Source organism: Solanum lycopersicum, chromosome 9 (genome assembly GCF_036512215.1).
Source record: "Solanum lycopersicum chromosome 9, SLM_r2.1".
Classification (NCBI taxonomy): Eukaryota; Viridiplantae; Streptophyta; class Magnoliopsida; order Solanales; family Solanaceae; genus Solanum; species Solanum lycopersicum.
In genome coordinates, this window is record NC_090808.1 from 65,792,780 (window position 1) to 65,935,022 (window position 142,243).

General features: G+C 31.7%; 14 protein-coding genes, 2 long non-coding RNA genes, 1 other non-coding gene and 1 pseudogene across 20 annotated transcripts; 10 read left to right on the forward strand and 8 right to left on the reverse strand.

Annotated features, from left to right (window-relative positions):
• Positions 1 to 7,148: 7,148 nt before the first annotated feature.
• On the forward strand, positions 7,149 to 9,437 carry LOC101254337 (acireductone dioxygenase 2-like; annotated as a pseudogene).
• A 2,410-nt stretch (positions 9,438 to 11,847) lies between these two features.
• ARD (acireductone dioxygenase) lies at positions 11,848 to 16,517 on the forward strand. The gene is given in 7 exon segments (NM_001331163.1): positions 11,848 to 11,898; positions 14,775 to 14,886; positions 15,359 to 15,453; positions 15,563 to 15,677; positions 15,756 to 15,880; positions 16,024 to 16,094; positions 16,198 to 16,517. Coding segments are annotated over 7 exon segments (603 nt in total). The 5' UTR covers positions 11,848 to 11,880; the 3' UTR covers positions 16,265 to 16,517.
• A 1,550-nt stretch (positions 16,518 to 18,067) lies between these two features.
• Positions 18,068 to 21,593, forward strand: AnthOMT (flavonoid 3',5'-methyltransferase). The gene is given in 6 exon segments (NM_001302899.3): positions 18,068 to 18,092; positions 18,315 to 18,395; positions 19,112 to 19,197; positions 19,683 to 19,827; positions 20,338 to 20,466; positions 21,092 to 21,593. Coding segments are annotated over 5 exon segments (708 nt in total). The 5' UTR covers positions 18,068 to 18,092; positions 18,315 to 18,341; the 3' UTR covers positions 21,386 to 21,593.
• Positions 21,594 to 28,991: 7,398 nt separating this feature from the next.
• Positions 28,992 to 31,550, forward strand: LOC101254638 (heat stress transcription factor A-6b). Its single transcript, XM_004247628.5, has 2 exons — positions 28,992 to 29,659; positions 30,465 to 31,550. Exons 1-2 carry the CDS (start codon positions 29,372 to 29,374, stop codon positions 31,245 to 31,247), a joined length of 1,071 nt encoding a protein of 356 aa, XP_004247676.1. The 5' UTR covers positions 28,992 to 29,371; the 3' UTR covers positions 31,248 to 31,550.
• Positions 31,551 to 55,009: 23,459 nt separating this feature from the next.
• LOC101256218 (uncharacterized) lies at positions 55,010 to 65,065 on the forward strand. The gene is made up of 18 exons (XM_004247553.5): positions 55,010 to 55,447; positions 58,024 to 58,263; positions 59,010 to 59,073; positions 59,155 to 59,284; positions 59,411 to 59,555; positions 59,892 to 60,131; positions 60,225 to 60,309; positions 61,144 to 61,246; positions 61,709 to 61,834; positions 61,905 to 62,018; positions 62,466 to 62,584; positions 62,675 to 62,762; positions 62,870 to 62,962; positions 63,053 to 63,142; positions 63,281 to 63,400; positions 63,482 to 63,573; positions 63,796 to 63,853; positions 64,533 to 65,065. Exons 1-18 carry the CDS (start codon positions 55,255 to 55,257, stop codon positions 64,611 to 64,613), a joined length of 2,181 nt encoding a protein of 726 aa, XP_004247601.2. The 5' UTR covers positions 55,010 to 55,254; the 3' UTR covers positions 64,614 to 65,065.
• On the reverse strand, positions 64,968 to 66,195 carry ELIP (early light inducible protein). The gene is given in 3 exon segments (NM_001320256.1): positions 64,968 to 65,549; positions 65,752 to 65,823; positions 65,940 to 66,195. Coding segments are annotated over 3 exon segments (576 nt in total). The 5' UTR covers positions 66,087 to 66,195; the 3' UTR covers positions 64,968 to 65,192.
• A 663-nt stretch (positions 66,196 to 66,858) lies between these two features.
• Positions 66,859 to 66,929, reverse strand: TRNAG-CCC (transfer RNA glycine (anticodon CCC)). Its single transcript has one exon. It is a non-coding gene; the product is annotated as a tRNA-Gly (tRNA).
• A 1,149-nt stretch (positions 66,930 to 68,078) lies between these two features.
• Positions 68,079 to 69,536, reverse strand: LOC138337022 (early light-induced protein, chloroplastic-like). The gene is made up of 2 exons (XM_026032693.2): positions 69,312 to 69,536; positions 68,079 to 68,593 (listed from the first exon to the last, which is right to left on the reverse strand). The coding sequence occupies exons 1-2, from the start codon at positions 69,459 to 69,461 to the stop codon at positions 68,228 to 68,230; spliced, it is 516 nt and encodes a 171-aa protein (XP_025888478.2). The 5' UTR covers positions 69,462 to 69,536; the 3' UTR covers positions 68,079 to 68,227.
• Positions 69,537 to 72,113: 2,577 nt separating this feature from the next.
• Positions 72,114 to 73,017, reverse strand: LOC101256806 (probable histone H2AXb). The gene is made up of 2 exons (XM_004247555.4): positions 72,716 to 73,017; positions 72,114 to 72,486 (listed from the first exon to the last, which is right to left on the reverse strand). Exons 1-2 carry the CDS (start codon positions 72,920 to 72,922, stop codon positions 72,265 to 72,267), a joined length of 429 nt encoding a protein of 142 aa, XP_004247603.1. The 5' UTR covers positions 72,923 to 73,017; the 3' UTR covers positions 72,114 to 72,264.
• A 939-nt stretch (positions 73,018 to 73,956) lies between these two features.
• Positions 73,957 to 77,365, reverse strand: LOC101256520 (perakine reductase). The gene is made up of 7 exons (XM_004247554.4): positions 77,150 to 77,365; positions 75,909 to 76,079; positions 75,553 to 75,756; positions 75,288 to 75,460; positions 75,112 to 75,208; positions 74,504 to 74,657; positions 73,957 to 74,320 (listed from the first exon to the last, which is right to left on the reverse strand). The coding sequence occupies exons 1-7, from the start codon at positions 77,207 to 77,209 to the stop codon at positions 74,142 to 74,144; spliced, it is 1,038 nt and encodes a 345-aa protein (XP_004247602.1). The 5' UTR covers positions 77,210 to 77,365; the 3' UTR covers positions 73,957 to 74,141.
• A 1,102-nt stretch (positions 77,366 to 78,467) lies between these two features.
• Positions 78,468 to 82,182, reverse strand: AKR1 (aldo-keto reductase 1). The gene is given in 7 exon segments (NM_001328687.1): positions 78,468 to 78,886; positions 79,105 to 79,258; positions 79,753 to 79,849; positions 79,988 to 80,160; positions 80,254 to 80,466; positions 80,627 to 80,797; positions 82,091 to 82,182. Coding segments are annotated over 7 exon segments (1,041 nt in total). The 5' UTR covers positions 82,151 to 82,182; the 3' UTR covers positions 78,468 to 78,713.
• Positions 82,183 to 89,347: 7,165 nt separating this feature from the next.
• LOC138338168 (uncharacterized) lies at positions 89,348 to 91,117 on the reverse strand. Its single transcript, XR_011211540.1, has 2 exons — positions 90,881 to 91,117; positions 89,348 to 89,830 (listed from the first exon to the last, which is right to left on the reverse strand). It is a non-coding gene; the product is annotated as an uncharacterized lncRNA (long non-coding RNA).
• A 4,309-nt stretch (positions 91,118 to 95,426) lies between these two features.
• LOC101258304 (cyprosin) lies at positions 95,427 to 99,879 on the forward strand. Of its 3 annotated transcripts, none has more exons than XM_069288684.1 (14): positions 95,427 to 95,473; positions 96,027 to 96,382; positions 96,462 to 96,522; positions 96,628 to 96,722; positions 96,799 to 96,911; positions 96,993 to 97,161; positions 97,272 to 97,311; positions 97,386 to 97,450; positions 97,536 to 97,649; positions 97,727 to 97,785; positions 97,861 to 98,011; positions 98,108 to 98,224; positions 99,190 to 99,275; positions 99,465 to 99,879. In XM_069288684.1, exons 2-14 carry the CDS (start codon positions 96,047 to 96,049, stop codon positions 99,547 to 99,549), a joined length of 1,491 nt encoding a protein of 496 aa, XP_069144785.1. In that variant the 5' UTR covers positions 95,427 to 95,473; positions 96,027 to 96,046; the 3' UTR covers positions 99,550 to 99,879. The 3 variants fall into 3 exon arrangements, with proteins under 3 accessions (XP_069144785.1, XP_004247609.2, XP_069144784.1); XM_004247561.4 differs by having other exon boundaries at positions 95,431 to 95,549; XM_069288683.1 differs by lacking the exon at positions 95,427 to 95,473 and adding an exon at positions 95,524 to 95,761.
• A 1,997-nt stretch (positions 99,880 to 101,876) lies between these two features.
• LOC101258596 (transmembrane emp24 domain-containing protein p24beta3) lies at positions 101,877 to 106,625 on the forward strand. Of its 2 annotated transcripts, none has more exons than XM_004247562.4 (4): positions 101,877 to 102,337; positions 105,316 to 105,502; positions 105,817 to 105,924; positions 106,352 to 106,625. In XM_004247562.4, the coding sequence occupies exons 1-4, from the start codon at positions 102,110 to 102,112 to the stop codon at positions 106,483 to 106,485; spliced, it is 657 nt and encodes a 218-aa protein (XP_004247610.1). In that variant the 5' UTR covers positions 101,877 to 102,109; the 3' UTR covers positions 106,486 to 106,625. The 2 variants fall into 2 exon arrangements, 1 of the variants encoding a protein (XP_004247610.1); XR_011211451.1 differs by having other exon boundaries at positions 101,998 to 102,337; positions 105,817 to 106,272.
• Positions 106,626 to 109,836: 3,211 nt separating this feature from the next.
• On the forward strand, positions 109,837 to 113,793 carry LOC101258898 (stem-specific protein TSJT1). The gene is made up of 4 exons (XM_004247563.5): positions 109,837 to 110,374; positions 112,384 to 112,624; positions 112,713 to 112,833; positions 113,331 to 113,793. Exons 1-4 carry the CDS (start codon positions 110,172 to 110,174, stop codon positions 113,519 to 113,521), a joined length of 756 nt encoding a protein of 251 aa, XP_004247611.2. The 5' UTR covers positions 109,837 to 110,171; the 3' UTR covers positions 113,522 to 113,793.
• Positions 113,794 to 114,087: 294 nt separating this feature from the next.
• On the reverse strand, positions 114,088 to 118,259 carry LOC101259196 (meiotic recombination protein DMC1 homolog). The gene is made up of 15 exons (XM_004247564.5): positions 118,146 to 118,259; positions 117,973 to 118,049; positions 116,801 to 116,892; positions 116,626 to 116,697; positions 116,496 to 116,534; positions 116,178 to 116,235; positions 116,024 to 116,069; positions 115,889 to 115,934; positions 115,686 to 115,747; positions 115,477 to 115,543; positions 115,292 to 115,384; positions 115,141 to 115,209; positions 114,927 to 115,005; positions 114,501 to 114,667; positions 114,088 to 114,317 (listed from the first exon to the last, which is right to left on the reverse strand). The coding sequence occupies exons 1-15, from the start codon at positions 118,157 to 118,159 to the stop codon at positions 114,273 to 114,275; spliced, it is 1,026 nt and encodes a 341-aa protein (XP_004247612.2). The 5' UTR covers positions 118,160 to 118,259; the 3' UTR covers positions 114,088 to 114,272.
• A 3,369-nt stretch (positions 118,260 to 121,628) lies between these two features.
• LOC101254942 (uncharacterized) lies at positions 121,629 to 130,234 on the forward strand. Its single transcript, XM_004247629.5, has 11 exons — positions 121,629 to 122,350; positions 124,368 to 124,632; positions 124,878 to 125,037; positions 125,186 to 125,885; positions 126,000 to 126,429; positions 126,523 to 126,704; positions 126,946 to 127,105; positions 127,640 to 127,867; positions 128,009 to 128,359; positions 129,311 to 129,412; positions 129,641 to 130,234. Exons 1-11 carry the CDS (start codon positions 121,836 to 121,838, stop codon positions 129,902 to 129,904), a joined length of 3,357 nt encoding a protein of 1,118 aa, XP_004247677.2. The 5' UTR covers positions 121,629 to 121,835; the 3' UTR covers positions 129,905 to 130,234.
• An 8,776-nt stretch (positions 130,235 to 139,010) lies between these two features.
• Positions 139,011 to 140,131, forward strand: LOC101259485 (uncharacterized). Its single transcript, XR_183138.5, has 2 exons — positions 139,011 to 139,299; positions 139,862 to 140,131. It is a non-coding gene; the product is annotated as an uncharacterized lncRNA (long non-coding RNA).
• Positions 140,132 to 142,243: the final 2,112 nt, after the last annotated feature.

A 142,243-nucleotide genomic window follows, 5' to 3' on the forward strand; every position in this document is an offset into this window, starting at 1 on the left:
TTCCAATACCATTCTCAAATGCTCCTCATGTTCCTCCTTACTTTTAGAGTATATCAGTATGTCATCAATAAATACGATCACAAAGAGATCCAAATATGGCTTAAAAATCCCGTTCATCAAACTCATGAACGCAGCAGGGGCATTCGTAAAACCAAAAGACATCACTACAAATTCGTAATGCCCATACCTGGTTCTAAAAACGGTCTTTGGCACATCCGTTGCCCGTATTTTCAATTGATGATAGCCGGATCTCAAGTCAATCTTAGAGAAGACACAAGCACCTTGTAACTGATCGAACAAGTCATCAATGCAAGGAAGAGGATACTTGTTCTTTATGGTTACCTTGTTCAACTGCCAGTAGTCTATGCACATCCGAAAACTCCCATCCTTCTTCTTCACAAACAAAACCGGAGCATCTCAAGGAGATGCACTTGGTCTAATGAAGCCTTTGCTCAACAACTCTTGAAGTTGTGCTTTTAACTCTCTTAACTCCGCGGGAGCCATTCTATAAGGGGGTATAGAAATGGGGCGAGTACCCGGTTCAAGATCAATACAGAAGTCAATATCCCTATCTGGTGGCATACCAGGAAGATCTGCAGGGAACACATCCAGGAACTCACGGACTATCGAGACCGACTCAATCGAGGGTACTTGAATAGTATCATCCCGGAGGTGTGCCAAGAGAGCTAAACAACCCTTACTAACCATTCTCTTAGCACGAAGAAAGGAGACGATACAGACCGGATTGGAAGTGTAGTCACCCTCCCACACTAACGGATCTGTCCCAGGCTTGGCTAACGTCACCGTTTTAGCATTACAATCCAAGATCGCAAATTGCGGAAAAAGCCAAGTCATACCCAGAATTACATCAAAATCATCCATTTCTAAGATAACCAAATCTACATAAGTGTTGCTCCCCACAAAGTTCACCAAACAAGACCTATATACCTTTTCAACTACCACAGACTCACCCATCGGAGTAGAAATACGAATAGGCATATCAAGTAATTCACAATGTAAATTTAGACCACTAGCAAATGAGGAAGATACATAAGAAAATGTGGATCCAGGATCAAACAATACAGAAGCCATGCAATCACAAACCAGAAGATTACCTGTGATGACAGCATCAGATGCCTCCGCTTCAGACCGCCCAGGGAAAGCGTAACAATGGGCCCTATCGTTTGTCTGTCCATTTCCCCTACCATGTTGTGATGTAGTGGCTCCAGTTTGCCCATCACCTCGACCGTTTTGGTGACCACCACGTCCTCCAGAATAACGGCCTCTACCATGACCACCTCTACCTCTAGCCATTGGGGGTCTATAACTCTGTTTTGGACAATTCCTCCTAATATGTCCAGTCTCCCCACATCCATAACACTCTCTGGAGTCAAGCATAGGTCTCTCAGAGAAGTGTTGACTGGTCTGAGGTGGACCCCCAACTACAGTCTGTAGTGAAGACTGAATGGGTCGAACTGAGTAACCTCCGGAACCCTGTCCTCTAGAGTAAGAACCATTAAACTCACCTCCCTTTCGAAACCTCTTTGATGTCGATGCCATGGTGAATTCATCTGGCTTCACTCCTTCACCTCTACCACGAAATCTACCACTTCCTGGAAGGATTTTGCCGTAGCCGCTACCTGTAAGGCTGAAATCCGCAACTCTGACCTCAACCCCTTCACAAAACGACGAATCCGCTCTTGTGGACTGAAACAAAGTTGGGTGGCATATCTGGATAGTGCATGAAACTTAGCCTCATATGCATTGACCGACATCCTACCTTGCTCTAGGCTCAAGAACTCATCCCTTTTCCTATCCCTCAAAGTCCGGGGGATATACTTCTCCATAAACAAGCTAGAGAATGACGCCCAAGTCATAGGTGGTGCCTCTGTTGGTTGACACTCAACATATGACCGCCACCACATTTTGGCGTTCCCTTGAAACTGATAACTCACGAACTCAACACCAAACCGTTCTACAATACCCATCTTGTGTAGTAGCTCATGACAGTCAACCAGAAAATCGTAAGCATCCTCAGATTCAGCACCCTTGAAGACTGGAGGTTTCAATTTCAAGAACTTACTGAAAAGTTCATGCTGATCATTTGTCATTATAGGCCCAGTAGTCAGACGTGGAAACGTGCCTATATCTAATGAGGCATCCATACGAGGAGCCATAGTGGCTGCATGTTGTACCTCTGAAACCGGAGGTGTTGGTGCAGAAAACACTGGAGGTGCCTGACCTTGATCATACAACCTAATGAGATAGGCGAGAACCTGATTGATCATCTCTGGGGTAGGTTGGGGTGGCAATCCCTCATTCTGCACTTGTTCATTTTCCCCATCCTCCCCTTCTCTTATTACTTCCTCAGTCGGTGGAGGAGTCACTGCCCTAGTATCAGATGGAATAGGTGCTCGTCCTCTTCCCCTAGAGGACGTCCTCCCACGACCTCTACCACGGCCTCTTGCCGCTGCTCTTCCTCGAGCTACAGCCCCAGTGGCTGGCTCAGACGCACCCTGTCCCGCCGGTGCTGGTGTTGGTGCTGGCGTAGTCGTTGCTCTAGTTCTAACCATTTGCGAAATAGAGTGAAGATGGTCAGATACCAATTTGTATCATCTAGATACCAATTGGACCTAAGTAATAGCACGAAAGAAAGAAAGAAAGAATGGAATTTTCCTAAAGTCTTATAGCCTCTTAAAGAAAAGTAAATGTGTCCCCCTACCATTCCTTAAGACTCTACTAGACTCGTTCTTGTGTGATGAGACCAACGAACCTAATGCTCTGATACCAAGTTTGTCACGACCCAAATCGGGCCGCGACTGGCACCCACACTCACCCTTCTATGTGAGCGAACCAACCAATCTAAGCCTTAACATTTCAATATAATATCAACAGAAAGTAATGCGGAAGACTTAAACTCATTAATAAAATCAATAACTATTATTATCCCCAAAATCTGGAAGTCATCACCACAAGAACATCTATGATCAAAGTACTAAACTAAGAGTATTCTAAAAAGCTAAAACAAATAAAAGCTAGTCCATGCCGGAAGTTCAAGGCATCAAGACATGAAGGAGAAGATCCAGTCCAAGCTAGAAGCGTTAGCTCACCCTAAAGATCCGGTGTGACGAAGACTGGCTAGAATTACTGTTGAGTTGAAGACGACAGCACGTTTGCTGCACTCCACAAATAACAAGAAGAAAAACATAAAAGTAGGGGTCAGTACAAAACACGGGTACTGAGTAGATATCATCGGCCAACTCAAAATAGAAAACAATATATATCAAGTAATATCATAAAATCAACTATGATACTCAACATGTAGCAACAGCAAGTACTATATCATTAACAATTACCGTCAAGTTCACACATGAGGACTCAAGCCTCAATACCATACTCATTTGGGAATTATGTACATTAGATTGAGTATATTAACATCTTTCAAGATTCATTCTCTTTATTTCTCTTGTGTCGGTACGTGACACTCCGCTCCCTCATATTCATTAATCCTCTTGTGTCGGTACGTGACACTCCGATCCCCTAAATCTACGTGTTGGTTCGTGACACCCGATCCTCTAAATCTACGTGTCGGTTCGTGACACCCGATTCCCTAAATCTACGTGTCAGTTTGTGACACCCGATCCCCTAATTCTACGTGTCGGTTCGTGACACCCGATCCCCTAAATCTACGTGTCGGTTTGTGACAGCCGATCCCCTAATTCTACGTGTCGGTTCGTGACACCCGATCTCCTAATCTCATTCTATCAACTCATCAAGCCTTCTCCCTTACCAAGGCATCATCAATATCATTACTTTAGTTCATCAAGCCTTCTCCCTTACCAAGGCATCATCATTAAAAAGAGATTAGGTTTTTATCAAGATTTGGGATTCAATAACTTCATCATGCTTAATATAATCACAATTATATAATCACGTTCATGCATGCATACAATTAAGCACATAGCAGGGTTTACAATACTATCAATACATATCATTCTCTATTAAGAGTTTACTATGAAAGCATGAAAACCATAACCTACCTCCATCGAAGATTCGTGATCAAGCAAGCAATTTCCCAAGCTTTGTGTTTTTCCTCTCGTTCGATCCTCTCTCTCGTTCAACTTTCTCTCTCTTTCTCTTGTTCTTTCTATTTTCTTTATTCAAACCCTCTTTCTTTTACCCTAATTAGTATATAATTAAGAATAAAAGGTGGCAATAATGACCCACTAATTAACTTAAGGTTACCTCTTTTAACCCCCAAGTAATTAGACTTATTAACATTAACCCTCTAACTTTATAATTAAAGTAGGAATAGTCCAAAACGTCCCTTAAAACGTGTAAAGAAATCCGACCCAGATTGGGATTTCGCAGTCTGTGACGGCCCGTCGCGCCTGCGACGGTCCGTCCTGCTGCCCGTCACAGAGTTCAGAGACTCAATTTCTCTGAAGAGTCTGTGACGGTCCATCACACCTGTGACGGTCCGTCCTGCCATTCCGTCACGAAGTTCAGAGAGTCGATTTTCAGTACCCATTTTCAGATTTTCTAAGTGTTTTGAAACGAGACCCTGCGACGGTCCGTCGTGCCCATGACGGTCCGTCGTGGGGTCCGTCGCTTCTGCCAGTTTTTCCAGAATTGAAGTCTGCTGCTCAAAACGACTAAACAGGTCGTTACATAATAAATTTTAAAGTGAAAAAATAATCTCTAATTATGCTTAATTTTTTTTCCTTGTACCATCTTCCTTTGCAAAGAGATCCGTCATCATGTTTTGATCCATATGTAGAACTCTTCATATATGCAACCAACTGAATAAAAAAAACATATACGAATTAAAAATAATTATGTCAAAAAAAAAGAACGAAATATAAACCATATTTAATATATTTATATATTATCTTTTCAATAGTAATAACAATACTAAATAATAATTATTTCTTGAAATCTAACAAATATTATAATCAAACTATATTATATATGGAAAACTAACTATTAAAAAAAGTAATTGCATACGGACAAAACATTGTTAAGAATTAAAGAGATTTTTTAAATCATAATTACTTGATAAATTATAATACAAACATAAAAATATATATTAAGAAAGCATGTCTAAGTCCATAAAAATAAAAGAAAGACTTAAGAATGAAATATATCTTACCTTCATATACTTTTTTTTGTTACATGTTAGCTAATTCACAAACAAGTATTATGGAGAAGAGAAATTATAACTTTGTATGTGAATCTTCATGAAAATAAATATGAATCTATGTAGACAAAATAAAGGGAATGAAAAAAATAAGGACCTGAGAATGATATATTGATTAACTTCATGTACTTTTTTTTTGGTTACATGTTAGTTTCCTTCACAAATCAAATACGAATTTATAGACAAAAATAGAGGAAATAAAAAATAAAAAGTTCAATGAAATATTTCTTACCTTCATGTACTTTTTTTTTGTTATAGATCAAACGTATATGATGAAAAAAGAAAGAATAATTGTGAAAGTGAATCTTCATTAAACTAATATAAATTTATAGGCAAAATAAAGAAATTTCATAAGACACATAAACTTATAAATTTAAATTGGAGGTTATGAATATAAAAATTATGAGAACCATGAATATTATTAAAAGTAAAAATTAAAGAAGGGCAAGTCATGGGTAGTAACTCTTAGTGAATAAATTCAAAAATAAAAATAAAAATACTTAAAATGTAAAAAAATAATACTATAATTTCATGATTAGAAGTGAGATAAACAAATAGAAAAAAAAATATAGAACTTTTTTATTATTATAAATGTTCATACATTAATAAAGTATTTATTTGTATATTTGTATAAATGAAGTAATATATTTTTACAATAAAATAATTAATTTAAATTAAAAAAAGTCAAAAATAAATAAATTATGTTTCTCTTTTAATTATAAGTGAGATAAATAAATAAAAAATATGAAGAGTTTTTGTTATAAATGACCCACTATTAATAATAAATTTAAGTAATTTTTTATGATATATAATAATTAAATTTAAAAAAAAAAGATGAAAAAAACTAAATGCAAATGGAGGCCATATAGAGGTGCCACATCACCTCCTCTATGGTCCTCATTTATATATATATATTGATTTCCCACCTCCACTTAAATAGTGTTTAAATACTTAATACAAATATTAAAAGTTTCCAATGGGCTATGATAACCCGGTTAGCAGTTTTTGTCGATCGATTCTTCATAGAATTCGGTCGAAAAAATAAAAATAGTGAAAAATTATGTGACGTGATAAATATTTAGAGCGTACTTATGATATATAGCTATAGTTTTAGAAGACTAGAAACGTAGTTATATTTTGAGTTTTATAGCAAATATGCACACTTGCAATTATACAATATCTTCATACATTTTCAACTTATACTATATGTGTTGATTCTCATTTCTATGTCTGAATACAATTCGTTCATTAACACATGTAATGTATCTCTCATACAACAATATGCAAACTATAGTTGTGTTTCATAATTATACTTTAAATCATAGCCATTTATAAACTTGTATATGTGTATGTATATTATACCTAATACTGAAACTAATATACCTTTTTTTATATATATAAAAAAAAAAGACACTGGTTATAATAAAAAACTAAATTTCACACCCAACTAACCTCGTAAAATGGAAAAGTCTCTTGACTTAGACGAATAGTGACACAAATTTTTGTTATTTTTTAATAATTATGTGACCGGCCTTTGGAATTTAAAGAAGTACACCATGGACATTCCACTTGTGGAAAAAAAAAGACCATGGACATTGACTTAAAAATGGTTTTACTATATATATTCTTATAGTACCATCCATTATTATCAGATTTGAACAAATAAGGAATGGTTTCAATTGAAAAGGTATGTAAGTGACATATATTTTTTTGAAAATAATCGTTTTTTATATTTATAATAATATTATATTTGTTGTTCTAGGTAGGGATATACAAATTTTCTAGAATTATTATTATGGGAGTTGTATAGTTTGTTGATGCTTGTTATAATGTTTATTATGTAATCTTATTTCTCAATAATTTCTATTGTAAACTATACTAGTCTGTAGATAAATAAAGTCAACATCGAATCTTTTTTCATGCAATTGAATTTTAATAAGATGGGATATATAATCATTTTAGTCACAAAATATAGTAAAAAAGGGCAACATCAAAAATGAGAATTTTGATGTGGAACTTCTTTACATTCCTCTCACGTTTAGGATGTGAGTAATTTTAATATGAAAGCGTAACATTAAAGATGTGAGTCTTCTTTGCACGTTTAAGGTTTAACATCTGGAGCATGAACAATTTAATATGAAGGTTCAACATTCAAAACGAGAATTGAGAAGATTCTTACTTTGATACCATATAATGGATACTGAATCTAACTCAGTTATTTAGGATGTTTAAAGAAACATTCATCTCTATCGTTTGTTACACTTCTTTCACATTTTTATATTTATAGTGGCCTTCTTTTTCGGAATGGGTGTAATTGGTCATGTTTATGAAGAAGAAGAATATCATACTAAGGATCCTAGAGATGAAGTCATAGAAGCATGGTACATGGATGATAGTGATGACAATCAAAGGCTTCCTCATCATTGCGAACCCAAGAACTTTGAGTCTCTTGACAAGCTCACTGGTAAATATACATTATTTTCTCTGTTTCAATTGATATGATAATAAGTTTTTTTAGCTTATTATCAGAGGCGGACCCACATGGTGTCCGCCGGGTGCTCGAGCATCCATTGACTTTGTTACGGAATATATATATCTATGTAGAAATTGATAGATATTTGTATAAAATTGACATAAAGCACCCAATGAATAAATGATTCAGTTGGCCCAATGGCTCCTGGATGGGTATTTAAGAGTGTTATTGTACCAAGGTTCAAATCTCACTGTAAACACATATTTTTAATATTTTCACTTTAGAGCATCCACAACCTTAAATTCCTATATCCGCCACTACTTTTCATTATACTAAAAAAGAATGATGACATTTTGAAATTTATTACGTACGTGATATTTTCAAAGCTTGGAGTGCTTAGCTGGAGACTTGATGCTGATAAATATGAGAATCATGAAGAATTGAATAAAATTCGAGAAACACGTGGTTATCTTTACATGGTATATTGATTTTTTACATATAATATATATGGATTAAAGTTTAAAATTTGTCTATTTTTAAATTAGTTCTCTTTTTTTTTTTTCAATCAACTCGAACATTGTTGATTTATGAAAAAAATAATTTTTTTTTTCAGAGTTGAACTTTGAGAAAATTATTATCTTTTTTAAAAAAATCATAATAAACTATGATAAAAAACTCACATATATTTATTTTTTCAGGATAGTATTGAAGTTTTCCCGAAAAATTATGGAATTATATATGAGGATATGATTAAAAAATTCTTTGAAGGACATTTGCACATTGACGAGGAAGTTCGTTACTGTCTTGAAGGAAGTGGTACTGTTAGATTTCATTGAATATTGGACATTATTTGCAAAATTAATTAATGTGCCATATGTAATATATATATATATATATTACGAATTTATACTATTAGATAGAGTATTTAAGGCCTTTTTAAATTAAAATATGTACTCTTTTGTTTTAGGTTATTTTGATGTTTGAGATTATAATGATGTTTGGATTCGTATTTGGGTGAAGAAAGGTGGATTGATTGTTGTGCCTTCTGGAATTTATCATTGCTTTACACTAGATACAAGCAATTACATTAAGGTGGGTTAAAAAAAAATTGGTTATATTTTCAACAGAGAAGGGTTTAAAATATTCTTCAAGTATTTGAATTGGTACAAAATAATCATTCATACACTTTTCGCACTTAAAATATCCTGACATCCATCTTTTAACTTAAAAATACCCTTAAATTTTGATGTTAATCCTTTCGCTCATATCTGCGCTTATTGTCCATCTAAAAATTCTAGTATGAAAGAATAGTTATATATGGGTTTGAGGGATGGACCACGAGGGTTACTTATTGTACTCTAGTTTTACAATTATAATTTTTTTTAATAATTTTATATAAATTTCTAATTTTGCTACTGATTAATTTTCGTCGACCATAGGCCCGTTTGCTGCTGACCCTATTTGGACTGCGTACTATCGTCCAGATGCAGATAATCTCCCTGCAAGATTTTTAATACACACACCTTTTATTTTTTATTTTTCCAATAATTGAAAATGGTTTTGTGCATTAATTAACACTAAGAATTAATTTTTATTTGCAGGAAACAATATGTTGAAATTTTTGGATTAAGGGAAAACACTGCTCATCATGTAATTAATGATAATATTATTGACAGAGTTGACGAATTTTAAATATGCCTAGGCCGTATTTAATTTACCTCATTTTTTTTCTGAATAATTCTAACATATGAATAATTGCTCAAAATTTTTGAGTAATGGTAAATTACTAAATTTGTTTACCTGTTGAGTGAAATATTCATTGATATTTGCAATCATAGTGTGATCTATGAGTATAGGATTTCTTTTTCCTATTTTTCTATTTGAATTTGATTGATCGAATTAAATATATATACTTCACTATTTTTTGTCACAAGTATATATTTTATGTATACCATGCATAGATATATAAAAAATATATTTTTTGATTATTATTTTAATGATCAATTATTTGTTTCCTTTTTTAGAAAAAGGTACTAGAAAGAATACATCCACTTGATTAGTTCTCTTTATTTTTTTCTCATTTAGTGATACTGTGATACTCTAATTTATGAAGGGAAAATTGTATAAAATAGTAAACTAATAACCTAAATTAAATAGAATAGCTAGGGTTTGGTTTAATTGTGCTCCATAGTAAACATTATCTAAAATTTGCCAGCGTCTCTCTCCCAGGAATCTCGCTCGCCACTCTCCATTCTCGCTCGCCTCTCTCGCTTTATACACAAAAGTGTATAATTCTGTTTCTGTTTTGTATAAAGCGAGAGAAAATTGTATATACACATGCAAAAATGTATATCTTCGTGTTATACACTTAATTATACAATTTACAAACATTTTACTTCAAAAATTGCAAAGAAAAAGGCCAACGAATTATACAATTGCAGTGAAATACAATTTTCTCTAACTTTATACAACAGAAGTGTATATATTGTGTTTCTGTTTTTGTATAAAGCGAGAAAAACATATATCTTTTTGCTATAAACTTATAATTATGCAATATACATACATTTTAATTCGATTCAACTATATGCAAAGCAAATTATACAATTGTAGCGAAATAGGCCAGCGAATTATACAATGTAGGCCAGCGAATTATACACTAGTATATGTATAGTGAATTATACAGTTTTTATGTTTGCTATGGAGCGCAATTATGCAAAGTTTTCTATATTATACAAATATGAATTTTTTGTTTGCTATATGTGAAAGTTGTCCATTTATGAATGGGCGATATAATATGATGAGTAAAAAATGTAATGGGCCAATGTTAGCTAGTTCTTGAGCTTATGGCCTCTAAAAATGTGTTTTGAACAAATTTTTATGGCTTGTTAAACGAAATTTATTTAAAAATTGCATATGGTATTTGATTGATTGATATGTTTTTGATTGTTATCGTATGTATCGTAATGAATGAGGTTATCATTTTGAAGATTTGAAATCAAAAGCCGAATTAATTAAGTTTCAAGCATGAAGAATAACAACTCATTTTGTTTTAATAAATATTACTAGTACAAAAACATACTCTCATGTGTGATAAAAGTGGTAATGACATTGTCAACTACTTTAGGTCAATGTAAATTTTGATAGATTGCAAAGAGAAACATTCAGTTGAAATATGATTATACAATTGCAATTCCATTTTTCAAAATCAATAAAATTTTATGGAACTTGGACCAAAAAGGAAAAAACTAATTGAACTTGGACCAAAAAGGAAAAAACTAATTGAATATGAAAGATGTTTCAAACTTAAATTAGTCAAGATCTTGAATACATTTCATTAGTTGTTAATAACATAATAATACATCAACAACCCTAAAACCTTTACACATTTGAATTACGGCTTATTTCAATTGAGCATATGAGCGCATATTCCTATCAGATACTATCAATTCAAATTTTAATTTATGTTCATAAATTTTCATCACTATATATAGAAGTGAATCACTTAAAAATATTAGCCTAAGCATTTTCTTTTTTATCATTTTTTATTTATAAAAATATTCAATGAAGATCTTAGTACTAATAATATAAAAAATAGGAGTATTTGGCATTAAACATGTATGGTGTTAAAAAATACTCCCTCCTCGATCCCTATTTACTTGTCCATATTTCCTCTTTTAGATGTCCTTATTTACTTGTCTATTTTGACAAATCAAAAAAAGACAAAACAAAAATTCTATTACATTCTAACTTAAACTTCTTGAAAAATTTTAACTTTTAATTCATCCTTTTTGAAACCATATTTAATAAATTGTAACTTACTATGTTAATTATTATTATCTTAATATATTTATCTTTTCTAAAGTGAACAACTAAATATAGAAAAATGGAGTAATAAAAATAAATAAAAAACATGTATGGTGTTGTCATTGGGATAAAATACCTATGAGATTTCCAGTATTCCCTTCCTACCTACCATTGCACACACCAAATGACGAAAACACCCTCAAATTCATCTACCCTCAAATTCGTAAATTCATTTAACCTGGACACATCACATATTTTAGATATATAAACAAAAAGGTTAATTTAGTCTTTTCACAAGTTATACGCAAGAAAAACGTGAGACCCAGATTTAAGGAGGGTTCTATTATTTTCTCTGTCTTATTTATGACATTTTTGTAGCTCTCTGAAATTGAGAAAAAAAAAAATGGGTTCCATTGCAAAGGTATGTAAATTTACTTTGATTTTCAATTTTTATATTCTGAATTTTCGTTAAGTTTTTCTTTGTGGGTATTGATTTTTCTTGTATTTGTTTTTTCCTGGGAAGTAATTTGATCTGCTTTTGAATTGAATTTTCGTTTTCTGTGATAGTTTTAAGTTTTTGGGTGTTGTGTAATTTTTTATGATGTATATTGAAGTTCCGATCTTTACTGGTAAATTAGATTTGTTATAGAAGTATAAGATTGATTGGTAGTTTGATTTTTGGATTGTGTAAAGGGTTTGATTGTGTACTGTTTGAATTTTGTGCTTATTTGTTACGCATAAATAAATATATTCGTTTTTTTGTTTGTTTATACCCATAATAAAGGTAGGATTTTGCAAGTTGGGTTGTATTTTCTTTGCTTAATTTTGATTTTTTTGGATTCTGTAAAGGGTTTGATCAGTTTTGTTTTCTATTTGGATTTTGTATCATGTTTGATATACCCAACTTAGCCTTAGTTAATGATTTTTTAAGTTCCCTTTTTCTATTTTACGATAACATACCTAGTTTAGTCTTACAAAGTGAGTGGTAGGGAGGATTAGAAGTAGAGAGGTTGGTTCTAATAGACCCTTGGCTCAAGGAAAACGTCTTGTTTTTACATTTTATGAAATATTTTATGGTATTCAAGTTGTCTGACTTGCAATTGTTTATTCTGTGGATAAAAAGGTTATAGTTTGCTAGGTATATATTGTGCTTATGGATAGACATAGACGATGTTGCTATTGGGGTAGGAGGTGTTTTCAACGGAGCAAATCTGGAGTTGACGCGACTCAAGGGGTTTAGTTTTTTTGTAATAGATGTGAAATAACCATAAATAAATCAATTGATTACACCTAAAAAAACGCCTGAAAACTACACCTACTTTCTAGGAAGAGTGATATGATTAAGTAATTACACAAACGTTGAATCAAAAATCCAAACTAATTGCACAAACTTTGAATCAAAAACCGACGTGTAACAGCTTTCCTCAACCTCTGTACTCAAGGAGTTTTGTTTAATTGCTAAAAATAAACAGTGTGACTATAGGAAATTTGAGAACTACTCTTATTATATATTTTATTGTAAAGATAAACAATGTTGACTACTGGAAAGTTGAAAGCTATTCTATTATCTATTTTATTGTAAAAATAAACAATCTTGACTATAGGAAAGTTGATAAGTATTCTATTTTCTATTTTATTGTCCTGATGGAAGTCATTATGGATCAATAAAGGAGTTCTGGTTTTAGGAGATGATAAACAAAGCAAAATTAGGTGTACTTCCATGAAGAAGTTAATGGAAGTGGATCAATTTATGAACGAGATGGATCTTGTAATAAGATGCGCGTAATTAGAAAATTAATCCAAAAGAATTTGTTATTTTTCAAAATATAGTGGTTTTTAGCAATGTCTGTAATGTCCATGAAATCACTTCAGTGCATCATGGGGACATTGACTATATAATTTTAAAATATTATCTATTTTTGGATCGACTTCTATTGTGTTTGTTGCAAACCCCTTTACAGAATATAGACAACTTTTGCAGTGAAAACTGAAAACTGTCCTGCTTAAAGCTGAGCGATCCAAGTAAAATGTCGCAACAGACACTAATAAAATGATACAAGTTCTGGACAAAAGGGGGTTTGTAAATTTATGGTTATAGGAGGGTTGGTAGAACAAAATTGGCTTGTCGTGGTCTATTGATACTTGTATTGTCCTATTACTTGATCATTTGGTTGTTGCCTTGGGTGAAGCTATGGTTTCTTAAAATGATGATCTTCCCTGTCCATACAAGAGAGTGGAATGTGAATTTATTCAACTCAAACCGGGGAGAAAGTGCTAAATAAGCCCCCCAGCAGGGCTTAGTTCATGAGGCAAAGGTTGATGAGGGATTTGTGGCTTATGTCACAAGTTCGAGCCTTAAGCCATGCGAATTAAGCTTGGTATTTAAATGGATCAGGTACAGGGACAGGTCCATTATCCCCGAGTTTTCAAGGGCTGCGGTTGGTCGTAAGTATTGGCCCCAGAACACCACTACCTTCCCTCTCTTTGAGGCATTAATATGAGGTCTCATACCACTAGAGACACTACGATGAAGTGGCCTTGCAGAGTACAAACCCTGGAAACATTATGATGATTGATTACTTCAAATGAACTTTGTGATAGTTAATTTTACTTCGGCTTTTGTTTGATGCTATTTTTTCTCCGCTAGATGTTTTGGATTTTTCAGAATAAGCATTCAAGAAGCATAACCTTGAAGAACCTGAAAGCCTATCTCATATGAAACTGTCTGAACTTGCATAGAGCATTGACGCCCAATCTGAAGGACATGATAAATTTTTTGCTCAGTTGAAGTAACTGGTTGTGGTTTTGCATTTATTCTAATAGAGTTAGCTCCTCTCGAGTTTCCTCAGTGAAGAACTTTTAATACTTTTTTAGAGTGGACACCAAAAACGAAAAACAAAATGCATCAAAACATTCTTAGGCAATCTTATTTAAATGGAGAACAAAGACTAGTTGGGTTTACGCTTGCCAAATTTTTCCTTGCCAAATTTTTCTGGTTCAGGGTTAGGGTCGGGAAGCTTAACTGTATACTTTTACTTTCACGATGTTACTATCAATACATGTGGTTATACCTTTTGGGCTTTTAGTTTGACATGTTAATCATATATGATTTGTTACTTTGTTGGAGTTACTTGCCCCCCTACATTTGCTAAGAAAGAATGATTATAATGCTGTTTTTGAATGAATCCTTACACATAAAAACAAAGTGTAGAAATTTAGATTACCATAAAATTGGTTAGTTGGAGAAGGAAATGGAGAATCATTCACATGTTGTTTTTGTTTTGTCAATTCCTGCAGGATCCAAGAGAGGATGTCATACAGGCATGGTACATGGATGACAACGATGAGGACCAGAGGCTTCCTCATCACCGTGAGCCAAAGGAATTTGTGTCTCTTGACAAGCTGGCTGGTAACGATCAGGCTAAACATTATACATATAAAAATTATCTATGCGGAATAGAAAATCCCCTTTCACCTCCCACACAAAAAGAAATCGCTAGTTTCTGGCAGTTTGTCTTCCCTTTAAACTTCCTGATAAATTTTGGGATTCTGTGAATAAGGATCTCCTCATTTGTAAATTCTGGTTAAGTAGGTAAATTACTTTTCAATTGATACTGATAATCTAATTTGTTGTTAACTCTCTTGGTATTTTGGTGTTAGAAATTGAATAGGTGAAGATCTTTTGAATGTAGCCATTGGTGGATGAGAATCCCACATTGATAATTTTATCATTTCTCCAAATTCTAATGTTGTCACTTGTCCTAATCATATGATGAACAAGGAATAAAGTAATGAACCAAGTGCTTTTACAACTTATAAGTTGATTGCTGGATGTGTCCTGCCTCTGTATTCCCTTCTTAATTACTTTGTCAAAATTTCAGAACTTGGAGTGCTCAGCTGGAGACTTGATGCTGACAATTATGAGACTGATGAGGAGTTGAAGAAAATTCGGGAAGATCGTGGATATTCATACATTGTATGTTAAAGTTACAAATTGAGACCTTTCATCAGTAATATAGATACAACTTGGTCCCTTTTTTATTATTTATGAGTACTGAAGTTTTATGGGTTCATATTTACTTCAGGATTTCTGTGAGGTTTGCCCTGAGAAACTACCGAATTACGAGGAGAAAATCAAGAACTTTTTTGAAGAACACCTGCACACCGACGAGGAGATCCGTTACGCTGTTGCAGGAAGTGGTAAGATTGCAGTTTATGATTGGATTTTTCTATTCCACCTTCCTACTACTGTTGCTAAATAAATACTTCTGGGTGTAGGTTACTTTGATGTCCGCGATGTGAATGAGAGCTGGATTCGCGTCTGGGTAAAGAAAGGTGGAATGATTGTTCTTCCTGCTGGAATCTATCACCGCTTCACGCTTGATTCAAGCAACTACATTAAGGTACTTCCTAAAAGCATACATGAAAATATGTAGTTAATGCTGTAATATTTTCATCGTTGCCTCCTTTGGAGACACAGTTTTGGCACTTGTGCTCGATTGCACTTCTTGCACAGTATATTTGATTAGAGTAATGGTTTTTGTAGGCAATGCGTCTCTTTGTTGGTGACCCAATTTGGACTCCATACAATCGTCCACATGATCATCTCCCCGCAAGGTTTATCTCTAGACCCTCGCTATACTATCTAGTCATTTGTTTTAGTTGGATAACCAGATACAATCTTTGAACGTGGAAGCTTATGAACGTCTTTTACATGCAGGCAAGAATATGTTGAGACGTTTGTCAACGCAGATGGCGCTGGTCGTGCTGTTAATGCTGCTGCTTAAATCAACTATAGGAGAGGAATTTGAAATCGTACTAGATTGTAATAAATATTACCATATGGTGGCTTTGCTGTTCTTGATGTGTGCCTTACTAAGCATGTTTAATGTTGTATTGTGGCACTAAATAAATCACCCCCTATGGGAGATTGATTGTTTATATGCAAGTGGAATTTGTTATGTGATTTTAGGTGCTTTGTTCTTGTCAAGTAATCCAATATTTCCTATTTCTGCTTGTAATTTAGTTGCAATTTCTTTTTTTTGTTGGTTGTATGTGTTTGTTATGGAGGAAAATAATTTTTCCCTGGTAAATTTTTTTGATTTTTTTTTGTTGAGGAAACTTAATGTCGTAGGAAAAATAAGTTTCACAATGACATTTGTTCGTTCCTTATTATTTCTGCCCTAACAATCCTCTAAATCGGTAAATTGAAAAAGAACAACCCACGTTCCGACATTAAACAAGATTTCATTCCTTAAAATCTTCTCATTTTGTTATTTATCTTCCACAAATCTTTAAAGAATTAATTTATACTCATCTCTCGTAACCTTAAAACTAGTATTGTAACCAAAGTAACACCTTAAAATTCTTAAGAGATGAAATCTCAAATAACGTGAATGAACACACTTGTGAAAATATTATTCGTGAACTTAAGGTCATGCTTAAGGATCTAGGTTACCACAGTGATGAAAAATGATAAATGTTTAGAGGTCCGGAGTTTAGAAGAAATTGTGGATATCATTGAAAAAGATAATATTAAATATAATACAATATCTTTGGAGCTAGTTAAAGTTAAGGAAACATTTAACGCATCTACAACTCTTCACAATTTTATGGTGCAGTTCAAAAAAAAACATTGGAACTTTTGGATGCAATAAAAAAAAGTTAAAGATAAGCTTCAACTAGATTTAACATTTTAACAAAAAATAGAACACAATAGAATCATATCTCACCTGTTTAGGTATATTTATACTTTTAAAAGATTATTATTATATCATACATTTAGATAGAGATCTTTTGAAATTATATTATCTTATTATTTTATCGAAATGAATGATTTTTTCCGTTAACCTAAGTTGGGACCGGAGAAATATTATCTTAATTAACAAGGTACTAATTTAATGAGATTTTCAATATATATAGGGGAATAAGAAAGAGAAAGACTTGATGTTACTCATATATATATATATATATATATATATACACATGCGAAGATTTGAAAATTTCGAGCGTACTAATACATTATCTTTGTTGATATATATACCACACATATCTAATGTCTGACACATTACATGTGTTGATACAAGACAAGATAAATGTTTGATATCTCAACACATTATATATGCTGATACAAGAAACACATGTCACAATATATTACATCCCGATACATCAAATAGGGACTCATTCAGACTAACATTTTTTTATACCTCTCCTTTTATTGTTTCGGCATGGTAAGTAAACCTACCAATAAGGTGGTCACCAAAAAAACTAGTCAGTTTTTTATATTTACATTAAAATTAATTAATCTCGATTCACATCGAATAGATTTATTTAAGATAATATTCTTTAGTAATGATTTTTTTCATATTCAAAACTCAATTAAAATATTTAATTAAGAAAATAATAATTTAACTAACTAATAGTGAATAAACTAGATAAGTTAGGTTGTTGACCGGTAAGTACGAAAGACTGCGTGCTTAGCAACTACCACTCACTTCCCCACTCTTTTTCTTATAATTTTTTTTTAAAAAAAAAATTCTCTCTGCCATATTTTTTTTCTATAAGAAGTATCTTTTTTTTTTCTTTTAGATAAGCTCATTTTGTACTCCACTTTTGGTAAGATTTTTCTCTTATAAAATTTTTAAAATAAAAATCACACCATTGTTCACATTACTTATTATTATCATATAACTTTATTTTATTTAAGATTATAAAATATCACTTTTTCATGAGGATAATTGTAGATATCTTTTAAATAATTTTAGTGATGTATAATATATAAAAAGGAATTAAAATATATATGTAAATCGACACTGATGACCTTTTTTTTCTTCTTAGAATTTGTGAGGACTTTATATTAAATCAATGGCAGAGAAAAGTGGACATGGCTCTATTCTGCGAAGTGAAGCCCTCAAGAAGGTCAGTTTCAATTTTCTCGGAATCTCGCTCGCCTTTCTCTATATTTTATATGATACTGCAAAACATAGACATTATTCTTTCGATAGTATCAATTGTGCACAGCCAAAAAAAAAGCGGAAAATACTCGTATCAAATGTAACTCTTTATTTATATATCGCCAATGAAAATAAATACAAAATGATACAAATTGTATCCGATTATATTCGTTAATATAATTTGTATTTATCGAATACAATTTATATTTATATAATCTCTTCTCTCTCATCCACTCCAGCTCTCGCGGTGCTCTGTCTCAATAATCCTGTTCGCCTCTCTCCTCTATATAGATTTCTAATTGGTTTGCTCTAAACATTAGTCATTTTTTTTTTAAAATTTTCCCTTATTTACTTAAAAAAATCATTTTGACCCGATACATATTGATCCAAACAAACTTTGAGCAGATTAGATTTTTAGCCCATTAATTAACTCAGCCCGTTGGACCTTCTAGATTTGACTCATTATATTTGCTTATCACCTCTATAAATATAGCTATAATATAACTAAATTTCGAGAAAATGAGATCTCTTAACTATTTAGACAAAAAATAATCTTTTCTAATCTCTTTATGTGTAAAAATAAAGATATCTCGTAAACAAACACAAAAATAATATAAAAAGCCTACAAAACCAATGTTATCCTGATTTTCTAACATGTTATTTTTTTACATTTGACTGTAGTATATTTTGGAAACCAGTGTGTATCCAAGAGAGCATGAGCTACTAAAAGAACTCACACAAGTCTCATTCGATAAGTATAAAATAGTGTAAGTCCTAATTTTTGGATCTTATTAAATCCATGGAATGTTTGCATTATGAATTTAATTTTTTGTGCATTAACAGGGTATAAAAATAATTTATAAGAATAAACTTATAAAGTAATTATATGTAATTTTCAGGACAAATGATAAGTAATAATTTAAAGAAGTCTCACATCGATGGAGAAGGGAATAAGTGGTTTAATTTCTTCATATGGCTCGAGTAATTCTAATCTGTTGAATTAACTTTTAGGTTGAATTAGATCGATGATACATTTCTTAATTAACGCTTGTAGGCTATAGATAACTTTGATGACTAGTGTAAAAAGAATTCATTGATAAATATGTATATAAGTTTTAACAGCTTTTAACACTGATTAGAGGTTTAGTTTAGTGATTAAGACTGAAAATTCCTAAGTATATACCCTGAATATGTATATTCATTCTTAATATACAACATATATACATTTGTCAACTATTATTTTTACATACAGGAGCTTGATGGGTGTGCCTCGAGATGAAGGCCAATTTCTTTCGATGCTTCTAAAGATCATGAATGCCAAGAAGACAATGGAGATTGGAGTTTTCACCGGCTACTCTCTTCTAACTACAGCTCTTGCTTTGCCTGAAGATGGGAAAGTGAGTATCATAATCACATCATCTGAGTTAATCGTCAAAAACACATTTGAGAATATCATTCTTTTCGCGAATTTCATACTCCAATTATCGTCAGTTGTTCCCTTTTTTCATCTCAACGAGCATCATCTAGGTATTAAAACACATATCAGCTATCAGTTGTTCCTTATTTTCAGGGATGGAGCCAGAAATTTCATAAAGGGTATTCACAAATAGCAGTTTGTTATGTTAAGGATATTCAAAATATGTTATTTTAATTATTATGTGTATCATTTTACTTGTATACATGCTATTTTTTCCGATATAAAGTGTCTAATTGAACACCCTTATCACTATGTGGCTACGCCACTGCCTATTTCATAAACTATTAGTATCCTTAACGTACTACAAGAGAATAACTGATAGCTGAAATGTGTTTAAATATACAAATGGTGATGGATCACAAAAAAATGGTAATTCAGATATGTTTTCACAAGTATATCACAAATTATTAAAACTTTTTTTGATACACAGGTAATAGCAATTGATCCAGATAAAGATGCATATGAAGTTGGATTGCCATTTATTAAGAAGGCTGGTGTGGAGCATAAGATTCAATTCATTCAATCACAGGCCCTGCCTGTTCTTGAAAAACTCCTCAACGTATGGATTCATACCTTTTTTCGAAATATTTTTTTTTTATGTAGTTTCTAAATATGTATATTGTTTAAGGCCTAAAGTTGGTTCGTGAGGGATGATGTATAATCTATTAATTAGATTTCTTCCTATTAGCCTTTTTAATGAAAATATTAGAAATAGCAAACATAATAGACATAATAAGACTCTATGACTATAGTTTTGGTGATTGGGCTTCATAGCTATAGTTCCGATCGCTATGGAGACTGCGGTTTGTCAGTTTGTATATTTCGCTTGCGAATATACAAATAGGACAAGTACATACATATTCTATATCTATACATTTAGAAATTTTTCAGAACTCCTTTTGTATATTTCATTTATCAATTTATAAATAGGGTAATTTATTATGAATTTCTCATAAATCGCATACAAATAGCTAGGGTGAGCATATACAAAATTCTAGATTTATACAAATCAGACGAATCACAAAACTTGAGGAAACGATAAGCGTGAATTACAATTTTCTTTAACTATAGCTATGATACCTAATAGCTAATATACGCTAAATTTTTGCTATTCCGCGTAATTTTCCCATTTTTTGTTATGTGTGCTAGTTAATCAATGTTGAATGTCTTTACATCAAAAACAGGAAAAAGAAGAAGGGACATTTGATTTCATATTCATTGATGCTGATAAAGAGAACTATTTGAAATACCATGAGATTGTACTAAAATTGGTGAAAGTTGGAGGAGTAGTTGGCTATGATAACACTTTATGGTTTGGGACAGTTGCACTTTCAGAGGATGATCCTATGCCACCAGGATTAAAGGCATTGAGAGGAGTTGTTAGGGAGATCAACACTTTTTTAGCTAATGATCCTAGAATTGAAATGTCTCAACTTTCAATTGGTGATGGACTTACCCTTTGTCGCCGTCTCTACTAGTTTGAAACTGAGGCGTAATTGATTTTATTGTTATTTAGTGTATCAACTAAAAATGGGGCATGGTTTTGTTTAGTAGAAGAGACTTTTTTGTTGTTGTTGTTGTTGTTCGTTCATCAGTCAAAAAGGGAGGCAGGAACGATATTATTATGCGTTTGTATTTCGACTTTTCTTATAATGTCTTGAAATGTTAAAAATTATCTTGATTGAATAAAAATAACTCGATTTTCACTTGCAAATTCTAATTCTTTTTAAAAAGTGAAATTTAATTAGTTCCAAGGTAACTCAATTTATTAACTTCCAACTGCAATTTTAATTAAGAAAAAATAATACTACTTCCTTTCTTCTAGATTAACTAATCAGCTTACTAAATTAAGATATTATTAATTAATTTTTTTTATTTATAATTTTTTAAATATTTTATAAATAAAAAATGATCAACTAATACTGAATATATAATAGAATGTCTCTTAATTGGCTTTTGTTATAACCTTGATGGGGAGGTGGGCCTTGGGATCTGTCCTATTTCTATATTCATCTCAAACCTAAAAAAAAAGTAAAAATTTAAGAAATCTCATAGTGTAATTCAATAATTACATTCTGTCCCGATAAATTTAGTATTTACAAAAAATTCCTTAAATTTGTTGTTCTGTGATACTTTAGACTCTACTGATACATGGTAAATGATACATGTTAAGTTTAAACTGTTGAGAAAAAAATGGGGAAAAAATGATACAATTAATGTTGTTACTAAAACAGCTTAATTTAAGGTAACAGATCATTAATCACCATAAAATCAGCACGTAATTGGATATTAATTTCAAATTTTGAAAATCAAAGATTATATCATCTATTTTGAAGTCTATTTATCTTTTCAATCTGGCTTCTTTAAATAATTGTTGATCATTTCTAAGAATCCTTTGAAATCCTTAAAGTACACTACGGTCAATTTGACAATAAGAATATATAATGTTTCTCTTTAGTTATAATTGAATATTGGGGTTTCTCGCTTTTATTTTATGTATGTTATGCTTGGTTGAATATCTGTCTTTTTTTTGTGAACGATGCACTCTATTCATCCAATAGTGTTCAATACAAAACAAATAGATGATAACTATCTACACTCCTATCAATTACAAAAAGTCTATACATGCTACAGCTACAAAACACGAGAAACAATCTTACATAGTGAATAAAAAAGACAATGCAACAACTTCTCTAATTACAAGACCTAAGGGTATGAATTTGAAGCAAGTAAAGGTCTTTGGAAGCTAGAGATGCTTCTGCCTCTGGTATTTATATGCAGTACAGTTTCCTTGCATAATCAGTCTGCTGAATACTCCTCCCCCTGGAATCTGATCACATTCTTGTCCTTTAGGAAATTGTTGTTAAAATTGACAGCAAACCTTATGGGATGTGTTGGTATCTTTTTAATCTTGTACTTCATTGGCTGCAATTTGAAAATAAAACAACAAATTATAACGATATTGAAATATAAATACTAAATAAAACAACTAATAACTTACTGATACATGGTTTCAGTTTTCAGAAATTCATACTACATGAAAAACATGTGATACATGTCTACTACATGTATCATTGAATTAACTAAAACATTATAACATGTGATACATATCTAATACATGTATCAGAAACATCTACTAAACAATATACACACTGATTCTCTATGTATCATCAAGTATAGTTGATGACGCATTTATTAAATTTAGTGAATGATACATTATAACAATTTTCAAAACATGTATCAGTACATCAACTAAACAACTAATACCTTATTGATACATGATATTAGTTTTCAGGAATTCATACTATATGCAAAACATGTGATACATATCTACTACATGTATCAATGCATTGACTAAACACTGTACACACTGATTCTATATGTATCATCAAGCACAGTTGATGACACATTTACTAAACTTATTGAATGATACATTATAACAATTTCCAAAACTTCATGATACATATAAAATATTATGATACACAACAAATTCATGTATCAATTCACCATCTAAAATATTATGATACACAACAAATTCATGTATCTGTGATATTGTTAAATCCCAGATTTAACTCTTTCAAACTGCTGAGTGCTGCAGATATAAAACGGTTGGCTAACAATGTGGAATGGTTTTGCTTTAGTCAGTTCTTTTTGGCAGATAACAAATGTCTTCCACTTATCCAAAAACTTCTCACATCCATCATCTAAAAGGTGAGATCTATTGACATTTAGCGACTTCAACGAAGTGAGAGCTATATTATGATAAACGGACTATCAGAAACTTCAACAACGTGGAATCCCAGAATAGAGAAGTAATTCCCCAAAAAATTCTCTTTTACTTCATAAAGTTTGTCCCGCAAACTAGGCCTAGTAAGTTAACATGGAAATTAAAACAGTAAAAGCAGACCTGTGAGGTAATCCAAACATGACGCAGTAACAACAGACCCTTCCAAGTTTAGCACGACTAGTTTGTACAGATCTGTAAAAGAATGAAATATTATCAAATCCAGATTACATCTTAACGTAGAACAAAAAGAAAATGTTAACTTTACGAAAAGCAGCCGAAGAGACTATTAATTGAGCTTCTTACAGCCAGAGTCTTTGTTTGAATCCACCTTAACATTCATAGGATCATGCAAAAAGAACTGAAACTTGATGGAGAACAAAACGGTAGAAGTTAAGAGAAGTTGTCCTGCTTCCTGAAATTTTTACTTTTTTAAATTTCAAATTTTTTGAATTTTGAAATTCAAAATTTCAAAATTTGGTCTTTTATTTAAAATTGATTAAATTTAATAATTCAAAATCAAAAAGCTGATTTAAAAGGTTGAGTGTTTAAATGGATAAAATTCAAAATTCAAAAACTGATTTAAGAGGTTGAGTGTTTTAATGGAGAAAAAATAGGCATTAAAATGGGTAAATGTGTATTATAGGAGAGAGAATGTAATGTATCTAAAACTTACACTAAAATTAAAAAAAAAAAGGAATTATGTAATATTTAAAAAAAAGTAGGGAAAATTAGAGAATATAAAAATTATAGTTGTGTATTTAAGTTATTTTTCTAAAAAAAATATTACGTAATTATGTAAATTTTGCTATAATATGCATATATGAAAATCTTAAATAAAATATTATAAAGCGCAATTATGCAAACTTTGTTATAATAATTTTTTATTTGCTATATGTGAAAGTTACCTAATTTGATATTAATTTATTTTTTTTCAGTCAATTAGGTTTGTCACTTCCCATCAAATCTTTGGATTAGTGGATATATGTTATAAATAATAATGTTGTAATACCTGTCAAGGTTTTTTTGGCTTAGATAATTATCAGGGGAAAATATATAAAATTATTGTAGATTGTATATTGATTGAAGAGTTAAATTAGGTAGTTTCAACCATTTAAAGTTCTTTAACATTGAAATTTCTAACTTATCATATAAAATTTGTCATAAGTTTTAGGATTTTCGAATGCATATTCATTTTTGGGTTAGATAACTATTTGTTCATTGGTTGTTACACTTTTCTTTTTATTAAATCTAATTAATTTAGATATGCATCTAACAAATATTTATAATACTTTTTGTTAAAAAAATATATATTGTATTTTCAATTTCATGATATAAATTTGATACTTTTGATTCAAGAATAGAATAATTTAACGGATGGAGGACCTGTCATCTTTTCATATTAATAAATTTTGAAGATGAGAAAATACATATTTTTAGGTGAATTTCAAATTAAAAAAGAGAAAAGAAATAAGTGAATAATGATAAATTTTTATAAATTTATTAAATAATGTATATTATGGACCTAAGACCAATTATGGGCTTTGGGCCGTGCCCATAACAACTAGCAGTACTAGCACTTTCTACATCAATTTGACTAATGATTATTATTACACTTTTGATCATCTTTTGTTCTTTCTGGATTGTAAGTAGACATATTTATTTTATTTTATTTTTACTTTTGTTACTTAACATAATGTTTAGGTTCATAATTGTTGCTATTAATATTCGTGTTGCGTCACCCCTTAGATTTTCCTCTTTTTGGAGTGCCTTTTTTATATTGAATTATCATTATTTACGTACTAAAATATATTTAGTTGAATAGATGGTGTGATAATTTATGTGAAAAAGAGATTCATTGATTGCTACTTAGGTAAATAGATTCAAGATAGTTTTTAATAAATGGATAGTGATAGGTCACTTGGAAGAAGAAAAACAATTGACATGTGAAATATGAAACTCCGAAAATAAAAAATTAAGTACGTATTTGATTATTATCTCAATGATTTAATGAATTATTACCCCTAGATACTTTCATTATCGAAATTGATTGATGATTTTTATGAGTTATTGGCAATGAGTAATAACAGTTGATTGTAAATCGTGATTAGTAACAGTGACAATAGATTGTATTGATTAAAAATGATGATGATTGTAAATGAGAATAACAATTGTGAGTGATGCATGGTGAATAAGATAATAATTAATAATAATGACGGGACAATGATAATAGTTCTCCGATAATCTTTAATAAACGCTCTAAATAAATATCTTAATTATATCAAATTTTTGTTAAAGATCATAAGCATTTAGATCTATTAAAAACATCAAGTGGTTGTAACATGAAAAAAATACACTTTATAGCACTTAGAAACTAAATATTTAATATACAAATCTTTAAACGAACTTAAAAACTGAAATTTAAATAATTAAAGTTTATATCTTCACTTGATTAACAAATGAGACCAACTAAGATTCAAATTATAGACCAAACAATATTATCTAAACCCTTCTTTAAATTAGTTGCCACGATATTAACTAGTAATCTCAATTGTTTTAAGAATTATTAATTTTTAATGGGAAGAAAAGAACCACGTCAATTAAAATAAAACGAAAATTTTGAGTAAATCTTTTTCTTCCAACAGATAAAATATTATATTTTATGTTATTGTATTATACTATATTTTATATTATTATAAAGTAGGCAAAAATAATCATTTGCTAAATGCAAGTTCTAGATGTTTATTACAATCAAGATAGTGGACCCTTTAATAATATAAAATAACGTAAAGTAGCACCTGTCACTTCAAACTTTATTTTGATTTAACACATATATATTATAGTAATGTACAGTGGCCAAGATATTTCCCTTACTTTTGGGACATATCCAAGATATTTCCAACCAACATTTTACTTGCAATATATTTTCATAAAATATAATATTAATTTAAAGAGATAATTGTTAAAAACACATCTAAATTATATTGTGTTGTTGAGTTTTCTATTTCAATTATTGAAAGTTTGAATTTCATAATTAAACTATCACTTTTTTAGTTTGAGAAACATAACTCTCTCTTTTATATCATTCTCATCGTGATATGTGTAATACACTTTCTTTTTTACTTTAAAGAATTTCCGTATCACACTCTACATAGATAAAATATTCAACTTTGACAAAAAATAAATAAATTATTAATATTAGTTAAAATTAAAAATTAAAAAACTATTATAAAAAAATAATATTTTCTCTATGAAATAAAATCTAAAATATTTTTTCTACCCTAGGGGTGTGTTTCTCAAACTAAAAAGTGATAGTTTATATATGAAACTCACAATTTCAACAGTTTAGGTATGAAACTCAAAAAAAGTGAATATTTAGGTGTGTTTTTGACATTTATCTCTAATTTAAATCTGTCAAAAACAACAAAAGCTTCATCTGTTTTCGTCCCTAATTTCCATAGATTCTCGATTTTGAGCAGGTAACTCGTTAATGGCAGAGTCAGGAATTTCACAAAAGTTATTTTTAAAAAAATAAGATTTAAACATGTGGGCACCTTAGGAACATATTTTTTCAAGACATCTAAAATCAGAGATTACAATATTTTATTCTATTAAAAATATTTATAATATGTTATTTAATCACTTTATATATTGTAATTTAATTATATGAGATATTATTTTCTAACGGTAATATAGCTATGTCGTAGTACTCATAATTTTATTAATCGATAATATCATACGCTTTAACTTTCGATAATAATAAATATTTATACAATGTTACTGCGTCTGAAATTTTTATTTCCAAGGCCAAATTGCCCATATCCACTACCTTAAAATCTGCAAGTGGTCCATTTTGTGAAAAAAAAAAACTAAGGAAAAAGATATATGTAATAATATCATAAGAGAACAAAATTTCCAGTTAAATGTTTTTTTTTTCTGGGGTCCAGATGAATAACTAGCTCCAGAAATCTCTGGAATTTTATACACTGTTTGGCTGAAAAAGAATTAAAAAATAGTGATAAAGTAATAAAGAAATATTTTAATTGGTTGTATTTATAAAGGTTACATTAATGAATTTATATTATTATGTCTTCAAATATTGCCTTCTTATTTATTGAAAATATATATGTCAGAGTTTTTCCGATTAATTTATTTTGGATTAAAATGAAGTAAGTTACCTAAACTCAAAAACACGCTTGAATGCCAATAAATATTACACCTCAATTTAAATAAGTTTGACGTTTTTTTATTTCTGTTTGACTGCTCGAAATATTTATTTTTTAAATAATATCGTTAATTAAAAATTAGAAAAATAATATTTCAAGTAAAATTATATCGAGTTTTATAAATAACATTTTAATTTCACATCGTCTCTTCTCGATCACTCCCCCTTCCTCTCTCTGGACCACCCCTTGATAAAGGCGGATTCATGTATATGTCACCTTTTAATTTTGAAAAAAATTATGTATATATATGTATATATATATATATATATCTGATTGAAAAACTTGCATAAACTAAATATAATTAATAGTTATAACGGTGTACTTTGGATCGTAGGTACATGTTAAGACATCCATCCACGCGACCAGGGTTCAGTCCTAGCTAGAACCTCTTTTTTTAGCTTAACATTGGTGCACGATTCACTTCTGTGTTGACCACCTCATGCCACCTCACGCTATATTTATGATATTTTCGAGATTATAATATAGATATTCATGAGACAAAAATATTTTATTTATTTATTAAATATCGTAAATAAAATTTAAAAATTATTATATTATTTTAAAGAAAAATTTTTCCTACGTATCAAACACATAGTAATCATATAATCTACACTTTAGCTTCTAACTTGTTTAGCTTATTGCTTGTAAGACTTTCGATAGCTGGCTCGGTCGAAAGAAATCACTTATCTATATAGTGTAATGGTTAATTTTGTAAATAGTCAATTTTGTAAAGAAGCAAGGTTGATTTGGAAAAGTAATTTTATATGCAAATTGCTTCACAAAGAAGAAATCATAATACGTTTCAATTTCCTCCTGTCAAGAATTATTTTATAGTTTAAGACTATGAAGAAATTTTTGGATGTTAGTGAGTATAATACAGTACTACTTTTGACCAGAAATAGAAAGATGCAAACTAATTATAAAGAAATTTAGATTAGTACAAATTTTTATCTACCATTTTAGGTTCAATGAAACAAATAAAACTCTCCTCCTACCAAGACCTTCCCAAAAGGGTTACTCCATATTAAAATTAAAAAAAAAAAAGCTAAAAGGGACTAAAAATATCTAAGGACCATACCATAAACTATTATTATTATTTTCAAAACCTATATTCATCAAACTATGACCTAACATCTCTCTCTTCTCTCTCACTCTTGACCTCCACTAATACAACATATTAATATTCCATCTCCTTCTCATCCAAATCTAAATCCAAATCTAATTTTACAAACTCTTTTTACCTCTCCTATATCCTCCATTTTCTTGGAAAATTATTTCTTTTTCTCATTTTCATCTAAATCTTGATTCTCCTCACTCCCAAACCCTAAAAATCCCAAAGATGTTGTAACTAGCTAGCAACACCCTCTTTGAACTTCAAAACATATTAATTAAACATATTTTCCTTTATTCAAGATTTAACTTTCTAGTACACCCCTTGTTAGATCAAGATTTATATGGATCCTAATTTTGGTGTCCCAATAAAAGAAGAGTTCCCTAGATCTAATGAACCTACTATGTGGATTCCTCAACCAATGGAGGGGCTTCATGAGAATGGACCTCCACCATTTCTAACAAAGACTTATGAATTTGTGGATGATCAAAACACCAATAATGTTGTTTCTTGGAGTATAGGTAATAATAGTTTCATTGTTTGGGATCCTCAAACTTTTGCCATGAATCTACTTCCAAGGTACTTCAAGCATAGCAATTTCTCAAGCTTTGTCAGACAGCTCAATACTTATGTAAGCATTATTTTATCTTCTTATTATAACCAACTCAAAAATAGTATATATGAGCTAGCACACAAAATACGTATATATATAGAGAGAGAGGGAACAAGAAAGAGAAAGGCTTGATGTGTTCTACATAATGATATATACTATATAATTGTTGATATTTATAGTGCTCTAGAATTTTCTCATGTTTGTGAAGCTTCTAGTGAATATTTTGAATTTTGAAATTGCAACTTGCACTAGATTCATTTTTTCCTTTATTGGCAAGTTGCACTAGATTTGTTTCTTTTGTTTAAAGTATACATTGTGGAGAAATAATAAATTAAATTTGACTTTAAAATGGAAAAACATAGAAGTTTAGAGAACTCTTATACACATGTATCTACAACTCCATCACTAATCAAGGAAGTGAAATCTTCACTTGTAAAACAAAAAAAAGATGTACATTCTCTTATGTATAGTATTCATTACCAAACTCATGAGCCAATTCCAATTACCTTATGTCCAGTAACAACATTTCATTAGTGTATGTAGTTTCTCCTAGCTAACAATATTTCTTGTAGAATGTACAAAGACAATTTTATTATGAGTACAATTATTATATATACCACGACAATTTATGTAAAAGACATTTTATACCATCATGTCAACTAAAAGATAACGATTGTAACAAGTCAATTAATATAAAATTACCTCAACTATGATCAGTATATATAAGTTAAATCCTATTATGATTGCTTTTTATGATCCTTTTTTTTTTTTTGCTTTTTCTTCCAATAGATAAATATTACTAGCAATGTGAATTATCATGTAGGGATTTAGGAAGGTTAATCCAGACCATTGGGAGTTTGCTCATGAAGGTTTCTTGAGAGGGCAAAGGCATCTCTTGAAAACAATTAGGAGGAGAAAAACAAGTAATTTCCATCCTGGACAAGGTTCAAATCAAGGTATAGACTCTTATATTGAATTGGGAAAGCTTGAGATAGATGGAGAGATTGATCGATTAAGGCGCGAGAAGAAAGATTTGATGATGGAATTGGTGGAGCTTAAACAACATCAACAGACTACAAAATCACACATCAAATCAATGGAAGAAAAGCTTAAGAGGACAGAAGCAAAGCAACAACAAATGATGAATTTCTTGGCTAAAGCAATGCAGAATCCAAGGTTTTTGGAGCAAATGATGCAACAAAAGGAAAGAAGGAAGGAACTTGAAGAAGAGATTAGGAATAAGAGAAGGAGACAAATTGATCATCATCAAGGTCCTAGTAATATTGTTGGAGAATTAGACCATAGTTTTAATAATAGTGATGGAAATTTTAATATAAAGATGGAACCTCATGAATATTATTATGGTGAAATGAATGGATTTGATAATCTTGAATTGGAGACATCACTTGGTATGAGCATGCAAGGAGGACCAAGTGAGAACACAATCAATTTTGAAGATAAATCTATTGATCATGAAGGATTTTGGGAGGGTTTGTTGAATGAAAGTATTGAAGATGAGATCAATTTACTAGAAGGAGAAAATGAGGAAGATCATGTGGATGTTTTGGCTCATCAGCTTGGATTTTTGGGTTCTACACCAAACTAAAAAAGATCACTTTACTATTAGTTTTCCATTCTTTTCCTTTGTATGATTTGGATTTTAGTTCTACTGCGAGGAAAAAGTCTAGTGTGCAAAGTATCTTGCGTTCAACGATCTACCTAATATGGAAAGACAAGTTATTAGATGCTAATTACTTGGGAGGATGGCAATTCTTTTGCAAAAGAAAGTAACATACTCCACAAGTTAATTTAGTTTTGATTTTATGATTCTCAAGTGTTTTATGTTCCTTTAAACTCTTGGAAGGTCAACTTCCTTTCTTCATTATTGAATGTACTTTGTCCATTGTTATTTTGCTCCCTTATTTTTCTATTTAAACACTTATATATATATAAATATATATATCGGTGGAAAGTAACAAATATTCCATGAAATTAATTGAGATGGTAAGCTAGCTAGTTTAAACATCACAATTAAAAAGAAAGGGACTAATTTGATAGCTCATGTCATGCATGGTGGTCAAGCCTAAATCGATTTTTTTTTCTATTCAAAGCGGAAAGTCCTAAAGGCGACTTTATACTTAAATAGACTCAAACACAAGACCTCATATTAAAGACGATGAAATACTTACTTTTCCACTACAATTTCTGAGTTACACGATATATTAATTTCTAATAAATTGAGTTCATCAAAGAAATTGAGAGATATTTATCAATGAAAAGGTAGAAAGGGGAGATTTTGTTTGTACCTAATGAAGCTCAAAAATTAATCTTTGATTCTTTTGAATAATAATAATTGAGGGATTATAAAATTAGAGTAAAAGCATAGATTTTGTTTGATTGTTGGCAAGCATGTCTCAATTTTCATTGACAGATACCATATTTTAACTAATTTATTTTTGGTGTGTCCACAGAGGCGGACCGACCTTTCTTATTTCTTTTTCACACGACACATCAATAAAAATAACCTAATTCCTAACTCTTAAACCTTTTTTATGCACAAAATATATTTTTTTCTATTTTAAAATAAGTGTTTTTTAAATTATTTTCTTAATTTTGTTTAAAAGAAAAGTGATATTTCATAGTATAATCAAGAAGATATTAATAATATTGTTCCAATTTTTACATAACTATTAAAGGATTACATTTTTGTAAAGATATTTATTGAAGTGAAAAGAGTATTTTTGTCACATATTAGTTGTGTTATGCACCATTCAATCGTTATGGAAATTAACAATATATAGTCATTGCCTCGAGATTTAGAATTGCTTAAGTAGAAAAACAAAATATCATATGGAAGAAGATAAATCGTGTAAATAGGTCTAGATCGAGTTGGTAGCAAACCTAAACTATTACAATTAAAATAAAAAGTGATAATATAGTTACCCTAAGTACACACAGTTTTTCTTTTATTCAAATTGAAATACTATAAAAAGGAAAATCAAATCGTTATCAATTTTTACTATCGAATATTTGTATATGCTTCTTCAAATTAGTGTTTGAACTACAAATGCAAGAGATAATTTAATCAACTTAGGTTAAATAAATATTGAAATATCAAAAACATATTTAAATTATTTGTAATTTTAAAAAATGTTGGATGGAACATAATATAATTGGGCGCATACATATGATTTTAATTGATCGAATATTAGGTACAGCTATAGTATAGTCTGTACAAATTGAAGGCCGAAATGCGCTTCTGCGCCGACCTACCATATATATGTAAGTCTTAAAGAATGTGCCTTACGTTCGCTATATTTTTGGAAAAATAAAAAAATATCTCGGTTTTAAGTTTTTTTATTATCATTATCATTTTTAATTCAAAATTTCTTGTTTTTGTGTATTAGAATAATGTATCAGCACATCAAATTAATATATTTTTGTATATTAAATTCATGTATCTCGTGCATCGTGTTGGTGTATCATATATAAAATGTATATCAAATTAATGTATCAATGCTTATATTGTTATATCAGTTTGAGGAATTTCTGTAATTATAAATTTATAAGGAATAAATGATAATTTTATCTTAAAAATATGTGATTTTTATCGTTTTATCCTCAATTTTACACTTTGCTACTTTCCTTTCAGGAATTACTAAATCTAAATGCTTTAAAATAGTAAAAAAAATCGTAAGTTGAACATTCATCTATGAATGTAACAATGATATATTTTTATTCATAATAATAAAAAGTTAAATTAAAATATGGACAAGGGCCTAAAATATCCTTAAAGTATTGAAAATGGTAAAAGATTATCATTCATCCACCTATTGGCTTCAAAATGCCCTTTTCATCCACCTATTTGCTCCAAAATATCCTTGTCATCCACCTTTGAATTCAAAATTGACCATTTTTTAATTGTTTTAAAATTAAACTCTTTAAAAAAAATTTAAATACTAGGCGTTCAATTATTAATTGTAATTTTAATTTATTAATATAATTTATAAACCAATCTACTACTCACTCATTACTAACTAAACCTCACTCAATTAACAATTCAATTATAATATCAAAATCGTCATAAACACTACTAAAACAAGATGAAATTATAGATTACTGAAAATGACATTCAAAATTATTCAAGTCCGAATCGAAGCCTCAATTAAATTTAGGTTGAGCCGCTTATTTAGGAGGACACTTTCTTTCAAAATTTGATTAGAAATTTATGATTAAAGATAAAGAAATAATACATCCCGAATTAATTCATGTACTTTTTTAAATATAATTTTATAAATATTTATGATTTATTTTAAAACCTTTAATATATTATTTTGAAAAAAAGTTACGTATGAAGTAACATCACACAATTAAGACGTAAAAGTAATTAAGATGAACATAGTCAGACTTTTAAGTTTATCGGTGATTTTTATGTAGCCACTTGAATGTATGATAATTTACTTCTATATTTTTTAAAAAACACTCAATTGGTAGTAGCTTGCATTAATAATGTGGGTTTCATTAATTTAGAGGGATTTAATTAGTAATGGGTGGGTAGTGGATTGATTTATAAATTACACTAATAAGTTAAATTATAACAAATAGTTGAGCGCCACGTATTTTAAAAAATATTTAAATAGTTTTAATATAAAGCTGTTATATAAGTGGTCAATTTTGAACCAAAAGTTGGAAGATAAGGGTATTTTGGACCCAATAGGTGGATGAGAAGGGCATTTTGGAACCAATAGATGGATGAAGGGTAATTTTGTACCATTTTCAATACTTTGAGGGTATTTTAGACCCTTTTCCGATTTAAATATTACAAGATTTGAATACGCGATTATTAGTTTAAAAATTCAAATACTCTATCAACTATACGATGCAATAGTATGTAAGTTTGAATAAATGAAAAAAAATAAGATGTATTGAATGATTTTAGAAAAGAATTACGTGTTTACATAGACACAAAAGGTCCTTGTTTTTTGCTTTCTCGGCTTGTAAATATTACTTCCTCCGATATAATTTATATGAATTAATTTAACTCGATATATATATAAGAATTAAAGATATATTTTCAAAACTTGTGATTTAGAATAAGTTATGCGTATTTATATGGTTAGAAACTCATTTTATTAAGACTAAAATAAGTATTTTTAAATTGGATAAGAGCCTAAGATATCATTTAAATATTGAAAATGATACAAAACTATCCTCCATCCACTTATTGGCTCCAAAATGTCTTTCTCATCCACCTTTAGATTCAAAATTGACCACTTATTTAATGATTTTAAATTTAAATTATTTAGATTTTCTTTTTAAAATACGAGGTGTTCAACTATTGATTATAATTTAGTTTTTGTAACGACCTGTTTAGTCGTTTTGAGCAGCAGATTTTTATTTCTGGAAAAACAGGCTGAGACGACGGAACCCACGACGAACCGTCATGGGCACGACGGACCGTCGAGGGTGTCTCGTTCCAAAACACTTAGAAATTCTGAAATTTGGGTGCTGAAATCGACTCTCTGAACTCTGTGACGGACCTGCAGGACGGACCGTCACAGGCACGACGAACTGTCGTGATCCACCGTTTCAAAACACTTCAACTCTTGAGAATTTGGTACAGGGAACGATTCTCTGAACGTCGTGACGGAAGTGCAGGACGGACCGTCGTAGGTACGACGGGCCGTCACAGACTCCTTAAGAAAATCGAGTCTCTGATGAACCTGCATGACGGACCGTCGCAGGCGCGATGGGCCGTCACAGGTTGCGTAATCCCAGTCAGAGTCGGATTTCTGGTTAAGTTTTAAAGGGGCGTTTTGGACTATTCCTGCTATAATTATATATTTCGTGGATTTATATTAATAACTCAATTTCTTGGGGGATAAAAGAGGTAACCTTGAGTTAAATTGTGGGTTATTATTGTCATCTTTTACATTTAATTACATTTTAATTAGGGTAAAAGAAAGAGAGTTTGAATAAGAAAAAGAAAAGAACAGAAAGAGAGAGAAGGAGAATCGATAGAGAGAGACGAACGAAGAGGAAAAACACAAGGCTTTGGGAAATTCTTGCTTGATCACTAGTCTTCGGTGGAGGTAGGTTATGGTTTCTCTTACGATATTCGTAATAAACTCTTAATAGCGAATGATATGTATTGATAATATTGTAAACCCTGCTATGTGCTTAATTGTATGCTTGCATGAACGTAATTATATAATTGTGATTATATAAGCATGATGAAGTTATTGAATCCCAAATCTTGCAAAATCCTAATCTCTTTGTTAATAATGAGGCCTTGGTATAAAAGAAGGCGTGATGAACTAAAATAATGGGATTGATGCTGCCTTGGTAAGAAAGAAGGAGTGATGAATTGATAGAAGGAGATTAGGGGATCGGGTGTCACGAACCGACACGTAGAATTAGTGGATCGGGTGTCACGAACCGACACATAGAATTAGTGGATCGGGTGTCACGAACCGACACGTAGAATTAGGGGATCGGGTGTCACGAACCGACACGTAGAATTAGGGGATCGGGTGTTACGAACCGACACGTAGTATTAGGGGATCGGATATCACGAACCAACACGTAGAATTAGGGGATCGGGTGTCATGAACCGACACGTAGAATTAGGGGATCGGGTGTCACGAACCGACACGTAGAATTAGGGAATCGGGTGTCACAAGCCGACACGTAGTATTAGGGGATCGGGTGTCACGAACCGACACGTAGATTTAGGGGATCGGAGTGTCACGTACCGACACAAGAGGATTAATGAATATGAGGGAGCGGAGTGTCACGTACCGACACAAGAGAAATAAATATAATGAATCTTGAAAGATGTTAATATACTCAATCTAATGAACATAATTCCCAAATGAGTATGGCATTGAGGCTTCAGTCCTCATGTGTGAACTTGACGGTAATTGTTAATAATATAGTACTTGTTGTTGCTACATGTTAAGTATCATAGTTTATTTATGATATTACTTGATATATATTGATTTCTATTTTGAGTTGGCCGATGATATCTACTCAGTACCCGTGTTTTGTACTGACCCCTACTTTTATGTTTTCTTCTTGTTTAATTGTGGAGTGCAGCAAACGTGCCGTCATCTTCGACTCAACAGTAACTCTAGCCAGTCTTCATTATTCCGGATATCAGGGTGAGCTAATGCTTCTAGCTTGGACTGGATCTTCCTCTTCATGTCTTGATGCCTTGAAGTTCCGGCATGGACTAGCTTTCATGTATTTTTAGCTTTTTAGAATACTCTTAGTTTAGTACTTTGATCATAGATGTTCTTGTGGTGATGACTTCCAGATTTTGGGGATAATAATAGTTATTGATTTTATTAATGAGTTTAAGTCTTCCGCATTACTTTTGTTGATATTATATTGAAATGTTAAGGTTTAGATTGGTTGGTTCGCTCACATAGGAGGGTAAGTGTGGGTGCCAGTCGCGGCCCGAATTTGGGTCATGACAAACTTGGTATCAGAGCATTAGGTTCGTTGGTCTCATCATACAAGAACGAGTCTAGTAGAGTCTTAAGGAACGGTAGGGGGACGCCTTTACTTTTCTTTGAGAGACTATAAGACTTTAGGAAAATTCCATTCTTTCTTCTTTCTTTCGTGCTATTACTTGGGTCCAATTGGTATCTAGGTGATACAAATTGGTATCTGACCATCTTCACTCTATTTCGCAGATGGTTAGAACTAGAGCAACAACCGCGCCAACATCAACATCGGCAGGACAAGAAGCGTCTGAGCCAGCCACTGGGGCTGTAGCTCGAGGAAGAGTAGCGGCAAGAGGCCGTGGTAGAGGTCGTGGGAGGACGTCCTCTAGAGGAAGAGGACAAGCACCTAGCCCATCTGATGCTAGGGCGGTGACTCCTCCATCGACTGAGGAAGTAGTAAGAGAGGGTGAGGAAGGGGAGAATGAACAAGTGCAAAATGAGGAATTGCCACCCCAACCTACCCCAGAGATGATCAATCAGGTTCTCGCTTATCTTAGTGGGTTATCTGATCAAGGTCAAACACCTCCAGTGTTTTCTGCACCAGCACCTCAGGGTCCGGAGGTACAACATGCGGCTACTGCGGCTCCCCGCATGGATGTTCCATTGGAAATAGGCACATTTCCTCGTCTAACTACAGGGCCTATAATGACAAATGATCAACATGAACTTTTCAGTAAGTTCTTGAAATTGAAACCTCCAGTCTTCAAGGGTGCTGAATCTGAGGATGCTTACGATTTTCTGGTTGACTGTCATGAGCTACTACACAAGATGGGTATCGTAGAACGGTTTGGTGTTGAGTTCGTGAGTTATCAGTTTCAAGGGAACGCCAAAATGTGGTGGCGGTCACATGTTGAGTGTCAACCAACCGAGGCACCACCTATGACTTGGGCCTCATTCTCTAGCTTGTTTATGGAGAAGTATATCTCTCGGACTTTGAGGGATAGGAAAAGGGATGAGTTCTTGAGCCTAGAGCAAGGTAGGATGTCGGTCAATGCATATGAGGCTAAGTTTCGTGCACTATCCAGATATGCCACCCAACTTTGTTTCAGTCCACAAGAGCGGATTCCCCGTTTTGTGAAGGGGTTGAGGTCAGAGTTGCAGATTTCAGCCTTACAGGTAGCGGCTACGGCAAAATCCTTCCAAGAAGTGGTAGATTTTGTGGTAGAGGTGGAAGAAGTGAAGCCAGATGAATTCACCATGGCATCGACATCAAAGAGGTTTAGAAAGGGAGGTGAGTTTAATGGTTCTTACTCTAGAGGACAGGGTTCCGGAGGTTACTCAGTTTGACCCATTCAGTCTTCACTACAGACTGTAGTTGGGGGTCCACCTCAGACCGGTCAACACTTCTCGGAGAGACCTATGCTTGACTCTAGAGAGTGTTATGGATGTGGGGAGACTGGACATATTAGGAGGAATTGTCCCAAACAGAGTTATAGACCCCCAATAGCTAGAGGTAGAGGTGGTCATGGTAGAGGCCGTTATTCTGGAGGACGTGGCTGTCGAGGTAATGGTGGTCACCAAAACAGTTGGGGTGATGGGCAAACTGGAGCCACTACATCACAACATGGTAGGGGCAACGGACAAACAAACGAAAGGGCCCATTGTTATGCTTTCCCTGGGAGATCGGAGGCGGAGACATCTGATGCTGTCATCACAGGTAATCTTCTGGTTTGTGATTGCATGGCTTCTGTATTGTTTGATCCTGGATCCATATTTTCTTATGTATCTTCCTCATTTGCTAATGGTCTAAATTTACATTGTGAATTACTTGATATGCCTATTCGTGTTTCTACTCCGGTGGGTGATTCTGTGGTAGTTGAGAAGGTATATAGGTCTTGTTTGGTGAACTTTGTGGGGATCAACACTTATGTATATTTGGTTATCTTAGAAATGGTTGATTTTGATGTAATTCTGGGTATGACTTGGCTTTCTCCGAATTTTGCGATCTTGGATTGTAATGCTAAAACAGTGACGTTAGCCAAGCCTGGGACAGATCCGTTAGTGTGGGAGGGTGACTACACTTCCAACCCGGTGCGTATCATCTCTTTTCTTCGTGCTAAGAAAATGGTTAATAAAGGGTGTTTAGCTTTCTTGGCACATCTCAAGGATGACACTACCTAAGTACCCTCGATTGAGTCGGTTTCGGTGGTTCGTGAGTTTCTGGATGTATTCCCTGCAGATCTTCCTAGCATGCCACCAGATAGGGATATTGACTTCTGTATTGATCTTGAACCGGGTACTCGCCCCATTTCTATACCCCCTTATAGAATGGCTCCCGCGGATTTAACAGAGTTAAAAGCCCAACTTCAAGAGTTGTTGAACAAAGGCTTCATTAGACCAAGTGCATCTCCTTGGGGTGCTCCGGTTTTGTTTGTGAAGAACAAAGATGGGAGTTTTCGAATGTGCATAGACTACAGACAACTAAATAAGGTAACGGTTAAGAACAAGTATCCTCTTCCTCGCATTGATGATTTGTTCGATCAGTTACAAGGTGCTTGTGTCTTCTCTAAGATTGACTTGAGATCCGGTTATCATCAATTGAAAATACGAGAAACGGATATGCCAAAGACTGCTTTTAGAACCAGGTATGGCCATTACGAATTTGTAGTGATGTTGTAGTGATGTCTTTTGGTCTTACGAATGCCCCTGTTGCGTTCATGAGTTTGATGAATGGGATTTTTAAGCTATATTTGGATCTCTTTGTGATTATATTTATTGATGATATACTGATATACTCTAAAAGTAAGGAGGAACATGAGGAGCATTTGAGAATGGTATTGGAAATGTTAAGGGAGAAAAAGTTTTATGCCAAGTTCTCTAAGTGTGAGTTTTGGCTAGATGCAGTGTCCTTCTTGGGGCACGTGGTTTCTAAGGATGGAGTGATGGTGGATCCTTCTAAGATTGAGACAGTGAAGAATTGGGTAAGACCTACTAATGTGTCAGAAATAAGGAGTTTTGTTGGGTTAGCTAGCTATTACCGCCGATTTGTCAAGGGATTCTCTTCTATTGCTTCTCAACTGACGAACTTGACTAAGCAAAATGTCCCATTTGTATGGTCGGATGAGTGTGAGGAAAGCTTTCAGAAGCTCAAGACTCTGTTGACTACTGCACCAATTCTCACCTTGCCAGTGGAAGGTAAGAATTTCATTGTCTATTGTGATGCATCCTATTCGGGTTTGGTTGCAGTGCTAATGCAAGAGAAGAATGTGATTGTTTATGCTTCAAGACAATTAAAGGTGCATGAACGTAACTATCCAACTCATGATTTGGAATTGGCAGCGGTAGTGTTTGCGTTAAAGCAATGGAGACACTATTTATATGGGGTTAAGTGTGAGGTCTATACGGATCATCGTAGCCTACATTATGTCTTTACTCAGAAATATTTGAACTTGAGACAGAGGAGATGGATGGAACTACTGAAGGACTATGACATCACCATTTTGTATCATCCGGGGAAGGCGAATGTTGTAGCGGATGCTTTAAGTAGAAATGCGGGAAGCATTGGAAGTCTAGCTCACTTACAAGCTTCTAGGCGTCCATTGGCTAGAGAGGTTCAGACTCTAGCTAACGACCTTATAAGATTAGAAGTAAATGAGAAGGGAGGATTGTTAGCTTGTGTGGAGGCAAGATCTTCCTTGCTTGGCAAGATTAAGGGAAGACAGTTTGATGATGAGAAACTGCGCAGAATCCAAGATAAGGTATTGCGAAGAGAGGCTAAGGAAGCACAAATCGATGAGGAAGGTGTTTTGAGGATTAAGGGAAGGGTATGTGTACCCCGCGTCGATGATTTGATCAACACTATTCTGACAGAGGCTCATAGTTCAAGGTATTCTATACATCCTGGTGCAACCAAGATGTATCGTGACCTAAAGCAACACTTTTGGTGGAGTAAAATGAAGCGTGATATTGTGGATTTTATTGCCAAATGTCCAAATTGTCAACAAGTAAAGTATGAACACCAAAGGCTCGGAGGAACACTTCAGAGAATGCCCATTCCGGAATAGAAATGGGAGAGAATCGCAATGGATTTCGTGGTTGGTCTTCCAAAGACAATGGGTAAGTATGGCTCTATTTGGGTGATTGTTGATAGGTTAACTAAGTCTGCTCATTTCATTCCGGTCAAGGTGACTTACAATGCAGAGAAGTTAGCCAAAATCTATATCTCAGAAATTGTTCACTCTCCATCATATCAGATAGAGGTACGCAATTTACTTCTAAGTTTTGGAAAACATTGCATGCGGAATTGGGTACTAGGTTGGACCTTAGTACTGCGTTCCATCCTCAGACCGATGGTCAGTCTGAGCGAACAATTCAAGTGTTGGAGGATATGTTTCGTGCATGTGTAATAGAATTTGGTGGCCATTGGGATAACTTCTTACCCTTAGCGGAGTTTTCATACAATAATAGCTATCACTCAAGCATTGATATGGCTCCATTTGAAGCATTGTATGGTAGGAGATGTAGGTCCCCCATTGGTTGGTTTGATGCGCTCGAGGTTAGGCCTTGGGGTACTGATCTTTTGAGGGATTCGATGGAGAAAGTGAAATCTATTCAAGAAAAGCTTCTAGCGGCGCAAAGTAGGCAAAAAGAATATGCAGATCGGAAGGTTAAAGACTTAGAGTTCATGGAGGGTGAACAAGTCTTGTTGAAAGTTTCGCCAATGAAAGGGGTGATGCGGTTTGGTAAGAGAGGCAAGCTAAGCCCAAGGTACATTGGTCTCTTTGAAGTACTTAAGCGAGTAGGGGAGGTGGCTTATGAGTTAGCCTTGCCTCCAGGGCTGTCCGGAGTACATACGGTATTCCATGTGTCGATGTTGAAAAGATACCACGGGGATGGAAACTACATCATCCGTTGGGATTCCGTTTTGCTTGATGAGAATTTGTCTTATGAAGAGGAACCTGTTGCCATTCTAGATAGAGAAATTCGCAAGTTGAGATCAAGGGAGATTGCATCCATCAAAGTTCAATGGAAGAATCGACCCGTTGAAGAAGCCACTTGGGAGAAGGAGGTTGATATGCGAGAAAGATATCCACACCTGTTCACAGATTCACGTACTCCTTTTCGCCCTTATTTTCCTTCTTGTGATCGTTCGGGGACGAACGATGGGTAAATTGGTATCTAATGTAACGACCTGTTTAGTCGTTTTGAGCAGCAGATTTTTATTTCTGGAAAAACAGGCTGAGACGACGGAACCCACGACGGACCGTCGAGGGTGTCTCGTTCCAAAACACTTAGAAATTCTGAAATTTGGGTGCTGAAATCGACTCTCTGAACTCTGTGACGGACCTGCAGGACGGACCGTCACAGGCACGACGAACCATCGTGATCCACCGTTTCAAAACACTTCAACTCTTGAGAATTTGGTACAGGGAACGATTCTCTGAACGTCGTGATGGAAGTGCAGGACGGACCGTCGTAGGTACGACAGGCCGTCACAGACTCCTTAAGGAAATCGAGTCTCTGATGAACCTGCATGACGGACCGTCGTAGGTACGACAGGCCGTCACAGACTCCTTAAGGAAATTGAGTCTCTGATGAACCTGCATGACGGACCGTCGCAGGCGCGACGGGCCGTCACAGGTTGCATAATCCCAGTCGGAGTTGGATTTCTGGTTAAGTTTTAAAGGAGCGTTTTGGACTATTCCTGCTATAATTATATATTTCGTGGGTTTATATTAATAACTCAATTTCTTGGGGGATAAAATAGGTAACCTTGAGTTAAATTGTGGGTTATTATTGTCATCTTTTACATTTAATTACATGTCAATTAGGGTAAAAGAAAGAGGGTTTGAATAAGAAAAAGAAAAGAACAGAAAGAGAGAGAAGGAGAATCGATAGAGAGAGACGAACGAAGAGGAAAAACACAAGGCTTTGGGAAATTCTTGCTTGATCACTAGTCTTCGGTGGAGGTAGGTTATGGTTTCTCTTACGATATTCGTAGTAAACTCTTAATAGCGAATGATATGTATTGATAATATTGTAAACCCTGCTATGTGCTTAATTGTATGCTTGCATGAACGTAATTATATAATTGTGATTATATAAGCATGATGAAGTTATTGAATCTCAAATCTTGCAAAATCCTAATATCTTTGTTAATAATGAGGCCTTGGTATAAAAGAAGGTGTGATGAACTAAAATAATGGGATTGATGCTGCCTTGGTAAGAAAGAAGGCGTGATGAATTGATAGAAGGAGATTAGGGGATCGGGTGTCACGAACCGATACGTAGAATTAGTGGATCGGGTGTCACGAACCGACACATAGAATTAGTGGATCGGGTGTCACGAACCGACAGGTAGAATTAGGGGATCAGGTGTCAGGAACCGACACGTAGAATTAGGGGATCAGGTGTCACGAACCGACACGTAGTATTAGGGGATCGGATGTCACGAACCGACACGTAGAATTAGGGGATCGGGTTTCATGAACCAACACGTAGAATTAGGGGATCGGGTGTCACGAACCGACACGTAAAATTAGGGAATCGGGTGTCACGAACCGATACGTAGTATTAGGGGATCGGGTGTCACGAACCGACACGTAGATTTAGGGGATCGGAGTGTCATGTACCGACACAAGAGGATTAATGAATACGAGGGAGCGGAGTGTCACGTACCGACACAAGAGAAATAAAGATAATGAATCTTGAAAGATGTTAATATACTCTATCTAATGAACATAATTCCCAAATGAGTATGGCATTGAGGCTTCAGTCCTCATGTGTGAACTTGACGGTAATTGTTAATAATATAGTACTTGCTGTTGCTACATGTGTAAGTATCATAGTTTATTTATGATATTACTTGATATATATTGATTTCTATTTTGAGTTGGCCGATGATATCTACTCAGTACCCGTGTTTTGTACTGACCCCTACTTTTATGTTTTCTTCTTGTTTAATTGTGGAGTGCAGCAAACGTGCCGTCATCTTCGACTCAACAGTAACTCTAGCCAGTCTTCATTATTCCGGATATCAGGGTGAGCTAATGCTTCTAGCTTGGACTGGATCTTCCTCTTCATTTCTTGATGCCTTGAAGTTCCGGCATGGACTAGCTTTCATGTACTTTTAGCTTTTTAGAATACTCTTAGTTTAGTACTTTGATCATAGATGTTCTTGTGGTGATGACTTCCAGATTTTGGGGATAATAATAGTTATTGATTTTATTAATGAGTTTAAGTCTTCCGCATTACTTTTGTTGATATTATATTGAAATGTTAAGGTTTAGATTGGTTGGTTCGCTCACAAGGAGGGTAAGTGTGGGTGCCAGTCGCGGCCCGGATTTGTGTCGTGACAGTTTTTTAATATCATTCATTAACCAATTAACTACCCACGCATTGCTTATTAAATCCGTCCAATTAATAAACCAATTTTAGTATCAAAATTATCCTAAACACTACTAAGACATGGCGAAATCACAGATCTTGAAAATAATGTCCAAGTTTATTTGAATCCGGATTGAAGCCCCAGTGAGATTTAGGTTTAGCCTCTAGTAACCCCAAATTAATTCGTGCACTTTTTTAAATATAATTTTATAAATATATATGATTTATTTTAAATATTAAAATTATAATATATTATTTTTTTAAAAGTTATCTATTATGTAACATTACATAATGGAGATGAAGGAATAATTAAGATGAACGTAGTTAGATTTTTAAGTTTATCGATAATTATTATTTGTACACTTGAATTATAATACGTTTTGATTGACAGTTTACAAATATATGATAATGTACTTGTATAGTCATTTTCGCCTCAAAATTTTATGAACAATCATTGGCAGTAAATTACTATTGTTGTATTAGTAAAGGGGCGGATTTATTAATTGGGCCGGTTTAATTTGTAATGAGTGGATAATAGATTGATTTATAAATTATAGGGAAAATTGTATAAAATAGCAAACTAATAACCTAAATTAAATAGAATAGCTAGGGTTTGATTTAATTGTGCTCCATAGCAAACATTATCTAAAATTTGTCAGCTTCTCTCTCCTAGGAATCTCGCTCGCCACTCTCCATTCTCGCTCGCCTCTCTCACTTTATACACAGAAGTGTATAATTCTGTTTCTGTTTTGTATAAAGCGAGAGAAAATTGTATATACACATGCAAAAATGTATATCTTCGTGTTATACACTTAATTATACAATTTACAAACATTTTACTTCAAAAATTGCAGAGAAAAAGGCCAACGAATTATACAATTGCGAATTATACAATTGCAGTGAAATACAATTTTCTCTAGCTTTATACAACAGAAGTGTATATATTGTGTTTCTGTTTTTGTATAAAGCGAGAAAAACATATATCTTTTTGCTATAAACTTATAATTATGCAATATACATACATTTTAATTCGATTCAACTATATGCAAAGCAAATTATACAATTGCAGCGAAATAGGCCAGCGAATTATACACTTGTATATGTATAGCGAATTATACAGTTTTTATGTTTGCTATGGAGCGTCATTATGCAAAGTTTGCTATATTATACAAATATGAATTTTTTGTTTGCTATATGTGAAAGTTGCCCTAAATTATACTAATAAGTTAAGTTATAAAAGATAGTTGAGAGCTACGTATTTAAAAAAATATTTAAATTATTTAAACTTAAAACCGTTAAATAAGTGGTCATTTTTTAACACAAAGGTGGATGACAAGGATATTTTGGAATCAATAGGTTAATGCGAGGGCATTTTAAAGGCAATATGTGAATGGAGGATGATTTTGTACTATTTCTAATACTTCAAAGGTATTTTAGACCTTTTTCTATTTTTAAATTTATTATTTAACGTAAAAGTATATTATTTTTTAAACCGATTAGGAAAAAAGCATAGGAGTACTATAATTAATTAATGCAATTGAAAATAATATGTGAAATGCCGATTGACGTTAGTTGGTTATGACCTATAATCGAGTAAAAACTGACAGGTTAAATTCATTATATAAATAGCAACTTTTATGTGTTTTTATTTATATTTTTCAACGCCAACGTATGCTTTAAAACTGATTGACGGTGTAGATCTTCAAAAAAGTAAATTTAAAAGTACAAATATAATTAGAATTTTTTTAAAAAATATAATGGTGCAAAATTAACCAAAAGATATTCATCGATTTTCTATTTCTAAATAATAATTATTTCTATAGTTTCAACGTATTCTGTACGAATAATAGGTTATATAATTTCTTCAATTATTTCAAATAAATAAATAGTTCTTCAATTATTTTTTAAGAAAAAAAAATTTACAAGCTGACGAAATCCCTTAATTTTATCCGTCAATTTAGTTCCTCAGTTTTTGCAGTTGATTTTTCTGTGATTTTAAGTAGTGTGAGCTGTCAAGATTACATACCTTCTCTGCGCACTTCTATTTATTTTGTGTATTTCTCGAAAGTTAATTTAAGGGCAACTTTCACATATATCAAACAAAAAATTCATATTTGTATGCTATAACAAACTTTGCATAATTGCGCTTCATAGCAAACATAAAAACTGTATAATTCGCTATGCATATACAAGTGTATAATTCGCAGGCCTAAATTGTATAATTCGCTGGCCTATTTTGCTGCAATCGTATAATTAGCTTTGCATACAGTTGAATCGAATTAAAATGTATGTATATTGCATAATTATAAGTGTATAGCAAGAAGATATATGTTTTTCTCGCTTTATACAAAAACAGAAACACAATATATATACTTCTATTGTATAAAGCTAGAAAAAATTGTATTTCACTGCAATTGTATAATTCACAATTGTATAATTCTTTGGCCTTTATCTCTGCAATATTTGAAGTAAAATGTTTGTAAATTATATAATTAAGTGTATAACACGAAGATATACATTTTTGCATGTGTATATACAATTTTCTCTCGCTTTATACAAAACAGAAACAGAAATTATACACTTCTGTGTATAAAGCGAGAGAGGCGAGAATGGGAGAGTGGCGAGCGAGACTTCTACGAGAGACGCCTGGCAAATTTTTGCCAACGTTTGCTATGGAGCACAATTAAATCAAACCCTAGCTATTCTATTTAATTTAGGTTGTTAGTTTGCTATTATATACGATTTTCCCTTAATTTAATCAATTTTTGAAATTAAATTAATTTATTAATTTGACTCTAAACGAAAAGTTTAGATATTCAATATTTAATACGAAAAACACTAGTGCCCCGACTTGTGCATTTTAAAGAATTAAAAAAAATACGAAAAGTATTATAAATTACAATTTTTTTGTATATTAATATAGTAAAAAATGTTTAATAAAAAATTAGTTAAAGTTCTTATGTAGTTTGATTCTAAAAAAATAAAATCATAATAATTTAAAGTGAACGAACGTAGTATTATTGTTCAATTACCTTTCTTCATTTGGAAGTAGTTTATCCTTGCTAGTTTTGTAACTCATGACAAGTGAGACTTATGGGCTTTCATTAATAAGATCGATAGATGCATTTCTAAGGAAAAAAATGCATTCGATCCAATTTTAATATTTCACAATTGATAGCATCATAGTACAATATTTTTACATATACAATGGCTACTATAACTTTAAACGGTTCTTTCGGAATGAATATGTCAATTTATTTACTTATCAACATAGAAAATGAGTACTTGATTATTTAAGATAAACTATCATAAATAAGTTATACGTCTAGATCATTATTATCATTAGTAGCTATAGTTTATCTGATTATAATTCACCACAACAGTTCGAGAGAGGAGATAAGCAAGTGAGAGTTTGGAGAAGGGAGAGAGGAGAAATGCGATACATGATATATTCGTCAGATACAACTTTTATCAACGAATACAATTTGATATATATGTTGAATTTGATACATAAAGGTTATAATGGAAAGGAAAGAGGCGAACAAAATTAGGAAAGGGAGAAGAAAAAGGTGGACGTGATTTGGTATAGAGAGAGGAGAAATACTACATATAAGTTGTCTTTGAAAAATATAGGTTGTATCAATATGTATCACTATGGAGGTCATATCTCAGATATGTATCAGTATAGGTTGTATCAACACATACGAAGGTTGTATATCATATATGTATCAATACAAGTTATATTAATATGAAAACCGTATTAAATGAAGTCATAAATAAAAAATTTCATTATCTAAGCCATGATCCACCAAAATGCAAAGTCTTATACCATGAAGGTTTCACAAGTTAAAGTCCATTCGAAATATAACAACCCAAGCCTACGTCAATAACTAATGGCTAACCGTCAAAGTTTAGCCATTAAAAAACTTCGTTCACTTATATTGTTTGTGACTTGTTTCTAAAAATAAATTTTTATTTTTATTTTGACGTATTTATATATAAAAAAATATTTACTACCGAGTAAATTTTATGTATAGCAAATATAACATTCTTAATTTTATAATGTAGCAAACTTTTTAAAGTTGCATTCTGTAGCAAATTTTAGTTTGACACGGATGTGTTTTTCTGTATATTCGCTGAATGACCATTATACATTTTAATCGTTTAAAAGAAGGGGGTAATTTCGATTAAATAAATAAGGAGAAAAATTTCAAAAGTTACGCTTACTCGGTTTCAGTAGAATTTTGTTCCTTCTTCGTCTCCTTCAATCGAAAGAACTCCATTATAGTCATTTAAAAAAATTGATCAAGCTATTGAAGTCATTAAATAACAAGCGAGATAAATTTGATTTTACCGATAGCAACAGGAGGTAATTTCATGACGAAAATATACTCTTATTTTTATTTTTATTTTTGTCAAAAATGGTGTTCAAAATCAAATTTTCTTTTTAACTTTCATCAGTTTCATTGGAATGTATATTGAGATGTGTATATTTTGTTCCTAATAGATTTGGATAGTTAATTTGAAATCTAGAAAAAATTGTGATAAATTTGTTGATAATTTTGAACTTGTGATCTGAAATTCGTTGATTTCACAGTAATTTTTGTGTTTGGAATTATGTATATAATCTGAGATTCTCTGATTTCATATATGAAACTATTATGTTTTCATTTTATACCGTAACTCTTCATCCTGTTTTTGGATATTCATAACGTGTATAAGTATATGAAACTGTTGACTATTTATACGAATTTGTAAGTTACATACATATACCTATTTAGTGTTTTTGGTGAATTGTATAAGTATATGAGCTGTTGAATGCTTATTGAAATTTGTAAGTTACATTCATATACTTATCTAGTCTATTTGGTGAATTGTACAAGTATATGAAACCGTTGAATGTTTATAGGAATGTGTAAGTTATATACATATACCGATTAAGCGTTTGAGTGAATTGTATAAGTATATGAAATTGTTGAGTGTTTATATGAATTTGTATATTTATACAGTGCAGATTATCCTGTGTATTTATTTTAATTTGAAAATGATGAGAACGTGTTAGAAAAGTTTGAAATTTGAAATTGAATTTGAGAAAAATATTAGGGAGAAATTGAGTTTTTGCTTATTAAAAAAATAACAGAAAGGAAAGTTACTGCATTTAATTAGATCTATTTCCCTTTATTTTTTCATGTTTTACCTCTAGCATTAAATATTCCTATCAATTTTGAAGACTCAGTGTGACAAGATACAAATATTAAAATTATTTTTTATTGAGGTATCAAATTAAATAATGACAAATAAAAATAAATGAAGGATATACAAATTAAAAATAGCTATTACCTAATATTTCATGATAAAATCAAGTTTGGATAAACTATTTTTACTTAAAACACCGAAAAATTCCAAACAGATGATGTTGAAATTTGAAGTTGCAAAACTTTAAAATTCTATTAATGCAAACTCCAAAAATGATTTAATTTTTTCACAATTTAAATAAAGAATTTGTCAAAAGTTTCAAACATTATAAACGAATATTCATAAAGTTCAAACACAACAACAGTATTGATAATGCTCAAACTAAAAAAAAAAGGGTTTTCTAAAGTTTTTTTTTCCATATTTTAACTAGGATATTTTTATTTTATATTTTTACACGTAGATTAAGAAATGATAAATAAATAATTTTATGAATTCACTTTTTAAATTATTTTAAAATTATACAAATAAATATGAATATTTTTTTAAAAAATTAATTAAAAATAATATACGAAAAAATTAATTTATGTTATTTTTAATTTAATAAAATATATAATATATTAAGATAATTATTTTTAGTACGATGATCAACAAATATTAGACGATGAAACTAAAAACATCATATAAATGGATAACTACAGAGTAATTTGCCTTTGGAGTTTGGGTATCGTTTTCTCACCGACAACGCTCTCTTTTTCAATTGGATGCTAAGGAAATAATAAAGAAAAATTATTCATTTCACTACACTAGTCTCATTTGAATTGACTAATAATTACATTAGTTGTATTTTAATATAATTAACTCTTTTTTTAATTATTAACTTAACAATATTATATGAAACAATTACATTTTCTTTCCCTTCCATAAGGATTTTTAAATTACATGGTGGTCCATTCTGATGGAGACTTGTTCAATAGATGGTTTCAATATTTCAAAAAATGTCATTATTCACTTGTGTTAATTTGATGTCAAATGATTAACTTTATTGGTAGCAAAGAACAAGTGCATTACGATTAATTGATACTTGTTTTTATAATGTTAGCTTTCGGAAAACTTAATTAGGATGACAAGTTAATCTTTAGAGAGAAATAAAATATCTTATACGAATCATAAATATTTTAAGATTTAGTATGAAAAATGAATACTATGAAAATCTGCAATTTTTATTCTTTGGATGCACATTAAATAATTTATTCTTGTGCAATAGCTCGTGAACCATATAAGATATTTAAATTATACTCCCTCTGCCCTATTTAGTTGTCCACTTTAGAAAAAGCACACAAAGATAGCAATAATTAATACAGTGAAATTACAATTTTACCCTTATTAAATATTGTTTCAAAAAGGATGAATTAAAACTTATAAATTTTTCTAAAAATTTAAATGAGAATATAATAAAAAAAAATTGTTCTTTCTTAATTTATCAAAATGGAGAAATAAATAGGAACATTTAAAATAGAAAATATGGACAAAGGAAGTACTAGATAGGTTTGGTATGACAAGTTTGATTAGAGGAGAGCTTAGTCGTTAGTTGTTATGATACCTTTTGAATATTGCGCTTTTAATCTTAAGATTGTAACTTTAAATTATCATAAAAGCAAAAAAGTGATGAATGTGGATTTTTTACCTCAATCAGTATAACAAAAATGATCATTAATGGTATTTAATTTTTAATTGTCGCTAAAATACATATTTAGCGGCAATTGTTACTCTTTGTATATGTCCCTAAAATCTTTAGCAACATTAATTTCAATGAAACTTAACTAATATCGATAAAGACTCTAACACTCTTTATTAGTGTCAATATTTAATATCATTAAAAATTATTTTTATTATAGTGAATCCAGCTATTCTTGTACCTTATTGATCTATACTATATTAATGTAAAAAATTAGAAATGAAATCAACTTTATAAAATAAAAAGTTTTATCCTTTTCTGCTGGTTTAGAAATCCATAGAAACTAATTCAATTTGGCCCATGGTTGAAAAGATAAAGCTCGAGTATCATTTAAGGGTGTGTTTGGTAGGAGTAAAAATGTCTTTTTTCCCTATAAAATATCTTAGTTTATAAGTTACTTTTATTTGGTAAATAAGCAAAATATTTATATATCATTTGGCAAAATATTACGGAGGTGAGAAGTGGATTCGAGGGTGTGTCTATAATTTCATAAGAATAAGCATAATATTACAAAAAATGATATCCAAAAAGAAAATTTAATTAATTTAAAGTTTAAACTCTTATAAGCGAAAAATATAATTTATTTGAACTTATTAATAAAAAAAACATAATTTGTGTATTCTATATATTTTTTAAAGACATATTTAATTATAATTAATTGATTAATGAAATATATGCACTTACACATTTCAAAGGTCAATGAATTATAATATACTTTTTAAATGATTTTATTAATTTTATAATCACCAATTGATCTCATCAAAAGTCTTTGTATGAATATGATGAATCAGCTTACATTTTGCCACGTGGATTCATGTGCCGACGAAATTCAAAACCAGCTACAAATCCTCAATATAATTAAGAACTCATAGTGAAACTCCACCAATTTAAGTGTATTGACTGATCTATCCTTTCTTTTTTCTTTAAATAAAGATTTATTGAATTGTCAAAAACCATCAAAATCAATCCCATTTCATAGAACCACATCAAACGTATTAGTGGTTTAAAACATAAATTAAACAAGGCTTTAAATTTGAATTGTTTATAATTTTTATATAATTGATTTTTTTTTAATTTTCAAATGATAATATATATTTTTAAATTATTTTTCATGAGATATAATAATCCAAATATGTTAAATTTATTCTAATATTTTTTCCATGAAAAGTTGACTTTTTATACAAGTAATATTCAATATTTGTTAAGAAATAATAACTTATAGCCTATTTTTATTAAAAATGAGGACTTATAAATTTAAAGGCCTAAGGCACATGTCTTTTTTTAACGCTATCGAATCACCCCTGAACCATATATAAGCGAAGAAAATATTGTATTGTATTATAGTACTATTTCTTCTGACCTAGTGCTGAAATTAAAACAACATTATTAGGTTATGGAAATGTACTTTCATCTATTGACTTTAAATTGAAGATAAGTCTTGATATGAAAGTCATTAGTCAAGTTAATTAAGTATTAAATTACTTAGCATATTTTATTTGAAAATGATATAAAAAGTATGTTTACTATTGATTCAAGCAATAAATATTGATGAATTCAAGAAAATACGAAAAATATAAGATCGATTAGATGAGAAATAAAAATAAATTAAAAGATTTATCTTTGAATTAGAATGTTTGAAGAGGATAATTCATTAGAAATGATGGATACCAATTTTTTTAAAATTAACATAATAAATAACTATGTTCAAGTGAAACATTCTAAAAATATGCATGTTTTAAAACTAAGAAGAACATATAATGTTTTTGTGTTGGTAGGTTAGATTTAGTTTAGATTAATTGTTAAACACTAAAAATTATTTGAATCTTCAATAAACACATTGCGATACTTGACAATTCGTTGGACACATGAGGATTGCTAGAAAGAATTGTATTGCAAAGAACTTTGATTGATCTTTTTGCTGATGGTTTTAACAAATAAATGTCCCTATTTATACTATTTACTTAGGCCTATTGAAAATTTTTTCACGTAAATTCATGAAATTCTAAGGTCTTTAATGACATTTTTTATATATCTGCAGATATTTCACGAAGAATTATTCTTTTTTTAATATAAACTTTTCATATAAATAATTTTACGTTACGTGATAACTATCATAGTGTCACGTAGATTGAAAAGGGATAGCAAATTATTAATAAAATAAGTTCAAAGTATTATAGAACCTTAGTTTAGTATAAGGGTGTCTCTGAGATTTCACACGGGTTAAGCAGGTACTTGTGCATTATTCCTAAATTTTAACTTGATGGCATGGGTTAGAGTTATAAATAATTTTTAAATTTTATCTTGAACTAGGCATGAAATGATGTTGAGAGGGAATTTGTATAGAATAATTCAATTTGAGTTTGAAATTAAGGTGTAGTAATAATTCAAATGGTGTATCTTAAACACTAAAATTAATTTTTTTCATTAATTAATGATAATTAATAAATGAAAGTTGGCTAAAACCTAGATGAGAATTTATGTAGTCAATATGATTAAATTTATTTATATCAATATTAAAACTTATAATCTCATGCTAAATGACTTATTGCAAGTATTTGCAATCAGATATTTAATGTCAATTATTTATTTTTTATCTTAGAATTTCGTATAAGAATCACTAAATTTCATATAATTTCAAAAATGTACCTTAACTCAGACCAAAAAATAAATTATTACATTTTAAAAATAGAAAATTTACAACTTATTTATAAGGGCAACTTTCTCATATAGCAAACAAAAAATTCATATTTGTATGCTATAACAAACTTTGCATAATTGCGCTTCATAGCAAACATAAAACTGTATAATTTGCTATACATATATAATTGTATAATTCGTTGGCCAAAATTGTATAATTTGCTGGCCTAAATTGTATAATTCGCTGGCCTATTTCGCTGCAATTGTATAATTTGTTTTTGCATACAGTTGAATTGAAGTATGTATATTACATAGTTATAAGTGTATAGCAAGAAGATATATGTTTTTCTCGCTTTATACAAAAACAGAAACACAATATATACACTTCTGTTGTATAAAACTAGAGAAAATCGTATTTCACTGCAATTGTATAATTCGTTGGCCTTTTTCTCTGCAATATTTGAAGTAAAATGTTTGTAAATTGTATAATTAAGTGTATAACACGAATATATACATTTTTGCATGTGTATATACAATTTTCTCTCGCTTTATACAAAACAGAAACAGAATTATACACTTCTGTGTATAAAGCGAGAGAGGCGAGCGAGAATGGAGAGTGGCGAGCGAGATTTTTGGGAGAGAGACGCTGGCAAATTTTAGCTAATGTTTGTTATGGAGCACAATTAAATCAAACCCTAGCTATTTCATTTAATTTAGGTTATTAATTTGCTATTATATACAATTTTTCCTTTTTATAATCCATCATGAAAATAATTTAAAATTCGTGATATAAAGATTTATAGACTTTTCACACGAATCATTTTATTATTTAACTAGTTCAATTAATACAGACAAAAAATATTTTCAATTCATTAAATTAAAAAACATCCAAATTAAATAAACTCCAAGGGGTAATTTTGTAAATCACTTAAAATTTCCAAGTTTTTTCTTTATCTCATTTACGATTCCTAAACGAGAAGAGATTGCTATGAAAAGTCCTCTGTTTCTCTCTCTTCGTTCATAAGCCACTCTCCTTTCTCTCAGATCCACAGCTCCAACAATTTTTTCATCGCAAAATGCCAGTGAAACCTCTCTACGATCTCGTGAATTCGCACTTCTGAAGGTACTACAACATTCCAGAAGAGTCGGTATACATATATTTGCACCGTTTAGTTTTCTGTGTCGGCCGGACGGACGGAGTAGTGTGAATGGGGGGAGTACCGTCAACGCCGAGGTTTAACGGTGGTTCGAGGCCTCATGAAACGGCGGAGTATCTAATTGGAGCATTTATTGGCGAGAAATCGTTTCCTCTTGCTTCTGATTACTGGCAGAAGCTTCTAGAGCTTCCTCTAAATCTTCATTGGTCTTCGGATCGTGTTCAGCAAGCTTGCCTACACTTTGGTACCTAACTATCTGTAATTTTTTAAGTTGTTTATTTCCTTGATTATTTATTATTGAGCTTTGTTGGTGAATAGAAAAGAAAAAGTTTAGTAGTTTAATTGTGAAGTTAGCTCGCATATTTTAGGTTCTGTTAGTTGGCGGCAACGAGTATCTGTAATGTCGTGTAGAAACTTCTATTGATGAATGGAGGTTGCTAGAACATTCACTTGTTAGGTTTAGTTACTGTGCAGCTTTCCGTGGTAGTCTGATAGTTAAATAATAAGCATTTTATGTAAATTGGTGAAATTGAGTGAGTGAATTTTGACCGTCACTGTTCTGAGGTAATTTATCAGGTGTTGGATGCTCCAAACGTAGCGCATTGTTAGATAATCTGACATGGGTGAGGCAACATTTTTGGAGAGTCCGATCAGCATAGGTTGGAAGTGCCTAAACCAATAGAAATGGAAAAGGAAGAAAAAATCATAATGTGCATGTGATTCTTACCACTGTTTTTTGAATTCGCCGAACTCTATAGTTGGCTCTTTTTGAGGATTTATCAAATGCTTAGTGTCTATACTAGTTGTTAGGCAGTTAGGGCTGAAGCAGCCATCAAATATGCCACTTGTGGAGCTCTACTCGGAGTATTTTTGTGCTCCTGCATACTCTATTTAATGTGGTAAGTAGCCTAGTTGACTCCCAAATCCTAAAACTGGAGCTGGTCACAACTTCATATGTCAACATAAAAATGCTCTATACCATTGATCCCCTCAGATGATGTTTTAGAACTTTTTAAATGCAATGGTCTTTTGATTCTGAAAATTTGGTGCATTTGCGCTTCCCAAGAGCCGGAGAAAGAAAACTCTGATGAAGATCTCTAAATGGATTATGCGTCGGTTTGAAATGGAAGAAATTGAATAGTAATTTCCATGTCTAATTTTTTTTTTGACAACGAATGTCTAAATTTCCTTCAAAAAGGGGATCATAATCTCCAATTAAAGAGCAAAATCTTCCAATCTACCTTTGTAAAATTTAAACAAACTGAAAGTTTAGGAGAGAGAGAATAATTTTAAGGTTGGTTTATAATTGTTCGAGTTTGGAGGAACACTGTGCCGTATAATTTGAATTTTGAGTATAATATGGCTTCTTACATATCCATCTACATATACTGTTAAATCTTGAAATGATAAAGGTTTTCCATAAGCTACTAGTTGATCAACATAAAATTTTGAAGGGGACAACTATTTTATTGGATGAACCTGATGTTCTTTTGATGTTTACTCTGAACTATTTTCGAAGTAACAAAGATGACCGAAGAAAGTGTTTACTCTCTGGTGACAGACAAACTTTAGTGTGTGTTATGGATCTGTTTGGAATACAATGACTACTAGTACGGAGTAAATAGGAGAAGATTTGGGAAGTAGCATCCCTAGGTTGGGTGCTTTTTGTAGAGAACCATATCTTTTTGAAAGGTTCTCTATTTAGTCTGCATCTTGTTGTGGAGTTTCCCCCGTGTTCTTAGTTATATATTTTAGATTACCCATTTTAAAATAAAATTTCACCTTTTTTAGGAAAATAAAGCAAAAAAAGGTCTTGCATCAAGCTTGTGTGGTGCCTCAAATGAGCTAGAGCACGGAATACCTGGAAATACATTTGATTTCTGTTGCATTGAATGTGATAGTATATCTGGATCTCTATTTGAAAAACCATATCTGGAATTTTTGTGTAATAGTATAGAACAAGGGAGGTAAAAAAATGAGAATTGTTATTGGATAGGAGTACAAAGTGGGAGAAGTTCTCCCATAGAGAGTAGAAATAAAATTGAAGATCAGTTATCCTAGGTGAAGTTACCCTGGAGCACATAAATTTTTTCCCTGAAGTTATTAATTGAAACAAGAAGAACTTTTAACTCCGGAAATTTTGAACAGATTCATGCAAATTGCTTAATTATTTAAGTTGATAAATCTATTTCTTATTGAAGACTAGTGCAAAAATTAGGTAATTCGACTTGGACCTCATGTTATGGAGAGTGTTAACTTCCTTCCAATGTTGTGCAAGTAAAAATTGTACTCTCTTCTCTGCATTCATGTGCTCCCTTAACATGCGGACGACTACTTTCAGGAATAATGAACTTAGTAGTTGGTATTAATTCCCATATTGCATTATTTAAAGATTAGAATTTTATTTATTTTTGATAAAATGATGTAAGCATGAAAGAATTGGGTAAAGCATACTGTGAAACATGGTACTCATTCTACTTTTCATGTTTTACGTCTCATGCTACGCATATTGGGTTGTAGGTATTTTCTTGCTTATATATAGTTATAAGTTGTAAGATGTCGCTCTTTCATCTTTTATGACTTATCAGCAGGCTATTGGCACTAACCATATAAATTCTTTATCTGATCCTCTTGTTGTGTATTTTCTTTCTATAACTTCCCTGTTTAATATTTCCACAGCCGATTCTTGCTCATGAGTGGCAACAAATTATTTCGATGTTTATTCCACCTTTTTTTTTCTTTTGTTGTGGGGATGGGTGGGGAGTGGGGCATGATGAGCTCATGCTATGATCTTCTAATGCCATCTGCTGTTTCTTGCAGCTCAGAACAATTGCTACACAAGGCATCTTGCCAAAATTTTAATTCACCTATCTTGGTGCTTGGAAGAGTGTGTTTCTACAGCCGATGCTTCTTCATCAGCTTATGTGAAAGCTCTCAATGCAGTCTACGTCTCATCTGTTTTTCTGAAGCACCTCATTGAGAATGCTAAAACTGACAACTTCGAAGATCTATACATGTCCCTGAATGAAAGTGAGGAAATTCCAAGTGATGTCCCTAAAGGTAATGCATTCACAACATGATTCATTCATTTTTGGTTAGTGGGACTTTTCTGATGTTCTTATTTATATTCCTCTTTCCGTGTTCTCTCTCGGAATATATCTTCTTTTTTCTTTTGTGCGTGGGAGGGCAATGGGAGTATGTAGCAACTTAAGTGATCACTACAGTATTTCAACCTCTATGACTTAAACAAAGTGAATGTGTGTGCTAATTGTTCTAAGATTAAATATCGTGGATTCCTTTTTTATTTTATAAGGTATATATATAATAGAGTCTCTTCTAAACATCATATTCACTGTTCAAAACAGTGTTACTATGTAGTCTAATTTATGAAAAACTCGAATGATTGTCTCCAATTGTAGTGCAATTTTTTGGACTCATATTAGGGTAAATTAAGAAATTTTGTGTTGCTTCATTATGGATGAAATTGAGCAATACCTTTGTGATGACCAAATGATTATTTAAGGTTCTAACTCATATCTCTTGTAGCGCTGATTTCAGTAGTTGAAGTTGAGCCATACCTTAGTAGTGACCGGTAAATTCTTCCAGGTTCCAACTTGTGTCTCTTATATAGCTTATTTCAGCGGGGGTAGCTTTCATAAACTGTTCTTTGCTGATTTTGATCTGGTTGAGTCTCCTACGTTTGGGAATCACTTAATTTTTTAATCTTTATGCTCAGAGCTGTCCAGGAATCCATGTCCTTTACTTCCTTACTCTTACCACCATTCCTCTTTCATTTTCTTTTACAGAACAGAGTATTGAGCATCTTGTTGTGAATAGTGTGCTTAATTTTCTTGGCAGGGTAGATGTAAGGTATGTTGAGCTTTGTGCAACTAATATCTTCTCTGATAGCTTGCGAGTTGTTTCCCTAATATTGTGTGGTTCTTGTGACAGCTCTGATACATATCTTCTACATTACGAGTTGCTTAATTTCATGCTTGTTGCGTTATCAACTCAGCTTCTTTCTGGGCCGTCACTTGGAGCAGATGATATTCATCCTTTCTTTGATGCAGCAATGTCTCAGGTCATCATTAGTTTCTCTCAGTAGATATCTCTAAAAATATTGAAATCTTATCTATTTGCTCTGGTATTTGCTGCAAATTCCTTGGCAAGCATGAGCCACTTCTGAATGTAATTTTTTTTTCTTCAGCCAACTTCTTTGGTCAATCTGGCTATACGTAAGCTGCTTGTTAACTACATCACGCGGCCGCGTTTCCCTCTGAAGGCTTCATCATACTATATATTTTCTGAAGGATATCGTCCTGGAGTTTTACAGAGAGTTGGCTCTGTTGCAGGTAGGATCAATTGATTAATCCCCCCCCCCCCCCCCCCTCCTCCAGTGTGTAGCTCATCTCCTTTCTCCCTTTTAACCACATCCATTCATATCTGCATTCTGTATGATCTTTATGTTTATTTTAGCACAAGTTTGGTTCCTATTTGGCTATTTATAGCCACATTCCCAAAATACCCATTCTATAAAATTATTCTTGTTCTTTTATTCATGTATGCAGCATTACGCAGTCATTGTTGAATCCTTCCATCCCCAATTCACTCAGTTATTAAGCCTTTTGTTTAGTCACTGTGCTGTCCTATCACTCTCATTGAAGCTTGCCTTTTCCATTGAATTGCAGCAAATCTCGTGCTGCTGCCGTTGAATTTCTTTGCAAGTTCAAGCAATGAAGCTTCCAGAAGCCCATTGGCAGACAACAGTCTTAATATTTTACTCATCCTTGTTCATTACCGCAAGAGTCTTGGCATCGATCATTTCAAAGATAAAATTGACTACAGCAGTACAGATTCACTACCAAAGGAAGAATCCTTCTTTGAGAATCCTTACTGCAAGGCCCTTGAGAATGCTCGGGATATTGAATGTTAGAACGATTCTTTTTCCGTTCTGGTTTCCCTTTTGCTACTTCATGAATTTTATTCCTGATTCTAAGCTTTTTTTATGTTCTCTCAAGCAGTTGATCGTGTCGATGTTGAGGGGAATGCACCTGGTGGTCCGGTTGTGAGATTACCCTTTGCTTCTCTTTTTGATAGCCTTGGCATGTAAGTGTTAATCTATCTCACTTGTTGATCTAAGGTGACAGCTAAAAGTTGCTTACACTGTAGGATTGTAGCTCCTATTTCAATATGAAAATTGGCTATGCACAAGGAGTTTATTTGTGACCTTCTATATCCCCGTGGCAGAGAAGATGTTCTATTATTATAATACTACTTCATATTATAATCTTCTTTTTTCCTGATAAGTAAGGTGAAATTTTATAGACTTATCAGCATAAATAGTATGCTGGTATGAAAAATTGTGTAGCATAAAAATAGTTCTCACAGATCATGTAGAGAACTAATCAGTTGATCATGACTCTACATTGTGACACATCTTATAAATCTGCCATGCTGGTCCAAAAGTTAAAATTAAGAAATACAATTGAACATAAGAATACATTGTCCTCTGTCTTAAAAAATTTGTGAAAAAATTGCTCAATTCTTATATGATTCACCAAATCTTTGCTGGTATTGCATTCTAAACTCTTGAATGTGTGCCCTTCAGACTCTTCTTTGCCAGCCTTTTAGAAGCTCCAATGTGGCTCTTGGCGTAGTCTTCTTTAAACCCAAAATGTCAAAAAACTGTGTCCCAAAGCTGTGCGTAATCTTGCAATGCAAAAAGAAGATTTCTGTCTTCTGGATTCTCTTCACAGAAAGTAGGATCTACTAAAATGATCAGCTTCGTTGCAAATTTGTGTGTGCTAAACATGCATTGCCTACTTCTATGTTATGATCTGAGGGCATAAAATATGTTTATTTGTATATTTGATGATATAATTGTTCACATACATCATTTGGCTGTGGTTTGAGTGAGTGGGCTTGCAACTATGTTTTCAGGTGCTTGGCTGATGAGACTTCTGGACTTCTGCTTTATTCACTCGTTCATGGGAATTCAGATTTTCTTGAGTATGTGTTGGTGCGGACTGATCTGGATACACTGGTAAAATATGATGGCTTATGTTATATTTTTATTTCTTACTGATTAATGACAGTTGCTTGTGGATATCACTCCCACCAATCACTTTGTAAGGAAATCAAGATTTTAGAGTGTACATGATGGATAAGGAGAGTATCAACAATAAAAGTGTAGCTAGGTGTAGTTTGATCTCTTTCAACTGCTTGCGAAGCGAGTTGTTGTATTTATGGAATTGAGGTCTTGATAATAATGTGGACTGTGATCCTTGTTTATCTATTAACAGATAGTTTTTTGTGTTTTGATGAAGAGCAGATACATGGTTATCCATTAGCAGATACTGAATTTTTTCCACATATTTTTCTTATCCAGTTTCCAACTTCCTTTTTGAGAACCTCACTTTCCAACTGTTCTCGCGTTGCTAAATATAATTTTCTGCCCCTATAGTTAGAATTTAGAATCTTACTGTCTGTTTGAATATATCAACAGTTGATGCCTTTGCTCGAAACACTGTATAATGCACCTAGGAGGACATCCAATCAGATATATATGGTGCTGATTATCCTTCTTATACTTAGCCAAGATTCCTCATTCAATGCCAGCATTCATAAACTGGTAAATAAAGAATCTCTCCACCTTTTTTACATGTAAGCCTGGACTATCTTGATTCTACATCTTTCTGCAGGTGCTGCCCAGTGTTCCATGGTACCAAGAGCGTGTTCTTCATCAGACCTCTCTTGGTTCTCTTATGGTCATAGTTTTGACGAGGACAGTGAAATACAACCTATCTAAGTTGCGGGTATGATATGAATCGTCTGTTGGTTTATTATTTGCACTTCCTTTATTTCATATTCTATCTCTCTACTATTTGTTATCTCTTTTATCTCTTCTTGGGTGGGAAGATAAATTGTTTCTTGATATTTCTGGCAGTTCTACCAAACATTTATTTTACACTCTTTAACTGTTACACCTATCCTCATCATGATGTACTGTCATGAGGCAGTATTTTTAGTCATCTACTGAAACATCTACTTGAATTGCTGTAATGAGCAATTTGGGTAGAGCAATACAACTTCATGGACTTGGATTCTTGACTTCTTTTTGAGCACGGGGTGCATAATTAAAGTCCATCCTCTTTACCAATTTTGTGTCTCTTTTACTGGTAATTTGTTGGTGTGTTTCATGATGAAGTTGATCAAACCATGAAAGCCGATTTCAAGCATGTGTGTTCTGATGCATTTAACAGGATGTTTACCTTCATACAAATTGCCTTGCAACTTTAGCTAATATGGCACCTCATGTACATCGCCTAAGTGGTTATGCATCACAACGTTTAGTGAGCCTATTTGACATGCTTGCACGCAAGTAAGTTTCTTGTTCCTTGTGTTTACTAGTGAATTTAAAAAAAAAAATTTGGTTGATTGATTGTTATTATGATCTTGTTCTATAATGTAGGTACAACAAATTGGCAGAGATGAAAAATGATAAGATGCATGTGCTCAATGGTGAATCAAAGGAAGAAAATAGTCTCCAAGAAGATACGGTGCTTCACACTTGGCCTTTAGCATCATTTATACTTTCTTTATTAATTGCTATCATCTAGCATAATTGGTACTTGATGGCATTAAAGTTCTTCAAATATTTTTGCAGGCAGCTGAGCTGCATATTTATACCGACTTCTTAAGAATTGTTCTTGAGATATTAAATGCTATTCTGACCTATTCCTTGCCGCGGAATCCTGAGGTATCAGTACTTTTGATCGTCAATAGTTGTTTGTTCATGAGGATAAGTTGCTTGTTGCAGCTTTTATTAATTGCATTCCCAAACTGGCAGGTTGTTTATGCAATAATGCACAGGCAGGAAGTTTTTCAGCCATTCAGAAGCCATCCACGGTTCAATGAACTGCTTGACAACATATTTATGGTATGCTTATTCTTTTGTGTTTGCAGTTCCTATATTTTTGAAAAGGGGTTCCTTGAAAGTGGGACTTACTTTCTACTAACTGAAAATAGTTCAGTAGTGTAGTGTGGAAGGCATATGATTTTGTGATGTTATTTCAAGGTTTTGGACTTCTTCAACAGTCGCATGGATGCCCAAAAGATGGATGGGGAATGGTCTGTAGAGAAAGTACTGCAAGTGATTATTGTTAATTGCCGATCTTGGAGGGTTGACGGACTAAAGGTAGAATGCTAATTCATTTAATAGTTATGCCAACTTATGATTACTTGATTGTATCTGATTATCATATTTGTTGGACACCAGATGTTTACCCAATTGCGTTTCACATATGAACAAGAGAGTCGTCCTGAGGAGTTCTTCATTCCATATGTGTGGCAGCTGGTGTTGTCTCGGAGGTTGGTTTTCATAGTAAACACATTTTTTTTGTTATAGTATCCTTTAATTCCATGTGCTTTTCCAAGTTTTATATCTTCGTTTTTCTCATTTGTTTTGAAACATGTTATTGATTGAATCATATACAGCACAAGTGGATTTATCCTCTTATGCCTATTTCATTTATGGTTGCGGATGTAGATTTTCCCAATTTGTAACTCATTTGTTTTTTTTCTTTTCTGCAGTGGTCTCAACTTTTCTCCTAGCAGGATACATCTTTTCCCGGCTGACCTTCCTCTCCAAGTAAGTATGCTTGCTTATGTACTTGATTCGACCCATCTTATGTATGGTCTATGGTTGTGCTGGGGGATTTTGATGGATGCCAGGATATTTTCTTGACCATGTTAGATGGTTTTCCTTAGTACGGTTTACTTTTTTGACTGAATTAATATGGTTTGTTGAGCCTGGATTTATGTACACTGGGTTTCTCTGTTTATCGCCTTCTCTTTTTTATTTACAAAGTGTGCGTCTCTCTCTGTCTCTGTCTCTCTGTTTGTGTTTGTTTTTATTATTTAGATGTCCAAAGCCATCTTTTATATGCTTTCCTGCTCTTAAAAAATGTCACTTATAATCCTGTCCACAAAAGATGACACAAGCTCGTCTTTGTGGAATATTACATATATGGCCCCCCTTAAAATTAAAATTGTATGTTCATTTACTTCTTCAAAAAAATAAAATTGAAATTTTATGTTTCTTCGGGATCCTTCTATGTCATCTTGGGAGTTTGTTCGGCATTGCATTTCAAAATAATTTGTTTCGTCCCCTCTTCTGTTTCATTTTAAATTTACTTGACACTAATGTCGAGCATGATGTGCGTTTTGGAAGGGTAGAAGTGTTTTAAATGTTTTTACTGGTATGTAGTTATCTGATTATCATGGTTTTTGAGTATATCATTCACTGAATCGTTCCGTGTTTGAAACAGGATAGTATTGGCAAGGAGGTTGAAAATCCTCAGAAAGGTGACATGAAAGGAAATGAGTTAAAGATAGAAGTACCAGTTTGACGGGTTGTCGTCTCAGAAGGCTAAGCTGTGTATATACATACATGTATCTATAGATATGTATTCTTGTCATTCTTTTCTGTTCATAACTTAAAGAGTAGAAGATTTCTCTTACAGCTGAGTGAATTGAAATACCAACAGTAAAATAAATATGAAGTACTGGTCAAGGATAGGCTTATAATATAGTTCTACAAGGTAAAATAATTCCCATTAGATAAATTTTGAAGAAGAAACTATGCTATCTGATTACCATTTTGTACTAAGTGTTCAACATGAAGCGACTGTTGAAGTGAATACATCCTCCAGACTATATAAGTTGGTGGTTGTCAATAGTACAGTGCAAGACAAAAATTTTTACCTTTTACATTTGTCGAACATTTTGTATGATAAGATACACGGTGGTACAAAGATTATTACATCAGCTTGAAATTGTTATTGATATTTAGTGAACAGTATATATTTGTATCTGTGTTAATTAGGTAACAACGAGATGTGGTATAGTTACTAAACTCAAATAACAGACCAACAAATAAGTACTTAAAAGTCAAAATGAAAAACTTTATATACTCATTATATATTTACTTAGACTTGGAAAAGCCCAGCTCCCTTAACATATTCAGTAAAAGCTAAAGCAACTAATCCCAACATAGCAAATCTTCCATTCCAGATCTCAGCATCAGCAGTCATAATCCCATCAGATTTAGACTCGACAGTAACTCCTTGGAACAATGGGATTAGTGAAGCCAAAGTCAGCAATGCACTTGACCCCAAGAACCATAACAATCCACCATTTGATAACTGTGCAGATAAATCTGCACCATTAGCTAGCTCCATACCAATGGCTGCTACAAATCCAATCATGGCTAGCCTACCGTTAATCCTTTCAGGTGCCGGACCACTGAATGAGAATATATCGATGAAATTGGTGCTTGGTTTTGGCTGTTACACAAGAACACGTGTAAAAAAATTTAATAAAATGTCTTGGATAAATGCACTTGCCATCAATGTTATGGTTGAAAAATGCCTCTATAGACTGAGGCTTTTGAATTCAGTTTCACCTATAGACTTAAATCATATAAATTAATTTGTCAAAAATGAATTCAAAAGCTATGTGAACCTTTTAAGAATTAAAGATACCAACCTTAGCAGGTGTTGGCTTGGGAACTGTAGCAGAGTAATCAGTTGAAGGGGTCGATGACTCTTTCTCACCCTCCTGCAATTTTTCAAATTTACATAGTTTGAATCTCGATAAATGAAAAATATATCGTAATCTGAAAGTACTGTTTCATTTTATAAAAAAAAAAAAGAGTTTAAGATCTATGCACCGACCTCAGCCATACACTTAACACTAACACGAGAAGTCCTATGAAGGCGTGGCAAGTAACAGCTAGGAACAAAGTGATTCAACCCATTTTTATTTTGTGACAACTTAAGTGGACTACCCAAAATTATAGATTGCATGGCAAAGGAAGTCATTATTTTTCTTCTACTTGAGAGATAATGCTTTACTTTTTAAGGGTTGAAAAAAGGTGAAGAAGTACTAGTATTGTATAGTAAGCGAACCTATTAATTTACTTTGATTCACTATTTCTGCCAAAGTTGGTGCGGATTTATAGTGTGCTAAGAGAGGGAGAAGACAAAATGGGTGGATATTTTAGGAGCCACGTAATTCAATTTTGGGCCTTTAAAGATACATAAGTCACGTGGACTCATTGAGCTTTTACTAAAAAGTAACAAGGTGATGTGGCTTGCTAATTCACCCCATATATGTCAAGAACCTCCTAGAAGTTACTAGGACTTATTTATTGCATGATTGGAGTAAATTTAATGAAGGGATAACTTTGTAGAATTTTTTTATTTTTTTTACGTTGGAGCTCCGGTTAAATTCGCATCGCGTTTTATAGGGCCCATTTGAAGGGCGATACTCCTAATAAAATTTTCTTTATATGCAGAATTCCAACCTGAAACTTCTGATTAAGAATAAACACTCTAATCAGTGTATCATAACCCATAATGATATTTCATAGAAGTGAATTACTACATGTGTTTTGCAATGATTTGGACTATTATAAATGAAGGGGGTAGGCTAATTTTATCACAATACTTATATTAATTGATTATTTATAATCTAAGATTATTATAAAATAATTGAGAATGAAAATATAAAAAAATTATTTTTAAAATAATGAACGAGCAAAAGTGCAAGTAAATAAGCTAACCGGAAAACAAAACATGATAATAGTGTAAATGCGCATCCGGGGAATCGAACCCCGGTCAGTACCGTGGGAGGGTACTATGATACCACTACACCAGATGCGCTTCGTGTTTTGAAGTGCCATATTGACTCATCATATTTCATCCTTTGAATTGTATGCAATTAAAGTTGATCCAGGCACAGTGTTAGAGAAACAAAAGGAGAAAACACAATATAAGAATATTTGTTCGCATTTTTATTTTATTCGAGACTCTTTAACTCCGTACTCTTTCATAACCCACGTATCTGCGTAACTCATCGCCACATAGTCATGGTTACAAAACATAGACAGATCAATGGCTTAGAAGACTACTAATTTGTGGAAGCCACAAAAGTTCGATTTGAATTAAAGGTTATCAACTTTTGTGATTAAGAGCATGATACACATTTTGTTCGATGATAAGATACACGATGGGGCAACGATCACTTGGTTTAGTATTCAATTAAAACTGTTATTGATACTTTTGTTATTTGTAGTTTTGATGATTTGACAAACTTAGGGACCTCATAAAGGTACCGGGTTTTCTACTTGAGTATTGCAGGTGTATTGTTCGAAGTATTGCAGATGAAACAAAACTCAGGGACCTAGTAGAGGTACCAGGCTCTCATGATGACGAGCCAGTCAACTGCCAGCTGGAGATGGTGCAGAAAGTAGGTGCACACTTCCCGATGGCGTCAGAAAGTGTGACCCTTCCAGCCAATGGCAAAGAAGTTTTGGAAAGTGACTTGCCCATATAAAAGGCACTTTCCTAAACACTTTTCTCTAGTTTTTGCAACTTGATAAAAAATTTTCAAGAACTCTTGCAAAGGCTACACAAAGCAAAGGCAGAATCATTCATAGGACAACAGCAACATCTGGAACTTTTCGTCTAGTTGTTTAGGAATTTATTCTCTTGTTCTTAAATTGTAAACCACTCCTAAATCTATAAAGAAATTGGTGTGTTGTGTTAAAAGTCTAGGTTGTCCAGGTGGGATAGTTTAGTGGGTAGATTGTTTTTCTACTTTGGCTTGTTGAGCAATAGAGGTCTATTGCTTAACGGTAAGATTGATAACTCTTTCTTACGTTTGGTGTAATCGTGTTTCGCTTTTGCTTTTGAAGATTAGTGAAAACGATTGAAAATCCTGTGAGACAGGTCGTGGTTTTACTCCCTTAAGCAAGGAGGTTTCCACGTAAAATCATTGTGTTGATTTTACTGCATTTAACTTTCTGGTAATTTTCTGAAGTAAAGTAAGAGACTTGGTCCATTACTCGTTAAGTGAAGGCATACATTCTATCAACTTTGTTAACAAAGAGATGTAGTATATTTATTAAACTCAAATATAAGTACTTAAAAGTAACAATATAAACTACTATAGATTCATTTTATATACTTAAGACTTGGAAAAGCCCAGCTCCTTTAACATATTCAGTTAAAGCTAAAGCAACTAATCCCAACATAGCAAATCTTCCATTCCAAATCTCAGCATCAGCAGTCATAATCCCATCAGATTTAGACTCAACAGTAACTCCTTGGAACAATGGGATTAGTGAAGCCAAAGTTAGCAATGCACTTGACCCCAAGAACCATAACAATCCACCGTTTGATAACTGTGCAGATAAATCTGCACCGTTAGCTAACTCCATACCAATGGCTGCTACAAATCCAATCATGGCTAGCCTACCGTTGATCCTCTCAGGTGCCGGACCACTGAATGAGAATATATCGATGAAATTGGTGCTTGGTTTTGGCTGTTACAGTTTTAAAAAAAAATTAATAAAATGTCTTGAATAAAATGCACTTGCTATCAATGTTATGGTTGAAAATATTGAGTTTTATTTGCCCTGATTTCTTATCATAAATAGATTTTTCTTTTAAGAAAAGGTTTTGCACTGACTAATCTTTTTTCTCGTAGGAAAAGGTTTAGGACTCTATAAATAGAGAAATGTTCCTTCTAATTTGATCAGCATTCACAATGTAATCTTAAAGGTTTTGAGAGTTTTGGTTAGGGGGAGAATTTATGGGTCACAAGTTTGATACGTTATCACTTGTGTGAACCTCCCATGTATTCCGAGTGAATTGATTGAGGTTGTTTCTCTCTGTATTTTGTACTCTCATATTTATAGTCGAATGCTCATCTCCTTTGTGAAACCACGTTAAATCTTTGTATTTTTTGGTATATTTCTCGTTGTGTTCTTACTCATGATCTTTCGAGGTTTGCTTTGTTAGTTTCCGCATTTACACCTACTTATTTCAGATCCTAAGAAAAATGCCTCCGTTGACTGAGGCGTTTGTATTTGATTTCACATATAGCCTAAATGATATTATTTAATAAGTCATAAATGAAAAATATGCTTAATGTTAACTTTTCAAAAAAAAAAAAAAATACCAACCTTAGCAGGTGTTGGTTCGATAAATGAGAAATATCACGTAAATTAAAAATGGAGTTTATAAGATCTATGCACGAACCTCAGCCATACACTTAACACGAACGCGCGAAGTCCTACGAAGGCGTGGCAAGTAACAGCTAGGAACAAACTGATTCAACCCATTTTTACTTTGTGACAACTTAACTGGACTTCCCAAAATTATGGATTGCATGGCAAATGAAGTTGTCATATTTTTTCTTTTACTTTTCAAAGGTTGAAGAGAGTATTACTAGTGTACGAACTTGTTACAATTCACTTTGATTATATGTTAGTGCAAAAGTTGGTGGCATTTATAGTGTGCTAAAGAAAGGGAGAAGACAAATGGGGTGGATATTTTAGGAGCCACGTAATTCAATTTTGGGCTTCTAATGGATACATAAGTCACGTGGACTCATTGAACTTTTAGGGTCCATTTGGTCATGAGATACGATATCAAGATATAAAATTGAAGTTTTGAATATGTGATATGAAATTTTTGTGTTGTATATTTTTTCATTAACATAAAAATTTCATAAGTTCTAAAATTATTAAAATAGTCTCAATTGTTTATTCAATATTATCAAATAAACGAAAAAAATTATAAAATTGTATAATAAATTATTGCAAAGTTATTTATTTTCCATTTAAGTAATTGTTTCATCAATATATTTGAATAAAAAATGAAACACCCCTCACGAGCTCGTCAATATTTTATTACTCAACAATCGTGAAGTGTGATTGAAAGTGGCTATATGTTGGTGAGAATAATAAAATTTAAAAAGTAATGATATGATTATAAATTTTATTTACATGTAAAATAAATGATTAATAGATAAGTGTGAAATCATAAGATGAAATAAATTTTTGGAGAATATGATATAACATATCATGATACAAAATCATAAAAAAGAATTAACATAAAATTATATGTTCAAACACTGATTCCATCTCGTGATACCATATCAACCACGTGACCAAAAGCCTACTTAACAACAAGTGGCTTGCCAGTTTACCCCATATATGTCAAGAACCTCCTAGAAGTTACATCATGTGTTTTGCATGCTTTGGGTAATTAAATGAAGGGGGTAGACTAATTTTATCATGGTACTTCTATATTAATTGATTATTTATAATTTCAGATTATTATAAAATAATTGAGTAAAAAAATAATTATATTTTCTTGACATATCAAGAAGAAATAAAAATTAATTTTTGAAATGCAAAAATGCAAATCGCACAACAAGCATAATAGTTGAACGCGCATCCGAGGCCCCGGTCAGGACCGTGGTAGTATGATAACACTGTACCGGATGCGCCTAACCGATAACAAAAAGTAATGAAAATAGTCATTAATTTAATGGAATTATTAGCTTCGTTCTCGATCTATAAATAATATTAAAATCACTCTCTAATTAAGTGAATTTAAAAAACTCTTAATCTTGACACATGAGTGAAATACACCTTTAAATTTTCATCAACTTTAGTACTGTTTTCAATATTTTTTTTTTAGCTTTTAATAAAGAGTCTCGCTCTTCAATAGTTAATTATATCATATGGCAGATTGAGACTGTATTTAAGTTCAGATAGCCAAACAGAAAAATATTATAAAAACCACTAATAATTTAGAAACGAAATCAGTAATTCACATCAAGTTGACAGTGTTCTCAATATATCTATCTAAGCCGATTGATATATTGGACAAAAATATATACCATCAAGTATCCTGATAATGTGTGTGCTCCTTTTATTTCTCAAACACTTCACATGTACAACAAAGATGAAATGTTGCTTGTTTCTGGATCGACTTTAATGGCACAAAACACAGAGGATGAACCTATCAAATATCCAAATGTTACCCCATGTGGTCACTGTGTTGGGATAACTTCTACATTGAAACCTAGTTTGTCCTCCTTTACTGAATGAACAAAGCACAGAACAAAAATGAAGGCTGCAACAACTCAAATGAATAACTATATATATACAATTCACCTTTCTCCCACTCTCTTCCCTCTCTTGCTCGCCTCTCTCCTCCCTCTTCCAATCTCGCTCGACTCTCTCATCCCTATCTTATTTTTGCTTACATATGTATCGCTTGCCTCTCTCCTCCCGATAACATGTAGCTACGAATTGTATTATCAAACTATAGCTATGTAAATTTAGACTATTTTTGAGGGACTATATGTAAAATTTCCTTAAAAAAACAACAACAAAAAGAATAGAGTAAACAAGAGCCTAAAGAAATACACGAGTAGAAGGATTCTTGTTGAGACTTTCACAAATTAGTAGTCTCTTCTCTTTTGTGAAACTCCCAAAGTTTTGTTTCCCTTCAGCTTCAACTCACAAAACAGAGTAAATTCCACAACTTATTTTGCTAAATTTTTTCATCAAATTCAATTCTTACAATGTCTACATTGCCAACAGACCTCATGTTTGATATCCCCTCAAGACTTTCTGTTAAAACCCTTCTGAAATTCAAGTGTGCTTTGAAATCATGGTGTAGTTTAATCAATTTGTCAAAATCCATCTTAGTGTATCTGCTAAAAACAAAGATTACACACATCATAGGCTAATATGGACAGAGACTATGAATTTGTTCACTTGTAGTGATATCAAACAAGACCTTCTTAAGGAATGTTCGTTTAGCAAATTATATGATGATTCTGTTTTAGAGTCATTAGACTTGAATTATCCCTTGAAACACCAATAAGATCGATCTTTTAGGAGGTGAAAGCTGATGTTAAGAACAACTAATTCCACAGATTGAAATGATACAGAGGCATAGAAAAAGCTCAATTAATCAAAATTAGAAAAGTCGGTATCGATAAAGAAACGCATAAAATTGCGATGAGCAAAGAGTAAGACGTCTATAACCAAAACTGCAGGTGGCTATTGCCCTTTTTTCTTCATTTCATACCATTAAATAACAGAATAACAAAAGGGTATTTTTTTTATATTACATAACAGTTCTACTCCTTTCTCCTAATACTTCCCAAAACATAACACCCCATTTACATCTAAAACTCCTGAGATGCAGAGCCAATATCACCTTTCCCAGAGCCAGCCTTCTTAGGCAACAAATTCTGGTGAATGTTGGGCAAAACACCTCCATTAGCAATGGTAACTTGACCCAAAAGCTTGCTCAACTCCTCATCATTCCTCACAGCCAATTGAATGTGCCTAGGCACAATTCGATTCTTCTTGTTGTCTCTAGCAGCATTTCCAGCCAACTCCAACACCTATATCAACACAGACTTAGAATTTCATCTACGATTCACAACAATCTATACAAAAATTCAAAAAACGTGTAGTTATATTTCAGCTCTTTTAGGAGAAATTGAACAGTTCAATTAAGAAATCTATCAATCAATAGTTGAAATCTCGCTAATAAACTAAAATAAACACGATTGATCTAACATGCAGAAAGCTTTGAGCATAAACAAAACAAAAAATAGCAAAATAAATTACCTCAGCAGCGAGATACTCAAGGACGGCGGAGAGATACACAGGAGCACCAGCACCGACACGTTCAGCGTACTTTCCTGCCTTAAGGAAACGAGCGATCCTACCGACGGGAAACTGAAGACCAGCTTTTGAAGATCGGGAAACCGATTTCGATGCTTTCGGCTTGCCTCTTCCGGCGCCGCCTTTACCTGCTCCAGCACCTGAAGACATTTTTTTTCTCTGACCAAAAAAACCCTAACCCAAACCCTAGATTCGGAGTTGCAGAGACAGAGAGAAGGAAGAAGGTGAAATGTGATACGGAGAATTAGGGGAAGTAGAGTTATGTATATATAGTAATGTATGGTGTGTTCTGATTGGTTGAAAAAAAGGCACCAGGATTGCCAGCGTGGAAATGGCGGTACTTTTTAATTTTTGGAATACCCTCTAATATTTCCCTCCGTCTTTTATTATAAAAATATTCACAAAACTTCAAATGAAGTACTTCCTTTTAAATTTTTTTTTTATAGTCATGAATAATTATATGAAAAGTGAATTACAAAAACTGTCAAAAACTGGAATAGATACTAAGCGAAACAAAAAAATTATTTTCTCCTCTATTTTTCATGAATTTTTTACTAATTAAACCTCACTACAGTGATAGTGTTTATCCGAAAGTTTCATGACCTTCTTTATAAATGAGATGTTATCATATATGTATATATAATTGTTATAAATAAAAATATGTAGAATTAGAGAGTATATGAGTATAAATGAAGCAAATATTAATTGTCTTTTCTGGTGAAGTAATGATCATAAGTGAATACAATTTTCTTTTTTCTTTTAAATATTTTACTTAAAATTTACTATGTACATGATTTTAATGATAGTTATTAAAAATATTTAATCTTTTTAATTTATACATAACATATGAAATATTATTACCTGATATTTGAGTATAACTATTTTAGAAGGGTAATTTTACAGAATATACTGCTATTATAATGTCATTATTGTTATGATTAAAATATTATCTAGAAAAGTAAGTATAAAAAATCGATTCTAAAGTATTCGTGAGAGTGGATGCTCTATATTTACCTTTCTTTTTGTTTCCGTTTTAAATCGGTACCACAATGGTTTCTCTCTTTGAGAAATTGTTTCTAATAAATCCTCTTCTGAATAAAAAAAAGGTTTTACAAAAATGGTTTGAAGAAAGACAAAAGAGAGTTAAAGAAGCATATATGAAAATATCAAAGAAAAGAAAGATATTTAACCACAAAATAGTAAAATTACCCAATGTAAGAATAAGAAATAAAGTAACTGTAAAATAATAATAGTACTCCATATCCTGGCAATTAAATTGACAAGGGTTACACAATCAAAGGATGAGTTCACTTATTGAAACACATAATGGTGATTTAGTTCATTTACACTAGTAATCACGGACGCGATTTTACTGCTTTAATGGTGTATTAGCAAACCGATAATCGTACTTTGAGATCACTGCATCATCTCTTTCTCCGCACACTTCACTAATAGGAATTGAGTCAGTAATTTCCTTCAAATCGTCCGGTGTAAGTTTCACTCCTAGAGATTGGACATTGTCATTGAGGTTCTTGATCTTTGTTGTCCCTGCAATACAGCAGCAGCGTATTTCAACTCATATAAAAGGTTAAACAAGACACCACTAAATTATTTCGCCACATGGTGGATGGAAGGGGAGGACAACTAGTCTTGAATACGCGTACATTTAGACACATGAAAGTATTGCAGTAGAAAATGTAATTTGATGTGTATAAACATTTGGTATCGTACCAGGTATTGGAACCACATCGTCTCCCTGATGCATAAGCCACGCTAAAGCTAGTTGAGGTGGTCTGCAACCATGCTTTGCTGCTAAGTTAGCGAATTGTGAGTATAGAACTTTGTTCTTCGCTAAATTCTGTTCATTAAACCTTGGGTGTGAGCCCTGAAGTAAAAAAAGACTCAAATAAGAAACCTAACTCCACACCTATGCATTCATCTTTATCGAACTCCCTAGCATGTAATCAATTGTTTCTAGAACCATGTATCCCTATTTTACACTATGTTGCTATATTACAAAAGCGACATAAAAGTGGCTGGCTGTACCATTCCCTCTGTCAGTTCCCTCTATTAATATGGTTGTACCAAACAATAAAAGGTGAATGATGAACACTTTATAACTAGATGATAGTATCCATGATATATGACATGCAATAACTACCTCACTGATACACTATGTTGGTCGGACTCTTCAAAAATGTCACTTGGATGCATGTCCAAGAGTAGTGCATCTTTAGAGGATCCGACATGGCTGCAGCTGCATTTTTGGAGAGTCCGAACAACATAGCTGATACCAGTATTGACCATGATCTTCATAAGCTTTTCAAGCATTTACTTACCATTATACTTCCCGTAGGCAAGCTTTCTGTGACTGCCTTTCCCGCAAAGAAACCGTGGCCGAGAGGGCTATAGGCAACAATCCCAATGCCTAGTTCCCTGTGTAAAGGAGGCAAGGAAAATATTAAGGATATGCTTAATTTTTGAGAGGAAGGAAAGTTATTAATTTCGAACATACCTACAAAGAGGAATTACATCCTCTTCTATATCACGGGTCCAAAGAGAATACTCCAGTTGAACAGCAGTAATGGGATGAACAGCATGTGCCCTCTTAATTGTGTCCACACTGGCTTCCGATAAGCCAATGTACCTAATCTTTCCCTCCTCGACTAATTTCTTGAGTTCCCCCATCTTCAATCATTAAGTTGGTTCAAGTAAATCAAGTTCCCCTTGTACTACATACATCACAATAGGTAAGAACAGTGGATAAAGATCGAACTTACAGTTTCCTCTATTGGCACAGTTCTGTCTATTCTGTGAGGATAATATAGATCAATGTAGTCTACATCAAGCCGCTTCAGACTTTCTTCGCAGCATTTCCGTACATATTCCGGAGTGCCTTTGACATGAAACTGGAAGCCCTCAGAAACTAACAACCCAAATTTGGTTGCCAGTTGGACTTGCTCACGAGGAAGTTGCTTTAGTGCCTGGTTATCGCAAAATGACAATTAACAAAAAGAAAATGTGATAGTGTAAAGAAAGAAAAACATGTCTCAGAAATTCTAGAGTGATTTTTATTGGTCAAAAATCTTCAAACAGAACATTTTATCCATTCTTTCCATCATCAAACTGAACATACCTTTCCAATCATTATTTCGTTGTCGCCTTCATGCCCATATAAATCGGATGTGTCAAAGAAGGTGATGCCTTTATTGAATGTTTCCTTTAAGATTGAGCATCCAGCTTCATGTGACAGAGGAGTATTTAATACTCCAGAAAGTCCTAAACAACCAAAGCCTAGTTTCGAGACCTAGCAAAAATAAAAGATTGATCTAATTGTTTAAATTTCTGTTATACATCATAGAAGCTAAGTACTCTGTTGGCTTTCTTTTAGCAAGAATTTTATCGTCACTCACAAAAATTTCATAATTTCTAGATTGAACAACCTTTTTCTTCCAATAGACAAAACTGCATTAATCTCTCAGTTCAGTGAATGGCTCGAATAACTATAAGATACTCAAGGAGAATGAAAAGAGGGATTAACTATAAGGTTTTTGACTCATTTTGTTTAAGGCAAAAAGCTAAAAAGAAAAAGAAATATCAAGTTTCGGGATAGGTATAAACACAAGCAACAACAACAACAACATACTATAACATCGTGATTAGATCCGCATATGTTTAGTAAAGAGAATAATCTTTATCCTTTGAGAATAATAAAGAACGAACAGTGTTCAATTGGAACATCCAGTATAGTTCCACAAGTGAGGTTACGAGTGAGTATGGTTACGTAGACCATACCCTACCTTTGTGGGGCACAGATACACAAAAGTAAAGATAAATTCATATGGATGTCCCCTGGGTATAGGGGAAGGGGATTTATAAGTTGGAGAATCGAATCCTCACCAATTAAGTTAAAGTTCAGATAACCAATCAACTAAGCAACAAAGATTTCTACTTTCATTCATACTGATGCTCATTTGAAGTTTAGCTACAACCTTGGTAATCATAATCTTCTTCTCTTACTTTTTTCAAATTAAAATAGTTAAACTCTTAAACCATCAAAAGTTTCTCTAACTTTTTCTTTAAAAAATGGCTAATACAAAATTTCAAGAATATAACTTTAACTTGGGAAAAAGGTGGGAAAAGATAATATGTTTACAGTGAAGCTGTTTACATGGTAACCCAGAAAGCTAAAATGGACTCTTAACACAGCTTCAACTTCCAAAAATCACAATTTCAAGTTTCAATCAAAATCTATGCTCAAATGGGGGCTAATTGATTGTCACAATTTTTTCTACAGTTCCAGCTCCAGTTACAAGAATGCAAAACTTTAAAAAAAAAAAAACAGAAATTGAAATCATAGCTGAAAAATTGTATTACCTCAAGCCCTTGTGTGCCCAATTTTACTTTAGGAATTTGGATTTGGGAGTTGTGCTCCATTTTCAAACACCAAATGCTTGATTAGCTGCTGTAGCAGTGGCCAAATTAAAGGGAAAAAAATGAGCTCAAAAGATCTTATAAGTCTTCAATTAAATAAAAGCTACAAATTAGGATTCTTTTGAATATTCTATAGCACTCTCTATTTTTGTTTTACCTGTTGTTTTTATAATTAACTTTTTCTTAAATAATTTTTTCAACTATCTCTAATTTTAATTTCTTATTTTATTTTAAAATACATGAAAATTTTAATTTGGCCACATTTTTAAAGAAACCGACCTTTCTTAAAAAATGAAGTGTTTTTTTTTCAATTAACTTACTAGGTAAAAAACATCATAAATTTTATTTAAAGAATGATTCTATTTTTTTTTTAGTCTATTTTAAAAAGAATGATCCTTTTTTCTGTAACACTTTAACTTTTAACTTTTCACGTGACATGTTTAAGACCACATGATTAAAAAATATTTTAGTATATTTGATAGAACTTTAATTTAGAACAACAAGATTAAAAAGTCTTTTTTTTTAAAATTACATTTCAAGTCAAATTAGACTATTCTTTTTGAAACGGAGAAAATATAATCTATGTAGAATAAATGGAGGGAGTAAAGGAGTTTGGGAAAAAAAGCAAAACAATAATATTGCAAACTATATTTTATTCTATAATAAATGTCATTTACTGACCTTCGTAAGGGAAAACTAATTTAAACCATTGAAAATCGCTTAAAAACTAAATGATAATAAAAAATAAACTATGCACATTAATTGACATATTGTATTTTATTCAAAGTTAACACTGACACATAGTAGAACAATTTATAATTTGAAACCATCAGATATGAAAGTATTAATTGACATATTGTATTTTATTCAATATTAACACTGACACATAGTAGAACAATTTATAATTTGAAACCATCAAATATGAAAGTATTAATTGACATATTGTATTTTATTCAAAGTTAACACTGACACATAGTAGAACAAATTATAATTTGAAACCATCAGATATGAAAGTATTTAACTAGACCTTAGCTTTATATACGAATGATATAAATATAATTTATTAATTCACATTTGGAATATAAGGTAACCCATTAACAAAAAAATCTCAAATCATTAAGAAACGATAGCCTGAAATTAAAAAAAAAAAATTATTATCGAAACCGCTAAGCCAATAACACATCATCAATAACATAATAACTTTATTCGATTCGAATTGTTGATTTCGGTTTGATTTTGAATTCGAACATGCACCAATTGATTCTATAAACTAAGGCAGCTACTTCTGCCCAGTTACTAGTACCAGTCCAAGAGTTATTACATAAACAAGCACTAGTTTTCCTTCATGCAACATAGTCACAGATTCACCTCCTCAGGTTCCTTATTTACAAGTTCTATATAGATTTACTTTAAGGAATTTATTTTCCGGTTTTTCAAATTATTTTGACCGAACCAAACATGAGAAAAAACATAAATCCTCCATATCAAACACAGCCCATACGATTTCTCACCAACGTGTATCAGCTAACCGATACTCATACTTAGACATCACTCCAGACTCTCTTGCTCCACAGACTTCACTAACGGGGATGGCATCCGTGATTTCCTTCACGTCTTCTGGTGTAAGCTTCACTGCTACAGATTGAATATTGGCATTTAGGTTCTTAATCTTTGTTGTTCCTACAACACATTGGAAGTATGATCAGAAATGCCTCGACTTTTTTAAAACAGGTACAAGGTTAAATGATATATTGCAGTTAACAAACGAACACCACCATGATCAAGAATTTAACAAGTTGTATCACAACAACATCTCGAAGAGGGGAATTCAATTAACTAATAGAAATAGTAATTTGATTTGCATAAATGTATGTGAATGGAGAAGGCATATTACATACCAGGTATCGGAACCACGTCATCTCCCTGATGTAGAAGCCAAGCTAAAGCTAGTTGAGGAGGTGTACAACCATGCTTTTCTGCTAAGTTTGCAAATCTTGTGAAAAGAGCTTTGTTCTTCTCCAAGTTCTCTCCGGAAAATCTTGGATGAGAACCCTAACAAAACAGAGAGATTGAGATACCTAGACGTAATTTTCCCAAAGAATGACATGATAGACGAATATTTACACACACAACTATGATAGATGGTAGAACGAAGAAGTTCTAGGGAAGTACTATGCAGTAGAAAAGATGCATAATAGAGGAAAACAAGTTACATAAAAACGTTATGAGACCAATAATGTTATGTAAGCGTCAATGCTAAGTGTTAAGTTGGCAACATGTGTCGTTCAAATGTAGGTGTTAAGATAGATGTGGAAGAAAGTAAACATGTTTGACTATGTTAGCTAGGACGAAGAAGGTGTGACATAAGAGTAGTAAGCTTGCACTCTCTTTCCGTCAACTCTTCAAACTCTTGTGGATTTATTACACACTACTTTAGTTATACCAAACAATGAAAAGAGAATGACGATTACTTCATTCATACGAAATAAATCTGAGAGGACCGGTCTGATACCTGACATATACTAGGAACTACTGCAATTACTTACCATCATACTTCCCTCAGGCAAGCTTTCTGTGATTGCCTTCCCACCAAAGAACCCGTGGCCAAGGGGGCTGTATGCAACAATCCCGATGCCTAATTCTCTGTATTAAGGAGGCAGAAAAATCTATTACACAATTCTTGAAGTTCTTTCTGATATCTACAGATAGCTTAATGAGTAACCAGTCATTAAAGTTATCTTAATCTTTGAGTGACAACATTCATCAGATACGAGCATATACCTACAAAGCGGAATAACATCCTCTTCTATCTCACGAGTCCAAAGAGAATACTCCATTTGTACACAAGTGATGGGATGAACAGCATGTGCCCTCTTAATTGTGTCAACGCTGGCTTCAGATAAGCCAATGTACCTAATTTTTCCCTCATCCACAAGCTTCTTCAGTTCTCCCATCTTTTGTATCGTGAAATTGATTCAAGAAAATCAAATTTCTGTACAACATATTTATCACCATAGGCAAGAACATGGATAAATTTAGATACTTACAGTTTCCTCTATAGGCACAGATGTGTCTGTCCGGTGCTGATAATATAAATCAATGTAGTCCACGTCTAGACGCTTGAGACTTTCTTCACAGCATTGCCTTACATATTGTGGAGTGCCTTTGACTTGACATTGGAGACCATCTAAGTCCTCGGAAAATGTACACCCAAATTTGGTTGCCAGTTGGACTTGCTCACGAGGAATCTGCTTCAATACCTGGTTATCTCAAAATGACAATTTAGAAACAAAAACATTACTTACATGATAGTTTTAAAAAAGGAACAGGTCTCAACAACATCGAGTGATTATATGACTCTAAATCTTCAAACACGTAACACAAAAAATTGAACAGTATACCGATCAATTAAGCATATACCTTTCCCACCATTATCTCATTGTGACCGTCATGCCCGTATACGTTAGCAGTGTCAAAGAAGGTGATGCCTTTGCTGAATGCTTCCTTTAAGATTGCACACCCAGCTTCATGTGACAGAGGATCATTTAAAAAGCCAGAAAGTCCTCCACAACCAAAGCCGAGTTTCGAGACCTGGAAAGACGATTAACAAATGATTTAAAAGTTTCTAGCATAGAAGTAAAACTTTGCCTTTTCTTTTAGCATAAATGTTTTTCAGATGTCCCATATCTCGGAACCATCGCGAACCTAAAGCCCTTCTCTTCAAGATCAGAACTAAGGGTGTCAAAAAGGTTGGAGTCTCTCAATTAAGTGAAATTTTGGAGGTTGATAACGAATAAATAACGAAAATGTTAGTGAGATAAATGGACATACACAACATAACTATAATCATAGGTGAAAAGGCGGAGCCACATGCAAAGAAGGGATGCAATTTATCAGAAAGTTATACAGCATAAATAGGCTAAAAATAAATCTTTTTGAGCATATACATAAAATTTTGAATCCCTTAACATAAGAGAAATACATGTTCAAATCCCAGGTAAGTCATTTTCGATTTTTTAATCTCTTTCACAGAAATCCTGGTTCCGCTACTACATAGGCGGTATAGTACTCAAGGGACTAATCATTATTACAGAAATCAAATGAAGAAGGACAATAAACACTGCCTCAGTAAAAACATCAAATCTTAATATGTGAAGGATAAACCTCAGAATTTGACAATATAATCAATTTTAGCAAAAATATTTGTAATATAATCTTTTCGTCCTCATAAGGGAACCTTGAGCCCATGACGGACCAGAATTTTGACTAAGGGGTCTCAAAATATAAAGAAATAAAATCGCATCGAAGCTTGAAAGTGTCTGTGTAACATATATATATACATACAAAAAATATTGTTATCTACAGTATAATTTTCTGAAGAAGGGGTGTATGTGGCTCCACCATTGCCTTGAGCAACGGTCGAGTTGTCTCTACGTGATCTATAGATCACGGGTTCAAGTCATAGAAGCAATCAAATTAAAATAGATTGTCTACATCACAGTGCAACCTTTCCCTAGACCACACTAACTCGGGATGCTTTGTGCATATTTAAAACTTTTTCCTCTTCTAAAACAATAGTCCTAAACATCTATTGCTATTACGCAAAGATTATGCTAAGATTTCAAGATTCCAATTTTAAATTCAAAAATAGGTAGAATGAAAAAAAATATATCTACAATTAAATTGATTGAGCTTTTAAGTTGTATCCAGCAAACCTAAAACTGATACTGCTGCAAACAAATTTAACACAAATCAATTGACTGTCACAAAGTACTACTAATACTTTTTCTCTTTTCCATAAATTACCAAAATACAAGTTAAAAAATAAAATAAACCAAAACCTAAATGAAAATTGAAATCAAGGTTAAAATAATTGTAAGTTACCTCAAGACCCTGGCTACCCAATTTGACACTTGGAATTTGAATTTGTGTGTTGTGCTCCATTTTTTTTTTTGTGCAGACTGCTAAATTACAGTACCAACTGCTTAAAAAAAAGAAGGGAAAAAGAAGTTGAAAAAGCTACTAATTTGTCAATATTTGGACATGAATATATGCTTTATTAGTAAGAGATAAAAGTGGGGACAAAAATTCCATTTAGAGTTTAGTCATTTTGTTACTAGTGAAGTGGTGATAGATTCTATTTGACTATTCCTCTTACCATTCACACTTGGTTAGAAAGTGAATGATTAATTTATTATATTAAAATTAGCAAAATTAATATTTCTTCATTGCATGGATCATTTTATTTTGGATTATTTAGGTAGTTAGATTTTGAAATTTTATGTAACATAGCTACTATTTTTCTAAATGTTTCAAATTTTAATATATAATATTATATATTTGGTATATAATAATATATACTAAATTATAAGAAATGTTTATACACCATATATAATACTAGGGGATATTATATACTATTATACAAAAAAATGAATTCTTCTACTTGTTTGAATCCAAGGGGCAAATCCATCCAAGACATGAAAATTATGTGTCGCCAATTCATGTTCTTTTAGTAGCATACCTAGCTAACAATTACCATATGCATCATCTTTAAAGAGAAATGAGCTTCATATATATATATATATATATATATATATAATATATATATATATAAAAGAAGAGACTAGTTTTACACATAAATCGTGTTATGCCTAACATAGTGATGAAATAAACTTGTAAAGATATGACACTAGGTCTCAATCCCAAAAGTTAGCTCAAGATTATCCAAGTCCATGTAAGGAGATCATCAGTCCATTCTCCACCAATGTGGGATTTTTATCCGCTCTAACAAAACTGATACAAGAAATTACCTGCAAACAGTGAATTCATCACTTTACATAAGGATAAAACAACAACAATAACATAACAGTTTTATCTCAACGATAAGATGTACGCCGATCTTATTCATATATTTGACTTTTGTGTAGAAAAACTGTTTCCAATAGACCCTTGAATCTCAGTAGCATAATTTCTTTCCTCTTCTTAAACAACTGTTCTTGACTCGTAAACATGAAAGATCACAATAATTTGAGGATTTCAGTTTTAACCTTAATAAAATGATTTATAATCACACAAATATTTAAATTATGGTATATCTCAAGTTTCAATTTTTTTAAAAAAATATCATATCAAATTAAATATTATTGGAGGTCCTATTTAAAGACATTGAAAATTATGCTTTTTGAATTGAACAAACTCTATTCGTTAAATTTGTAAGGATTTTATCTAAAGACATACTGAAAATCATATTTTTCGAATCGAACTTATTCCATTCAGAGTTGAGGAGTCGTTTTCTTGCTAGTAAAGTGGTGATTGATTCCATTTAGATCATATTTGGTAGTAATATTATTGCTAGGCATAAAATTCAACATATCGTGATTTTCTTATCGATTTTAATCCATAAATTTTATATATGTATAAATAATTAATATAATTAATTATCTTATATAAAATATAAGAATGAATAACTAAATCCGCACAATTAAATTTTATATAATTATACTAAAAATTCCTGCATAACCTTATTAATCTAACAAGTAGAGATGAGTTTTGTTTGTGCTATTCATTTGTCTGTATTTATACATGGAAAATAATTTCTTGAGATATTGGCATTTCTTTTCCAATAAGTTTTTACAATTGATTTTAAAACTAAGGGGTTTTAGCATTTCTTGCAACAAAAAAAAATGAAAAATGATCTGTTTCTACAAATTATAAACGTTCACAATCTTTCAAAAGAGCCAAAAATAAAAAAAAATTGCAACCACTTTTTTGTATTAAAAAAATTTCAAAAACAAAATTTGGAGATATATCATTCCTATTGGTTGGAAGTGGAATCTTATGTCAATTAGATCATTGATTTTTTGAAATGATTGAATCAAATTCTTTTTCTCCGTTTTAACTTAGAATTCCAAAAAAATTGATCTATTCAATCAAAAAAGTAATTGAGCTTTTGAAATAATTGAATCGATTCTAACTAGTTAGAATTAAGGCGGGTTAGTTGTTGTAGTAATAATATTACTTGGGTAAAATCTATTCACACCGGATGTTTACATCAAATCAATACATGCATGTCATGTGTTGTTGAAACTTATTATTCATTTAACTTCATTAAATCATATATTAATAAAAATCATATTGATTTAGTATAAATATTAAGTGCAAATAAGCTTTTTCATATTAATTTAAGTCTCCAAACGTGAAAAAGTTACCACTAATCCTATTTGGCAACAATAGCAACGGACCATAACTATATCATTTCTTCATTTTTTTTAGAAGTTGAAATCTCTTCAATAAGTTACGATTAAAAAGATAAACTTTAAGATATTTCTACCATTTGATTAAAAAAGAAGATTGCATTATGTTAGTAAACAAATGTTGTTAAAATAAAACAATAGTTAATAAACTATATTTAATCAAATATTCAAAAACATTATCGACTTGATTCTATTATCTCAAAAACAACACAAGTAATGTGAAATTGTGAATTGTTCAATAAACTAAAAAGTTACTTTGCTCTAAGCCTCTAACACAATGACCCTAAAAGGTCCATTATGATCTAGCTAGTCTAATGGCGCTTCATAACAATTTATCTGGAATATTTCAACGATCTTCTAAAATTTTGATGCATTCATATCTCTGTCTTCGATGTTTTCTCATCATCGATCTTAATAGGAATAGAATCACTATTAATCACCAGTTCTGGAAATTTTTCACATCCTACATTATGCTTCAAAGTCTCAACAAACCCATGTGCTTCATCACAATAAGCTTGGAAGGATAACAAACTCTTTTTGAAACTTTCAACAGATGGATCTACACCTTCTGGCTTTTCTCCACCATTAGTCTCTAGCACAATGGCTAGTGCTGTTAAAAGTTCATCATATTTCTTGTCCAATGTGTCCACAACGGCATTCATATCTCTCTGCAAAAAGTATGAACCGCGAATGAAAATATTTTATTTATAAACTCAAAAACTCTTGCAAGTTTTCTCTATTTCTTTATAGATGTTATCTATAATAGTAAGAAGTAGATAAAACTAGGATTAGAATTGACTTATTCCGATATGAGCTAAGACAAACAAATTCTAATTAGACATTATTAAATAAATACCAAAAATAACAAATCAATATATATATATAAATGAGGACCATAGACAAGGTGATGTGGCACCTCTCTATGGCCTCCATTTATTTTTCTCTTTTTTTTTAAATAAATTAATTATTATATCATAAAAAGAATTACTAAAATTTATTACAAATAAATTTTTTTATTAATGGAGGATCATTTATAACAAAACTCTTCATCTTTTTTATTTATTTATCTCACTTATAATAAAAGGAGAAATATAATTTATTTATTTTTAACTTTTTAAATTTAAATTAGTTATTTTATCATAAAAATATATGACTTTATTTATACAAATACATATTTTATTAATGTAGAAACATTTATAATTCTCTATATTTTTCTCTATTTGTTTATCTCCCTTCTAATCATGAAATCATAATAAAAAATGTTTTACATTTTAAGTATTTTTATTTTTATTTTTTAATTTATTCACTAGGAGTTACTAATCATGACTTGCCCCTCTTTAATTTTTTCTTTTAATAATATTCATAGCTCTCATAAGTTTATGATGTCTTATGGTATTCCTTGAGTTTGCCTATAAATTCATATTAGTTTATGAAGATTCACATTCACAAGTATCCTTTCTCTTTTTATCATATAGGTTTGGGTTGTAACAAAAAAAGAAGTATATGAAGGTAAGAAATATTTCATTGCAAATTTTTATTTTTTATTTTCTTTATTTTTGTCTATATAAATTAGTATTTGGTTTGTGAATGAAACTAACATGTAACAAAAAAAATTACATGATGTTAATAAATATATCATTTTCTCAAGTCCTTATTTTTTTATTTCCTTTATTTTGTCTACATAAATTCATATTTATTTTCATGAAAATCCACATATAAAGTTATAATTCTCTTCTTCATCATACTTTTTTTGTAAATTAACTAACATGTAACAAAAAAAAGTATATGAAGGTAGGATATATTTCATTCTAAAGTCTTTCTTTTTATTTTATGTACTAAGACATGTTTTCTTAATGTATATTTTTTATGTTTGTATTATAACTTATCAAGTAAGTATAATTAAAAAAATCTCTGTAATTCTTAACAATGTGTTGTCTGTATGCAATTACTCTTTTTAATAGTTAGTTTCCAGATATAATATAGTTTGATATAATATTTGTTAGATTTTTAAAATAATTATTATTTAGTATTGTTAGTACTATTGAAAAGATAATATACAAATACATTAAATATAGTTTTATTTCGTTCTTTCTTTTGACATAATTATTTTTTATTGGTATATGATTCAGTTGGTTGCATATAATAAGAGTTTGACATATGGATCAAAACATGATAGTGGATCTCTTTGCAAAGGAAGATGGTAGAAGGAAAAAAAATGAAGCATAATTAGAGATTATTTTTTCACTTTGAATTGTATTAGCAACTTAGTTACTTTTGTTAGAGTTTTTTAAATTTTGATTTATATAAATAATTTAACTAAATGTATTATATTGTCAATGTTAATCATTTGATCCTTTAGTATTTTACTTTCTTTTTGTTATGAAAAAAATTAAAATAATTATTTTATTTTAACAACAACAAAAAAATTTATGCTGATAAGTTTCATTTTTATTTTAATTAGAAAAATTAATTAAAAATAAAATATTATTTTCATGATGTCATTTTTTGTGTATGTAACAATCTGCCACAGTTCTTTTTGCTTCGAAATGCATTTATAATTTTTATGTAATCACCAATTATTATATTTTCTCTGTTCATTTTTTGTATTTTCACCTCTTATTTTTATTTATTTATTTTACAAACAAAATCAATATATAATTAGTAATACATTTATTGTCTAATAAAATTATACATTTGAATTATTTATAACTCATGTCTCTTTATCTTGCTTGTAATATTTGATATTAAATATTATTCATAACTTTTATATGTTTTATTTTTTCGTAAGTCTTATAAATATTTAATTAATGTTTAAAAAATTATAATAAGCAAATGTAATAATAAAATTATTTGAAAAAATCAATTTTGTTTTGACGATATCAGAGTTTGAAAAGAACATTAGTACTGCTACAAAAGATAGAACATTAGTACTCTTACAAAAGATATAGAAAATTAAAACATATAAAATATTTTCAATCGAATACAATATACTGTTATTTCAACATATTATCTCTTATTCCATTTATTTCACCACGATGAATATTTTGTTCTAATATATATATATATATATATATATATATATATATATATATATAAATAAATAAATATATTTTATATGTTTTAAAAAAGTCTATGATATCGCAGACGAGTAGAAATATTAATATTATTTATACATTCGATACTAACCTAAATATTACATATTTCATACTATTATCTTATAAATATTTTTTATAATTGCGCAAAGCGCGAATAATTTCACTAGTTCTAAATAACTTAGGATTCCTACTCTAACTTTAAAATACTGTCCCAACAAAAAGAGTGTGGAATATTAAGCAAAAATGGTAGTTTAGGATATAAAGATGATTGGCTCAAAATTTCAACCCTAATATTAAAACCTAGATCAAGATTATCTATAACAGACATCTTCATTAGGAAAAATTGATTATTGATATATCGAATTCATGAATACGTTTCATAAATTAAATAAAAAAGGGAAAAAAAAGATATTTTCTTCAAAACTTTTATTCAGTTTCAAGTTTAAATTGAACATGATATATACACCGGTATCACAGAAATTACAAACCCTAAATATACATTCATCGATGAAGAATTCCAAGATTAAAAAATCAACAAAAAGAATCAAGTTCTACAAACAGAATCCCCTCTCTTTAATAAATGAACTGAAATTTCTAATCAAAATTATACAAATAATTAAATGTTTGTTGATAAAAAAGAAGAGGAAAAAAAAAACTTACGGGTCAAACGATGATACTGGAGGCTCCACAAGAAAAAGGTTAATAGTTTTTATTTTATTTGTTAAGAAATAAACGGATATAATTATATCTATAGTGAATATTTATTATCAAATAAATAATAGACTGTGAAAATACAAATCTAATCAGTAAATGCATTTAACTAAAGTAATTTCCTTTTTTAATTTGTCATATATTACACGAGCCAATGTTTAATTCAATTGATGATTTGTTTATTTCCTCAAATTTTCTCTATTTTATATTTCGTATTTCTTCATTTATTTTCCTTCTCTTTTATTTTTTTTGTATATTATGTATTTAAAAATTAACAAAAAATATACTATAAATTACAATATTTTTATTTTCCTTTTTAGTCTATTATATATTTTTAAAAATATGAAAAATAGTATTAAAAATTACAATAGCCAATAACTTAAAATATTTATTGATAATAATTATAAAAAAAATAAAATTAAAATTCTTGAAATTTTCATACGTTCCACATAAAAAGAAAGAGTGAATGAACGAGTAAAATTGATCAAACTCTTAAAATTTCAATTATTGAGATGTTATACATTCCAAACAAATGTATAGCAATGAAGTTCTCGAAGTATGCACTGATCACACGGTCTAGTGATAATGTATGAAAGTTACAGAATAGGAATAAGTGTTTGAAGAAATGGAGCGTAAGCATACTATTGTTAACGAGAGAGACTTGCTCAAATGGTAAGTATCTTTATTTTTAACCCGAAAATTAGCGAGTTCAAAAGGGAAAAGTAAGCATTAACATTGTCATCTACGTAAATTGTGTAAACGCCCACAAGAAGTGCTATGTATGTATAAACAACATATTCCCATTTTTTTCCACAAATTATAAACACTCACAAATTTTTCAAAAAGGGGGGGAGGGGGAATACACAACCACTTTTTTGTATTAAAAATTTTCAAAAACAAAATTTGGAAAAATCTCAACCCTAGTTGGAATCTTATTCAAACACTAATTAATTATCCTATTTAGCAACGAAAATGTTGAGTAACAATATTCTAGCAATGGATCTATAACTAATTCTATTTAACATTTGATCATAAAATGGAAAAAAAAAAAGAGAGCATTATGTTAATAGACAAAATGTTGCTAAAATAAAATCATAGAAATAAACTAATCTTTAGTCAAATATCTCAAAAAAAAAAAACAAGTAATGTGAAACTACGAATTGTTCAGTAAACTAAAAACAATTTGGCACTCTCAAAAGGTCTATTATGATCTAGCTAGCCTAATGGCGCTTCATAATAACTTGTTCTGGAATATTATTCATATACTCATATCTCTGTCTTTGACGATTTCTCATCATCGATCATAGTAGAAAGAGAATCACTATCAAACACCTGTTCTTGAAACTGTTCACACCCTACACTCTTCTTCAAACTCTCAACAAACTCTTGTGCTTCGTCACAAGAAGCTTGGAAGGATGAAAAACTCTTTTGGAAATTTTCAAGATGTGAATCTACACCTTCTGATTTTTCTCCACCATTATAAGTCTCTAGCACAATGGCTAGTGATGTTAAAAGCTCATTATATTTCTTCTCCAATGTGTCCACAACGACATCCATTATTATCTCTGCAAAAAGTATGAACGATGAATAAAAATATTTTTTTTATAAACTTCTAAAACCTTATGCAAGTTTTATAGATGTTATTTATATTAATAGTAAAAAGTAAATAAAACTAGGACTAGAAATTTATCCCTATGTGAACTAAGACAAATAAATACTAACTAGACGTAATTAAATAAATATAAATTATAACAAAATTCGTTCTCCAACTTTGAATTATTATTCTAACAAAAGAATTAAGCAAACATATTATAAAAAGGCTAAAATATAAATAACAATATAATAGCATGTCACCAATCTATGTTCCTAGCTATACCAAAACAAGTATCTTTAAAGAGGAATTACTAGCTATGATTCTTTTTAATAATCGAGAAATCTTTAAGAAAATAATATATATTTCAGAAATTAATGAATAATGAATTATGATATTTATATGGTCCATTTTTTTCTCTTATAACAATATCAAAGTACTTTATTATATAACGTAACATAAAAGATCAGTTTAACAGAATTGTATATCAATTCATGTTCAAAATTCATGACTATTCTAATTTATCGAGCATACAAGAATTAACAAAGCTATTTTGGATCTTGCTTCCTATTTACATAAAATCTAGGTCTATAAAAAGATTATTGAATCAAAATTACTAGTTGGTTCAACCCTAATATAAAAACCTAGGTCAAAATTATCTATAACACATTTCTTCACTAGGAAAGGTTGACTAGAAAATTGATATATCGAATTCATGGACATGGACATGTTTCATAAATTTAATAAAAAGGAAAAAATCATATTTTCCCCAAAACTTTAATTCAATTTCAAAATTAAATTGAACATGATTTATACATTGAAACCAATTTCAGATCACGCAAATTAAAAACCCTAAATATACATTCATCAATGAAGAATTCCAAGAACAAAAAATCAACAAAAAGAATCAAGTTTTACAAACAAAATCCCTTCTCTTTAATGAATGAACTGAAATTTCTAATCAAAATTATACAAATATATAAATGTTTGTTGATAAAAAAAAAGAAGGAAAAAAAAAACTTACGGGTCAAACGATGATACTGGAGGCTCCCCAAGAAAAAAGGTTAATAGTTTTTATTTTATTTTATTTGGTGAGAAATAAACTTATATAATTCTATTTATAGTGAATATTTGTTATCAAATACATATTAGACTGTGTCAATACAAATTTAGTCAGTAAATGCATTTAATTAAATTAATTTCTTTTAAATATATCAGTCAAATGTTCTCTATTTTACATTTAGTATTTCTTTCATTTATTTTCCTTTTTTTTTTTTGTATATTATGAATTTAAAAATTAACAAAACATGGGACGTATCATAAATTACAATATTTGGTATTTCTTCACTTATTTTCCTTTTTAGTACATTATGTATTTAAAAATATAAAAAATAGTACTATAATTACATTAGTCAATAACTTTAAATATTTAAAATAACTATAAAAATAATAATTAAGTCTCAAAATTTTACTTATGCCATTTACTCAGAAGCTTAGAGTTAGTTGGTCAATTGATCAATTTGTCTTTTTCCTCCAATTTTCTCTATCAATATTTAATATTTTTTTTCATATTAATTTATTTGTCTTGATTTCCTTGTTAATACTCATACTCATAAATAATAAAGGGGAGAATTACTGCATAGATGAAAAACATGATTATTTTCACTTTTACAGTTTTTACTATATTTTATTTGGTATTATTTTTATAATATGCACAACAATATTTTTTTTGTATGGAGTAAAAATCGAACTTGAGATTTGGGTGAATTCGCACGGGTAATTAATTAGTTTTATTCTTCAAAGATAATACTTAATGCCATCTTCCGAATGTAATTCGGGATACAGTAAAACATCTATAAATTAATATAGATGGACGATAAAATATTATTATTATTATATATGTATTATTTAATCAATAAATTAATATTTATTAATTTTAAAAAGTAAATTAATATAGATGGACTATGAAATATTATTATTTTATATATATATTATTGAATCGATAAATTAATATTTATTAATTTAAAAAGTTTTTGTGTAAACATTATTTATAACTTGAGGTCATGATTAATGGTCTTACCACAAAAAGTTGAGTCAATAACACTTTAAATTATCCGGATGAAAGTGTTACATGTTCAGTAGTCCATTACTTAGAAGAAATTATGGATACCATAAGAAAAAACAATGTTGATGATGAAGTTAAAGATGATACAACACCGTTGCAACTAGTTACACTTAAGAAAACACTTACGCATCTAAAATTTTTTACAATTTTATGGTGCAAAAAAGACAACACTAGAACTTTTTGACGTAGTAAGAAAAAGTTATGTTAAATATAAGTTTCAACTAGATTCAAATTTTAACAAAAAAACATAATAGAATCACATTTTACTTGTCTTAGTTAAATTTGTACTTTTAAAGGATTAGTAATTTATAATATTGATGAGACTATATATTTATTTGTATGGGGGTTTTCTGAAAATATATTACTATCTTATTATTTTATCGAAATTGGTGATTTTTTTCACTGGCCCAATTTAAGATTATTAATTTTAGGGCAACTTTCACATATAGCAAATAAAAAATTCATATTTGTATGCTATAACAAAGTTTGCATGATTGCGCTCCATAGCAAACATAAAACTGTATAATTCGCTATACATATACAATTGTATAATTCGCTGGCCTAAATTGTATAATTCGCTGGCCTATTTCGCTGCAATTGTATAATTCGCTATCCTATTTCACTGCGATTGTATAATGCACAATTGTATAATTCGCTGCCTATTTCGCTGCAATATTTTTATAAAATTTGCTTTGCGTACAGTTGAATCGAATTAAAATGTATGTATATTGCATAATTATAAGTGTATAGCAAGAAGATATATATGTTTTTCTCTCGCTTTATACAAAAACAGAAACACAATATATACACTTATGTTGTATAAAGCTAGAGAAAATTATATTTTACTGCAATTGTATAATTCATTGGCCTTTTTCTCTGCAATATTTGAAGTAAAATGTTTGTAAATTGTATAATTAAGTGTATAACACGAAGATATAAATTTTTGCATGTGTATATACAATTTTCTCTCGCTTTATTCAAAACAGAAACAGAATTTATACACTTTTGTGTATAAAGCGAGAAGCGAGCAAGAATGGAGAGTGGCGAGCGAGATTTTTGGGAGAGAGACGCCTGACAAATTTTAGCTAACATTTGTTATGGAGCACAATTAAATCAAACCCTAGCTATTTCATTTATTTTAGGTTATTAGTTTGCTATTATATACAATTTTCCCTTAATTTTATGAGGAACTTTTGCAAATAGCTGCTATAAAACTTAATTATGCTCCATAGCTATATTTTGTATATTTACGAGCTGTAGCCACAGTTTAAGCTGTTTGGTTTGTATAATTCACGGATTTGTATAATTCGCATGTTTGTATAATTCATAGGTACATTTCTATAATTCAACTATTTTTGTATAAACTTGAATAATGAATTTATTCAATTACAAACATCATAATTGTAAACAATATTGTGGGTGCTATTAACTTTGCAATTCCCGTTTGGATGACAAATGTTTAGCAGGAGACAATAACAAATTATTTTAGAAACTGTAAAATTCATTCGGGGATACAATCTCATAGAATTTAAACGAACCTACTTATGAAAACGTCATTTATGAACTTGAGGTCATGATTAATGATCTTGGTTACCCAAATAAAATGGATGTCAATAACTCGTCGGATTATCCAGGTGAAAGTGATACATGTTTAGATGTCCGGAGCTTAGAAGAAATTAGGGATACCATCGAAAAAAGAAATGTCGATGATGAAGTTGAAGATGGTACTATACCTTTGGAACCAGTTAGACATAAGGAAACACTTATCGCATCTAGGACTCTTTATAATTTTATGGTGCAGTTCAAAAGGACAACACCGGTGCTCTTGGATGTAATAAGAAAAGTTATAGATGAGCTTCAACTAGATTTAAATATTAAGAAAAACCAGAACACAATAAAATCATATTTCACTAAATTTGTCTTAGATATATTTGTACTTTTAAAGAATTATTAATTTATGATATTAATGGGACCATATATTTATATAGGGGTCTTCTGAAAATATATTATTCTATTATCTTATTGAAATTGCTGATTTTTTTCATTGACCCAAGTCAGGAACGGAGGAAAATATTATTTTAGAGAGGATAGTTTTTTTTTTATTGCTTGTTGTTTTTATTACCTTTTGCTTCATTTATATATCATACTATCTGTTATTTTTAATGTAATTTATTCCTCCGTTATTCTCAACTTGACATGGTTTCTTTATTATTGTATTTCTTTTTCATATTATAATTATATGCATTAATTATTTGGATTGACGGTCCATCCAAAATAACTTTACTACTTTCACAAAGTAGGGATAAAATTATGTTAACACTATTTTAATTTTGGACAGTGATGAAGCAAAATCTTCACTAAGATAGTTCAAATTAGAATATCAAAGGCAAATATATAAAGAAGTCGCATGAATTCAATATCTTCTATACATATTAAAAAAATTATAATCATATATAAATAATATAATTTTTGAAAGTGGTTCATATTAACTTAGCTGGCTCCGGTTTTACTTGTAGATTTGCACAGAGTACACTCTTGTTGTTGCACCACAATCTCTTCATTTTCTTATAAAATTCCTAATTCTTAAAAATTATTTAAGAGGGTAAATTAGGAAAAATAATATTAGGAAAAACAAAAAAAATATGATATAGAATTACTCTTATAATCCTATTATATGTTTGTTCCAACACACTGAAAACTAATTACCAAATAATTTTTAAAAAGAGTATAAGTAAGATTAAATTTGTTACATCATAACTATTTTATATTATAATAAATAACTTAAATAAGGGTGTTAATAAAAATCATTGTTTTGAAATTATTCCCAAAAAAAAAATATTACTGATGAGCTTGAGTGTGAATTACGAAATTTCTTCTCCCAAATCCAAAAATTAGGAAAACACGTATGTTGGTAATGTTTTTTCCTTTAGGGGATAATAAACAACTAAAGATTTCATATTATTGTACTATAGTCATTAAACTAACAAAAAAATCGTTCAATTTTACTCTAAATATAATAAGAAAGTATCTTTTGTACCCAATAAATATTGTTTCACGATATATTATATTGTTTTAATGAAAATAACGTTTAGATAGATTGTATCGCTCTCTGACCTTATATAATATTATAAATCAACAATTTGAGTGATAAACATGTAAGAACAATCAGATACAGGGTAGACCTAAACTGAAAATGTAGGTAAAAGATAAAAATAAAGTTATTAAATGAACAAAATATTATTTATAACTGATCACACGAAAATCATCTAATAATGAATTTTAAACGAACAATACTACAATACAATATAAATGGAAAGAGAGTGAGAAGAATAAGTTTATATACTTAATAACGTTTGCAAAATCACTATGCAATAGTGCAATAGAATTTGTACTTTTTTGTTGTGCTTATATCATGAAGTTCATTAGAAACTGCAAGGTGGTTTCCTCAAAATTTGTACTCATTTGTTGCCTATAATGACTTCTGTTACACTTGTGAGTTCTTGAGCTTTATATATAAATATTAAATTTGTGAATTTTGGAATGGGCATCTGTCTTTGCCTTCAGTCAGGTACTATAGTTGGTAAATTTGCTGTTGTGATGTTAGATTACTTGGTTTTGTATATGCAGTTTTTATTAGAAGTTAAAAGTTGATAATATTTAATTTTAGTTGTTGTGTTACACTTGTCTCGAGTCGGAGGGTTTTTCAGAAACAACCTCTCAACCTCCACGAGGTAGTGGTAAGGTGTGTGTACACTGTACCCTCCTCAAACCTCACTTGTGGTAAGGTGTTACACTTGAATCCGGTATTTTTCATAAATTGACCTGAATAGAGTAGAATGGATAAAAAGGAATCATATAGTCGACCCCAACTAATTCGAGATTGATGTCTATTTGGTAGATGGATAGTATTAGAAGTTAGCTTTTATTATACTTAAGACCTTTGACATGCATTTTGATTGAAATGAACCAGATGGACTTATTGGTTGAAGGGTTAATTATTAAAGATTTTTATCTTCTTTCTAATTGTTTTGCTATGTGAAACCAGAGAGCTAGGTTGTGAACAGAATGGGGATCAAAGTTCTTCTTGCAGCAATTCTGATATGGGAAATAACACGTGGTTTAGGCTTCAACGTATACGCTGATAATGTGGTTAGGATTGAGCTAAAAAGGCAATCTTTGGACCTTAATAACATAAGGGGTGCAAGAATCTATGTTAAAGGTTTGAGGGGTTCCAATAGAAACTCGGTTTCTTCTGATGAGCAGATAGTTTACATAAAAAATTATCGAGATGTTCAGTACTTCGCGGAGATTGGTATTGGTTCACCACCTCAACACTTCACTGTTGTGTTTGATACTGGAAGTTCCAATCTTTGGGTTCCATCCTCGAGATGCTTCTTCTCGGTTAGTCTTGTGAAGTAGTTGTGGATTTACACATTTCATAACATGAAACACCTTTTCGAATGATCAATTTTCTATGCAGATTGCATGTTATCTTCGTTCCACGTACAAATCAAGACTATCAAATACGTATACGAAGAATGGTAGCTACTCAATGGACCTCAAAATTTTCATTTTGGTTAAATGCCTCATTGATTTAATAGCTCAAAGGAAATGCTTAACGTGTTTACATGTGCTTTTTGTGACAGGGAATTCTTGCAAAATCCCTTTTGGCACTGGATCAGTGCATGGCTTCTTCAGCCAAGACGATACGAAAATTGGAAGTGCTGTCATAAAGCAGCAGGTGCCATCTTGTTTCTTTGTAGCTGAAGTTCTAGATATGTTTTCAACTTACACATTGAATAAAATCTTTCAAACAGGTTTTCACTGAGGTAACTAAGGAGGGATATTTCACATTCTTGAGTGCACGATTCGATGGAGTACTAGGACTTGGATTCCAGGGCGCGGATTCAAAGAATGTCACACCAGTATGGTAAGTTATATCTGTTCATATTATAATTTTTGGGCATAGTAGCTTATACTTTCCGACAGTAACTTAGCACGACAATTTCAGGAATAACATGGTGCTTCAGAAAATAGTTTCAAAGTCAATCTTCTCATTCTGGCTAAATCGAGATCCCACGTCTAGGATGGCTGGTGAAATTCTCTTTGGAGGCATGGATTGGACTCATTTCAGGGGTCTACATACATATGTCCCAGTTTCTAAAAATGGTTATTGGGAGGTAATTAACCTCAGTTCAGTTATTACTGTTCATGTTTTACAGAACTTCATTTGTATCGTGATATCGTCTACTTTGTATCTGAACAAACTGACCTTTTCCGAACGTTCCAGATTGAGATAGGGGATCTTTTTATAGGAAACAATTCAACAGGTAATGTCACTTACAGTTTACATATAATGCATCTTATACATCTCTATTGTAAATTTTCTTCTTTTCGCTCGCAGGCTTTTGTAAGGATGGCTGTTCAGCTATTGTGGATACTGGAACAGCTTTTATTGCTGGTCCAACAGTATGTATTTAGACCACTCTTGATTATAGTTCTTGTTTTCAAGAATCTGTTTCTGCTCAACCGTCGCCATATAACCTCATTTCAGACCATTTTAACTCAAATAAATCATGCTATTGGAGCGGAAGGAGTTGTTAGTTCGCATTGCAAAACTATTGTCCATGATTATGGCAGAACGCTTTGGGAACGATTGCTTTCAGGGGTAAGTTCTTTCATCAATTTGCAATATGGTATATCAGGTGTCTCTTCTTTTGATCTCATCCGTCTTCTCTATTGCAGTTACATCCTGATAATGTTTGCCATGGTATCTGTTCGAATAATGAGACATTAGGTGTAAGGTTAGAATTTTCAGATTCTTTTCTTTCATTTCGACTGATGTCTGATCTAAAACATTAAATCAAATTATGTTTCAGTCATGAACCCCGAATGAGAATGCGAAATTCAAAGTCCCAGCGGCTAGAAAAGGATATTTTATGCAATGTTTGTGAGATGGTAGCATTTTGGATACAAGTAGAGATTAGAAAAGAGAGATCAAAAGATTTGGCATTTCAATATGTTAATCAGGTAAGGTTTTTCTTTAGTAGTGTGGCAATTTCTGTTATTTTCGAGTTGTTTTTAGTTAGCTGATGTTTTCACTAATACATCTAATTTGTGATGAAGCTATGTGAGAAGCTACCAAATCCTGGTGGGAGATCATATATCAATTGTGATGTCTTTTCCCTGCCACATATAACATTTACCATTGGGAACAAGTCTTTCCCCCTTTCTCCCGATCAGGTTTTTTTCGTTATCTGTATCTGTTCCTTCCTCTTCGAGATTTTTTTAACAACGTAAGGCAGTTAAATGCATACTCATGTTCTATTTCTCTTTAACGTATGATGTTGTGTTAGTTTTAAGATGTATCAGAAGTTGTGAAGATGGCATAATTAGGTGATAGTAGGCAACTAGACATATAAAGATGATACTTAGCTCAATCTACTTGTCACCAAAAAGAGGAAAAAGATATCTGAGGTGCATGAAGCATCTCGTGTTCATGCAGGGTCAGGGGAAGGGCCATAGCCCAAAGCAGTGTGCCTGACGCAAACATAAATGGCTGAATCTATGACTCGAACCCCGTGACTTATAGGCCACATGGAGACAATTTTATCGTTGCTCCAAGGCTCCCGTTCTGATTGATTCTGCAGATGTTAAAAGAACAAAAACAATACCAAATTCAACTGCAGTAATAAGTTTCTAACTCAACATTCTGCTTCTTTTTATCTTCCTGTCGACGGATAATAGTTGATAAATGATGTCCCTTTTAAAGGATTCAAGAATGAGATTTTGGAGAAAGCTGGAAATAGTTATCAATTGCTCCTAAGGTCCAAATTTGTCATACTGTTTCAAGTGCTTCTCTTCGCGCTAAAACTTGATTCAACAACTTGAACTAATTATCTATAGTATCAGATTTTTAGGCCGTGTGTTAACATATAGTGGTTTTGAGGGTCATCAATTACTTCTTCATAGACTATTATGAGTTCGAGACAGTCTGCTTCGATAAAATTGTTTCACTAAACGGATTCTTTTATATATATTGATCTAATCGCAACTTTGAATATGGAATTATTTCTTTGTTATCTGAGTGAGATATGACACGCCAACAAGGGATTGATGCTAAAACACAATAAAGCCAACCAAATGACTAACTTGATACTCACTTTTTTCATTTCACTTACTATTTCTTCTGTGAATTTCTATAACAGTATGTTATCAGAGTTGATGATCACCAAGGTGTTCATTGTCTCAGTGGATTTACAGCTTTAAATGTGCATCCGCAACGTCCCCTCTGGTAAGATCATTGTTAGTTTTTCACAAGTTAGTATCTGCTTTCCTTAATCCGAGGGTCTATTGGAAACAACTTATCTACCTCCCAAGGTAGGGGAGTAAGGTCTGCGTACACTCTGTCCTCTCCAGACCTCACTCGTGGATTGTCATATCGCTTGACAAATAACATCAATATGTATGACTACTTCTGCAGGGTTCTTGGAGATGCATTCTTGAGAGCATATCACACAGTTTTCGATTTTGACAATTTACAAATTGGATTTGCAGAAAGTGCTTAGATTGGTTTCAAGAGATGTGAGAAAATAACTCAGAATTTGTTTGGTTTTGCAAATTGTTTTTTTGTTTTCTTTTGAGGGCAGATGAAAATCTAGTGTTGTGAATAAAACTGCTACTCTATATTTTTACCCTTTCCCTTTTCTAACCCCGCATATAGCGGGAGCTTAGTGCACTGGATTGTCGTTATTCTTCAGTCATTTGTTTAATTTTCTTTCTAATTCATGTCCTTCATGGCGATGAACACAGGACAATGAAAATTTGTTTTGATAATATGTAATTCAGATGTCACCATTTTTTTTTTTATGGAAGTGGTCGAAATTTTTCTTCACAAACGGTTTAGTGCATCAAGCTGACTTTTATTTACACTTTGATATGACCAAGACAATAGCTTGTAACAATGTCCTGATTGGTAATATTCTCCGTCTTTTTTTCGTTATCATGTATTAAATTATTAATTTGAAATTTTAAAATAAATACAGATAACTTTTAAAATATTTATCAAACTTTATATCGTTTGATTTTTTATTTTTTATTTTAAAAAAAGAATTATCACTAACTTAAAAGGGACGGAGGGAGTATATGCCCTCAAAACTTTGTAATAAGTCACATCTCACACGATAAATATCAAACACAAGATTTTACCTATATTTTTAAAATATGACTAGGGAGGACATGATAGGATAGATACCAAATATAATTTTTTTAAATATCTTATTTTTGGTAATATACTATATTTGGTGTCGTATCTGATATAGATTTTAAGTTTTCTCATATTTGATATGGTATTTGTTTTCTATAAATAAAATACTAAAAATATCATTCTAAGGTATATATTTACATATATAATTTATACATATTATTATAGTATTAATAACAAATATATGCATTACTAGTTGATTGAATGTCTTTTTGCTTAACTGATTAGCAAACGAAGTTGCTTATACTTTTTTTTAATATATGTTTTTACATGTGCGTAAAAGCTTAATATGACATAATTGAGATGACTTTTTTAAAGCTGAAATTATAAGTCTATTATAAAAATATATGTATGTCGAGTTGAATAAATTATGATTATCATATCGCAACGTATAATGTCGTTGAAGTTAAAATTACTAAACCTTAACTTAATACGATAAAGGAATAATATTTTTATAAATTGAAAAATCACTATTTAGCGAATGAATTCAAATACACCACATCATACCATGGCGAAACCCACCTTGGCCTACAATGGCGAATCCACCTTGGCCAAAGGGTGTCAAGCGAGACCCCTTCACCGGAAAGTTACATTATATATAGATATCAAATTTTGTTTTAATGAGTTTAAAAGAAATTTCTGAATTATTAAAAGATCCCATAGAAAGTAATAAACAATTATCATTACGTCGATATTGATAGAGACTATTTATCGATAAAAGAGAAGAAAAGTATACACACAAACTTTTTATTACATACTATATAATTTTACAGACATACTATATGCACTTATTCTTAACTCAAACATTAAGAAGAATTACTTAGTACGTATAGGGAATCAAATTTTTTGAATATATCATTATATATATATATATGTGTGTGTGTGTATTAACACTACTAAGCTCATATTGATTTTTTTTCTTACCATAACCATTGACACCCCTTTATGAAAATTCTGGGTCACCACTAATTATCCACGCCGAAAATGTGTTCATAATAATAAATCGAGGTTAAAAAAGAACTACATAATTAGACAAACACACTAAATCTCATTATACTTTGAAATAATTACACAACATTTCACTCATCCTCCCCCGCTTTCTTTCACTCTCGCTCTCCCCTCTTTCTCTCCTCTCTTCCACTTTCTCTTTTTTTGCTCACTGGTGATGACATGTATAGATAACACATGTATTAAAGTATATCTCAATGTATATTTTAATATCAAATACATATAATTGTGAAGTTTGGATACATTATAAAATACAAAAAATATTATGAAACTTAAAAACAAAAGAGGTGTTGGCGGACGAGAGATAGAGGGAGAAGCAAACGATAGAGGACGTGAGATATATTCGTTTAATATAAAAAAGAAATAACATATATAATTATCAAAACTATCAATAAGTCGATTAATTCGTATTTATACTGTCGTGCTTTACGAAAGTTGCTCGAATACAAATAAGGATAATTTAATTAATTACCACTAAATAGTACTCCCTCCGTTCATTATTATTTGTCATAATTTCTATTTTTAAAGTCAAACTATAATAAACTTTGAAAACAAAACATGACAAATAAAAATGAACGGACGGAGTAATACAATAATATTTTTGCAAGGAATGTTGCACAAGACATACGATCCAATATCGAGACTAGAGGTAACAGCAAATCCAGCAAAAACGACGTCGCTCTGCATGGTAGAGATTAGAGAAAAACTAGGCACAACGCGTCACCTACCCCATCCCCACCCCCACCCACCCACCCTACCGGCTCTCTCTTACAAAATCTGCCCCAAAATCTCCGAAAACGAATTTTTACAATTTCTCACTGAAGTAAAGAAGCTGAAACTCATCATCGGCGCCGGAGATGGGAACGAGAACCGGAGACGGAATCAGACGGTCAAAGGTCTTTGCTTTGGTAGCGATTTTGCTATTCAGTTTCGTGAACGACATATCGGCGTTATCGGTAACAGTGAACGACGAGGAATGCGTATACGAATACGTTCTCTATGAGAACGACACGATTTCTGGAAACTTTGTCGTTGTCGATCATGACATCTTCTGGAGCTCAGATCACCCAGGCATCGATTTCACTGTATGTAAAGTTTTTCTTCCATGCTTGATTATGCAATTTTTCAGTATCGATTAACGCATTACCTGTGAGCAATTTCGTCGATCCACTTTTTGAATTTGCTTTAGAGGTGCGCTTTTTTTCTTGTCTCTCTTTATGATTTTGCTCTGTAGAATTTTGTATAGATTTGATGGATAACAATGATAAGCACTATTGAATGGATAATTCTTCACGGAAAACGTTTGTACTTTATGCTGTACCTCTTGATATTGTTTGTCTAAAATGAATTGCTCCTAAAATTCAGACACAGTGTAAAGGTTTCCTCCTCATGTAAATTAAAGGTAAAAAACTTATTAATTGAACATCCGAATTCAGCATTCAGGTGTTGAGTTTTCTTGAATTCTCAAATCATATAGGAGGGATTAGGATTTACTCTAAAGGAAGTAAAATTTCATATTTCCGCCTTCTTAGAGTTCGTTTGGATTGACTTTTGGCTTATTTTCATTATTTTGGCTTAAACTTAGGTGCTTAAAAGCACTTTTTTAGTTTACCCAAACACTACGTAAGCGCTTAAAAGATATTTTATCTTAAATGCATTTAAGTAAGCCAATCTAAATAGGCTCTAGTTTGATGCTATAAAATCCTTGAGATGCCCTGAATTGTGTGCTTCAATGACTGGATCTTTTGCTATGTACTGTCATCACTTGTTTTTTTTTAGAAATTAGCCACTCTTCTGCTGCTCATTATTTACACTTGCTAATCATCCCACAGTACAAGAAAATGCTTTTCAACTATTTCAACCTAAGTTGTGCGTACTCTTCACTTTCGATGCTGCAACCATGTCGGATACTCCAAAAATATACTACTTTTGGAGTTCCGACAAGCACTCATTGACAATTTTTGAAGAATCCAAGCAACATAGATTTAACTTAGACGATATAGTGAAAATTCAATCAATTAACCATGCCTCAATTCCAATTCCACAGAAGATTGGCTATATGATCTTGTATATGTTTTCACTTGGTTGATGTTGCTCCAATTCTAATTGAGTTTCCTCTTTAAGACAAATAATGAAAAATACTGAGGAAATTGTTTTCCCTCATTAAAGTTTCATGGTTTCCAAATTTCTCCGCTCATAGCTATGTTTTTAACTCTGACTAGCTTGATTGCACTTTTGGCTGACCAATGCGATGCCTGATTACGGGTCCTATATGTTCTTAACTCCGACTCGCTTGATTGCACTTTTGGCTTACCATGGGATGCCTGATTATGAGTCCTAAATTTATCATAGAGCTATCTTGTTTGGTACCAGAAGTAATACAAAAATAAGCTTCAGAGAATTAGCCAAGTGCTTGAATTAGCTCTTTCAATCTGTATATAATCTTTTCTGAATGAACCAGCCATTGCCTTCTGACTCTATCAAGTAACAGAATTGACTCTCCTGCCCTAGCTGGTGTTGACATAACCCTTTGTATTTCTCATCTTACATGTATCATATATACATTGGAGCTACCATTGCTGAACCTTTATTGAGCCATTTTACTCCACGGACTTGGTTTTGCTCAACTCGGGGTTTGAGTAGTCCATGTAGTTTCCTTGTTTAATTTCACCAACAGCTTGCTACAGAGCACCATGCTCCTCTGTCATCTTCAATGGCTGAACCTCATTGGACTTGGAGACTTCTTATTCTCTATCATAAGAGTTAACTTCTTTTGATCCGGTGCTTCCTGATTATTGTCATAATAAGTAACCGCATTCATAAACATAAAATCTCTGTTTCACATTCCACAGATCGGCATTCATAACTTCTGAAATTATCCTCCAATTATACAACCCTTGGATCTGTCATCTTCAATGTATGATCCTCATTGGACTTGGAGACTTCTTATTCTCTATTATAAGAGTCAACTTCTTTTGATCCGGTGCTTCCTGATTATTGTCATAATAAGTAACCGCATTGATAAACATAAAATCTCTGTTTCGCATACGACAGATCGGCCTTCATAACTTCTGAACCTATCCTCCAATTATACAACCCTTGGATCCTTCTACATGACCTTTGGTTTCGTAATGAGAAATCTTATTCATAAACCTCACATCTCTGTTTCAAAAACCACAGGCCGCCACTCATAACTTCTGAAACTATCATTCAATTATACAACCCTTTGAATCCTTCTACCTGACCTTTATTTTCATAATGAGAAAGTTTATTCATAAACCTAAATCTCTGTTTCATAAAGCACAGGCTGCCATCATAAGTTCTGAAACTATCCTCCAATTATACAGCCCTTGCATTCTTCTACCTGACTTTTCCCCCCTCTTTTCTCTTTCATCCATTTTAACATGCTTTAATAACCATTAGCTCCTCTCTTTGCAAACTCACGTCTAGTCCCCCATTCCACTCGATCAGCCCTATCACTGAAGCAGTATTGTCAAAGGCTTGCTTAAGGCACACTTAAGCTTGAAGCAAGGTGCAACATACACTATGTGCCTCCTCTCTCTTAGGTGGAGCATCATTGCCAGTTTCAAGCCACTAAGATGTGCGCCTTATCCTGATGGAATAAATGTGGAAGTGTGTCAGTAAACAATAAATGTTCATTTATGATTTTTTTTTCATTTTTATGTAATTACTGTCTGGGTTTTAAGTTATATTCTTGAGCTACATATTTAATTTTTATATTTTCCTTCATTTGTGCCCCTGAGTAAAGTATAAGATAGATACTCCATCACCAGAAATTTTGGTCTCTGTTTGGTTCTGATGATGATGAGTCACAGTAATGCAGCACATCTTAATGTCAAAAACTTTTTATTGTACAATAAACAGACCGCTTCCACCTATTTGCCATGTCCGCTATTGACATGACTACTAATGGGAGTTTATTGAGTAAAGAAGACGCAACTCATTGTTAGTGTGTTCTCATTTGCTTATTTCTGTCTCTGCAACCTCTTAATGAAAAATAAATGTTGAAGCTTTCTTATCAAGTCTTGTTACTCCCATGCAGGTGACAGCACCTGGAGAAAATGTTGTACACACAATGAAGGGAACATCTGGGAATAAATTTGAGTTCAAGGCCCCTCGTAGTGGGATGTACAAGTTCTGTTTTAAGAATCCTTATTCAACACCAGAAACCGTCTCTTTCTACATACATATTGGACACATTCCCAATGAGCATGACCTTGCCAAAGATGGTTAGTCTTATTTGCTGTATTATTGTTTCATCAATTAATATTTTAGAAATATAAATTTTTGCTTTTCACATAATTTTGGTTCCATGATTAAGATGACATATATTCCTTATATATACTTGTAGCTGCGGAGGCTGGTATGCATTATGTTAGTTGTCTGATATGTTCGTATATGTATTCGTAAGATAGTGGGATATTATGCATCATGTTTCTTGACTGATAGGTTCTTTATTTATTGCTAGGATTAGCTGCAGATTATTATGTTTCCTGCTCATCCCTTCTCTTTTTTCATTTTACATTTTCTAATCTTTGCGCAGAACATTTGGACCCCATTAATGTCAAAATTGCTGAACTAAGAGAGGCATTGGAATCAGTTACTTCAGAGCAGAAGTACCTAAGAGCACGTGATGCCCGTCATCGTCATAGTAAGACTCCATTCTTGTCCCTTAATAAGAATCATATGTTCTCTTTTTAGAAATGGATATTACTGAAATGGTTTTCCTTTCTCCTACTATGCTGAACTCATTTATGCGGTTAACTCTGGCATTGAGACCAACTAGCTTATAAAACCTGGATTGGTGGATTTACTGTCAGTAGTAGACAACCCTCTATTTACATTTGAACCAACAAATGTTAATTTTGAAGATGGTTGCTGCTTCCATTGATGGGTACTCAATGTATCTGCTTTCTTCTGAACCTTACAAATGTTTTCGGGGCTATATTCACTTCCTCGTTACAATCTCTCTGTTTACATTTTAGTCATTGTCCGTGAGGTACCGAATCTTGAAAAAATAGAGTTGTTCACTCCTCATGCCATCTACTGCTTATGTGATGTGTGTTTATCTGGTGCAGCTAACGAGAGCACGCGGAATCGTGTTATATTTTACACAATTGGAGAGTATATGCTGCTTATATTGGCTAGCGGACTTCAGGTTGTGTATATTAGACGTCTGTTCAGCAAGTCAGTTGGCTATAACCGGGTTTGACAAATTCAGGAACCAGCTACTGTTTTTTTTTTTGGAACTTAGAGTTATTTTGATTAGCAGTTGAAATTTAGAAAAAAAACATATACTTCTGTAGCATGTGATTCTAAATTATTTGAAAAGGATTTTCTCCATTCTCAAAAGCTGGTTTAATTTTCAGAGATTGATGCATGAAATTTATTATTTGACGAATGGATTGTTTTCTGTTACGTGCTCCACTTTTTTATTTTTGACATAAATCCTATTTACAAATAATCAAATATTATTGAGAAATCAATTTCAAAGTATTTATCACATGAGCTAATGAATTATTTAATGGATAGGAGTGGAAGATTGTGTATTTTTTTGGCAACTTTCACATGTAACAAACGTAAAATTTGTATTTGTATACTATAGCAAAGTTGCATAATTGCACTCCATAACAAAATATATATGTATAAATAGCTATATATATATATATATAATTGAAGCGAATTGTATAAAACAAAGTGTATAAAACGAAAAAGCAAAAGAGACATGGACAGAAAATTGTATAAAATGAAGTATACAAAACGAATTGTATAATTATATGTGTATAGGACGATTATATACAATTTGAATTTGTATAAAACGAGAAAGGGAGAAAAGCAAAAGAGACTTGAGCAGAAAATATACAATAAAATCGAATTGTATAAAACGAGAAAGAGAGAAATTATATACAATTTGAATTTGTATAAAACGAGGAAGAGATAGAGACAAAAGAGACTTGGGCAGAAAAGTACTTTTATTATTGTATAATTATAAGTATATATGACAGAGATACATGTATTTGCATGTGTATATATAATTTTCTCTCGCTTTATAGAATTAGAAACACAATTTATACATATCGTTTCTGTCTGTATAAACGAAAGAGGCGAGGGTGGCGAGCGAGATTAGAGAGAGCGGCGAGCGAGATTTGGGAGAGGAGAGAGAGGGGAATAAAAATTCTATTGTATAAAGCGAGAGAGGCGAGCAACGGAAGCAGGCGAGAGAGGGAGAGTGACGAGCGAGAATATGAGGGAGAGAGGAACTGACAAACAGTTTGCTATAAAACACAAAAATAAATCAAACAATAGCTATTATATTTATTTTATATTATTAATTTGTCATTCTATACCATTATCTCATTTGTTTTTTCCTATTTTGCTAGTTTGAGTACATGAAAAGTCAAAATTCTAATTTTGTTTCGGCGAGAAGTGATTGATAGTTGTTGAAAAACGTCTCTAGGATCTCAAAAAGTTTTTAATACACGTTATGCTTGATTTTTCGAGCATGTTACAACTCTTTTGAGGATTACTTTGACTTTCATTTAATATAGTAGAAAATAAAAAATAGTGAAATCACATTCAACCCAATTTACCTTCCCATTGTTATTTTATATTCTTAGTATATATAGTAGTATTATTATATCATAAATTTCACAAGTTATATCATAATTTTAATTAACATTATCATGTTTGTATAAATATTTGACACCCTCTAACAACCCAACACCCCTTTTTAGAATGGTCCACTTCTACCTTTTGGATTAGATAAGTGGGGTCACCCACTAATTTGTAGCTCTTTTTCAATAATTTGGACCTCCACTTAGGTAAAGGCATTCCCTACCTTTTTTTCTGTTTTTTCTTCTCTTTTTTTTTCCGAGAATAAGCGTCTGGCAGTTCGGTCACGTGATCGATAGTAATGAAAAATGTTCTAAAAAGAAAATATAAACTTCTTAATAAGAAGTTGTGTATGAGTTGGTTTGGAGATGGATTATATATGAATTACCTTTTTGTATAAATCATATTACATTTCATGATTTGTTAAGAGATAAATTATTTAAACGCAAAATTGAAAAATATCATGTGTAATACACGAAATATCCGTAATAATTTTAACTAATCACCAAATAATTTATTTTCTTTACATGTCATAAATAATTATTAGTCTTAAAAATTACTCTATATATAATTTAGATCAAGATAATATTATGTAAGACGAAGTGTGAATATAGTGAGGATCGAGACTATAGAAACAAAAAATAAAGATGAAAGAGTACATAATCAAGCTGAATGATAGCTATAGATCTTGTTTTCTCTACTTCAACTAAAATGGTCATTTCATTTATTAAAAAGAATCAAAACTTTTAATCAAATAAACATTAAAAAATAAAAACTTTTTTTAAATAAAATATAAAATTTTCCACACCTCTCAAGAAAAAATGGCTCCACATATTAGTTGCCACGTTACACGTACATTGATTACTGGAAATTATCCTTTAAAAAAGAATAATTACTATAATCCAAAATTAACATAAATAGTATAGTAGTAATAAGATATTAATATTTTGTCAGTAATTGTCTCATGTCCACGTAATATTTGGATAAGCTCCTCCATCATTATAAACATTAAGTTACGAATATACCCCTATAATATTTTTTTTTGGATATTTAATGTTTACTAGTCATAGTCATATTTTCAACTTCTTACGTGCTCCTGAGTAGGACATTTTTTTTTAAAAAAAAATAAAATTATTCCAACTTTGGGGATTAACTATTATTATTATAATGTTTTAAGGATCTCCACTAAGTAAAAATAAATTATCACCGACACTAACTTTGCTGGATCTTCAACATGCTCAAAATAATAATAATATTCCAAAAAAAAATTAAAAGAAAAATACTCATAGCATTCATAGTCATCAATAATTATAATTATTGATCCCTTTCGAGACATTTTATAAAAAAAACATAATAATTATTGTATTTTGGTACATTAATAAATATCTAATTATTCAAAAATTAAGTGAACTAAATTTATTTAATTGAATTAGATTTGTATTATCTTAAAACCAATTCAAATTAAACTCGATTTCATAGTAAATTTTAATTTATTATATAATTTTATATCTTAAAAAACAAAAAGGATAACTGTTAATTAAGTTGACCATATCTAAATACTAGTGACATTGAAGCAAAAACATTTACTATAGTGGTTCAAAATATGAAAGGGTATCAAAAAAGGATATAACATCTATTATATAATAAAAAATAATTTTAATCATATATAAATTTGTATGTGTTGTTCTTTTCTTATTGTATTCTTCTTTTTTTATTTGGGTTGGTGTATTGAATCGAGAGTCTTTTAGAAACAGGTCTCATCTTTATAAAATAGTGTGATAAGGTTTGTATAAATAGTATATTTTATCCTTTACAGACGTTTCACTTAGTGTCATTGTATGTTATTCTATAAATTGTGTACTCGATCTTACCTGACTCCCATCTTTATAAATTACTAGAAAATATAATGCAACAGACAATATAACTCCTCCCTTACCAAAGTCTCAAGTTTGAGTTATTCTTGAATGAATATGTAATTCTTTTATCAAATTAATCGAGCTTAAATGCAGACGGAGATAGACAACCAAAAAAAAAAAAGTTGACCATATAATTTCCCTTTTTTTTTCTTGTCAAATTTTAAAAAGAAAAAGAGGATTCTCCTTCAAATTTACAAATATCTATATTATTTCTTTTGTCATTTTATGAAGAAAGGGCATTTATGTCATTTTGAAAAAGCAAAGAAGAAAAAACCATCTCCCCTGCAAACTATTTCAACCCCATTTTGATCACCATTTTTCTCATTTCTGACATACCATAAAATCTCTGTAATTTTTCCATCATCCAAAAATGCTTGCAGTATTTGACAAATCTGTGGCTAAAAGCCCAGAAGCCCTTCAAAGTCCTAACAATGATGGTGCAGTTTCAGCACTCAAAGATGGTTTTTTGGCACAGCATTTCTCATCTGCCCATTCTGGTTCAGTTACCATCAACCTTGGTTCTTCTGGATTCTTGGCTTATTCATCTGAACGCCAAAACCCTTTACTTCCCAGGTTCTAATTTTCTCAAATCTAAGTTACCCTTTTTTTCTTTGATCTGATTTTTTTTGTGGATTTTGGAATGACTAGATCTTCATTTTGGCATTAAAGTTTTCAGTTGATTGATTCAGAATGTTGACTTTGTTCTTTTGGGAAAACCATGATCTGTTTTTGTTAAATGGTCAACAGTTGATTTTGTGTTCTTTTGTTGCTCTGATATCTGCTGGTTTGTGATGTGTGTGTTTTTTTTTGGTAAGTTTTGGTTTGGATCTAACAATGGTGGTGTTTTCTGGGGTTTAGTTTTTAGGAGAAACAAGCCTTGTTTGTATGACAGGACAAAAAAATTCTGGTGTTTAATCCTTTTTCATTTTTTATTTCATCATCACTGTCATAATCATTATTCAAACTGTTTGGAAATGCTTTATTTAAGCGAGTGTCTATCGGAAACAATCACTCTCTATGTTTATGAGGTAGTGCCTCCCAAACTCCACTTGTGGGATTATACTGAATATGTTGTTGTGTTGATGACGTTGTTACAATCATCATTGAGTTGATGGTTTAGTATGATTAGTAATTTGTGTAAAATCTCTTCGGATTATGTCATTTAGAGGAATCGAGTATTTCATTTGTAGATTCTTTTCCACCATTTCTAGCTAAGAGTAGGAGCCAAATCAAATAGATCAAATTCCTTAGATTTTGTATTCTAGCCAAAACACATTTTCTATATACATCTTCTGCCTTAGAATAATGTCATTCTAGTTGACCATCAAACTTGTAATGTTATCCAACCAATCTGTAGATAAACTTCACTAGTGCGATTTTGAAATTCGTTAAGTGGTGAAGTTGGAGTTGGGGTTGTTGTTTCTAGAAGCAGAGGTGTATCCAAAATTTTGAGATGATGGGTGCACTATTATGAAAAAGGTGGATCTAAGATATCCGTTATTGGTTTTAACATTTAGAATCTTATTACTAAAAACCATTAAATTTTAAAATTAGGTCCAAAATTATTTTTTATCTATCCAAACCACTTAGAGAGGTGTTTTCAATTTTAGAAAGGAAAAACAAAACAAGGTAAGTAAAATATTCAAATTTCTAGCCTCACGTAGAGAGGTCCGCCTAATCATCATCGCATATAAATATTATATGATACTTTAAGTGTGAGTTCACACATCTATGTTTAAATATTTTTATAGAAAGTGCTTCACAATTTGTAGATCTTTTAGGATTACTGTAATTAGAGCCTGTTTGGCTCAGCTTAAAAGCTGGTCAAACTTACTTAAAAGCTGGTTTTTGACTTATTTAGCTGTTTGGCAATACTCAAAAACAGCTTATTTTAAGCCAAAAGTTAAAAGCTGGGGTAGGGGTGCTTTTTTTTTTTAGCTTATAAGCTGTTTTAAGTTGACCACATTTTTATCTTTTTGTGCTTAATATTTTTATACAATCTCCAAATTACCCATATAACCCTAACATTTCTTTCTTCCATTTTTTCCTTTTCACGTTTGACATAAAAACTTCAGCACTTTTATCCAAACGCATAACTGCTTCTTTTAAAAATAAGTTTCAGCACTTTTAAAAGTACTTTTTTAAAGCTGCTTTTATTAAGCCCATCCAAACGGGCCCTTAGTCTCTTGTTTTAGCTTGTTACTACCTTTTTGGAGGTCTTCAGCATATCTTGATGCCGAGGAATGCAACATTACCAGTGTCAAAAAAAAAAAATATAACACAACTATATATCATTTCAGGAGGGGGGAGTATGGGTTCACGTGAACCAGGTGACCCCCTCGGCCCCTCCTGGATAGCCTCTGGACTGGAAGCAGAAGAAAAGCCACAACTAAAGATTGTAGTCAAGATGCATATTTCCTTATGCCTTATTTCATTTTTGGGAGACAAGGAAGTGGGAACATTCTTGGGACCTAAAACAGTCTAGCAACTTCGTTTTAGTGTTGTGCCTGCCATTTGAATTTGTTAAATGGATGAAGTTAATTGGATGATTCAACACTAATATTACTTCTCTGTTCTTGTAGGTTGTTTGCTGTTGTGGATGACATTTTCTGCATGTTTCAAGGCCACATCGAGAATGTAGCACATCTTAAGCAACAGTATGGGTTAAACAAGACCGCAAATGAAGTGATCATTGTTATTGAGGCTTACAGGACTTTGAGGGATAGAGGTCCTTATCCTCCAGATCAGGTTGTGAAGGATATTCATGGAAAGTTTGCATTCGTTCTTTATGATTGCGCTTCTAAGAGTACCTTTCTAGCTTCTGTAAGTTTTCTTTATCACCTTATCTTGATCTTGACTTATCTTTGATATTCTCGGTCTTGGATTAAATGTATGAGTTTCGGTGTTATAGGATGTTGATGGCTGTGTGCCCTTCTTCTGGGGTACTGATTCTGAAGGCCACCTAGTTCTCTCAGATGATGCTGACATTGTGAAACAAGGCTGTGGGAAATCCTTTTCACCATTTCCCAAAGGTAATGTCAATGAACTCTAGCTTTGAAGGGAAAGGATTGTACCTAGTGTAATCAGTAAGAGAAAGGAAAAACAAAGAGGCAGCTCATCTATAGGGTGATTGAAATTGAAAAACATGCTCTCATATTGAAATCGAGCGATTTGATGTTTGTCAGATTCACTGAGACCACTTCTATTTGTGCAAATAACTATCATATCCTTTTCTCTGGTTGACAAAGAGGGTAAGTTAGGGAAAACTAGCTGGGTTCATTTGGCAAGACTGAAATATGCTTATTCATAAAATCTCAATCAAATCAGGTTGACACATGAGATATACAACCTCTGTTTTGGTTGTGTGTGTCATATGCTTCTAACACTCTTACCAGCTTTTTGGAATTGGTTTCTCCCTGTGTTTTATGTTAATTGTTTTGTTTCTTTTTGAAGATCCTTGATGTCCATTGATTTACTTTTAAATCTTTGCATAATACTTAATGTCGTATTGTCTTGTTTGCTACTTCAGGGTGCTTTTTCACATCTTCTGGTGGCTTGAGGAGTTATGAACACCCACGCAATGAGTTGAAATCAGTACCGAGGGTGGACAGCTCAGGCGAGGTGTGTGGAGCAAATTTTAAGGTGGACTCAGAGTCTAAGAAAGTGGATTCAGGCATGCCCAGAGTGGGTAGTGCTGCTAACTGGTCACAACACTACTAAGCCGACTGCTGTTCTCATTAGCATGAAGGCTTTGTTATTAGTTGGCCTTCTATCTGTTATTGCCAACTCTTTCTGTTATCAACTAGTTGATAACTTCTCTATTGCAATGAGCTTTATGATTTGTAGAGAAATGTTAAAAAGTGAGGGAAGATATGTCATATGACTTCCAATGCATGTGAATCTCTATGTTTCTAAAACTGAATTAAGCCATTTTCTTGGCTGGGGAAGACACTTACTTTAAATAACAGTCTTCGATTCAGGGGCTTTGCTTATCTTGTATGCGAATTTGGTGCTTCCATTTTCCTTTTACCCTTGCAAATTTCCCATGTTTTCAAATGGTTATTACTAATCTTGGCATGTTACACATATATGCTGGTAGGACAGGTATTAGGAGACGGTTGCAATTTGTGAACTAGATGATTGGATCAACTATCAGGACTAAAAATTGCATGCTAAAAAGACTGCCAACATAAGCATTTTTTTCTGCTATTGCTATTGCATGTCAACATTTCGTGAAACGTATGAGATAATAAAAGTGAACTAAGACTCTTGACATTGTCATCCTCTAAGAGCAAGAAACTAATTATATTACTGATAACACAGCACTCAACCAAGATAAGTGTAAGAAAACATTGTCTTACAAACTTATTTATGCAAAATTTATATATTTATAGCTAACCTCAAAATGTAAGCATCAAAATAGGAAAGTAGAGAACATAAGCAGCTCTCTGTTGCAAGTCCAAGCTGGTTTTCAGTCTTTAGCATCAGCAATACCTCCTGCTGTTATCTGGAAGACGTGTTTTTCGTCAAGGAACTTAAATACTCAACCGTCTAGTTTAACACTGCACTAATTTCGACTCAGTGGAAAGAAGAGATGCAGCAATCACAGATGTATTGGGTGGAGCTTTCTTCTTGTCTCTAAACATTACAATCTCAGTAAGATGAAATAGAAAAACTAATATAATAAGAAAAAGGATATCGCTTCAGACTCTGGAAGATTTGGTGCATCGAACACCTTGCAGACACGCTGTTCTCCTTTGCCCTTCCTGAACATTAGTCTTATGGTTGCTGCATGAGCAAGGACATGGCCTCCTGCTGGTTTCTTTGGATCTGATATGAACACACCACCTCCTGGATCAGCTATAACTGCATTCATCAATACAAGTACTTGTGTTAGCATGGGTAGAGTTTCAATGTCGAGAAAGGCAATCAATATACAGTAACATAAAAAGAAAGTCTGTTTAGCTGTTTGCACAGTGCCATGCAAAGAGTATTACATAGGAAGTTTTGGAGTCAAATCCATTTACATCGACACTTAGGAAGTAGCAGTGTATCTATACACTTGTTCTTTCTGCGTTAAATCTAAACAAATACATTTTGTAAAACGCAAGGTTGGATTGTATACCTTGATTGGTCATGTAAACAGCAACATTAAATTCCTCAGCTATCTTTATCAATCGTGACAGCATCTGAGCCAACTTTTGCTGAAATGGCAAGAAGGCGTAAGCATTCAGAAAAAGTCTACCAGAACAGGTGATTGCAGGTTCTTCTCAACACAGATAAATATCAGAGATAGGTTTTTAATTAATCAAATATTATGCTTGTGTATTTAGTTATACCTGACGGTCTGCAAGCTCTCCTCTTCCAGTGAAATCCACTCGAAATAAAGCAATCACAGAGTCAACAATCTGCAAGTAAAATTTCAGTATCTGAGACAACTGCCGCCAGTAATGGTCTTATTCAAGATAAAGCAGATGATGTGGCTTTCACCAGAAGTCTGAAAGGCTCTTCAGCCATTTTTGCTGCCAGACCAAGAAGCAGGTTATATTGATGTTCATATGTGTATGCGCGAGCATAAATGATCTGATCACATAATAAGGAAAGAAAGGATAAGAAATCAGTACACTAAACAAAGAGCAGTAGATGATTAAATGTGGGTGTAAAAGACCCTTTACATTGTCAAGAACTGCTCCAGCGTCCATTCCAAATCTTTCAGCAATGGGAACAACACGATCTGGCCGACTGTAGTACACTTGGTTGAGGAAAAAAGATAAAATGGAAGGAAGCAGCATTCACTTGAGTTTCTGCAGCTGCTACTTAATGAAGAGAGTAATAGGTGCTAGTTTGAATTTTCATATGAGTTGCGAAATATTAGCAAGGATACAATGTTCCCTCAGTATCAATGTAAGCCACCTTTCCATTCCCTCCTTTCATACTAGTCGGAAGCTGCAGTAAATCAGACAAATCAATTGGCAATCTTGTTAAACTCCGAATGATATCATGATTCAGCATAAAGCATATAAAGGATCAGAAGTAATCTAGACGGTAATGATGTTCCATTGCTTCTGACTAAGATCAGAGGTGAACCTGAGTAGAGACACAGAGAGTATGAGCAAGTTGTGTCTTTCCAGATCTGAATAAATAGTTCATACAGCAGAGTTAGATGAAATATTCTACTAAAGCTCTACCACAAGGTTAATACAATATTTGATTGATCCTTACCTGAATTCCCCAAAAGCTTCAGTTATTGCTGAAGTTTCTATTCCTCCTTCAAAAGTTCACACGAAAAAGAAAAAAAGAAACAACAAGAATCAGGAGTATTTTCTGTACAAACTATAAGGCATTCAGAATTCATCATATAGGAGCAAAAAGTTACCTCCTAAGAGTTCATCCAATGCCTGGCTTCCAGTTGTGATGCGAACTACTGCCTTCCTCTGTAACAAACATGTAGTTATATCAGTCTTCTGTTTTTATTTATCGAAGGCACAAATAGGACTTTGCTCTTGCTTATGCCACACAAGCAGAAGAATGGAAGTGAATGCCAAGGAAAACAAAAACAGTGATTTTATTCATACTAATGTGATCCTATTTATTAATTTAGTGACGTCAATGTATTAGTAACTTATAATGGAATTAGTCCAACAAACTCCAGTAAGTTCATGCATAAAACGGAAAGAGAGAAGAAAATGTATACTTTGAGCAGAGCATCACTCCCAGTAATGTAGCCGAAGTTCTGCAAGGAACAAAAAGAGACAGTAAGTAGCAGAAAACACAGATGATGGTATAATCAACAGGAATATAACTATCAGATATAAATCATCAACCACTATCTTCTCCGCTGCTTCACAGATCTTTTCAACTTTTGCCTCAGATAACCCTTTGATCCCAGTCAAGTTCTGGAAACACGAAAAGTAGGATACTTATTAGATGGAAGAGTGACGAATGGAAGTATAAACCAGCACTTAGTGGATAGTAACACGAGTTGCTTTTTCCTTTCACCTTCTTTGTGTGCATCATCAAGCCATTGCAGGTGTAGATACCAGCGTCTTGCAGCTTCTTCACGTCCCCAGCATTGATTCCATGAGTGATCACTGCATAAATGACCAATCATTTTAAACAAATGATTCGACTTTTAATCCTTATAGAAGTTATCAGGATCACAATAATTTATATTTGATATTGAAAAGTGAAAACAGAGAATATAGCTTCATCCTTCCAGTTTAAGATCTGCTATTGTATTTTACATTCAATTGTATAAGTTCAAGGAGATAGCCATCTATTAAAGACTACTGCATGGCATACCTTACATTTAGATATCAGAAGGATAATACAACAAATTTGAGTTTGTACTCCCCTAAAACACAGTTATTGAGATCCCCAATACATTCATAACATTCAAAAGGATCGTGATACATATTATCAACAATGAAAACATCATAAACAGAAGAGGAACCCGAAACTGTGCAAATTATGCTACAATGATGAGATCAAAACACATAAACACACTGATGGAAATATAAGATAAACGATAAAATAATGAGCATAAAACCAGTTACTAAAATATATGGACATAGTGTAATCAACTGATTTGGAGCCAGAATTGTATGAGTTGATGAAGAGAAATACAGAGAGCAATGAATTTGCTAAAATTAAACTAAGTTCCTTGAATCGACTATAACAGAAGAATTGAAACCTGAAACCGTGATAATTCTCCAGAGAGATAAGATCAATTAACATACACAAAAACAGCTAGCATTGATAGAATATTGGGACAAGTAGCTTGAACGATGAGGAAAGAGTGATTATGCACATAAACAATCTGTACTAAACTACTCCAGAGAAAAACATAATATAACAGAGAAAACCTAATCAGGTACAGATTTACAGTAAACTAAAACGAATTCCTAAGCTAAACAACGTTGCTGTTGATTTTCTCAGGTGAAATTTACATATTGTACTCCACAACACAGTGTATTGAGTCAAACTGAAAAACAGAGACATGATTTTCATTAACTAACAAGCAAAAATCAAGCAGCATTGAATAATGAATATTTGAAGTTAAACAATGCTTCTGTTTAATTTTGAAGAAAAACGAGAACACATTGTTTACTGACAGAGCTGGAAAAGGATAATTATAAGAATTTCGCAAGGGAATAGGAAAATGATATTACGTTTATCAATAGCTTCAAACAAGTCTTCTTCATCGTCGATCTCTTCTCTTTCAACTAGCTGTAACTGGTCTTCAGGCCTGAAACATTCAATCAACACATCAGATATACATATCACAATCAGAACGATAAGAAAATTGTAAACATAGACGAGAGATAAAGGAACTGGAGATTACTTGAATGCAAGCATCTTCAGACTGATTGAGAGGATAACGGTGATGGAAATTTGAAAATTTGCTGAAAGGAAATAGAAATGGTGGTGTTTCCCGTGAGTTTGAAAATATGAATTCTCTCTGAGAGTTGTTAAGAGTTTATATACACAAGCGGAACCCGCGAAGTTCTATGGATTTTAATTTATTTTCGTGTTTGGGTTCCGATTGCATGTGGTCACGTACAATTTACTCTGGTGGAGCCTTTTTCTTAATTCCTTTGAAATTTTAGAGATATTGTTTGTAAATTGTAATTGAAATCACACATGCTAAGGAACGATATTATTTTAACTGTTGAGAAATGCAAGTTATATGTAAAAATAGTTTTATATTTTTGAATTACAGTAGTAATTGATGGTTAGTTTAAGCTCGATCTTGATTAGTTAGAGCGTGAATAACATATATGAGAAACTCAACATTAAATAATAAATTTATAATAGAATCTGCGACTTCACATTTAATATCATATCAAATATTGTTCCATGTGCAAATAATTGGAACTTACTTATCTAAGTTTTGCATATAATTTAACGATATTCAGTAAAGTTGATATGGATTATGTGTCGAGAGTTATGGAGATTGGAGGCCCTTCTACACTTTAGCAATACTTCAAGTTATGATTGCTAGGTATATGGAGAAGTCTACATTTTTGGCTTGGATTCATAAAATTTTATTATGTTGATGATGTATAAATATAGAATAAAAAGATGTATGCAAATAAGTGAACAATTAAGATATGTGAAACTATCGAATTAGAAGAGAATCTGAAATTTTTTTACGTAAATAATAAATAGAAAATAACTTGTTGCACCTATTAGTTTGGATTTTGGGAATTACATGATCACTTGCACTGAATCTGTGCTACTAGTGATTATTTTGTGAAATTTCTCATTACATAGATGCTCTTTCTCTGCTGTATGAAGATTTGTCATTACCTAGTTATTGAAAAATGCGTAGTAGAAAAGGCAATATAGATATGGCATTAACAAAATAACTACTAGTATACTAGGAACTACTTTCCATTTATTTTTACTTTTCACCTTTTGTTATCGAGAGTCGAAGCCAAAAATTTTGATAAGAGGGTTCAAAATTCAAAGAAAAGACACACGAAGTAGTCGAAGGGGGTTCGACATCTACTATATATATTTAAAAAATTATCATATACAAATAATATAATTTTTCGTCGAAGGGGGTTCGAACGAACACCTTAAAGATATGATGGCCCGCCACTGTCGAGAGTCAAACGGTATAAATTTTGATCAACATTTCAGATGTAGTTTTTTCATCATTCGAATATGAGAAGTACTATTAGAATTTTCCATATAGTTTTTGTAAATCCAAATTTAAAATGTTGAATTAATCTAATTTGATTTTGCTTCGGCGATTAGTTAATCGATTCTCATAAAGCAAAATGTGACAATTAAAAGTGAACAGAGAAAGTAATGAAACTACAAATCTTGATTAAAATTTACGTGAACTCATTAATGTTTATTGTTATCATATATAATAATTTGAGGTTGTTATAAAACTTATAAATTCAAATCCTAACTTGATGTCATTATAAAACTCATTAAAGTTCAAATCTGAACTTAATATCTTATATAAAAACTTAAAAATTTCAAATCATGTCAACTGAAAATATAAGTTGAGAAATGACTATGTGATATAATGTGTTAGTGAATGAGGAAACAAGAAAAGTGAAGATATCATTTCATTCAAAGCCCAAAAATTAATTCTGAAAAAGGATGATAATCATTGTCTTTTCTTTCACGAAAAAGAAAAACAATCAAACAAACAGATAAAATAAAGTGATTTTCGTACCCCCTTTATTTTTCCATTATCTTTCATCATTTCGAAAAAAAAAAATTATATCATTGATATAAATTTATTTGAAAATATATCTCAATCATATTAATATGCTCGTCTATGTTAATATTTGTGATACATAATCAACACACCAATTATCATAAAAATATTGTAGTAATTTGAAGAACAAACTCGTCATTAATTTGTAATAAATTTTATTCACATTAATGAATTTTGTCATAATGCTCAGTTATTGCATATATTTTAGATGTTTTACTTGACGTGAAGCATATCTAAAACCATTATTAGATTTTCGATATTGATATTTTAATTTGCAAATCTTTCTAAGCAGTCAAAATTCTCATGTTAGATGATATGAAGGTCAAATGAGTAATTTTTGTATTTAGGATCCTTGAACTCAAATTAGTGTTTTGGAGTTGATATATTTATTCTTGATCCTAAATTCTCGTGTAAGATTACAACAACAAGTTCAATATAATTTCATAAGTAGAGTGATTGAAAAGTAAATATACGTTGATCATAGTGACGGATCCAGAAATTTAACAAAGGGTCTCCAAAAATAATAACTTGTTATGTAGGGTGTCCAAAATATATTATTTAATTATTTCGTATATCATCTTACTTATAAAATATTTTTTCTTTGGACACTCTTACCACTATGTGGCTACGCCACTTGTCGACCAACAAATTTTTAAATTAAAATATGAGAAATTATTTTAAAATATACTTTACACATAAATTAGAAATTTTACTTTACTTACAAACTAAATTTTCTAGGAGAATAAAATATTGTATCCAAAGTTAGTATCCACTTTTTATTTGTAGTATTGATACAAACAGCAATATTTTTACCTAACAAGAATTGTGGTGAATTCTTTCATTTATTATAATTTTATATAAATATAAAATATAATATAATATAAACTTTGTAAATGTGAGCAAGTATTAACAATATTTATTGTAAATATATCGAGCATAAAATATACAAGTTATATGCAAAAATCGATTAATAATATTTTTTTTTGTTAAAATCATATAATATTGTAAAGAAATAAATTCAACTAAAATTTAGTACAAAGAGCGTGACATATTAACTTTAATTTCAAATTAAATTAGAGTGAACGTGGCATTGCTTTAATGTTTGAATAACTCGTTTGGACAATTTTAGACAAAATTTGAACTAAAACCTTTTTTTTCTTAATATTTACTTATTTAGTTAGAAAAGACCTCCTCTATCCGTTGTCCTATACCTAGATATATTTCAAAAAGTTGAGAAATAATTTTTAATTTTATATCTATACCATTCTTATTATTAAGTATTATAATTTTTCTAAAAAAATATTAAGACTTGTCTTTCTATTTTTACAAAATAGTACACTTTTTTCAAATATATAAGGTACATTATTTTTAGATGTGTTAAATTACAATGAACAAATAAAAATAAATGCTGTGAAATATTTGCAACTTTTTAATATTTGAAACTTGTCTTCAAAACTTCGAAGCTAGTGCTCACCTCACCTACTAGGGATAAAATAATAAAATCAGAGTATCAATTTGTATTACCCTTAAATTTAGGGGTCTAAATAGTCAATTTTAAAAACATCATAGCGTCAAAATAGGGCGCATGATTTTTGAATTTACAGTCAAAGCCCACTTTAATAATTTACACTTCTTTAGTCCCTTTTCTTCTTCAAGAATTTAGGGTTTCTCTTCTCCACCGACGGGAGGCGTTCTTTTCCTCCTCTTCTTCACGATTCTTCTCGAATTTCTTCTATATAAAAGTGGGGTTCTCGTTATTGATCCTTTTGATTTCTTATTCAAGCTGTTCGTATGGGTGAAAACGATTCAGAAAGCTCTGAAAGTGCCAAACCCAAGAATGTATCTGAAAATTCCGACGGAGGTGATGAATTGACGGGTTTAGAGGAAGATTCGAGCAAGATGGTTTCTGGGTTTGATTCAAGTTGTGATATTTCGGGGAAAAGTTTGGATTTTCCATTGTTGGAAGGTGTAGAAGGTGGGGTTGAGGGTTTGTATATGTATAAGAATGTATTTAATTTGATTCCTAAGGCAATTGGTGCACTTGGGAAGGTTAAGATACTTAAATTTTTTGGGAATGAGGTTAATTTGTTTCCAACTGGAGAGTTAAGGAATTTGGTTGAACTAGAGAGTTTGCAAGTGAAGGTATCATTTCCTGGGATGAGTGGACTGGATTTGCAGAAGTTGAAGAATTTGAAAGAATTGGAGCTATGTAAAGTTCCCTCTAGACCTTCAGCTTTCCCACTTTTAAGAGATATTGCTGGTCTTAAGCGCCTGACTAAGCTCTCTGTCTGTCATTTCTCTATCAGGTTAGGATCTGTTTCTTCTTGCAATTATACTATCTAAGTTAATTTACACTAAACTCATGTTTAATATAGACAAAATACCTGTAGTTGGCTGTCAGTTAACTTGATAACATAAAATTTATGACTTTGTCAATGTATAAATATTTAACCAATTCGATGATGTTTCTCTGTGAACTTGTCTATATTGTTGCACTAAATACATGTGCAGGTTGCAGCTCAATATGCTTTTGGTATTATTGGAAGATTAGGTTGCATCTGCACTTTTTGCTTTTGCTGCATTCCTTAAAAGTAATTTGAATTTAATAGAACAAGTTTATTGCTAAACTAGAGTTTTTTCAAGTGCTAGCTGCTGCAACTATAAGCCACAAATTAAATAGTATTAAGCAGGGTACATGGTCGCTCAAACTTCCATTAATACAAGGGAAACTAGGTAGAGCATCCTACCAGGATGTTTTTTGCGGTCTCTTTTCTGAGGTAATATTTTCAGTTCTCGGGTATAAAATTTTCCTGTTAGTTCTAACTTGTTTTGTAGTTAACATAACCAAGCAAAACAATTTTTTACATGATTAGTAAAAGTTTTTTTTTTTTTTAAAAAAAACAGATTTTCTCAAAGAATTTTTGGATGTGGTAACACAGCTGGAGCATAAAAGAAAATAAAGACTCGTTTGTTCTGCTTAGATGCTTCATGAGATTGAAGTTTGTTAATTAGGACTAAAAGATATGCACAAAATTTTGTAAGTTGTTTATCGTGAGACTTTAGCACTCTTCAAAGGGTATCAGTTTCTACTCTAGGACCATACTAGGTTTATCCAGGATATGACACGATATTAGGATTAGTCAATAGTACATAGCATAATTAGCCCTTGGTGAAGGGTCATAAAGAGTTTTGTTTTTAACTATTTATTTGTGTTTCCTTTAATTGAATTTCTTTTCCTGTTTTTGGGAATTCTTATCCTATAGTGCATCTTAGTAGATCAAAATCATCTTATTATTTTACCTAATGTAATTTGACAGCTGAAGAGGTTATATGGTTTGCCTTTTATAATGGATAAATTTATTATTTTGAGGTTGGCATTATGCAGCCACCAGAAGACTTTTCCCTCTATCTCCGTCTTGTTGTTCCTTGCAACTACAATGAGTTACAAAGATTGTGAGACATTAAAAATCTGCCTGGTTAATCAATTTGCTGCATATTGGTTGCTGTAGTCTCCTGGCAATAATTCCCTCTGAAGGTCCACATTTTGTTTGAGAATTATCTTTTGGTCCCTGAAGACATCATTCTACTTTTGATTAGCTGGTGTTATGAAAAGCCTATGCACGAGTACGTCACATAATTTTAATGTTATAGATGTCTTAAATCTCACAGGTCTCCTGTAGGAAAAAAAGAAAAGGGAAGTATATGAAAAGTGACTTTGTTCGCTTGGAGTATGGAATATAGAATACACTGCCTCGAGGGGTTTGAGGTGCAAAAGGTGTCCACACACTTCACACTTCAGAATTGCGAGCTCTGTTGCTGTCACATCTTTCCATCACAGTAGTATGTACTATAGATAATAGCAGATTATGTGAACTTTTGCTTAGCATGTGTATCAGTTCTATATTATCACTTAATGTTGGTACCACTTGAAATTAGTCGTTTTTGCAGTTAGAAGGAGGATTCAAATTGGAAATAGGTGTTAGGATTTGTACTTTATAGTGTTCCTTTTATTGGGTGCAGTTACGCCAGAATATTGACTCTTCAGATAAAAGTCATGTTTAAGTTGTTTGACACTTGATACATTTTGCTAGATTTTAGGTTTGATATCTAAAGATATCTGTACATCACATTATATTGTTTTGATATCTGAAAGGCTAAAACTTCATTCTGCTACTCTTTTGGCAAGCAGTGCTTTACTTTTGGTAGCTAGAGGTTGAAAGTTGTGAACCATAAACTTGTAGATTCAGTTCATATCTATAACCATTTTATCTTTTTCATCTTTGTACTCCATCATAATGCCATTGTTCCATGCTGTTCTTGCAGATATTTACCTCCTGAAATAGCCTGCCTCACTAAATTGGAGTGCCTTGATCTTTCATTCAATAAGATAAAGAATTTACCTGTTGAGATAACTCATCTTAACACCTTACTGTCACTGAAGGTTGCTAATAATAAACTGATTGAAGTACCTCCGGGGTTGTCTTCTCTGCAAAGATTAGAGAGTTTGGACTTTTCTAACAATAGATTAATATCCTTGGAGAATCTTGATCTCCTTTCAATGTATAATCTGCAGAGTCTTAATCTTCAGGTATGTGTTACTGAAATTACAGTCTCTTTCCAGTCTTATTGCTTTTAGGCTTCTTCTCTAGTTTCTTTTATTTCACCGATAAATGTTTATAACATGAGAGGCATCTACTCTTAATGTGGATGAAATTCTTGCATCCCACTGGAAAAAACCCCGAAATGTATTTGTCTCAATTGTCTAGTCAAGTAACTTGATATATTGTAATTACCTTATCCTGACCCATATATCTTCATTGAAATTTGCTGTAGCACAATAAGCTTCTTAGGTGTTGTTCGATTCCTTCATGGGTATGCTGCAATTTGGAGGGGAATTTCATAGATTTGTCCAAGGATGACACCACCAGTTCGTCTTCAGAAATGGACGTGCTTGAAAGTTATGAACAGGAAACTTCTGAGAATACCCAAAATGGTGAGTTTCTTGGAATCTCTGGTCTCCCTCCTTATATTTATCTGCACATTCTGGTTCCTTTGGATCTTGTTTGTTGCCTTTCTAAGTAGTGTTGTTAGGAAGGGTGGTACCTTTGAGAAGTCTGATGAGTGAACTTTCAATTGTGTAGGAGTTTCTATCAAATTGTCGGGTCATTTATGTGGCACGTCACCTAGTCATCGATGTTTTCGGCCTCGAAAATCCAAGAAATGGAAGAGGCAGTATTATATGCAACAGAGGGCTCGTCAAGAACGATTAAACAACAGCAGGAAATGTGTTGCCTGCAAACCTTCTAAGCTAATTAATGATTCTCTGGTGGAGGCCTCATCAAGCATAGTTGATGACGATACACATGATAAAGAACTGATTACTGAAGAAGCTGAGTGCAAAGGCTCTTTAGCTAGTGGTATTGATGAACATATCAGATTAAAGGAGGACAATTATATAAGAAGATCTTCATGTGTTGCTTCTGACTCCATTGAAACATGCATAGATATTCGGAATTGTAAAACATGTGATGCTTCAGTAGGTTCTGTTTCTGATGCTGCTGATGTGGTTGAGGGAAGTTCGTCTTCTGAGGTGTCCAATAGTCCTCCAAAATCGAAAAGGCACCTGGATGGGGTCATTGATAATCCAAAACCATGCAAAACCCGCAGACCAACAGATCATTCAGAGTTATCCTGCAAATACAGCATGATGTCTTTCTGTGGTATTGATGATTATTTACCAGATGGCTTTTATGATGCTGGGCGAGATCGTCCATTTATGTCGCTGAGGAGTTATGAGCAGAAATTGCATCTTGATTCACGGGAAGTTATTTTAGTTGATAGGTAACTTCCATGTTTGCATGCCATTAATGGACTAATAGTTATTGACCTCAACTACCAACTTCAGGGAATGCTTTGCCTCTCTACTCATTTTGATTGCTTATTTAATCTGTTCAGGCAAAGAGATGAAATGCTGGATGCCATTGCTCTACGTGCTCAAGCTTTAATCTTTCATTTTAATCAGATAGATGGTCTTTTTAAAGATAGAGAACATGTTGCTGTAGACAACTTGCAAATTGCATCACTGCTTGCACTTTTAGTGTCGGATCATTTTGGTGGAAGTGACAAAAGTAGTATTGTACAGAAGGCAAGGAAAAATGTATCTGGGTCGAACTATAGCAAGCCTTTTGTCTGCACATGCCCTACTGGAAATGACGACACTACCAGCATGGTCACAAAAGAGAGTCCTAGCATCTTAGACGATATACTTTTCCTTAATCTTTGTGAGAAAGCACTTCACTCAATAAAATCAAGGCAAAATTCTGTTGTTGTTCCTATTGGGAGTTTGCAGTTTGGTGTGTGTAGGCATAGGGCCTTGCTTATGAAGGTATTTTGTCATCAGACATGTTTCTAATTAGATATGGTGGTTCTGAATTGAGTTTATTATTATGAACTGATAAATCTCATTTGTCTTCTGCAGTACCTGTGTGACCGAATAGAACCTCGAATATCTTGTGAGCTTGTTAGGGGTTATTTGGATTTTTCACCGCATGCGTGGAATGTGATCGTGGTAAAGAGGGGTGAATCATGGGTTCGAATGATAGTTGATGCGTGTCATCCCCTTGATATCAGAGAAGAGACAGATCCAGAATACTTTTGCAGGTCAGCTATTTTCCAATTCTGTGTTACTTTCTTCATGACTAATATCTGGTACTACAACCATTTATATCAATACACGTGTATGACGATATTATATTTTCAATTTAGCCAGTGTGATTATTGGTTATTTTGGGATGAACTGGCCAGCTTCTTGAGTAGTTTCTTAGTTACTAAAAATCTCTAGTTTACCTGAGTTATTTCGGAATGAACATGGCCAGATCACTGAGCTTCTTGTTTCTTTCAGGTATATTCCACTGAATCGGATAAATGTTCCTGTTGTGCCAGATGCTAGTCCTGGTCAAGTTAGTTCTTTTCCTTCTCTAACCGGTGCTGATAAAATTCATAAAGCTCCCTCCTCAACCCTCGTCCAGTGTAAATTGGGATCCCTTGAGACTCTAGCAAAGGTGTGGTTCCTGATTGTTTTTAACTTCTCCAGTTATTATTATGCAAATATACTTAAGTTCTTGTTCCAAACTTCAATGACTTGATTTAAATATGTTCTATTCTTAGAGTGACTGAACTCTAGCATGTCTGATTGTTTTTAACTTCTCCAGTTATTATTATGCAAATATACTTAAGTTCTTGTTCCAAACTTCAATGACTTGATTTAAATATGTTCTATTCTTAGAGTGACTGAACTCTAGCATGTATTGACTATTCTGTTATTCAGCTGGAATCCATTATATTGCAGGCTTATGCTTTTCATTTTGCAAATTCTTCATTATCTACTGATAAAACTTGATTGGTGACACGTACCACTAGCTGTGGGAATTTTTCTCGGCTAACATCTTTATTGACAATGCATAGTTGATTTTTTGTAAAAATTTATTCTGCTCAATTAACCTGATTTGAGCGGAATGAATATAAAAGAGCCATATGACTGATACTCACTAGTTCAGGATTGAGATTAGATTGAATGAACATTTTTGCCACTGCAGGTGCGAACTCTAGAGATGTCCAAGTCCACGGCGGATGAGATTAAGAATTTTGAGTTTAACTGTATTGGAGAAGTTAGGGTGTTGGGTGTCTTAAACAGTTCATGCATCGTCAAATATTATGGTCATCAAATATCTTCAAGATGGGTTGCTTCATCAGATGGCAGTTCAGAAAGTCGTACATTGCAGTCTGCCATTTTGATGGAGCATATTAAGGGGGGTTCACTAAAGGTATATGTTTTCCTAGAACCCTTCTCGTACCTGACTTTCCTCTCCTTTATTTCCCTTCCCTTTTGTGGTGGGAAGGGTATAAATAACACCTGATTGCCTTTTGTATTCAGCTCATTTTACTTTCTTGTCCTTAACTGGCAGAAACATGTAGATAAGCTATCTAATGCTGGTGAGAAGCATCTTCCAATTGAGCTGTCGGTATTTATTGCCCGCGATGTAGCAAGTGCATTGACCGAGCTGCATTCTAGGCATATCATACATCGTGATATAAAAAGTGAAAACATCCTCATAGATCTGGATAAGAAGAGAGCTGATGGTACCCCTACAGTAAAGCTATGCGACTTTGATATGGCAATACCCCTTCGTTCATACTTACATACTTGCTGCATTGCCCATGTTGGAATTCCTCCACCAGATGTTTGTGTTGGTACACCTCGTTGGATGGCTCCTGAGGTCTTTCAGGCGATGAATAAGCGCAATATCTATGGGTTGGTAAGTCACCAATTCTTTGAAGTTAGAATCCTAACCATCTAATTCTCTACTAACAAATACCAGTTAAATGCCACCGGCGATGATCTGCTAAAACAATGCGGTTCTTTCTGATTTGCAAATTTGTCACCCTGGGGTAAAATCAATTCAACACGGTGAAGAACTTACCACCTTCAAAAGACACACATTTTCTACTAAAAACTGATATATCACTCATTCCTCTATTAGAATTCAGCTTTATCTTGTCGTTATTGACTTCAAATGTTTTAAGCTAGAAAAGAAAGCATAATTTGTCTGTTCTATTGCGGCACTGCTACAGATTGAAGAACAATAATATGTACTCATTGACAAATTCAAATTTTCACCTTACTTTCTTGGTAATTTGTTTGTTTAAATTTCCTCATTTTTGATGCTTGAATCTACTTCGTAGATAAGGAATTTTTTTTTGAGAGTATTTTTGTATGATGGCTAATCTCAGAGGATGTATCCTGTGGCAAAAGGGGTTTTGGGGGTACTATCTCTTACTTCTTTGAAGTTGAAAAGGTCTTCAACTCTGGGTTATAGATGAGTTGCTTCAAGGTAAAAAGGTTTTCCTTGCTTTGACTTTGCAGGTTTCCCTTTTCAATTGGTAGATGAAAGCTAATAGGACCTAAAATAAGTCCACTATTGCCAAAAAATATCAGGAGGGGCAGGGTAGATTATTTCACCCTTAACCCAAATTCAATAGATGGGTAAATTGGCTAGAATGGGTTATTGAACAACAAAAAAGTATTTATAGGTGCTAATTTCCTGTATTATATATTTCCTTTTGGAGATGAACAAATAAGTTTAATTGCTTTGAGTTGGTGACTAGAAAGATAAAGTGAGTTTTTGTCATGTCTAAACTGCAATTCTAGCTTAATGTATTCGAAGGTTTTCCGAACTAGGTTTTTACTCGTCTTTCTTTGGATGTAGGGTGCTGATATTTGGTCGTTTGGGTGCGTCCTTCTGGAATTGTTAACACTGCAACTTCCTTACTCAGAGTCATCCGAGTTAGATATCCACCATTCTCTTCAGGTATTTCTTTCTAACCTTCGATTAATACCATGATGAGTACCTAGTGTACTTGAATTACCATTGTGTGATGAGGACTTCAGAAATTCCAAAGGCCTTGTATTGCTTTCGATCATGACAACTGCCTGCAGAAGTACCCTTGTCGCATGCACATTTTTTTTATAAAAGAAGTTTTTGTTTGAATTGCTTTAAATGGTAGAAAACAATGTAATTCATGTTAAACACATGCAGGCGGGTAAACGGCCACAATTAACCGAAGAACTAGAGGCAATGGCTACGTCCAAAACAGAGCTAGAGGATCTAGCAAAGTCTTGTTCTAGCTCAGACCTTGACAAGAAACAATCTGAATCTCGTATCCTGAGATTTCTTGTTTCTATTTATCGTTGGTGTACTGAGAAGGATCCAAACGACCGTCCCACAGCAGAGAACCTCTACAACCTCTTACTTTCCTGTGCTGATTCCCTCTCTTCACAACAAAGTCAAGAAGATTCATGATCTTCCTCAAATTTTGGTAGCCTTAGGATGTTGTAGATTAGCATTAGATTATTCAGCAGGAGTTACAGACCCAATATTTGGGTCTGGTGTCCCCTCATTGAGCAATGTAACATGTTCTTAGCCTTATTTGAAATGGAAAAGCCATAAGGACGTAGTCGTGTCCATGGGACATTTATGATGGTCTTGTTGTGTGTGTGTGTGTGTTGTGCATCATTTTCTTTAGTCCTTTCCTAGCTTGTAGTTGTATACATTTGTACCCATCTTCACAAATTCCAACTGATTAATTATGAAATGTATTCTGAGCCTCTAAGACTGATTTTACTATGGGAATTTCTGGATTTTAATCTTGTTAGTTGTCAACTCTTTTCTTGTTCTTTTAAGACCTTTACTTCTACTCCTTGTAGCAAATGGGATTATAAGTCTTATAATTCTGTTTATTATTCTTCTGGATATCCATGTTGCTTGGCCTTTTCATAAATGTCAGATGTGCGAGTATAACATCTTTGGAGAGTCCGAGCTAACATAACTGAATATTGTCTATTTGAGAATTAGAGTTGTATATTTTCGATATCGTAGTTAGCAAGTAAGTTATTCATATATAAAATTTGAATTTGAATTGCAATTTCGCACAACTAATATTTATATAATTAATAACTTTATATTACAAATATACCTTCATAATTCTAACCAACGATCTAAGTTTAGATCCCAATCAAGTCATTAGTATTTTGGTAGGAAATTCCACCAATGATTTTGTGATGTTGAAGCCCATTTGTCATTTCCATTCCATCATTTGCCTTTAAAAAGTTATAGTAGTTGCCTCATGCTTATTCTTTTTTATCTTTACTTTTTCTTTTCCACATTTGTTAAGTAATTGTTTGCTTCGCTAAAAACTTAGTTGCATTTTTTTATTTTATTCTTGTACCATATAATAGTGAAAAAATGTATGTTCTAAACAAAATAATCAAAAAAAGTTGAACATCATATGTACTATTATAAGTCACATAGAAGCAAAAAGCCTCCAAAGTAAAAGATAATCACCTTTTTTTTTGAGCATGCATGGACGTAATAATAACCCTTTCTTCTAGGCTTTGCCAAAAGAAAAATATATATATTATATAAAAAATAGTTGAAAATACTTTTCTTAATTTTTTAACTGTTGGAGAAAAGGAAATGCATGACAGAAAAATAAAATAAAAAATAAAACTGAAGAGGAGTATTTAGTCAAATTGTTTTGTTCCAATAAGCGTTGATATAACTAGACCGTTCAAAATCAAATCGAAAAAATAGTGTTTATTTATTGGTATAGATATTCGTCTGAAGATTTGGTAACAATCTAGGTTCTTTATATTTTTTTTTCTTAACATATTAACCGATAACTCAATAATAATTGGGGGTCTGGTATGTTAACTAATCCCTTAACGAAAGCTAATGTGACAATACATTATTATGAGTATATAATAAAGGCTTATAATCTTCCAAGTGCATGATATTGTGTTTTTATAAAATGAAAAAAAATCAACTACTATATAGTCTAATATGAGCATTAAGGTGTTTTTGATTGAGAAATGTTGGTGTTATTTAGCTTTTAGGTTCCACTAACTAATTTAATATAACTTTCTTAGTGTGACTTGCTTTTAATTTAGATTTTAACTAACTGTTAAAATAATAATTGAATCATTAATAATTAGTAATCAATAAATTGATTATTAATATCTTATAAATAATTTAGCAATCGAAATTCGAAACACAGCCGATAAGCACCTTAAAATGAAGTGTTGCCCCTCTCGCTAGAAAAACTCTAAAAGTCCTTTAATTAATGAGAAATAACATTTAATATCAAACTTAAACAAATTTACACATAATCATGTTTTCATTAGCTAATTTTATTGCCCTTAATTACAAAAGCAAAACCTAATATTCAAATAAAAAACAAATAAATATCAAATTTTGAATCGTGCGCCATTATTTTAAAAAAGATTTTGTAAGAAAATAAGTTTATGGACCATTTTTGCTGAACAACAAACAAAATATTTACAATTTGAAAAGCTGAAAGCAACTCAGATTTTGATTATATAAGTTCAAATATGACCTATCTTTAATTTGTCTGACTTTTCTTTTAATAGCAACAAAAAACAGACTAATAAATGAATATTGCCCCTCTGCAAATGCTAATTAATTTTTTTCCCTTCAATTTATTTTGTCATCCTTTCTCATGACTATGCCATTTATTTACTCAAAATGGATAATATATCTGTCCCTTGACAATGAAATGTTCTTGCATCAACCAAAAAAAAAATGTTTTTCTCGTCTTAAAATACTTATCGTGTTTTTATCTATATGCTTCGTAAGAAAATATTAATCTAGAGGGTACTTAACTATTTAGCTTTTGTTTATGTTTGAAGATGAAATATTTACTTTATTTGTGTTTCATAATTGACGTGTTTGTAGTATTCAAGAATAATTACATTATATCAAAATAATTTTTAGCATCAATAAATATAGACATTAACGAAGAGCGTTTATCGACATTAGTTAATTATTATTGGATCTAATATCACTATAGGTTATCGAGACGTTTACAAAGAGTGCTATTGGTTCTAAGCAGTGGCGGAGCTAGAATTTGGTTTAAGGGGTGTCAAAATATAAAGAAATAAAATCGTGTAGAAGCCAAAGAATATCAAAATGTAATATAGATATACAAAAAAAAAAATTAATTCTAGCTATACAACGTAATCTTCAGACGAAGGAATGTCGGTTGACATTCCTTCACTACATGTGGCTCCGCCACTGGTTCTAAGATATACATAAGCAACAATTAGACTATTACCATTAAAGATCATATTTGACATAGTGTTACTACTAAGGATTTTGTCTTTTAAGATATGATGAATATAATTTTACTAAATACGATAAGTAATTTGAGACGGAAGGAATATTGATTCGTATCCTATGGCTGATTTCATACGTTTAGTGAAGATTTTCTGTCTCCATCATATATTACTATCAGCCACTATATTATGTGGTCATCAAGTTCATCTGTTACATATCAATTTTTTCCTTAGCATTTACGTTGATATATGGCAAGACCTCTCGACCATATGTTTATTGGTACGTGATTCTAAGATGTGAATGATTCAATTAGACGTTTATATATCAACATTGAACATATCTACTGTCCACAAAAAATTTTGGCAATATTTTATAGTCAAACGGTAAAAATAGCGTTATATTACAAACCTATAAGCCAAATTTACTTGTATAAAATCTGAAATAATATATATAAAGAAGGTCTAACACGGTGCAATGTATAGATTATTCCTCGTAAAGTTTAAGTGTGTAATAAAAACTTCTACTATAACTTAAGCAAACTTTATGTATAATTATATTCATATATACTATTATATATACAAGTCCAAACTAATTATTACTGAAATAGCGAATGCAATAATATTCATCGAGGAGTAAAGAGAAGAATGATATAATCATTCTCTATAATAATTGTGCTTTCTATGGAGTCGATTTTTCATTTTCATGTTATACTATTGCTTACTCTTTCTAACAACATCTCTCTACAACAACCAAATAACATTTGTAATATACAAGTTTGGCTCTATTTACATTAACTAAAAGAAAAGATATATATATCTCCGATATTAACATTCTTTTGATTTTTTTGAATCATCTTATTAAAATTTCAAACATCGTCATCCACCGAAGAGGGTGGGGTGGGTGGAAGAATAATATATTTTTATTTACATAGAAGGAAGAACCGTTATAAGAGGACCACTCTACTAGTATCAGTCTACTCCTAGTCTAATATATATATATATATATATATATATATATATATATATATATATACATATATATACATGTATATATAAATAAAAAACCAAATCTTTCTGTTGTGCCAGCCATTTTGTTATCAGTTTAGGACCACCCATATATTGCCTGGCTCCTTCTTGTGTACTCACTTGATATATACATATATATATATATATATAGTATAATTATATTTATATTTATGTTAACTTTTTCTGTGTGTATATGTATATTTATGTATAGCTAGGGTTTTAGGGGTCTTAGCCTTTTAGGTGCTAATGGAGACACTAATGCTTTTGGTGTTAATTAACTTGAGTGGATTAGTTATGGTGGGGCGATATGTATTTCGAAATTTAAATTCTTAACTAATATGGAGTTAGTATTGGAAATAAAGTTGCCTTTGATAAAAAGATACTTTATTCATGATACAAATTTAAATTAGTTAGTTCGGTAAAATAAAAAGAAATTTAGGTCTAGGGCTTTGCTTTTTAAGTCAAACCATAAATAATTTTTGCAAAAGTATGTATGGCTAGTTGTTCTTAATTTAATTTTGCTGATTAGTTGGTGATTCTTTTTACAGCTCAAACTGATCTTTTTCTGACGGTTGTCTGAATGTTAGCAAATGACAATATATATTACAAATAAATAAACGATAATCCCTTTTCGATCAAGAAAGTTTATTAATTCATTGATCAATAATGTAATAGTACACATATTAGTAACTTGTTAACTTGTCGAGAAATGTTATTTCAATTTAATTTAAATTGCTAAAAGAAAGTTTATAGTGATTGGCGATCTGAACTTCTACCTTATTAATGAGAATTCGACGATACCCCACATTGTAATCCCCTCCCCTACGATCAATTTTTTTTTTTTGTTGTTATTGAAAAAAGAGTGTCATTTTACATAGGGCTCTGAATTGGATCAATTATATAATTGGGTGGGTTAGGGGTGTGTGGTGGTAGGGATAGATGCTACGAGAGTGAAGTAAAGATGAGTTGTGCTGAAAGACGGAGAAAATACAATAAATGTGAAATATAACTCGGTGAAACGTGCTTTCCCAGCTTTCACATCTTCAAATAATAAAAATATTAGCATTGAATTTTGAGATCAAGCTTATTGGATATGAATTACGATGATGCTAGTTTATTTTGAACATAGTTAGGCAAAGTAGCACATTATGATTATTGATATATCATTTTGATGAGATTTCAGGTCTTGCTATTTCCCTTTTTTAGATGATCGCGTCTTAGTCTCGTAAAAAAAGAAGTTAGCTAGTTACTCTTATAATTAGTTTTTTTTTTCTTTGATACTTTGATTAGACGAAACTATAATCTGACGATATATACTTCATATAATCTAAGTCACTATATCTATAATCTTCGGCCCCTCCTGGCCATATTCTCTTTATAATTTTGGGTTTCAAATATAATTTTAAAAAGATTAATGGTGAATCTAAAATAAAAAGTGATTCACATAGATTTTAATTTTTTTTTTTCCTTTTGCCTTCTTTATGTTCTTTTACGTGTTTTTTTATTTATCATATCAAAATTATTGGATTTCATAGAGTCCAATCATGCTTAGTCATTTATATTCTCTCTTTATTATGACCCCTTGGTGTTAAATTCCCAAATCTTTTCTATATATTATAGTATCTTTATTATTTATAAGATGCACGAATTCTATTCGAAAGTGCTAATTATGTTTTATTAGAGCCTTTAATTAGTGTTGGATTCCTAAGCATAACTAATGTTGGGTTTTGTGAACTAAGTCCCACATTCATGATTAAAAAAATTAACTAGTAAGTTATTTTGCAAATATTTACTATTCTTAGTGATTTGAGCTTTTTTGAGAAAATTATATGAACCTGATTCAAAACGGACAATATCATATCACGTTAAAAAATATATTTTAGTATCAAAACTAACAATTCAACAATATAAGTATGGATACATCAAAGTGATGAAAAGGCTGACACACGACATAGCGTTTTTACCCTTTTATGGCTCAATTTGTTACCTTAATTACCCATAGTTTTACGGATGCATAAGCAAAAAAAGAATGGACATACGTATTTGATTGACATAGGTGAAACAAAATTAGTCCCACATTAGTAGCTGATAAAATAAACAAACTATTTATAAAATTTGAATATTCTTAATAGTATAAGTTTTTGGGAGAAAATTATATAAACAATATCATATTATATTAAAAGTATCTTTTAACCGTTAAACATCTAATTGCTCCCTTGAAAATCCACCAAAAATTCATAGTTTAATTTCAAATATTGGTTAAACCAATAATGCATGCACACATATATCCTCTAGGGAATCATAGAAAATAATCAATTAATCATTGAATCAAACTGTTTAATTGACACATTAAATTAATTAACCTCCTTTAATTTCTCGAGTGTCTACATGTTATTGGATTTTAAACACACTAACATTAGATACTGGGGAACATAAAAACCATTGGAATATGTTCCAGGAATTTTTTAAAAAACAAAAAACTATAGAAAAAAAATGTGGAAGAGAAAAGAAAAGAAAGATAAAATAAAGAAAAAGATTTATTTTGTTGAAAAAATAATATTTTCCATCCAGAAGCTTTTAGCATCATCAACGCATAAATCTTGAAAGTTTTTTTAAAAGGAATAATCCTACAATATCTCTCTCTTAATTATTTTTTCATCGCAATAATTAAAGAGTTTAAGATTCATGCAGTAATATTTATATAATCGACCAATCAATAGAATAATTATAGGTAAATCTCAAACTTTAATTAATAAATGACTAAATTAATGTCATAATTTTAAAAAAATTATTATACTTTTCATATGTATAAGTTAAAATTCTGATTTTAGTGAGTGGCCTTGGTGGCTTTTGGGCATATATCTTCATAATAATTTTCAAATCGAGTTAGCTTTATATTAATTATTTTTTATCGCTAGGCTTTATACTATTTTTTTCTAGCTAGGTTCTATACAAAGAACAAAAATAACATTAAAGAACAATTAATTAAAAGATCAATTGTTTAGGAAGATCCACTTTTATTATATATTTTATTTCTTAGTTATTTTCTATAGGAAGAATTAAAGGTTCTTTTTCTACTTTTACAGTTTAATTTGTAACACAAGTCATTTTCTTGATTGTCTGCATCAAAGTCATATGTATTTTTATTAATTAGAAAAAGTCATAAATTAAACCAGCTGTCATAAATTAAGTATCCAACAAATGGCAATTCTGGAGGGAAGTGCCTAATAAACTCAAACAACTAACCAAGAATGTCCGATATTTATATCAGAATTCGATTAAATTTAAATTTCTATATTATAGAATTTATTTTTTAGAAATGCTTCTTCAATAAATTTTTTTTTCATATGGACCGATCCGAACAGAAATATTAACTTATTTATAGCAGCTATTTATTATAAGTCAATAATTGTATGATATATAAACTTTATTTATAAAAATCGTTTAACTATAATTAATTACAGTATTATATATATAATATCTTATATAAGACTATTTAATTAATAACAAATTGATATGATTTAGTATAAATATCTGATACGTATTCGCTAAGTTGATTTTTGCTATGACGTTTTTAATTAATGTAGTTGTGTTTTAGTTAGTGCACAAACCGTTCATCCACATACGTGTTTATAAGGAGAAAATATTGTGAAATATTGGGTGGGGAGATGGAAGTTATTAGTTGAGTTAGTAATTCTGATTTAAAAAAAAAATTCCAAAATATAATGAAGTAATTATTATTTTTCCGATTAAGTTATTATTCAATTGTGCAAATTTTATTCCAACAAAAAGTAATAATAAAGAGAGTTAGATCTAACCTTGAAATACAATACCCGATTGGAAAATCACACTATAAAATATAAAAATTTTAGCGTAGACTCAATTAAAATTGCATATGATAATCTTATGATTAAAGAGAGATTCAATTAAATCGCCTTTTGGTCATTTAACTCCGTCCTTTGACATAATAGATATATTGTTATTACAATAAAAATAATTTTTAGCGACATTAAATATTGACACTAATAAAGAGTGTCAAAGTCTTTATCAGCATTAGTTAAGTGTCATTAGAATCAATCCCGCTAAAGGCTTTAGGGACATATACAAAGAGTGACAATTGCCGCTAATAATATATATTTAGCGACAATTAAAAATTAAATACCTCTAATGATCATTTTTGTTATAGTGTGTATATATTTCATTCGATTTGAACTATATTTGTAAGTGAAATATGTTTTGAGTATATATATATACACACTACTCTTAACATAATTTGAATTAAACAGAAAACGAAAGCTATAGTTATAAGAATAATTAAGTAAATAATAGTACATTTATCTTAAATATTTCATTTTTCTTCAAATGATAAGGTCATACTTAATCAAACGGAAATAAAAAGTATTGATTTGATTCTCACCACCATACATTTAAAAAAGAAAAAGAAAATTATAGCTTTAACTCGTTAAGAAAAAAAGAATTAAACGCGCATGTGATTTTTCGCGATTAGGATGAAAGGGTCCCCCACCTTCCAACCCTTAAGTTAATAAATGCTCTTACAAAATATAGAAACTCACACTAACCTATCTGCAATCTGCATGGTGGCTAGTCTTGGCGTGACAATATTCAATTTGTATCACTTGGCTTCGGGACCACCCTTTACATCAACATATAAATATATTGTTGCTCCTATTTTATATAAATTTTCTCCGTCTATTTTTACATGTTCATCGTATATTAAAATATATATTTAATTTAAAAAATTTAAAAGATAATTTTATTATTTTATATAATTTTTTGTCTTTGTTATTAAATATTTAGATGACTCATTACTACGATATACATTACTAATAAAATTACTATTTTTATTTTTGACGATCTTTTAATTTTTGAATTGACGATAAAAAGAAATACATTTTTTATGGAAAAAATAGAAGTTTCTTATCATTTAACTAAGAATTTTTTCAATCATACATTGTTCAGCGAGTGAAATGAGTTAGAGAAATCATGTTTTATAGTTCAAAATTTTTACTAACTCGTGTTGGAATTACTAATAACTTTTGCTTGTGGAAATTATAGTAAAATTTTCATTTTTAAGAACTATATGTTAAGTTAATTATAAACAAGTAAAAATGAACCGACAAAATATCATTTATTTTTTGGACACCCTTTTAATTTCCTTCACCAATATTTATTAAATTTCTCTTTTATCTTTACTACATATCCCCCACCCAAAAAAAATAAATTAAAGTGATTATTCCCTTTTATTTTTCTTCCTCACACCCCCTATTTATACCCCTAGCCCTCTTTGTTGAGAAAGTCATATAAACTTAGGTCTCTTCTTCTTCTTCTTCAACAATATTAGGGTTTTGTCATATTGATAGCGTAGACTACTATCAGTTGAAGCTGCCAGCATGATCTAAACTTACCTATAAATTTATATTAAGGCAAGATCAGATCATGTGGTTGCTTCACCTGTTAGTTCGTACTACAAAAAATAATCTTAACCCTACTTCGTGGAGAAAGAAACTAAATTTAAGGGTAATGTTATGTACTCTCTCTACTTTCTTAGATTTGTATTTTATGAATTTCATTTGAATCGGGTTTTTTTTATATCTTTATTCATTTTTTCAGTAACAGTGTATTCAGTATAATTTCACAAAATAAGATCTACAAAAGGGCTTTTTTATATACATGCTAATTTGATGTCCACCAATTGATGTAATTTTTTTTTCTATCTTCTAATTGTGTTTTTGTATTTTTTGATTTTTGAGTCTTAACAAACTTATGATTAGTTTGAAGATTTGTTAATATGCTTTGAGAAGTGAGCCTTATCAATAAAACCAAGGTTTTCTCAGAAAATGAACCAAATCTTGATAAGTTAACATTTATTTTATTTTCTGAGGCTGTCGTTGACCCTGTTTTTTTTTTAACCTAAGTTTGGTTCATTGCTTTATTCACTATTGTTGTAAAGTAAAGAAAATTATGGATCTTTTTTTTTTTGCTTCTAGTAATCATTAACATAAACACATTATAAGTGTTCTTCAAACATGTTAAAGTCAAGAATCCATCATTATGTTTTTCTCATTTCGTATTGACGCAGGGTCTGAAGATGGATTAAAGCTAGCATAGCTAAAGGGTGTCATGTAGACAATCTATGAAAATGAGGATTTGGAGAAAGAGCTAACACGCCTATGTCAATGCAAGTATTAGTGGGTAATAATTGTTTTCACGATTCAAATTTATGACTTGATATATATTAGTAGGTAATAGTTATTTTCACGATTTGAATTCGTGACCTAAGTAGGGAGACAACATCCAAAGTTCCTCTTCATGGTTTTTCTCAACTATGAAATGAAATCATTTTATTCTACATTCTTTATAATGTGGAAGAGACATAGAGACCTTTAATTATGATCAATTAGTTTGGTATAACATCACACAAAAGCCATTTAATGATCATGTAATCCTCTTTACGGTTTATTATTTCTTTAATTAGGACCACATGATGCTAATCCATTACAATGACCAAGTGCAATGGACACCTTAACTTAGAAGGAAGCAAAAAAAAAAGAAAAAAAAAGAGGAAAATAAATAAATATATATACTCCTATTAAACATTAATAATGTACTCATTTACTTACAAATACACTGAATTTTTTTTTTCTCATATAGAAAATATAAAAGTATAGATATTTAGGAGAAATTTGTTAATTCGCCCATATAATGTGAGGTAGAAATTTCGTTTATCGACTACTTTTCAATCTTATATTTGTAGAACAACGACTATTTTTCAATTATAGAAACTATAATAATAATTGTGGATCAGAAATATATATTTGTTTTTTCCAAAATTTCACTTCATCCCATGTGTTGTTACAAAGTATTTGTCTTATGTTACTACATTGTGAGATCATATAATATAATAATAAACAAAAACCAAAAAAAGGAAGGACTATTTCATAAAACTCCCAGTGGATGTGGATCTGAGTGAGTACAAAAATGAAACAAACAGACTTTGTCTTACGTAAAGATTCTATTGTCCTCTGCAATTTATCAATAAAGAACCATTGCCCCACATTTTTATAACAATAATTTAACTGTTCCGAAATTAACTTCAGATACGTAAATCTAAATCTAAAGTTTGAAATTGAACTATGTCTAACAAAACCTAATTTTAAACTTGAGGTTTGAATTTAAAACTAAGTCTAATCAAATTCAAATCTCAAATCTAACCTCAGACATGTCGATTTAAGCTTAATTTTAGATTCGTAGCTCTAAAAGAAGAAGAATCGATCAACAACGTGTTCAATATGAAGTATGTCAAAATTGACAAACTATTCATGTTAAATTAGTCAATTTAATTATTGTTAATTTTTAGTTTCTTTGATATAATATTTGATTGGATGAGTCACATGTGAAGCTTCAATTCAAACGCTCAATTATAACTTGTTTAGAATTGATGCATAGTTATTGTTTTTTTGTGAAACTAACAAATCCCCTACCCCCACCCAACCTACATCCCTACATACATCTTAAACTACAGTTTAAATATTGTGTCTGGGATTTTCAAAACAAAGATTAATTAGCTAACTAGCTAGCTAGGTTATTCTCTGTTTGGTTAGATGGAGAAATATGAAATTATGTATGAAAAAAGAAAAAAAGAGTTAATATAAAGCACATCTAAATTAATTTTCATATTTTTACAAGTTTCATACCTCAACGAGCCATTGTTCTTTTACTTATACTTAATCATTTTTTCACGAATTTCATATTTCTTCAATATATCAATACTCTTGTTGTATAAAAGCACATATCTATGCTAAGTTGACCTATACAACTCGATTGGAAACATATATTTGACCAACTCAGCATCGAGATGTGTTTAAATACAAAAGAGAGAGATAAATTAGATAGATACAGAGAATAATGGATAGTTAAGATATGAAACTCGTGAATTAATTCTGATAATTTAGGTGTTTTTTACCATTAACTCAAAAATAATGAAAACACATTCCAATTTTGCTACACAAGATGATCTATACATTTCCTTCAAGATCTTCTTTATGTGGAATCATAGTAGACAGCTTGGAATACATCTTTTTCCATTAAAAAACAGATGATGCATGTGAAACCACAGAATATATACAACCCACAATTTTAATTTTTTTTTTTTTAAAAAAAAAAATTCTAATATGATGTTGATATGAAACTGCTTTGTATACATATGCATATGCAAATTTCAGTTGAACATGACTTTTAATTTTGTCTTGTTTTTCTAGTTAGGAAGGTTCATATATGGTGCAAGAATCTTGAGACTTTTCTTATACTTAGTATTAAAAAAAGATATGCATATAAAAGTTAATTGATTCTTTGCAATATTTTGTTCAAAATGACTCATGATGTTTTGTTATTTATTTACTTTTCATGGAAATAAGAGGAAAATATCAGTTTACTTGTAGAAATTTGTTGTATTCTACAAATG

Bases quoted from the DNA above. Each gene is read 5' to 3' on its own strand.
- LOC101254638 (XM_004247628.5), top strand. From the start codon at position 29,372: ATGGATCCTAATTTTGGTGTCCCAATAAAAGAAGAGTTCCCTAGATCT. The intron at 29,660-30,464 runs GTAAGCATTATT...ATTATCATGTAG, and splicing joins TCAGACAGCTCAATACTTAT to GGATTTAGGAAGGTTAATCC.
- LOC101256218 (XM_004247553.5), top strand. From the start codon at position 55,255: ATGGGGGGAGTACCGTCAACGCCGAGGTTTAACGGTGGTTCGAGGCCT. The intron at 59,285-59,410 runs GTCATCATTAGT...TTTTTTCTTCAG, and splicing joins TTGATGCAGCAATGTCTCAG to CCAACTTCTTTGGTCAATCT. The intron at 59,556-59,891 runs GTAGGATCAATT...ATTGAATTGCAG, and splicing joins GAGAGTTGGCTCTGTTGCAG to CAAATCTCGTGCTGCTGCCG.
- LOC138337022 (XM_026032693.2), bottom strand. From the start codon at position 69,461: ATGACAACTTCATTTGCCATGCAATCCATAATTTTGGGAAGTCCAGTT. The intron at 68,594-69,311 runs GTTCGTGCATAG...AAACTGTAACAG, and splicing joins GTGTTAAGTGTATGGCTGAG to CCAAAACCAAGCACCAATTT.
- LOC101256806 (XM_004247555.4), bottom strand. From the start codon at position 72,922: ATGTCTTCAGGTGCTGGAGCAGGTAAAGGCGGCGCCGGAAGAGGCAAG. The intron at 72,487-72,715 runs GTAATTTATTTT...GTGTTGATATAG, and splicing joins TTGAGTATCTCGCTGCTGAG to GTGTTGGAGTTGGCTGGAAA.
- LOC101256520 (XM_004247554.4), bottom strand. From the start codon at position 77,209: ATGGAGCACAACTCCCAAATCCAAATTCCTAAAGTAAAATTGGGCACA. The intron at 75,461-75,552 runs GTAAGTTCGATC...TAATGATTGAAG, and splicing joins CTGTGCCAATAGAGGAAACT to ATGGGGGAACTCAAGAAATT. The intron at 74,658-75,111 runs GTAAGTAAATGC...TTTTTACTTCAG, and splicing joins TGCCTACGGGAAGTATAATG to GGCTCACACCCAAGGTTTAA.
- LOC101258304 (XM_069288684.1), top strand. From the start codon at position 96,047: ATGGGGATCAAAGTTCTTCTTGCAGCAATTCTGATATGGGAAATAACA. The intron at 97,650-97,726 runs GTAAGTTCTTTC...TCTCTATTGCAG, and splicing joins GGGAACGATTGCTTTCAGGG to TTACATCCTGATAATGTTTG. The intron at 98,225-99,189 runs GTTTTTTTCGTT...TTTCTATAACAG, and splicing joins TCCCCCTTTCTCCCGATCAG to TATGTTATCAGAGTTGATGA.
- LOC101258596 (XM_004247562.4), top strand. From the start codon at position 102,110: ATGGGAACGAGAACCGGAGACGGAATCAGACGGTCAAAGGTCTTTGCT. The intron at 105,503-105,816 runs GTTAGTCTTATT...ATCTTTGCGCAG, and splicing joins GCATGACCTTGCCAAAGATG to AACATTTGGACCCCATTAAT. The intron at 105,925-106,351 runs GTAAGACTCCAT...TATCTGGTGCAG, and splicing joins TGATGCCCGTCATCGTCATA to CTAACGAGAGCACGCGGAAT.
- LOC101258898 (XM_004247563.5), top strand. From the start codon at position 110,172: ATGCTTGCAGTATTTGACAAATCTGTGGCTAAAAGCCCAGAAGCCCTT. The intron at 110,375-112,383 runs GTTCTAATTTTC...CTGTTCTTGTAG, and splicing joins CAAAACCCTTTACTTCCCAG to GTTGTTTGCTGTTGTGGATG. The intron at 112,834-113,330 runs GTAATGTCAATG...TTGCTACTTCAG, and splicing joins CTTTTCACCATTTCCCAAAG to GGTGCTTTTTCACATCTTCT.
- LOC101259196 (XM_004247564.5), bottom strand. The intron at 115,935-116,023 runs GTAAGGATCAAT...CTATTTATTCAG, and splicing joins GAAGCTTTTGGGGAATTCAG to ATCTGGAAAGACACAACTTG. The intron at 115,006-115,140 runs GTATAACTAAAT...TTGCCATTTCAG, and splicing joins GAGAGCTTGCAGACCGTCAG to CAAAAGTTGGCTCAGATGCT.
- LOC101254942 (XM_004247629.5), top strand. From the start codon at position 121,836: ATGGGTGAAAACGATTCAGAAAGCTCTGAAAGTGCCAAACCCAAGAAT. The intron at 127,868-128,008 runs GTATATGTTTTC...CTTAACTGGCAG, and splicing joins TTAAGGGGGGTTCACTAAAG to AAACATGTAGATAAGCTATC. The intron at 129,413-129,640 runs GTATTTCTTTCT...AAACACATGCAG, and splicing joins ATATCCACCATTCTCTTCAG to GCGGGTAAACGGCCACAATT.